At 50.7% G+C, this 113,127-nt stretch overlaps 1 protein-coding gene and 1 long non-coding RNA gene across 2 annotated transcripts; both read right to left on the reverse strand.

The window, feature by feature from the left end:
- Nucleotides 1–1,846: 1,846 nt before the first annotated feature.
- MMP17 (matrix metallopeptidase 17) lies at nucleotides 1,847–67,756 on the reverse strand. Its single transcript, XM_037376814.1, is given in 14 exon segments — nucleotides 1,847–2,874; nucleotides 4,078–4,335; nucleotides 6,481–6,633; nucleotides 10,793–10,875; nucleotides 13,011–13,110; nucleotides 13,243–13,419; nucleotides 16,640–16,741; nucleotides 16,744–16,773; nucleotides 16,776–16,799; nucleotides 16,802–16,903; nucleotides 16,906–16,919; nucleotides 23,886–24,012; nucleotides 25,909–26,041; nucleotides 67,014–67,756. Coding segments are annotated over 14 exon segments (1,761 nt in total). The 5' UTR covers nucleotides 67,143–67,756; the 3' UTR covers nucleotides 1,847–2,545.
- A 30,201-nt stretch (nucleotides 67,757–97,957) lies between these two features.
- Nucleotides 97,958–101,659, reverse strand: LOC119143048. The gene is made up of 3 exons (XR_005102563.1): nucleotides 101,064–101,659; nucleotides 100,322–100,376; nucleotides 97,958–98,833 (listed from the first exon to the last, which is right to left on the reverse strand). It is a non-coding gene; the product is annotated as an uncharacterized LOC119143048 (long non-coding RNA).
- Nucleotides 101,660–113,127: the final 11,468 nt, after the last annotated feature.

Genomic DNA, 113,127 nt, shown 5'->3' on the forward strand with positions numbered 1-113,127 from the left:
GGCAGCAGTACATCCCCCAGCCCGCACAGACGTTTGCCGTTGGCTGTGCACCCGCTCAGCCCCTCACAGAGCCAGTGCCTACCCTCCCAGCCCCAGTAAAGCACGCAGCCTCCTGCGGCTGCATCTGGAGCTGGTGGCAACTGCAGGGCGGCTTTGCCAGCAGCTGGGGGGATGGCCAAGCAAGCCCCACACCGGGAGACAGCAGCATTTCTCCAACCTCCCCAAGGGCTGGCCACCAGCAGCAGAGCTCTGATTCCTGCTCCATTTCCGATCACCAAAATGAATAATTTGAAGCAGAGAACGGCATGTTGAAAGCCTTTCCACAGGCTTTCCTTATAAATCACAGTCCCTCACGTTAAATAAACATTTAACTTAGTGTTCCGTTAGTGTGGGGTCCAGCACCACTGTGACCACATCAGCACAGCTGTGGGCCCACCAGTCCTTGGTCACAGCAGGCTCCTTGGCTGGGCTGGAGGAGCCATGGGCGCAGTGCTAGCCACGGGTGCAGTGCTCGCCACGTCCCTGCCTCCTCTGATCCTGCAGGCGCAGCTTCAGGGCAGTTCTTTTGTGGAGTAAGATGAAAGAAAAAAAAAAAAGCAAACGAAAAGAGAGAGGGCATCTTCCCCAATACGCTGTGTTCCTACCATCATCTCTGAGAGGAACCTGTAATAAGCTGATGTTCAGCAGCATCGCCCCTGCAAGGACGAAAAGCTGTGCCTTCTTGACTGGCAAGGGGAGAGGAGGGAAGGGAAAGCCCCCCTCAGGGAAAGCCCCCCTCCCTCGATGGCCACCCACATGGCCTGGCCGCTGCAGCCCCTGCTCGGTGGCTGGGCTGGGCTGGGCGCTGAGCAGAGCCAGACCAACGTGGTGGGAACACCAGAGGCAGCTCTGCTCAGCAGAGGGAGCTGCTACACGTAAGATTTTTTTGGTTTGCAATTTTTTTAAAAGCATATTTAATGGTTTAATGGGAGGTTTTCATTGACTCATGCCCCATAAAATCACACTGTAGCATGTCATCCTGAAAACAGCTGCACCCTGTGAAGGACTGAGACTACTTAAAAATGCAAACAGCAGAGGGAAGCTCAAAGTGACTCCTTTTTTCTATCAGGAGGCAACTGTGCCCTTCTCCTGCCTCTCCCACCACGCCATGGCGGGCCCAGCATTACGAGCGGCCCCATGGCAGAAGTGCCAGCTGGCGCCAGGACCAGTGGAGCAGCCGTGGGTCCCACTGCAGCACTGGGTCTCCTGCAGGAGCTGGCCCTGGCAGAGGCAGCAAGAGGCATTTCTGTAGGAGCTTTACAGAAGCAGGGCAGAGAAAAGCAATGTGTCCCAGCAGCTGCTGCCTATTTCTCTCCTTTAACACCACCAGTCTGGAGGACCCTCACCTCCCTGACATCTCTATTACAGCTCCTAGCACAGGTTCTCACTCTCCATTGTCAAGGACTCTCAGATGCCCAAATTATACCACAGAAAATGGATTAGCAGTGAGAAAAAAGAAACCCAACAAAGAAAGGGTCATCTTAATGCAGCGCTTGACCTTGTTTCCGTTGCTCCAGACTCCTGGCAGATGCATCGGGAAGAGTTTGGGGCTGGCTGTGCATCCTCTGTAGCGCAGCCAGTGTGATGGAGGCACAAATGAGCACAATACATCCTGATCCCTCCCCAGACGCAGGACAACCCAAAACAGGAGCTCCAAGAGCGGGAGTTTGTGTGCACCGATTAGGCTGGGGGGTGTATCTGTGCCTGGTCTGACCATACTCAGCACGGCGGCTCCCTGCAGCGCGGTTCGGCAACTCCGAGCCCAGGCAGCCAGCACCTCGCCGCGGGTGGCCAGCTGGGTCAGGCAGAAGGCTAGCAGAGCCCTGCGTGGGCAGCCAAGGTTTATTAGAGAAACGGCTAAATTCAAATGGCTCAGATACAAAGATAAGCTGCGCTGCCTTCTGAAAGGCGAAGGTGTTTCTGACCCATAGAAATGGATACAGGTTACCGAGACATCAGTGACCGCAGCAGGTCTGACAGTAACGGGAGATCACCTCGCAGTTAATCTGAGTGGAGTCAAGGTTCCTTTCTACCTGGTACATCCAATAGGATGTGTACATCCAAGGGATGCGTACATTGTGTCAGCACGGAACTACCACCTCCCACCTACAGCCTTGCTGCCTTTCCTCCAGGACACTGCTGTCTGCCGTAGCAGCATCTCTTCTGTCCCCGTTCACTCACAGCAGCTCTCCCCTCCCTTGCCATGTTTAAACATCCAAAGCAACACATATCTATGGATCATGTCTAAATTCAACATTAGGCTGCTCTCTTTAACTAGATGGGGAAAAAGAAGGTGCAGAACTCAAAACCTGTTATTAGACCTTTAAACTAAAATTAAAATGAAAAAAAAAACCCCAAACCACTGTTCATTTCTCACGGAGAATTCAAACCCTTCACCGGTGTGTTCCTAGGAATGTTTTTCTGCTGGCAGCAGTTAGCATGGTGGGATTGTGTCCACCTTCCCTCCCTGGAGCACCACGGCGTCACCTCTCCGGGGGACGAGGTGTCATAGGGCTGCACACACCAGCGTTGCCGTCCACACGCCAGTCAGCACGAGGCTGGCTGACAGTCTGAGCGCAGGGTGAGCCCGGAGGGACGCGGAGGCCGAGGTGCAGGAGCAGACCTCATAGCCGTTCTCTGCGCGGCTCTCGTCGTGCTGCCCTGGTTTGGAGCGTGCCCCCGTCCGGCTGCTCCCAGCTGCTCCCGGGGAGTCGGACTGCATGTTGCTGCACACCAGCCAGTCTCTAGCAATGGACTGGGGATAACCAGGCTGGGCCTCCAGGTCACTGTCCAGCACCTTCCAGTACTCCTTGCCCCTGAAGAAGTAACTTGCACCTGCAAAGAGACCAAAACCCAAAGGCAAGGTGAGCGGTGATGGCCGCTGCCCCGGTGGAGAGCAGCAGGGCATCACTCCTGGCCTGGCTGCATCCCGGTGAGCGGGGCACGTGCCGCACCACCGCCCCTTGCCAACACCTCCCTCGCTGCAGGAGCACAGCAGCTGGGGGCGCCCACAAAGGTGACGCTACCCGCGGCCGGCGTCTCACACCAGCCAGGAGCCACCGGCCAGAAGGGAGGCAGGTGGGGAGATGTGGTGGGTACCGGAGCGGACACATCCCCCTGACACTGGGGGTGCGCAGGGTAAGAGCCCCAGTAAATCCACAGCTGGACACATCGTACACCTCTCCCCGTGGCCGCAGGCAGCCTTGTCATGGGGCACGGTAAGGCCAAAGGTGGCCTCGCCTGCCTGTCGGTGACCTGGGCCGCGTGCCGCTACCCCAGAGAAGTGCCCTGAGCCCGGCAGGGCCCCTGGAACCCTCCGCTCTCAGGTGCATTTCTCCCCTCTGAGCTGTGAGGCTGTGAATCCTCTAAGCAGGTCCCACGCTCACGGAGGGCTCCTGCCCGCCAGAACGGCTGATTGCTCTCAACAGCTTTGGAAATTCAGCTTGAAAAGCCTCTGGAAATGTCCCTCCTCTCTGCCTGGTTTAACGATTGCCATTACACCGCTAGCTGGCTGATAAATAAAACCTGCAAGCACCACTTTGCTGGTTGCAAATGGCCAGTTTTAAACATCTCCTGTGACAAAATTTTTGTGGTCTTTTCTGGGGGAAGAAACCACTGAGAAATCTCATCTCTGGAAAGTAAGTCTAAACTCTGGGGAAAACATCTCTTAAAAATCTTTTCTGTCCACATCCTCACTGGCTAAAAATCCACTGGCAACAAATTCATGAGGAGCAAATCAGCACCTATTAGGATAAAAATCACTGCAAAACAACAACTGTGTTCTTTTAATAAAATCAAATTATTAGGCCCCCAGGATATTTTTGTTGCCTGCTTGAAATTTAGTCTTTTAGCGAGCAGTGTGTGGAGCCCTGGCTGGAAGCCTACCTGCCTTTGCAGCTCCCAGACACCAGGAACTGCCACCCCACCTGGGGCGCAGCAGTTTGTGTCGGCAGGCATGGTAGAAGGGGCTATAGCTCAAGTGCAAATGAAACACTGATTTTTTTTCTTGTACTTTTTGAACTGGTGCACGGGACTCACCATCTGACCACCTCATGGCATCATCTAAAGGGCTTGGTATGCCCTTCCACAGAATAGTCTCTGAAGGGTACCCAGGATCCATCCTCTGCTCGTGGTCATCGTAGCGCCAGTAGAGATTGTCCTTAAAGAAATAAGTCTTGTCATTGTGGGCCCAGGAGAAAGCGGCGTCAATGCCTCCCAGCGGCAGACCGAAGTCTGAGATTGGCCGTGGGTATCCTTCCTCCACGTTATTGTCTTTGAAGACCCAGTATCTGTCTCCTGTGGAAAGGAAAGAAGCACAGAGCAAAATCACATTTGTTTCGCGGCCAAAGCCAGCATGCCCCACTGACGAGCTGTTGTTTCATTATCTGTTGCCCTGACAGCCCGCAGGACTCAGCTCTTGGCATTTGAGGATGGGGACGGGAAGTAGCGGCCCAGTGGGGAACCTTGATCTTTGAATAGTGGCTTTTTTTGTGTCAGGCTCTCCAAGGAGCACAGACCCCCTTTACCCCCTTCACTCCTCAAGGGCTGCAAGGCACGATGGTCCGGGGACGTGAACATGCCAACAGCATCAGTACGGCTGTCACTCTTACGTATTCAGTGGTGGCATTTGGTTTTCTGCCTGATATCCAATGGCAAGAAACAGAAAGCTGCTTGCAGCTTTTGCGAGCATATCAGACCCTTCCTGCCTGCTGTTCAACTCCTGAGCAGCAGCGTGTAGTCCCACTTCGGAACAGTAATCACCAGACTTGATAAAGCCAGCTGGGCCGAAGGACCTGTGGATTTTAAGTGATGTAAAGGAAAATGCACAGGGGCTGGACAAATCCCACCTGAGCAGCTTAGTGCTCTTCAAGTGTCCTACACAGGCAGCCCAACCCTGGGCAGCAGCACAGAACAGTCAATACAGGGTTGTTTTTTTTCCCCTGATAAAAATGAAGCATGACATGGCCCTGGTCTGTGGCAGAACAAGAAAATGAACCCAGATGACTCAATCCTACCTAATCCTCTAACCACTGGGATGGTCTTTCTGTATGTACAACGTCTCTTTGGGAACCTGCAGTGTCCTTTTAGGTATCGCAAAACCTGTTTTAAAGATCAGGCTTTTTCCTCCCTTGGTTTTCTAGAAAATCTGGAGAGGCACTTAAGTACATGCCCACGTACAGCAGCAGGACCTTAGAGGCCAGGATAATTTGTGTGCTTTGGTGGCTGTCCAGGGATCAATGAAACAGTGCTGGAAAGAGAGAATGAGACAGTATTTTATGGCTGGAAAGAAAACCTCGAGTTTAACCTTCGGGGCGAGGCAGGACTAGCAGACACCTCAGCGTGGCAGTGCGCGGTGCGGCGCGAGAGCCCAGCTGTGGCACAGCTGCAGTTCTGGCCCCACAAGCAGCTGGGAGCAGCCGCTGGCCCTGGGCTGCTGGAGGCCTGCCCACCCTGGCTGGGCGAAGGGGAGGAAGGCAGGGATGCCCCCATGCTCTGCGGACCCACCGGTGCCCGGTGTGACGCTGCTGTGCTCTGGCCGACCCTGTCCCCTGCGCATGGGCCAGGCTGCCCGAGCAGCTGGGGAGGCGCGGCAAAGCCTTGCACGGGGCTCGGCACACGGGCAGCCTGCAAGGGCTTCGGCTGGGCTTGGAAACGCTTCTGCCAGCCATTCCTCCGGCCTTGCTGGAGGAATGAAAACCAAATTCCTGCTCTCAGGAAGCTTCTGAAGCTGGTAATTGCACCACGCTCAGAGCAGAACGGTCGGGAGACAGAAGCAATTTCCAGCTGGGGAGCACCGAGAGCTGGGATGTACTTAGCTCTTCAAGTGCATAACCTTTCTGAAACAAGAGCTGGTACCTGTCAGGGCCTTGGGTGACATTTAGCAAGTGAGTAACATCTAACCAGCATGAGTGGACCATTCATGGGCAATGGATGTTTGTATAGGAACCCAGAACTAATCTCTTAGACCACTTGTTTTAAGGGTGGGGTGGGGTGGGGGGGTGGGGAAGTCACAGAAATATAATTAGCAAAACCAAACTCTTCAGGTTTCAGTTTTGTCCCCTCTGCTGCTGCTTCTCTTCTCAGCAACAACTACTGAAAAGAGAAAAGCCCAAAGGAGGAACGCAGACCCTGTAAAGTGTGCATGTGGGTGGTTCCTGCTTTTCTTTCGTTCTTCAAAAGCTAAGATTTCAGTTAGATTTGGCTGAACTTTCTCTTCAATGACATTTCCCTCATTTGCTGGGGAACACGACTGCTACTTTTTGCTTGCCCTCCCTCTGAGCCGCTTTCTCCTGGCCTTGGACCTGCCCGGGGAGATGCTCAACGGCTGACACTGGTGTCTCCTGCCTGCAGGAGAGGTCAAAACGCTGCCAGGGTACCGCAGCACGAGGCTCCACATGGGGGAAATGCCCATGCTACCTCCAGCACCACATTTGCTCCCACCTTTGAAGAAGACGATCTTGTGGTCGCTGGTTCTCTCATAGACCGCATCCAGGCTGTCCAGGTTGAGTGGCAAGCCCCGCCAGAAACGGTGGATCTGAGCCGGCTGGAGGGAGACCAAGTGCTTATTGCGAGTCAGTCTCCAGAAGTACTTGCCTGGAGGGACAGACTGGACATTACTGACCCATCTTCACCAGGGAGACACGCGCTGGGCATGTGCAGCAGCAGAACGCAAAGCGCGTGAGATGGGAGCTACGAATTAGAGGCATCCTGCTTTCCACCAGAAGCTGCTAGCGCCTTCTATTTCTGGCAGCCATTAGAATAAATCCCCTTTTTAGGATCAAAATAATCCTCTGGACATTGCACCGGAGCTGTTCTATTCCTGGCTGTGGCATAGAGCTGTGCCACCGAGAGAAGCCATGGGGAGCTGGCAGCACCAGGCACCAGCAGCTTTCAGCGAGAGCCTCCACAGAAACATCCCCACGTCCCCTCTCTCGGAGCACCCCCAGCTCTTGCACACAGTGTGCCCAGTTGTATCCTATTTAGAAATGTGCATCACGTTATGATAAAGCACAGAAATACTCAGAGGGGGGTTTTAATGAAGAAAGGAAGTAAGAAAACAGGGGAGAAGGAAACTATATTAATCAAGCTGGAAGGGGCTGAGATGGGGAAGAAGGTGCAACTAAGGAGTTTGGTACCATCTAGAGGCGCAGGGGACCTCGGTCCTGCATTGCTCCCCAGGGCTGAAGGCACCAGTGGTGTTGGACCCCCCGCCAGCACCTGCAGCAACGTGGCCCCAGCCAGAAAAGTTTGGCTTGGGGCATTTCTGGAATATTTTGCGTAATGGAAAAAGAAACAGGTTTGTCCTCCATGGGAAGGATGCCAAACTTTCTCCTGCTGGAGAAGGCATATGCGGGATTTCCTGAGGAGTCTCAATGATTTTTAGGGGCAACTCAACCCCCCTCCCTCTGCACTATCTCTGGGATGCTCAGCCTGAGAGCTTTTGCAGCATGCTTTGTGCTGCGTTTTTCCTGGGAGAGCTCCACACAGCGAGATCTGAGCTGGAGCAAGATATCTAAGAGCTAGCTCTCAACTTTGTCTCTTATTTGTTATTGCCTGTTAGAAATTACTGCATGTTATTTACATCCGCTCTTGCATGGGTTCCCAAGGGGGCATAAGCAACAGAAACCAAAGATACGTCTTCAGATTTGTATTCACGACACCCAGCCCTTTCTCCAGAGCTGGCAGATTGTGACACCATCTTTTAAAATTTTATGGAAATTGGATCTTAGCCTAATAATGCAGGAGGCAAAACTCTAACACTTAAACATCTGCAGAGAGGGAGTTTTATTCTAATTATGATGATTTATATCATATTCTTGTTCTTCTGCTCCAGTTTGCATATTTGCTCTATCTGACTGAAACACACAAATGAATAATACATTCAAATGTGGTGGGAATTGCCATAATTACAGATTCTTTTTAAGAACTAAAAAAAAAAAAAGTATTCAAATTTGGTGGCCATTGTACATTGATGGAAACACATGTAATTAAATAAAGATGATCTCTGCATCTCTAATTAGCAAGGCACCAGACAAAGCCAGGTTTTCACTTTTTTAACAAGAAATACAGCTCAACATAATTCCTTCTTTAGCAGATAAGCATCTGAACTGCGAAGTGCCCTGGGCTCATTCAGACAAGGAGGGAAGCCTCAGTGCTTCTGACATTTCAACCCTCTGCCAGTGATGGCCTCACTGGGTGCGCAACTGCAGCAAGCAAGCTTTAAATCTATCCTGAGAGTCAGGCATAGCCTGGGCTGCTGGTGAGTTTGGTTGTTTTTTTGATAAGCTATCAGGAAAAAGCAAAAAAATATAGCAATTAAGTAGCAAGGAATTCTTAATGCGACAGCCCGTCTGCCTGGGCTCATGTTTTGTCACGGCCAAGCCTGCTCGCCAAAGTGCTGCGGTTGCTTGGACAGTCATCAGCCAAAGCCAGACCCATGGGGGAATTGCTTCCATTAGCATGCAGAAATATAAATGAATAAATCAATAAATCCCAGCCCCCTGTTTGCTTAAAAAGCTTGATTTAAAACCACCTTCTGAGCTGGCAAACTGAGCAGGATGAAAGCCAAGTGCAAAGTCCTGCTGTCCCGAGTGTCTCATTTCATATGGATGATGGGTCGAGGCAATCGTCTTCTTGAATACCAGGTGATTTTGATCCCAGCTGCGTGCCATGATCGCGCTTTGGCTGCCTCTGGCAAGACTGCTACACACATTGCACACACATTGCACACACATTGCGCGCGCGCGCACACACACACACACACGCACACACACACGCGCGCGCGCCAAAGTTGTTTTAGAACTTCAGGAGTCTGTGGCGAGACATCTAAATCAAAGCAAGCGGCGTTTCCAAAGCGCAGAGAACCCACTGTTGCCTTCAACACGACAAGCCTGGGAGCCCTGGGGAGCTCCTGGGGTGCCTCTGTGGTGGGAGAGGCTGCTCTCTGGCTGGGCAACCAGCCAGACCAGCTCAGAACACGGTGTCCGTCGATGGAGGGAGCTCATCGCTGGAGGTCACTAAAATCCTGCTCCAGAGGTGACAGCCCCGCTCGTGGTGCCCAGGACGGTTTGGTGACAGTGATGGGAGCTCAGAGACAGTCATGCAGCTGGCACCCACTGATACTGGGCTCTTCACATTTGCACTTTGGCCCACAGTAAACACATCCAAAAATAGACACCGAGATGGATTTCTTTTTCCATTTAATCTTCTTTTTTTTTTTTCCCTCTGAAAGACAGACACCCATTTTTCCTGGACACCAGTTCTTGTATCTTATTTTCCCTTCCTCACTGTGGCTTTTTGGAGCTGGCATCTGAACAAATATACCGCAGGGGAACAGCCTCTGTATTGTGCTCCCCCGAGGGTGCAGACAACATCAAATTCTCTGGAGTCCTTTGGCCGTTCTTGCCTGTGACCTGAGATGGCACTGTGACATCCAGATGGGCTACACGTGCCTGGATGCTGCTCCCAGGCCCTGGGGAGACACTGCTGCTTCCCTGCTGGATGGCTTTGGGGTGGCCAAATGGTGGCCAGGGATGGAAAGAAGTGCCCAGTGGGCATTCTTCCATCTTGGAAAGATGGGAAGGAAAGCCCACAGAGTCCAGCCTACTCAGCCGTAGTAGAGCTGAGAAGGCACCAACGGGATCCTGATCAACAGCCAGGCACCCCGGAGACACGCTGCCAGTGCGTGTTTGCTGACATGGAACCACATGGCTCTGCAACTGCACCCGTGTTGTCTTCGAGAGATGCACAGCAAGCAGAATTAGGGAAGGTGAAGCGTGGGAGGAAAGGAAAGTTGGAGGCATCCAGGAAAAAAATACAGCAGAGAGCTGTTGTTGCTCTCCTTATCCTTGGCTTGAACCAGCTTTTGGTTCCGATAAGCACGAATATCAGATCTTCACTTGGGCAGTGCGGGGTGATGGATCAGTGTGGCACAATGATGGCAAAGTGCCATCCTGGATTGTCACCAGCCTGGCCACCTCAGAGGGAAGCGTTAAACCCTGGGATGTAGCACGTGGCCACACGCCTGCCCTGGCGTCAGGCCACATGTCCCTTGTGGGCACCACAGGGACCTGGGCCGCTGGGTTTGCCTGTCCTTCCTGACCGCCCACCAGAGCCCCAGCCTGCTCCCGCCACTGAACTGCTCCTGGCCACCGCTCCCGCCGGTGAATTATGCTCTGGGTTAGAGAGCATCCATTTTTATAATTTTAAAATAAATTGTGTTTCAGTTTCATTGGCTTTCTCCTTTTGGATAAAGAAAATGCTCAATTTACTGCTATTTACTTTTGGATACCTCTACCACATCCCTTCTCTTCCTCCTCCCTCACGGTCCCCATCTAGCTGCTCTCCCTGCCTGTCCCCAGCAGTGCCACCGTCCCCAGCTCCCAGCCACGTGGGGACCTCCTCTGCTGCGCTGTGACAGACGGGGCACGAGCTGGGCATTTGCCTTCCACATCACAGGCAGGATTCACAACGACATTAACATTTCCTTACCATCCGTCCTCAGCCCCACGGGGTGATTGAAGGTCTAAGCGCTTTGACTTGAGCCAGAAGGAATCAGTGGCACGTGAGCCACCCTCCCGGCTCTGCGGCCCCACAGCCTGCAAAGCCTGAGCCAGCGTATCCTCATCGCCTGCCCCAGGCTGCACAACGCCGCCACGTTGCACTGCCACACGCATGGCACCGCAGGGTGATGCAGCAAAGGCCACTGGCAGCAGGCGTGCTGGGAGCAGGCGCGCTGGGAGCAGGCGCTTACCCTTGAAGAAGAAAGCCTCTCCCCGGATCTGAGCCACGGCGTCGAAGTGAGTGCTGCATCTGTTGGGGACGTCCCGCCGGAGCCTGTGGAGAGATGCCCAGGTGACCACGGCCCAGGTGGACGACGAGGGGCTGTGTCCTCCCTGGTGCCCCCCATCCCACGGACCGCAGCCCCCCTGCCCCTGCAGCCCACAGGCTGTGCCCGTCTGTCGCTCCTCACACTCAACCCCCACCAGGTGCCAGGGGATTTCTGAGGGGAGCTGGGGCAGCCCTCAGCCTCCAGGAGCTCTGTGGCAGATGCTCCCCGGGCCACTGGAGACCATCGCTGGGAGCCAAGCAGGGACACGCTCTACATCCACCAGCTAGCGTAGCTGGTGAGGGCTGAGCTGGCTGCCCGCTCCCCGGTGACATTGTGGCTCGGCTGGTTGTCCCCGGGCAGCGGGACACATGGTGGGTGAGAGCCAAGCAGCATCTCGCTCTAGCAGCTGGGGACATTGCTGGTCCGAGGCTGAGCTGGGAAGGGCTGGTGAGAGGTGACAGAGCTGCAAAGCAGAAAGCAGCCGAGACTGAACGGGGGCACCCGGAGGAGCAGCGACACCAGGTGATACCTGGCGAGGGCCACCTGGCCAGTGGCAGCTGAGCTGCTTTTAACAAGGTGGGTGGGGAAGGCACCGAGTATGAAGGACCAGAACAGCTACAAAGCCCATGTAAGAAACGATGATTGATGGAAGACGAGGAGAGGCTGCTGGGAACACGCACAGAAAAGCTGCTGTGGGTGACAGGGAGACATAAATCTCATTTGCTGGTAGAAGAGTTGTGCTGGGCCGCCAGCACCAGCTTCACAGCCCTCTTTGGCCACAAAATGGCAGATGTGGAGGTAAGCCCGTCACGCTCCCAGCCTCATGTGGGGCAGGAAGGGGGTTGGCAAGAACAAGCTTCTCGTTGCTGCTGCGAGGCACTGGCCTCCTACAGCAGGAGGGGGACATGCTCTGTGTTTGTAGGTCACAACCTGGCCACACAGAGCCTTGTGGACAACCCCCCTCAGAAGCTACACAGAAAGAAAGATAACTAATGGCATTCAGCATGCTCAAGGAGAAGGGTTCCCCAGGACCCTCGCAGCCTTTCTGCAACCTCTGGCAGCTGGCACATCCACACCAAGAGCGGCTGCTCAGCACCTCTGTGCTGTGGGCACCACACCAAGCAGGGCAAAGGGGGGTGAAGAAGGTGCCGAGGTGGGAAAAGTAACTGCAGCACAGGGGTATTTTTTCAGGTTGAGATTCTTCTCGGTCCCATTACTGTAGGGCTAAGCTGACTGTTCCTGCCTCAGTGCTGTTACCCCCTCTTTGCAGATGGGGCACTGAGGCACAGAGATGAAGTGACTCCCTCAAAGTCACACCCCAGATGGGGGCAGACCAGGAGGTGACGGTGACCTGCTTTGCCTCTGCTGCTCTCACCTGGGGCACTCCTGGTATCTGGCAAAACTGTGTGTGACCACGAGCTCCTACCTTTTTGCTCACTCTGCTCCCTTCTCTTAACTGTCCTGCTGCCTTGGTAGTAAAACAATTTGGCAACTTAAGCGTTTATTAACAAGCAAGATCCAGAACTTCCCCTAATAAGGGCACACTGGTTGCTTGATGACACTCTGTATAAGCAATCCTTTGCCGACGCAAACCTGTGTTAGAGTCAGGCTGTCGGTCCACTTATTCCAATATTCACCCCCACAGGCACATTAGGGAGTTGCTCACTGTGGAAAGATTTAGGTATGTTATGCTTGCACCATTCAGGATGCTGCAGAGGAAGTTTGATTAAAATTACAGCAAGGATCAGTCCACCTAAGGATGATGGGGACAAATTCCCATTAACACAAGTAAAATTTTGAGTCTTAGAGAAATGCAAAGCATTCCAAAATAATACATGCCTTAAATTATAAAAATTAGTTAAGGGATAAATAGCACTGTCACTTGTTCTTGCTCTCAGCTACCTCAGTTGTGGGCTGGCTGGCCAGTCTGCAGGCACGCTGCTTGACAGAAGCAAAGTGTATGCAGGAGATAATCGGGGGACATGAGGAAAAGGGGGTACTCTGTGTGTGTGTACACTTTGCAGAAGACAAGAGGTCCAGAGGGAAATACCGAAACCAGACTGAGTAGGCTAGATACTGATGCTTAAGCGGAGCTTTACTACTACATGTCCTTTGCAGGAAAGAAACACATTTGACTTACAGGACAGTGGAGCGGTTCTCTGGCAGCTCTGGCAGGATGGGATGGTCATCAGCTTTGCTTACTTCAGGCTTGGCTGTGGGGGACACAGATTCCCTGACTCCTATGCATAAAGACAAGAAGCAGTAGTGGGCAATACCATTGTCTCCGCCACCTCTGCTCATCCCAGAAAGAGCTATTCCAGTGTGCCCAGTGGCAAAGCCAGGCCATAGCTGGGCAAGGGACACAAATTTACCATAGAGCTGCCAGATTCGGACTTTGTCCTCGTAAGGTAGGTCATACTTCAGAGGATCCCCCACAGGACCTTGGTAGTAGGGTCTCATGATAGACTCTATGGCAGAGACATGGGTCAAGCCAATGGCATGGCCAAACTCATGGACAGCTACAGCAAATAGGTCCATCCCATGAGCATCTGGAAACAAAGACAAAATTGAAATAAAAGTCATTACAGACTGATTGCATTTTGGGGGTTTGGTGGGCTGTAACAGAAAGTACAGGAATATGTTGGATAAACTGGAAAGTAAAGCTTTGGAATAGGTGAAGTTTGAAAAAGACATTTTTCTCTCCCGTTGGAAAAAGGAGACTGAAGTGTATCATATCACTTTTAGTAGGGCCTGTAGGCTAGGACAAGGGAATGGTTTTAAACTGAAAGAGGGTAGATTTGGATTAGATATTAGGAAGAATTCTTTTACGATGAGGGTGGCGAGGTGCTGGCACAGGCTGCCCAGAGCAGCTGTGGACGCCTCATCCCTGGCAGTGCCCAAGGCCAGGCTGGACGGGGCTGGGGGCACCCTGGGCTGGTGGGAGGTGTCCCTGAACAGGCAGGGGAGTGGGACTGGGTGACCTTTAAGGTCCCTTCCAACACAAACCATTCTGTGATTCTATGAGACAAAAATGGAAAGCAAACCAGACATCAGCCCACAGTGGGAGTCTTCAGCCCCACATGAGCCCAGGGATTGCCCCTCTTGTTCCCAGATCGCCAGTGGCACCCAAGCTGGGCAGACGGCTGAGCCAGCCACCAGCACAACCGTCCATCATCCCCGTAACGGCTGGCGCAGTCTGCCCCGTATCTTACGCCTGCCCCGCAGCAGCTGCTGACACACTCTTTGTGATGCCCAGAACCCTGGATTTCTGCAGCCACTAGGCAGAAGCTCATCAGAGCCTGTGATAATGAGCAAAGCCATGTGCCAAGGAACCGGTGAGCACCCAGCAGTGCCCGCCTGCCCACGGTGCTCTGCTGGGCTCTCCCTGCCTGCACGACACTGGCCTCGCATGCTGACGCCCGGGCCAAATCCAGCGCAGCTGCCTCCTCCACGCATGCCAACGCAGAGCTGTTGGCTTGCTCAGCGGCCACCAACCCCGCTCATCTGACTGCTGTCCTGAGGGGAAGGGGCCGAAAGGGCACGTGGCCATGGTGGCTTTCAGGGCACTTGCCCATCCTCCCTTCCACACCTTGTGCTGGCAGGGCTGCAGCTCTGCCGTCTGCTCCCTTAGGCAAACGCTTCGGTCCTCACACACCACACTGGGCATCAGGGAGACTTTATTGTACATTGATATCTCTTTTGATGCCTCTCCCCACCCCCCCTTTGAGCTATCTCCATCCATTCTCTTTCCCCAGGTTTCTCAGTTGCCATCCAGCCCTAGTGCCTCACGCCACGCGTGCGCACAGACGCGTCCTACACCCTCCAGAGCCTCAGGCACTCAAGGTCTATCTCAGGGGTAAATGTCCACCTCCAAACCTGCACCACCGCCACCAAAGCAAAGGAAGAACTGCTCGCAGGAGCCACACGGCACCGATCCTGCTCAGTGCACTTGCCACCCAGCCCCAGCCCAGCTGGGCCAAGCACCAGCGCAGCTGCTGCCTCTCACCCCACAGCAGTGCCCTGCAGGGCAGTCCAGGGGGCGGGAAGGATTTTAAGCGTGGCTCTTACAAAGGTCATCACTGCAAGTACTGTAGTAAAAAGGCAGCGAAGTTGGAAGGTCTGCGCAGAGCCCAGGGGAGCCCCACACTCCCTGAGCTGCAGTCGGGGCCAAAGGAGATGCTGTGCTGAAGCAGCCGTCCGTGGCTGATCCTGCACAGTCCTTAGTGCTCCCCACCGGGCTTCAGGTGCTGGGGAGGGGGATATTTTTGCTGAATTCTGCTTTTTTCCTTGATAACTATTATTTACAATGTCTGTAAACAGCCAGGATTTTTATAACCTGTGCTGTTTTCCCCGGCACCAGGAGAGAACAAGACATATGCTTTCTGACATTTTAATGCCAGACTGACAACCTTGGGGATATTTTTATATCACCTACCACGTTGTTATTTCTGAATCACTAGGGAGAACAAAATAAATAAAAGATGAAGCTGGGATAGCTCCAAGACCTTCAAAATAGAGGGCAGCTTTCTTGCCCATCAGGCTCACTTCCTTGTCCCTTGGTGGTGCTTGCAGGGACCCCCCCCCCCGTGGGGCTGCTGGCCTGGAGCTCGCTCCCCAGTGTGAGCACGTTTCCCAGCCAGCATTCCAACAATCCCAACCACAGCTACAAAAGGGCCACTGCCCCTTACTTCATCACACAGCACATCTGCCACCACAAGCTACCAGGACCCCAGCACTTTGCCTCTGCCCTCTGTGCCTGCAGAGCGGAACTGCTGCTGGTTTTTTCCTTCTCCATAAGAAACATCGGTTGGGGTTGCACAGCGCATGAACCAAGGAGCAGGTTGAATCCTGAAGAATCAGCCTGCCCAGACCTGAGCTTAACCTCAGACCCCCTGCAGCATGCCCGGTGAGCGCTCCTGCCCACGAATACACATGGGGACGGATGGAGGTCAGCCGATGGCAGGGGAGAGAGGGGTGGGGAGAAATGAAGGTACTAGCTGTTTCAGAGACGATGATTAGGTCTAAACAAAATCATTAAGCTGAAGCAGCAGGAGCCCACTGGGAGGCTGGCAGAGGAGGTGGTGTGACAAGTTAAATTAGCAGCTGGGACTGCAAAACGTGTCTGACACAAGGGTTGGGGACCTGATCCCTACAGATGGCTCGCGCAGCTGATGAGCACTTGCTTCTGAAAAGTCCCTCGCTTATTAAAACTCTGCTCATTAGAACTCTCCTCTAGCCAGATAAGATGAAATAAAAGAAGAAAAAATAAATATAAAACTGTAGCATGGAAAAAGCTAGCATTCACAAGGGGCTTTTCCCTGCAGACCACAGGGAGCCCTTTCCAGGCAGGTCAGCTATTATACATGCTTTAAAAATAGGAAACCAGGACATGCGGCTATAAAGCCACCCAAGACACCGAAGTCAGAGAATGCGGTCCCCATCCAAGAGCTCCAATAGCTGCACACCCAACCTGTGACCTTCCCAGTCCCAGAAGAGATGGGACTGGGGGTGGGCGATGGGAGCTCCTGCAGCTGCTGGTACGATAGGGAGAAACAGGGAGATGTTGTTGGGCTTCCAGGAACATAGAAGGTCCTCAGTGCTGGCTGTTGTAATTTTGCTCGCAAGGCGGAGAGGAGAACCAGAGGAAGGGGGTTGGAATCCCCAAGCCTGGGGTGAAGGCGTAGCAGAGACTACACCACCCTAACCACCAGAGCATGAGGGAAACTAGGAACCCATCGCGTTTGGCTGCAGCTCTCCCACTCCACATACCTGAAGATCGGAAAGTCCAATACTCGTCATCATCAAAATGAGTGTCTCCTGCCGTGTGATGGTCTCCAGGGAAGAAAGCATGTGCCACTGTCCCACCAGGCCGTCAAAAGGATAGCCGTCATTGTGATCTGCCTGGAGAAGTCTATCTGGATGTCAGCATGTTACCTGCCACTTCATGGAAATTCAGCGGCGTAATGTCGCTCCAGACCTTCAGGGCATAGTACATCAGGGCTCGGACGGTGTCGTGGCCCAGGTGGGACTCTTTGGGAAGGTGCGAACTCTGAAATGAAGAAAGACAAAAAGAAGGTAAGTCCAGCATCAGAAAGATCTTCTCTGAGGACCACCAGGAAGGGCTCTGCAGGTGCCTAGTGCCTTGAAGAGCCCCAGTGAGGCCTCCCAGAGCTCTCAGTGCTCCTCCAAAGCACCCTGACACCTTTATAGGTGTGTCTTTAAGTCTCTGAATCACATCAGTTCCAGAGCTATGAGGATTTCAGAGTCTGGGTCCTCTGGAAATACCAAGCCAGTCTGTTCCACCAGCGTGTGAAACATCCCACCCACGTGAAACACAACCAGGACCTGAATCCTGATCCCTCCCGATCCTGCTGTACCAGGTGTCAGTCAGCCTCAGAGCCACACTTCATGCACAACCCGCTGTTAATGCCCAGGACTGTTGCCCTTGCCCAGCCTTGGCAATGCCAATGCCACAAGTCCCTTTCCAGAGCTTGCCCATTTTTTTTTCCAAGCTCCCGTTCAGACCTATGGACATGATTTTCTCACCACTATATTCGTTCCACGTGCAACCCAAATATGCAAAGATTATTGACTCCTGAGCCTTTGCACCTCACACAGGCCCATCAGTTTTCCTGCAACAAAAACCAGCAGGTCATTGCTCACTCCTTATTACACGCACAACAGAATCCAGTACAGATTTGCTGCCTCCATATATTTCCCGGCCTGTCTGCTGGAGGTATAAAATATACTCAGAAACCAGTACACTGCCAGCAATCTTGGAGACTGCAATCCATAACAAGGAGGAAGAGGAAAGGATGCATTTTGTGTAAATTGCATTCAAAGTGCCTCCAGCCTATTGCCTGAGGAGACGGACTATTTGATGGAGCACTGTAGCCGAGAAGCTCTTGTCTTGCTTCTTGGCAGAAAAAGCACTGATGAGCAGGGGCTTACAACACTACTGCACGTACCATAGGGCTATCATAGCTTTTCTGCATATGCACTACATCCCTTCGTCCTCAGGTCTGCCTTGCCCTGGAAGAGGAGTGCGGTGGGATGAGTCATGTGCCGGCACTTGCTCTGCAGCTGCATGCCTAAAGCCTCCCTTGTCATCTTCACTGGAACGAAGAAAAGTCAATGTCTCCTATATAACCAAACCTTGAAAAAGAATTCCTAACGTTGTTGATTTAATAGAGAAGGTGAAAAGACAAAGATGCAACAAGGCACCTTGGCTTCTGAAAGAGCATGTTTAGATAATCTTTCATTGACAATTTTGACAAAAATAAACACACTCCAGGAGAAATGTACTTTTGACTGAGTAATTATTGACAAAAAACAATTCTGCTGGAAAACTTCTGGCCAGCTCTACCCCAGTAATAATGGATACTTTATTTCTTGTGTACCAGCACACCAACCAAAGCATTCATGCAATATTCATGGCTTGACAGATTTTTAAAGGCTGAAGCAACAATTACATTCACCTCACTTGCCCTGCTGCATAATACAGCTGGGAGAGCATCGCTCAGTATTACACTGCTCCCCAGCACCAGTGTGAAGTAATGACCTGACTAAACCTCTAGAGGTAATTACAGGTGTCAGAAACAGATGTCACGTCACTCAAGCTCTTCCTACAAGTAGTGGTTTGGGTACGAAGAGACACCATAGATCAGAGAAGGGACGTAGGAATGACTTGCTGACTGAGGTTGGATGCTCTTGCTTTCACAAGTACTTGCACATATCCCATGCCCTCAAAGACATGCAGCTCAAGATAGGCATCACCACCTGACCTGGGCAAAACTAGTGAGGGTTAAATCCAGGATGGAACAAAAAGGGACTCATGAGAACAAGTGCGGATCTCATTAGCAGTTTCTCCGAAGACCTGGGGAACCCCATCCCAGAGAGGGTGGGAACAAGATGGGTGAATCAGGCAAAACACATCACAGCCAGATGAGCAAAAATCACTCATATCTACGGCTTTGCTATCCCTAAACTATTCTGAGCAAAGAAAGACTTTATCTACTAAACTAAATGAACTAGCATACACGTAGCATCAGACAATCATGGGACTCCAAACAAAATGCATTTGTAAAGAAGACAGCATAGAGGCACAAACAGTATGAGCATGGGACTAGAAAAGGCAATTTTTAATTATAGAGAGACTGTGGCTGTTTTAACCTCTACTGAACAAGTCATTATACATGTAAAACACACCGTGTTTAGCCCAGGAATTACAACCTGTCTCCAAGATCACGGCGCCTAGCTTGACCACATAAGCTCCTTTCCTCTCTCTCCTTTCCCTTCCCTCTCCCTCTTTCCAGCTGTAGAGTAAGGATAATAAATATGATCTCCCTTATAAAAGGATGGCCAATGAAAAGCCCCGTCTAAAGAGACAAACGCTATTAATATTCATCTCAACCCCTGACTCCAGAAACATTAGATTAAGGCAGAAACAGTATCAATACTTATTTTGCTTCTTATAAAAGGTCCTGCACCTCTGAGCTGACCCACATTTTATTGACATACTGCAGGTGTAAGTAAAAAATCCCCCATCCTTTATTCATTACCACCGTTATTTTTCAAGAGAATCCCATCAGGGTTTTTCAATTCAGCATCTGATTTGATTGCCGGAGCTCTACTAATGTTTTCAATGAGATTAGCAGAAGACTATTTTACTGATAGGATGTTTGTCGGCACTGCATTACCCAGTTCCACTGAAAAGGAGGCACATTTCTAACATCATGCAGAACGAGACAGGACTAAATAAGCTTCCTCCTACCTTGATTATTACTATTATTTGTCATAAATGCAGCTGCTTAGGTACTCAGCGGAGAGCCATGCTCCTTCTTCTTGGGTGTTAATCCCTCCTTAGACTGCCCTCCCAGCGTGCCAGTCTTGGGCAAAAGCCTGATGTAACTGGGGAGAAAGCTCCCTCTCCCAGGCTGGCCCTGCCAAGCCACTGGGACGGTGACAAGCACTGGGCTGCTCGTTCCCCTCAAGCCACCCCACCGGCCTGTGGGGTCGGTCACATCCCCCTGCAAAGCCACCGGCTGGGACACCCTGGTGAGCATCCGTCCCTGCTACAGACATGGCTGCGTGGGGCAGCGCCAGCCATGCTGCGGGACAGGGGCTGTTGAGCAGGGCACGGCTGGAAGGGCACAGCCAGGTGCCAAAGAGGGCATTGCTGCTCTGCCTTTGGAGCTCACCCGGGTGGCAGCACCGCCACATGGACAGATGAAAGCTGGCTTCCACCTAGCTGTTGCCAGCCCTTCACCTGTCCCTTCAGTCCCCTCCTTAGCTCGTCCCATCCCAAAGAGATCTGGGGTCCGCACTGGTTAATAAGTAGAAGCCCGAGAGGGCTGGTCTGCCTCAGCTACTGAGGGCACCCACACCAATGGTTATTTGATTTCTGGGTTCCTTTTTGGGTTTTGTCCTCCCAAAGACAAAAGTGAAAGAGTATTAGTGATGTATGGGCAATCAATTGCTGGTTAATGAAAGCACTCCTTCACCTTCTGCAGTCCTGAAACCACACAGAAATAAAATAAATGCTGATAACTCCTGAACACAGCAGGCTAAGGATTGCCTGATGAACCCAACCTAGTTTTGCTGGGGGGTGGGGGGTGGCAAGGGGACAGCTGGAAGGGGGGTGCTTGCTACTGTGGCAGGGGTGCTCTCCCAGCCGCGCAGCACGAGCTGTGGCACAGCAGCCCTGCTCTGGTGCTGCGTCAGCACTGCTGCAACACCCCGATGCCAGGGGAGGACAGCAGTGGGGTGTCTGCACCCCCGGCATCCTGTTCCCAGCACTTCGCAAAAAGTACTAAACATTTTGGGGTGACAATCCTTCTCCTGCCTTTTAAATCGTACCTAGTGCCTTGCGGCTCCCTGCACCCAGCAATGGGCACCAGCATGGGAGTAATGCATTCCAGGGTGAAGAGGTGGGGGAAATCAAATTCCACAGCTGGTTTCTCAGGCTGCAAGAGGAGCAGCTGCTCTGGGGGCTGCTGCACTTTGCTGCCCACCCCAGCCATTGTGCCCCTGCCCTGCCGCCTGCACTGGCAGCTGGTGCCACCGTGGCAGCTGCCCGCACTCTGCTCCGGCCGCTTGGGGCTTTTCCTGCGCGGGGGGCATTATGGCAGCCCTAAAGCAGCCCTGCGCCGGGGGGTGACACTCCTGCCCCCTTGGGTGTCTGTCACCCCCAGGTGACGGGGAACATGGCTGGCTGCGACCAGCTGGGCTTGGGCTGGCAGGTCACCACGGTGGGATGCCACTGATTAGAGGAGGAGAGCAGGAGAATCGGGTCCGTCACAGGGACAGGAGCACGGCACCGGGGCTTGCCCTGCTGCACACTTCTCCCCAGCAGTGCCTGCAGGGCTGCCGCCCCTCGGGCCTGGCAAACCCACCCCTCGGCTCGGTGGCAGCCTCCATGGCGGGTGGGCTCAGGGTGCTCCCAGCCACGGTGGGCAGCGACTGAAGGATGTCACTGCTCCCCTGCCACCTGCCTCTGCTCCAGCCCCATCCCAGGTCCTGAGCATCGCAGTTGCAAAGACCGCAGGTCTGATGAAGTGGCACCAGGGACCCATCCTTAACTAAGATGGATGACAGTCAGCTCAGCTCGGCACCAAGCTGAGATTTCAGCAAGAAAACACCTGGGAAATTCAGAAAGCTGGACTTGGGCGGCTTCTGCCTACCCCAGGGTGTTCAAAGCGCGCAGAGAGGGGGCACAGCCCTGGCGCTGCATTTCCCATGACCGCAAGGAGACAGCGGGTGCCTGGAAGAGATGGAGGTGCCAGCTGTAAACTCCCCTTCTGCGGGGCACAACCAGAAGCAATAAAGCAAAATTAGCAAAAGGAAAACCAGGCTGCAATGGCGAGGAGGAACCCGCTGCGAGCGGCTCCCGGCGCCAGTGCCAGCAGAGGGCATCCACAGCACGCTGCTCCCCACGCCCCTCTCCAGCTGCATCCCAAATCTATCCCACTGCCACCTCATCAGTTTACCCAGCGCCTTGGTACACATGTACAATGCAGGAAAAAAAAAATCCCATGAAAAGAAGATTTATATGCTGTAATAGCCTGGAAACTTCCCATGGAGCTGAGGCACAGAAGACTGTGTGTGTCTGCCACTGCACTGGGATGCTCTGACGCTGCATCACGGGCTGTGCAGGATGCAGCCTGTACTGTCTTGCTCCCTGAGCCCTCCTGTCCCACAGGCTGGCTGTGCTCACGGGTAAAAAGAAGAAACTTCAGTAACCTGCATGCCTATAAAATTTTGTTTGCCAAAAGCTGCCTTCTCCATCAGTGCAGGTGCATATCCCGGGATCATCCTTTTGCACAGCTTTGCCTACATGTATTCCAGCCTTGCAATCATTCAGGTTCTTATTCAGTTTTTAAATGTGTAGCATACTAGAATTTGGTTTCTTTTTCTTTTTTTTAAATCTTCAATCAGTGTGTAAAACGTAAGCGTGTAAAACTTTATGTCTCCATTGGCAGATTTTCACGGCAGTTTTAAAAGAAGCTATTTTAATCTCAAGTGTTGGATGTAAATACTGTGTTAGAGTTTCTATAATGCTGTAGCCTTCTGTTGGATTATACCACCTCCAGTTATAAAATACAGCCCTTTCTTGAACAAAAGCCAAGATCTCGGAAAAGATCAAAGACTAAAAAGAAGAAATGAGTTTGCCAGGAGATGGATTTTTTTAGGTCGTTCATATAAAATCGTCTCAGACCTAAACCCCTTTTTATGGCAAACCTTGCTGCAGCATCACAGTTTCAAGGGCGGGGGGTATCCTGGGGCTGCATCCACCGGAACAGCCTGACCCCATCCCACCTCCACTGCCCTCTGGGATGGTGGACCCTGCACCATGGCTGGGGTCCCGGCGGCACCGGGCACTGGCCCCGCTGTTGAGGCCAGGGCTGCGCACACGCCATGCCCCCTGCACTGGCTCCGGCAGCTCACAGGACATCATGGCAGATTTTATTGTTTCACCCAAAGGGATTTTCTCCTCTCTGGAATGTGAATTTTATTCCTCTTACCCATCAAGACGGGGCTGGCCAACAGGGGGATAGGCTAAGCTTTTGTAACGTGGGCTACTTCACTACAAGAAGCCGTCCATGAGCCAAAGTTGTTCCTTATGAAGCTGAATTATGTTTACCTTCTCTGAGAATAAGGTCGCAGAGGGATGTGCTGGAACATGGACCAAATCCCTGGTAAGACCAGTTTCAACACATGTCAACAGTGACAGCCAAGCTGAGATTTGTTACTGTAGAAGGAGGTCGACTCGCTCTAGGGACTACGTCAGGATCAAAGAGAAGCTTATTATTAATAACGGAGATCTCTCCGCAGTGTCCACATGCATTTTCAGGATAGTATGAGCACCTCATGGTGCTCACCTTTCTTGAAGCGACAATCACTTGGTCTTAGAGGAAGGAAAAAAGAGTCCCCAAAAGCACAAGTTTTGGTGGGACAGGGATCAGCTTTTTGTCAGCCCTGACCTGCAGCACGACCACAGGGTCTCCAGGAGTTGGACCTGAACTTCTGCGTGTCGCACGTTTGGGCTGACCCACACACATCGCTTCCTGATGTCAAGGGAAAAATACTCCCCTACGGCAAGGACTAGGAGAAAAATAGTGACTATCACCCAGAAAACACTCCCAACCCTTAGGCTCAGGTGGGCTCTTCAAGAGAAGATGGCCCATCTGCGCTGAGCCAAGCCTGTGGCAGCTGCTTAAGGAAGCGCAAAGTCCCAATGAACTCAAGAGAAACAATGCTCTAACCATTGCAACGCAGCAAACACCCCGGCTAATCCAGCGGTCAGACCTGCACCATTCCCAGCCGGCAGCCTAGCAGGTCCAAGAAGTCAAGGCTGGGATAGGCAGAAGAGTTCAAATAAAGAATCTGGGGGGTCTTGGGAGCTCGGAGGGACGTGTTTTAACACGCCACCCTGAAACTCGTCACAAAGCTGTATTTAGCCCAGATCTGCATGGGATCAGCTGCAAGATTTCAGCAGGGGAACGTGAATTCCTACCTCCATGACAAGTTCCTTTTGCTCCACTTGGTGACAGCCTGTGTGAATCGCTTCCTCCTGGCCTCCACGGCAGCAAGGTCGGGCAGAGAGCAGCGAGGGGTCTTCATCAGCTCTAGTGTGGCTTCGTCTGGGGTCATGGAAAAAACGAGAAATCATGGAAAGGGTGGGTTACAAAATCCCGGAGGGGGACAGGGAGATGGGAAGCAAAGCTAAGGATGCAGCAGCAGAACAGCAGGCAATACCCGAGAGCCTGTTGGGGCACAGCACCGGCCCCAGCACCACTTGGGGTGACACCCATGGGGCACTGAGCCCCTGCCGTGCCACCGCTGCACCCACCCCCAGCAGCAATTCCTGCCGAAAGCCCATCTCCTCAGAGCACCTGCCAGCCGGGGCTGCTGGGGGGTCTGGGGGCTGGCACCGTACGGCTGGGGGCTGGGCGCTGCTCTGCTGTTAGTGCCACCGAGAGGGTTATTGGTGTCAGGAGAAAATGCAGCAGGTTGCCTCTTGCGTGACACCTTACGGATCTCAAGAAGTTGTGTGCAAAACTACCTCTGCAGGCTTTGATCATATTTTAAAACACAATTTTTTAATTATTCTGTTTTGTACTCTCTTGCTGAATTGCCCATTATTCCCCTGGCAAAGCAGGGAGACATTCACATGTAGATAAACTCCATCTCTGTTCAGTTAGGAGCTCATTTGGAAAACGTTCATATTCCTTCTTATTTATTTTTAAAACTGAATGAAAGCTTAAAGCCTCTGTTCTCATCTGCTGAAACACAGACAAGTTGTTCCATTCACCATTTTCTGTACTGGCTTTACCTCTTTACTTAAACACTGTTACCAGATGCAAAGCCACGTCCACGCCCTCCCAGGGCAGCCCCCAAGCCTGTTTCGAACACCCCCTCCAGAAACGAAAATGAAGATGCATTCGAAAGGCCAGCCTTGCTCCTGGGCCTCCTGCAGTTTGCGATAAGGTGGAAGACAAATAATTACATGCACTCAATTAAGAGCAGAGAGGGACAGCCCCACCGAGGGGATGCGGCTGGGGGCTGCTCAGGCAGCAGCTGTGCGGGGGGCCCACGGGGGGCTGCTGGGGCGTGGGGGTGGGCGCAGACCAGCCTGCTAATGAGCAGCTTCTCCTTAGTTCTGTCCCAAGCAGCCGAAGCAAGCTGGCCACACAGCAAGGTCATGGCCGCCTGTCAGGGAGGGGAGGAGAGTGGCCAGGCGTCCTTCCGAGGGCCGGGATAATGCTGCCTTTCTCCTTCCCTCAATGGGGACATTGAGAGGAATGTCCTGGCCATGCTGGGGAACTTGTGTTGCTTCAGCCTGGCCCTGGGCTGCTCCCTCCCAGCCAGATGTGGCTGCCACATCAGGCAGGAGCCACTCACCGCCCTGTCCCTGCTGGCCACTGGAGCTGGTGGTGGGCTCCTGGCTGGCCAGGGGGGTGCCCAAAGCCACGGCAGCTCAGCGAGAGCCCAGGAGACCCTCAGCAGCCCCAAGGGCACCTCGCGGCTCTACCTGCAGCAGGCAGGAGCAAGCAGCACCTGGGTGATGCAACCCATCTTCCTCCCCCGTGCTGTGCCCTGGTGGTGAAGAAACCAAAGCAGCTGCATATACAAACTGGGAGGCTTAATCAGGATTTTTGTTCAACTCAATTTGATGCTGCAATTAAGGCTTTGAACAGGACAACCTATCAGCCTTAGTTTTTCCGTCTTTTTTTCTTCTCTTTTTTTGAACACACCAAGAGCTATTTAAAGCATAACAGGAACCCCAAGGGCACGCGGGTCTGGTGAAATAATTGCTTGCCTCAGGTTCTTGAAAGCACAAGGCAACAAAGCACCTGAGCCATATAATTACTCTTATAGATGCAAACTGGACCGTATGTTACACCTGCGTGAGATGTTCCTAGAGATGATGCTACACCACAACTCAGTGCCAAGTTCCCTCTCCACCCCAAACCCATAAGGAGCCATCCCCACATCCCTCTGCACCAGAGAGAGAGGAGGGATCATGAGCCACTGACCTAGGACCCCTGTCGCCTCGAGACCCCCGAACTTTTGCATGGCAGTGATGGCCTTGGTGAGCTCCTCCTGCGTCTGCAGTTGTCCTGTGATGGGATCCGGAGGTGGCAGATACCCAAATTTTGTCAGCCAGTCCTGTGAAACAAGAACAGGGGATGAGAAAAGGAAAGGAAGGAAATATAGACACAGGGAAAGATGCTCGGAAGGTCCCCTCCGTTTCACTTGGAAATACTTTTCCCATTTACACATTTATACCCAGCTTCCCCATCGGACTGTGTGGTCTCTGCTAACAAATGGACATGTCAGGACAGATCTGTACACATCGCTTCAGTAATGGGATCTGGTGACCTTCACGCATTCCAAGGGTGACATCTAATTTTCCCACCTGGCTGCAGACCATCTTGGGCAGTGGTGGCAGCAGGCCCCGGCGAGGGTCACGCAGGTGCCTGTGGTCTCCGCTCGGATGCTGGCAGCTCCTACTGGAAACTTGCTGCAGGGCTGAGCACAGCGAGGGGAGGAAAACTGCCCATCGCAGGGGCTCGGCAATGCCGCCTCCCGCGGGACCTCACTCCAGTGGGAGCCCACAGGGGTCTTGGGTCCCCGGGAGGAACCTCTCTGTCTGAGGCTGCAGAGCAGCTGGGTTTTGCCCAACTTTGTCTCGGTCAGACCTCTGTTGGGTTAATAGTTGGACTCGATGATCTTGAGGGTGTTTTCTGACCTACATGATTCCGTGAGGGTGGCTTGCTTTACCCTGACCTTCCCCATGCCAGGATTTTGACTGGCAACAAACCCAGCCATGAAGACTCTGAGCCCGCCCTGAGCTACGCAGTTATCTGAGACCTGAGGTGGATGACCTCAGCACTGACACAAAACTGAGCCCTCCGGAGAAAAAAACAACACATGGAGAGACAAGGTGCCAAGCCACTTCCTTGGAGGCCACCACATGCAGTGGGACCTCGGACTGGTCCCTTCCCAGCAGTTCCCAGGGAACACGAGCACTGCAGCTGCAGTCCCAGCTCCCAGGAACCAAAACGCTGCCCCAGGGAGACCCAGCGGGTTCCCAGCGGTGCTGTCACCCTTCCACTGCGACAGGGAGGGGTATGGGGAAAGGGAGCAGAACAAAACCCTGCAACAGCCTTACCCTAAAATTTGGCCAATGCCAAAAAGTCATTCCTGGTGACTGGTGGCCCTCTTTTTTAAAAAAATAAATACATAAATGGATTTTTAAAAAAACACTAAGAAAATCTCACTGATGATGGCAACTGGTTTCTCAGCTTTAGATCATTTGTTGAAGGGGATAAATGGGCAGAGCTGCGCTCGCCCCAGCAGCACCAGAAGTGCCAGGACTGGCTAACTGGTGAAGCTGAAACCTCAGCCACCCGTGGCCCCCGAGAGGGCTGACTGATTTATTTAAGAGAAGCAGATGGCTTTTCTCTCTGTGCCCTCCTCTCCAGCACTTCCACGTGCCTGGTTTAACCACCTCCCCACCAGTTGCCGTAAAGCGCCCAGAGCCAGGTGCGGGCACCTCCGCCACCAGAAAAGAGCAGGGACCCGCAAAATGCCCGCACATCCCTCTTTGCCGAATCTTGAGCAAGCACAGCCACGTGCCAGCGATCCCCCCCTCACGGATGCATCGTTCAACCAGAGGCCACTATTTGGTACGGATTTGTCTCTCAAAGGACAATAATTTTTTATTGAGTTCTTTCTCTTCCTCTTTTCAGCCTAAAGCTGATGAAGAAAATGCCATCACTCCCCTTCTTACAACTGCTTTTTCAATGTCTGGTGAACTAGCGCTCTAAATCCTTCCCTACCCGCCTCCTGGCTCCCCTCCCCCAGCAGCAGGATCAGCAAAGAGCAGTACCACCGCACGCAGGGAATTCCATAACCACCTGCCCCCTGTTTGCTTTATCTGTATCAAAGAAGCATCGAACTATTGAGCATCTTGAAGACTGACATTGATCTAGACCTCCAGTGCGGTCAATACACCACAGGTTTATCGCAGTCAGATTAGTTCCAGAAGTCAGCACCTGCCTGGGGCACCATGCCCTAATGTCTCCTGGCCTGGTGTCACCCACCGCGGCCACCCCGAACGCCACAGCCTCCCAGACCCTCTTGCAAAGCCCAGCTGGACAGTTTCATGCTTGCGGAGCTTGACGGCGATCTCCCCACGTGTGGCGTGGCTCTTCACCGGGGAGCATCGGCTCCTGTGCCAGGTTACTCACCGGCAGTTCACTTCCCTGCTCGCCCTTCTGCACGGATGCCTTATTTTAGCGGGATGATGTGCTATCACAGCTAGAGAAAGCAGCTTATCTGGCCATTTCATGTTGCTTAATGCAACTCCATTAGCCACCACCTTTCTAGGAGTACATTAGCATCTCTGCAGCCTTCCCTCACCATCAGGCTGAAGGCCAGGCCAAGTGCTCTCCCTCTCCTCCCTGCTCCTATCTGTCCCTTTGCATAGCAAAAACATTTGTGACAGAAATTAGAGATACAATTCACCCCTGATAGCTCATGAGAAATCGGCTGTGACACGGAGCTTGGCAGCCGGCCCATCAATTGCCAGGGATGGTGGAGTTTAATCTGGTTTCTTCCCTGGCCATGGAGACACCGTCATTTATCCTCTAACGACAGCGGAGATGCTGCTGCACTGGCGATGTGTGCATCCCAGCGCAGGCCCACCTGGCGGAGGTGGCTGCAGGAGGCTGGGGGGCACAGGGCGGGGGGCTCAGCAGAGGTCCTGCCGACTTCCCTGCTCCTTGACCCGAAGGGAGGAGGAGGCACCAACACGAGCGGACAGCCTACGGCAAACGGGGGGCGGGTGTGTGTGTGTGTGTGCTCCCTGACAGACAGGTGGCAGGAAGGGGCAGGTACCACAAGTCCTGCAGCTGATCTACCTTGCAAGCACTGATTTTCCTGCATAGGATTTTTCATCTAGACCATTGTGTTTATCATGCCCTACTCAGGTTCTCCATAATTTGGCAGACCTCTGTGATAATCGCTCTCATTCATCTCGTTTCCAGTGTACAGGTTCTGGCCGGTTTCCTCTCCCCTTGTAAGCAAAGCTGATCCATAATATTGAACTTCCCCATTCCACCTTTGCTGTAGCAAAAAATCTCATTTAGGGAGAATGCAGCTGGACTTGCAGATGAGAAGGGGCAGCTGGAATTGTCTGGCTAATTACCTGGGTGCCCTGTGAAAGCTTTTCAGGTATTTTCTTGTCCTTAATTAGGACAAAAGCTAAATGTATGAACTTCCATAACTGAAAAAAATGAAAACATTTTCCACTGAGATAACTTGAACATGTTCCTGTCTTATTTCCACTTGCCTTTTTCATTAAAAAAAGGTATTTTTGCCAACTCTCATTAGCTTAAAATGTTTAAATAAAACAGTGATTTGAGCTGAATGCTAGAATTCTTTGGACATATTTCTTGCCTGAGTTGGTGCAATAAAAATTTTTCCTTAAAATTGTGCTGCACTAAATCAATTGACCTAATCCCACGAGAAGATTCAGCTTCAGCAACTCCCCATTTCAAATGGAAAAAATTGCTTCACCAAAAAAATTCAGATTGAGCCAACGTCTGATCATCTTCCAGCTGGGAGGTGAGCTGAGAATGAGCGCGGCTGCAGGACGCGACTCCTGCCACAGCTCACAGGACCCTGGCCCAGTTTTTGTGGCATTCACCTCATTGTGTCTCTGGCCCCCAGTTCTTCATCTATGAAATACCTGCAGCGGTATCTCCTGGTGTCCCATCTAACTGGTCCTGTCTGCTGGCACTGGGAGCTCTTTGGGGCAGCCTCTCCCTGGCTCTGCTGCACCCCATGCACAGGGGCTGCCGGCTGGACCAGCCTCGCCAGAAGTGGCCCCACACAGGGGCTTCGCCACCGGTGCTGGGAGTTAGCAAAAGTGGGGCTGGGGAAAGCTGGAGGGACCCAGCCAGGTCCCCAGTGAATTTTCTGAGCCAGGTCCACCACCAAGCAGTACAGAATGAGAGGCTTCCCATTGTGCTCAGGGCCAGGAAAAAAAAAAGGAAGAACCGCACACCTGGCAAAAGCAGCCAAGGACACCCATCCATCTGCACCTCCCCCCCACCACATCCATCTGCACCTCCCCGCCACTGCGCCGGGCCAACAGCTGCCAGCAAGAGCCCTCACGCTGCTCTGCGCTGAACACAGCCACATACCTACTCCTTGAAAACCACAGCTGGGATGGCTACCAACAAACCACTGCTTGTGGGGGGCTGGAGGTGCCATCTACCCCACTGCGGATGGTTGGACTTGCCCCACATCCTAGGCAGCGGGAAAAAGCCATTGCAAGGCGTTCAGCCCTCAGGGCTGAAAGAGCAGGAACAGGGTCTCCCTGGGTGCCGCCCGTGCCCCATCCCCTGCAGACTCGTGGGACCAGCCACCCACAGACAACACAACTCAAGAAATAAAGAACAATTGAAAAAAACAACTAAACCAGAAAAAACCCACTTTTTCCCTCCCATGTAGCTCTACAACGTTTAAATGGCTTGATTTGACCCCTCCTGTCCCACCGCTGTGGTACCCAACAAAAGATGTCTTAAAGCAACTGCTCCGAAGCAGCCCTCCTCCAAAAAGGGACTGTGCTAACGATGAGGCAGCAGCGTCGTTCCTCCATGGAGCTGCTCCGTGCATGTGTTTGGAGGATTGCTCACTTGTTTGGCTAAAAATAAGCTGTATTATTTTTCTCTCGTGTGAGTTGCCACACTGCTGTGGCATAGTGTAATGAGAAAAAGCCTGTTTCTTGCCTTAAAAAATGATTAACGGAATCCAGAACTGCAGAAATTTTTTTTGCACATTTTCTTTTGAAGGCCGCACAAAGTTAGGAAAAACGGAAACTAAGTCCTTGCCTCTGCAAGCAAGCCCTGCTTCAATTTTGGACGTTTTTTTTACTCCTTAACCCACCTGAGCAGAATACCAGGAAACAGCCTGGGTCTGGGGCTTTCCAGGGCCAGGTGATGACCCGGAGCAAAACGTTAGCTGCAGCAGCAGAGAAGCCTGTGGTATCACTTATGCAGAGCCAATTTTCAGATTAAAATGGCAATTTAATTTCTTTCATCTATCCACTTCCTTTGTACCAATACACTTTTGTCCTAGAACCTACTTACCTGCTTAATTTTAAATCAGATGTAGATATTGTCCCTCTTTTACGGAAGATTTATGAGCTCTGAAGGTTTGCTTTTACAAATATTAATATTATATAAGCTGATGGGCTTATTCAACTGCCACAAGCAAAAAAAGACTCAGTCAGCAAGTTTTCTTCCTGATGATTTCTTTTTAAGGGTCGTAGGTTGGTGTTTACAAGAAGACAAACTAGTTCAGGATAACAAGGAGAGGATAAACAGGACAAACAGCAAAGCAGAAATCAGGGTAAGCAGAAAAGCTCTACCCAAGCCAGGTCCGTGCTCCTGCCTGCTCTTACATTGTAATGACCACATTTCTAAAGCTTAGCCCCCCAAAAATCAGGGTGGTTTCTTTTTTTTTTTTGCTTGATGTTGCATAAACACACAGGAGGTGAAAAAAGCCTTAATCCTGCAGTTTGTAACACTCCCGTTGCTCTGGGATGTAGATTGTTACTCTCCGCTTACCCGGCAGGTTGCCAAGGGGGGAGGAGAGCAGAGCCTTACCCCCCAGTCCCTGGCGCCTCTGTCCTGGACTGGAGCCTGAGCTTCGCACCAGCACCCAGACTCCCAGAACAGCTCTATCCCCATCCCAGCAAGACTGGGGGAAGAAACAGGGTGTCAATTCCTGCCCCTGTCGAGCGGGGCACAAGCAGCACCCACAGCGCTCTGCCTAAGGGCTGTCGGTGGTGACACCCATGGGCACCTCTCCCTGGCCTGTGCCGCAGCCACCAGCATCGCTCCACATGCCGCTGTGGCGAGGGGCTGCGCTCGCGGTTCTGTGTGACACCTCCGGAGACCCTTTGGATGTGCAACATGCATGGAGAGGATGCTGGCATATCCCAATCCCCAGATTTTCAGGGCAGTCCAAGGCTTGAGCAGAAGCCTGTTTCCACTCAGAAGATCCCTTTCATTAATAATCCTTGGAAAGCTTTACCGAACCGCACCTTTTCTTATTCATCAAGCTATGAGTTGCTTTTCTTCATTTAAAAAGGCTCCGGTCACAGCTGGGTGGCTAAACCCTCACCCCGGCCTAAGCCTGGCCTCGGCTTGCTGGCGGGGCAGCATTCCTGCCCACGGTGCCCAGCGCCCCAGGCTGAGCCGGAGCACGGACCCCCCCCCAGCCCTCATCTCTGTCATCCACGCCAGGAATCCGCAGGGGAACGGGCTCTGGGTTTGCAGAGCCACCCAGGCGGAGGGGGCTCGGAAAGCTCCCTTTCCTGCTGGAAGCCTCCTCATGCCCTGGGTGCAGTCATGCTTCACACATACAGGGGAAGAAAATCCAAACATACTACTCAACAAAATTAACGACCCAGATTACTAAAATAAAGCTACAATTCAAACATCCGGAACTAATTTCCAAATTACACTTCATTTTATCTCTGCAGCTACTATTAAATAGGGTGGAAGCTTTTAAAATAATAATAATAAAAAAAGTCACCGCCACCACAAGCTAGATTAAAAGGAAATTGCTTTCGGCTGTTTGAGTTTTTCTTCCAAGTTTTCGAAGGTTTACAGCATTAAAATTTTTACAGTCATTTTCCCGAGATCAAACAACCCCAGAAACAACGCCCATTAATTAGAGCAACACATATGGTGCCGCAATACTCCGAGGAGCACGCTCCTGCAGTGTAACGGCCTCCGGGCCACGCAAAGCCAACAATTCCCTTCCAAGGGTTGCCATGCACCTCTCTAATGAGCTATCGCATACACGTAATCAACTGATTAATTCATTAGGAGAAAAAAAAATGCAGTTTGGATTACAACCAGGACTTTGGTTGATGCCACCGCTGAACTGCGGGACTAGTTTCATTAGCTCACGCCGGAGGAGTTGCTGGAATCCAAACAGCTATTTAATTCGAGCGAATGTTGTGCACAGAATCCAGGGTGGAAGTTAATGCAGCTGCTAATGATTTCCTCTCCCTCCCCCTTGCTTTAAGTGTTCGATTAGGTTAACAACAGTGGTGTTGCAAAAGGCCACAACCCAGAAGTCCTGAAGATGACAGGTCCCTTGGCAAGAGACACATCAAACCACTCGACACTGGTCCTGGGACACCCTGGTCACCAGGGATCCAGTGGAGAGAGCACCTCTGCTCCGGCGCAGCTCTCTTCCTAGCCAGCCACTGGCACCAGCCTGGTGGCCTGCAGGTCTGGGGGGATGTGGCCAGGTCCTGCCTGCGGCTGCAAGGGCCCACTTGTAGGGCTCTGCCGGCGTGACCGCCTTGCTGGGCATCCTCCACCAGACACAGTGGCCACGGGAGTCAGCCGTCCTGATTTGGAAGCAAACTTCATTGACTCTGCGGTAGATGTTACACAAGGTGTAAGCATCTCTTTGGTTGGAAGGATACTGACAGCCTTCCCAGAAACACAGAGTTAATCAAGAGTTGGAGCAGCAGCAGAAGGGAATTCTCTGCAGACCACAGAAACAGCATTTTCAACCTCTTTGAACTGAAGATCAAAGAACCAATTCCTGCCCATAGAAGGCAGGCAGAATAGCGCAGCGCAGAGCAATGTTTACTACAGCTGGTTCAGGTTTCTTTTCAGCGTAAGAAAAAATGACAAAACATATAAACAAGGTACAGTTTATTCTGTATTTTCAACATAAATGTGTATTTTTCTTGGTGGTGATTTAATACTCTGGGGCTTTAAGGAGGCCTTCAGTCACTGGAGGTTTTTCCAGCACATTCTGAAAATTTCCACTCGAAGGCAATGAACAATGCAAAAACATTGTGTGTAACTGAAACTCCACGTGACCATCAAAAAGGACTTTCAACGGCAATAGTTTTTTGTTTTAAATCAGCCCTAGTTTTGCATAATGCTGCTTGTCATGGTGAAGAATCCTTTGTCATCAATGAGTTATTTAGGAAGGAAAAGAAGAAAGTCCTGGTGTACAGCAGTCTGTTGAACTGTGGTGGGAAGTTAGGTAAACGACCAAATTAGCATTCTTTTATCTCGCCACAAAACCAGCTCTACACAGCATAACCCATCGCACAGCGTGGTTTATGGACACAGCCCTGCTCCCTCCATGCAGGTGTAGTCAGAGCCTGTTCGTGGTGGGTGCAGGAGGCTCCCAGCCGGCAGCGCCGTGTCCTGGTGAGGGATGCCGCCGGCCAGATCCTGCGTGGAATGGCAAACGCGGGACTTCAGCTCTCCCTGAACACCCCAGCCCTGCTCACTACAAAGGAAAGTGCCAGCATTTGCGTTAAAAATGAGATGAGTTCTAGTCCTCTGGTGGGCCCAGAAGCCAGTAACATCACCAGGGGGATCTAAACCACCCCAATATTCCACTGAGAAGCACAATAAGTAATTACCATTGCAACATATGGCATATAAATACCAGCAGCAGAGTTTAAACGTGCTTTAAAATCCACTTCAGAGCATCTGCGCTGTTGGTACCCAGGCTGTGCCCAGCTTCATCTGCACCATGGAGTGTGGTGGCTGCTGCGTTAATTCATGGAGCTGCAGCTCCGCTTATGTGGGACGAGCCAGCGCAGCCTGGGCTGATGTGTCAGGGCAGGGCGGCCGGTGGCTAAGCAGGGTAGAGAGAAAAGCCCAGCTCCAGTGTGAGAGACAGAGCAACTGGAATCCCTGAGACCCGCCACCCACTGCTCCTGAAATGGCTGCAGATGATGACGTGAAGTGTACAGTGCTCACACAAAGCCCCAGGACAGGCATTTCTCCTGGGTGCCAGCTCCCCTCCGTGCTGGAGCCCAGCAGCCAGTGGGCGCCCAGAGCCAGGGAGCACGTGCCCCTGACACCCCCTTTCCCACCAACAGCACCCGCTGCTGTGCTCTGAGCATGCCCGCAGGGACAGCCAGATCAAACCCAACCTCAGATCTGGTGTGACAGGGTTAAATTAGATGTCACCACATACGGTTCCTACAACATTTGTAAGCCCAGAGATCTCCTCCCCATGTACCCAGCCGCAGTCCACATGTAGCCAGGGAAGAGGTTTCCCTGCTCAACACAGTGCAATAAATCATGGTGAGAGGTTGCCTCATCCCTGAAATCACATCCTCTCTGTACGAAGGGAAAATCAAAGCCAAAGTTTTGCAAACCCAGGGTTTTCTGGGCACAGGACACGGGAATGTCCGTGGTTTCCTAGATGATTTTGCACAAGGCTCAGCAGAGTCCAAAGCTGCTGGGAGGCTGCTGCGAGCAGAGCCAGCTGGACAGTGCTCCCCAGGAAACATCTGCTGGAGAGGGACAGAGGGAACAGAGTGTGCCTTGACCCTCCTCTCCCCATGCTCCTCCACCTTATCCCACCCACACAGCAGGAGGGTGGGCAGGGAGGGCGGCTCCTGCGCCCCTCGCCCAAGGGGAATCCCACGTCAGGAGGCTGCCTGGGCCCTCTCCACTACCAGAGCTGGGACCCCCGCCCCACACAGATGGGGGGACCCTGCAAGACAGGCTGTCTGGGGGTTTGTCCACCTCGTCGCACACAGATGTGCAGACATTTAATTAAAGTCTCCAAGCCTCCCAAGCATCCACCATGGGGCTGTTGACATCACCCAAACAGACTGTGCAGAAAACTTCCAAATGCTCCCATCTTCCAGCTGGATTGGGACCAAGATGAGCAAGAAAATGATGAATTCTTTTAAAAGAAGTACAAATTGCTCTTTACCAGAGTGAGACTACACAGCAAGGCTCTCCTGGGGGGTGACTTTAGAGGTCCTGGTTTTGCTTAATGAGCCTGTCCACTCATCAGACCCAAGCAGCACGTTCGCTCACGGTGCGTAGGGAAAGCCAACGACGCGCCGGGAACACAATGCCGTTCATCTGTATTCTTCCGTGGCCCCGCCGAAACGAGCTCCTACTCTTCTGCTTTCAGTCATTAAACAAACCACGTCTGGTAGCTAACTGAACAGACTGCTATACATCAAAACAAATCTCTTGCTAACTCCATCTATTGGATCTTGGACTAGGACAGTGTCTTCTGCAGGACAGATTCCAGACCCTGCGTTGTCTCTGCAGCGTGGCTGGTAACACCAGAGCTCACCTTGGCCTGCCTATGTCCTCACTCGCAGCTTTCAGCCTCCGTCCCAGGCTTCAGAGCTGAACCTCCAGCACAGCTTAACTGTTTCTGCATTTACAGCAGCCAACAGTATTTTACATCCAGAAATCAGCTTGGCTGCACATCTCCCCTCCGCTCATTAGCTCGGAGATCAGTGGCTTCCTTCCTCCCCCTTGTAGCGTCACATTTCCCTCCAGCTAGCCAGGCTTGGTTTTCAAGATAACCCCAGGACACAGACTGCCTGTTTAAATATGCTCACAGCGTGGCTCCACACTCCTTTCAAGAGATTGCAGAAATGCTCTAGTCCTCCGCAAACTGGGAATTCAGACACTGTTATCACCATGCTCTGTGCTAGGGCTGGTCCAAGGGCTGCTAACAACAGCTACAGCCCCTGAATTTACCTCAGCAGCTTCTAGATCAGGTCTTAACTGTATCTTCCCATTTAGTTTTTAGCAATGAAAATATTGTGACATTAAAAAATATCCATAAATCAGAAGCCGTGCTGGGGTGTGAAATAGTGCATCCATCTGGGAGAGAATTAAGCCTCACATACATCTCTTGTCCCTGGATCTATGTGACTACAGGAACAACACATTTGCTACCTGGTTGGCTTTGCTGCTTCCCCCAACGTCTTTACAACAGCGGTATTACAATGAGCTTTTCTTGTTGACAGGCTCTTTCTATTCTCTGTACAAGCATCTTGAACAATTATTGATGCTGTGGGCAACTGGCAAACAGAAAAAGCAGCCTTCTGTTCACAAGCAAGGCTATTAAGTCAGAGGAAGCAATAACATCACAATTCTCAGGGGTCTGGCCCTCAGGTGCAAACACGGGGAACTCTGCAGAAGTACTTCAGGAGCACCCACAGGCTGCATGAGCTGGAGAAATTACCCGCTGAACAGCAGCAGATTTAGAAAAGCCAAAAAAACCCCAAAAAGAGCCCTGCATCACCACAAAGTGTTGGACAACTCACAAAACATGACAAAAATTCTTTAATTATTAAAATAAACTAACCGAAATGAATAATTTAACCCACTCTGACTAGTCCGGGGCATTTTCCCATGGCTGCCAGGATGACTCTGCTTTCAGTGAGCGCTAGCGTTAATCATGACCTGGGACAAAAGCGGTTTTGCAGGAAACAACCAGAACAAAGCAGAACCCAAACAAAACCACAGATTATACTCCTCCCCAGAGGGATTCAAATTATACAGTACCTGACTTCGGCAAACGAGCTGAACCATGCAGCAGAGAACCTGCTTTTACCAGCACTCCCCCCATCCCAAATCCTAATTTAAATAATAATAAATCTGTGCGTCTACACACACTGTTATCTATTTAGGTGTTACAAACCAGACCAAATTATGCAGCACCACCTGTGTGTACCAGACCACTGCAGCTGGGAAACAGCAGTAACTCGCCCCTGCCCAAGAGTGAGAGCCAAGGATGCAGGTGCCGACCCCTCTGACACCCCCTCCCGGGAACCACCGCGGCTGCTCGCGCCCAGGAACACCGGGCTCCCCAGCCACTGCTCACACCTGCAGCTGTGCCACGCCGAAGGACAGGCCGAGAACAAGTTTTTTCAGTTTTTTATCCAACAGACACGTGGCCACAGGCTACGGCTTGTGTAGGTACTACCAGTTTTGCCTGCCCTTGCTCCTCTGCTCCCAGGCTTTGCCCTGGGCCAGTTGCATGCAACTACATCCCAGTCAAGTGCAAGCTGATGGGATATTGGAAGAGCAGTTTGTTTCCTCCTTGCTGGGAGGCAGTTGCTGTTTGTAGGATAGCTCTTCCCTGCTGCTGGCAGGGAGAACTGCTGTCCCTGCCTCGCCAGGACTGCAGCCCCATGGGGCAGACGCGCAGCGCTCCCGCCCGAGCCCAAGCTGTCAGGCTGTGCAAGATCAGAAGCTGGCAGCTGGCACACAACTGCTCTCGCTCATGTGGCACAACACAGGGGAAACTCATGCATCCAGGGGACATGGCTCCCTTTGCTCCATGGCTGCTATCAGGAGCCTCTTCATAGCACAGGAACCTTACACAGGTCCTGCTGTACCAATGTGGTCACCAGCACCCCTTGGGCACCCCAACCCCAGGTTTCTGCTGGGTGGCTCAGTGCCACATGCCCATGGCCACCGGGTCACCCTGCTGCCAGTCTTCTCACCAGCCTGCAGACTTCAAACCCCTGCGTTATTTTTCATGTGGGCTTGGAGGGGCTGGGGTGGGGTGGGGTGAGCAGCGGCACCCGAAGCCGTTGGGCAGGGATGAGCCTTTTCTCAAGGCAATGGCCATCTGCGTGACCGCAGCCACGTGCGGTGCCTTGGATCCAGCCCTGATCCTAATTACAATAGCATCTTCTCTGGTTTTAGAAACACAGCTCACCGTGGTCCTGATCGCACCAACGTGGGATGTGCAAATTAAAGCTGGTGCCTGCTATTTTACACAGAAAAAGCCACTCCACGCTTGTGATAAAGCAGCCCGCTCTCCCCACCACCCTCCAGCCTGCATCTCTGCACATCCCCTTCCCAGCACGGCTGGCAACAGGCACATTTATGCACAAAGATCATTTCTCCCCCACTGAGCGGCAAATGATGAAATAAAAAGATTATAGAACTTACATATTTGAAAAAGCTCTAATGGGAAAATATCCCCTATCTTCTGCAGCCTCGATACGGTGTGTGTGCAGCCTGACACAGCTGGAGGCATCCTTCACCTTTCTACATGTAAACAGCCAGGCTTTATATACCTATTAGATCTATTTGCAGTGCAGACAGATACTGAGATTAGGGGCTTTCAGCTTCCCAGCCACATAACCTGTGCAGAGATCCAGGTGAAAGGATCCCATTTAACTGCCCCGGCTACCACTGGTCCCTCAGCCACACTTCCCTGCCCTCAAGCCTTCGTTTGCCTCTTCCACCACAACCTCTCTAGCATCAGCAATAAAGGAAAATTGATGGTTTTATCTGGTCGAATCTTTGCTAAAAGTATGTTTCCCCTCTGTGAAGGCTGTGGGTGTTGGTGGTGATGGCAGGACAAGGCAGGTGGCTCCCGTTACGGGCAGCTGCTGCTCTGCGCTCGTGAGATTTATGCAGAAATTTATCCCCTGGCCCCTTCCCAAGACCTATTCCAGCAGAAACAACACAGACTAAATTTTGACACCAATCGCACTCATTAAGTGGAGAGGTCTTACATTCCTCCATAAGCAGAATATGAAATACAGAGAAACTCCTGGAACAGACCATCCTGCACAGCAGAGTAGAAATCCATCTGATAAACTGAATAAATTTAATCACATTGGGTTTGTTTTGCCTGGGTTTGGTTTTGTTTTTTTTAAGACCCATATATTTTGACTTCTTCAGCTTCACGACACAAAATGTCAAAGTGACCATCAGTATCACGTCACAAGCAGAATCACTCTCCTTGCAACACCAGGACAGCTCTTCATCAGGAGCAGAGACATGCCCTGGCATGCTGAGTGGGCTGTTGTTCCCTTCGGCCATAAGTATCAAGTACCATTTGTGAACTATATGGAAGCCAACCGGCCGGATCTGCTGCCTCCTGCCCTAAATGCCACAAGAACAATCTCATCTCCTGCTGAACCTGGTGCAGAAAGGTAATCAGCATCAGCCTGCAACCACCAAGTCTATAGGTACTGCCGACTGGGTCAGACAAACCACCGACAATTTGCCAACACATCTATTTCCAAAGCTCACAAGGCTGGGCCGTACCCCAGGAGGAGCCGAACGCCTTCCCGCAGGGATGAGGAGCCGCACACTGCCATGGCTGCGGCACCCTGGGGCTAAAGGACTCGGAGCAGCGATGCTACAGCAGACACTGTTACGGAGAAAGGCCAAACAAGCCTGCCAGAAAGGTGAGAGAAGACAGGACATGTACGGCCTTGGAGGGACTAAGGCAAAGCACCAGGCTCTGCTGACTATGCTGCCCAGGGTTTTGCCTTGACCACGCAACGAGCTTGTTCAGATATGCAGGTGATGAGTTTCTTTTTCGTGAAAAGTGGGGTGAATCCTTATTCCTCCTTATCAACATGTCAATTCTTCCTGCTTTGCTTGGGAAAGGAAGGATGCTGCTCTGCTCAAACAATAGCAAGCACAGGAGAGCTATAAAAATATCAGTAAATAAGTTATTCCCTCTTTAACATGGGGAATGAGACCATCTGACCTTTCCAGACACCTGCAGCTCTCTACAGCTCCAGCCCTGCCTTTTAGAAGATGTTTTGGGGTACATCTAGCCCGCAGAATGCAAAGGCAGCAGAGAGCGCTTTTGAACAGCTTTAAGCAGGTTAGGTGGCGAGAACTAGCTTTGTTTTGTTCAGGTTTTTTGTTGTTTTGGGGTTTTTTCCTTCTTTTTTTTCTCTACATGCCACAGCCACCAGTGTAGATGTTATCCTTTATTTTCTTCCATAGCAAGGACACAGACATCTCAGTGCAAGCAGATCTGCTGCTGCTGTGCAATTAACCCACTTTAGCAGGCAGCTGTCCCTGAGCAAAACCACAGCAACAGCCGCAGAGGTAGGACACAGCCCCTTCCTCAAAGGGATGCGACTTTCAAAGCATAAGGCCAATTCCAGCGATCAAGCTATTAAACTGAGTTAATCTTGTTCTTGGTAAAATAAGCAAAGAAATCAAAATGTAACCCCCTAAGTTAATGCAAATTTAAGCTTTCACATTGATTGCCCATCACATATTTATGTCATTGCTTAATCTAGCAGCACTAAAATGAACATTCTTCTAGCAATGCTACAAATAATAATCCTCCGTGAGCGATGATAGCATCTCTGGCTCCGAGGCTGCTGTCCTGCAGGGGGGCACAGAGGCTGCACACAGACAGGCAGAGCCCGTCCTTCCCCCCGAGGGATCTCCCCACATTGACAAGACAAACAGGAAAGGGAAACAGGGAGGAGGTGGTGTAGGCTGGAGGTCACACCATGGGGAGCACACGTCCCCCACAACCTGGGCAGGTGCCCCAGCCACCGAACTTCACTGCCTCCAGGCAATCACCCACTGCAGAGCTTTCCGTTATCCATTACTATCTAGCCTTTCTACCTAGTTAAAGCCTCAGGTTAAAAATAAAACAATGTTTTTGTTGAAAATGTGGCTTTTAAATTATTGGTTTTTTCTTTGGGGAATTATCTGCAACTGATGGAGCATTGCTGGGGAGGCGGTGTGGCAATGATGCTATCAGCTGGCTCCCCGCCAGTGTGCACCAGGCCATAATGGTTAATGAACCCCTCATAGCTTTTGTTTTGCTCCTTTTTCTGTATTTAATGCCACCATTTATAAGGCCCTTGGGAAAAGAAATGGGTTTGCATGTGAGTGTCCTGTGAATTTTCTGCAAGAAACCAGGTTTTTGTGAACAGGGATGCAGCTGAGCGCCTGCGTCTAATGAGGTTACATCAGCTGGCTGTGTGGGAAGGGTGAGGGATTTGCAAGACCCTTTCCTTTTTCTTTCTCTCCTTTATTTCCTTAAATAAATGCCTTTTGTCGTCTTTTCCCCGCCTTTCTGCTTTGCAAACAAGCCTTTAGCATGTCTCAGCGACCATGGCCTGGCACGGTGGGTGGCTGCAAGCAGAGAAGCAGAGGCACACGGGGCTCCCCAAGGATCCCCAAATGAAAGCATTTGTGCTTCCAACAAAATGAAGCTCGAGGGTGGCCAAGTCGATGGAATTTTGCTATCGAGGGCCATGTTGCCCAATTCCCCAGATGCAGGATGTCACAGCCAGCTCAGGGGCACAGATGCCAGCCAGCCCGATGAGGGGAACAGAGCCAGTGGAAACCTTCACCGCGCATCTCCGAGCTGTCCGAGCACGACGCAACGCCTGGCCCGCAGCATGGCTTCCCACTCTCTCCCAGCCACTGCCTTTTATTTCCTGGCAGCTCCAGCCCCGGGCCGGGAAGCCCTCGGAGCCATCCCTGTCTGATGGAGTAGTGCTGCACCAAGGGAACACAGGGGAAGGTCCATACAACTGTGCCATGGGCAGCAAATGAGTTTATCATGATCGGCTGTGTCGCAACTAATGCAGGGTGGTAGCAGGGTGCTTAGAAGCCGTAGGTGCTTAGCAGGATGAGTATTTCTTGCTGTTGCAAAGAAATGCAGGCAGCATGTGGCTCCCCTTCCCCTGCACGTACAATTAAAAAAAAAAAAAAAGGGTATCTGTATCTTCGGCTTCTCCTTTCTCACTTGGATTAGCCCTGCCACGGGTGGCATGAGGCTTCTACACTAACTAGGTACAGCAGGAGCAAAACAAACACAGAAGAAGAAACAACCAACCTGCTGCAAGAGTAAAGTTACTCCACAGCAGCTAAAACCAGAAATCAAAGCCCTTTTCCCTGCTGCTGCTCTCAGGGAACACAGAGAGGGGTGGCTTCACCCAGCCTGCACTGATCTCAGTCATCTCGACATTTAATTTTGATCTGTCTCTTTTCTTGCTTTCATACAAACACCTCACTTGGCTTTGGCCAATCCATCCATCAGGCTGAGCTTTCAAAACAATAAAAGGAGATGTCTAAAGTCCATCTTGTAGACAAGGGAAGAAATCTTGCAGGTAGGACTCACCACAAGTCAGGACAGCATTGTTATGTATCTATTCTGTGAATTAACACCTTTTAGCCAAGCTAGTAAGACTTGACTCCTTTCCAGCCCATAAGCTCATGGTTTTACTAAGTAGTAAGTATTGACTTCTAAAAGGACCGAGATAATTTTATGACCATCAAGAATATTTCAAGCTATACAAAGCCAGATAATGGCATGGGGGTGGGGGGGTGGGAACAAATCAGATCAGTTCGTATATATCACGCCTTAACTACTGACTGACAACAGCCAGGAAGGAATTGTTCCTTTCAGAAGCAGCATTTCATCCCCCAGGCTGGGGGAGCAGAGAGCACATTTGCCCTTCACAGAATGGGCTCAGAGAGGAGCCACGAGGTCCACGCTCCCACCAGCGCCGGGGACCCTGCCTGCCCCGGCATCCCTCCCTCTGACACGTCCCTGCGCTGACACGTCGCCTGCAGAGCCCAGCTGCACACGGGATGGAAAAACACGTTTCTCTCCCCAGGCGAAGAGGGAAAGCCACCAGCACAGGGCTCACAGCAGAGCTCCAGAGGAAAGCAGGGAGAAGACACGACATGAAAACATGCAGGAGACATCTTCTCTGCGACCAACTCAGAAAAAAAATTAAACTGCTAATTAATAGAGTGGAGAGGCAAAAGAATTGAACAGGAGCCCAAACAGATTAATTGAGCTTGCTGGAGAGGTAGGCAGGAGCATGGCACCCGGCGGGCCGGAGCTAGCAGGCAGCAGCCAGGCACTTCTCCCCCGTCCCTGCAGAGAGGCAAGCTGAAAACCAGGTCCTTGTCACGGTGAGGACAGCGAAAGGCAAAATACTGTATTTGTTCCTCAGTTCCATGGCTATAAAGTGCCTTTCTCTGGAGGACCAGCACTAAGCACAATCCGGCACTTCCACTGCCCCAAAGCCTTCTCTCATTTTGCCACCAGTTTGCCACTTCATGGGCTGGCAGGTTTTGGGGAGAAACAGGGCAGGCAAAGGAAGGGTGAAACATCAGCTCCTATGAAACTGGGGCTAAACTCCCACAGCTCAAAAGGAGCCAGGATTTCTGCCCTGCACCTGATCAACCAGGCAAGGAGGTCTGGGAAGTCACTCCAGTGAGACCCAGCCTCCGCCACGGCCCCAGTTTGCACCAGGTGGGAGAATAAACATGTCAGTGAAAGGCATCCTCTGATCAATGGAGGGAGGAACAGAAGAAAATCTATTCAGATTGCTCTGACACAATTTAATCTGACTAAAAGCCATGACCACAGGGGCAGCAGCAGGCTGACACCCACAGTAACCCCAGCCCACCAGCTCAGCAGGGCCCATTTTAAACACGGAGCTAACAAGAAGTTCATTAAGTGAGCATACTGTGTGCTGTTGTGTTGTCCTACAAAGAGCATTAAAGCAGCTTTCTGGCTCTTGGGGCACAAGTGACACATCAAATGGCTTGGGGACCCACTCAGCGGGCGCTGGGGTGGGCAGGCTCCACCCGGCCATCTCCAAAGCCTGCCATGTGGAAAAGCAGCGTGCAGGGTGGGTTAAGAAACACCAGAAGAAGGCAAGAAGAAAGCATTGCACACCCAGAGAAAGAACATCACAGACTGCCTGGTAAGAGAGAGCAAGCATCAGCCAAGAGCAGAAATAAGGCAGACCCTGATGAAGATCCAACTAAATAGAAAAATCACAGCAGTAAGCTGCATTACAGGGATTTCTAAAGTGAAGGCCAGTTCAAGAAGAAACTGGTGCTGGTAGAAGCTTCACCCCCCTGGATGCTCTCGAGGCTGTGTAAGCGTGGCCCACCACCTCCTGCTGCCCCCAGACCCGCCCCGGCCTTCAGCAGGCAGGCAGCAGGCACATTGCAGGAGGCGGCTGGCTACCCTGTGGCGCACTGTGCCAGCCAGGAGCATCGCTTGTGCCGTTGTCCCCCCAGCAAGGCCTCCGTGCAGCACCAGCATCCCCACCAGTCCTGCCAAGCAGTCCAGAGCAATGCTGCCCACCCACCAAGCCATCACGACCCCCGCTGCGGGTCAGGTAGTAGCAAAGAGGCCCATGTCTCCCTGCTCCCCTGCCTTTGCACCCCCCGCACCCACCCTCCCGGCTGTGCCCGAAGCAGCACAGATAAACCTGCCATCTTCAGCAGCCCAGCAGGAAAGGATTACCAACCATCAATCCTCCACCACACAGCAAACTGGAACTATTCAGAAAAAGCAAGCAAGCTCTTTGGGTAAGAAAATTTCAGCCAAACAACTGTAAGCAGAGTAAAGTCAGGATGCACTTAACCTGGGCAGCAAGAAAAGTCATCTCAGTGCCCTGCTCCTGCCTCCCGCTGCTGCTGGGGGCTCTGCCAGCTGCCCACGCGCAGCCTCAGCAAGTGGGGCCGAACGCCCCTCGGCCAGTGTGGGCAGGATCCAGGCAAGCGGTGGGCAGCAGCCCCTCGCCATCCCAGCACCAGGGACACAAGGACAGCAGTGGAAAAGCCAAAATCCCTTGCCACTGGAGCAGAAGAGACCAGGAGAAACGAGGCGGTGGGCAAGCGGGGAGCAGCCAGGGACAGGAGCCTCCTGCGGAGCCCACATAACACGTAAGTGCATTTTAATGTTACGTAAGGGTGGACTTTACAAGGTCTGTTTCAAAAGGACCTTGCTCTAAGGAAAGGTTAAAGACGGTTGAATTATTCTCTCTGAACTCAGAGGCTCAGAAGTGACATGTTTCATGTTGGTTACGGTATCAGAAGCTGGAAGTGCAGCCCCACGTGGGGTCTGGCTGCTGCGGGGGTTTCGGGCTTCAAGGGAAAACAAAAAGTTTGCAGGAGACTATATTTCTTTTCATTTGTGCACTTACCACAGTGCGGGCTCCAGCTGGGACTAGCTAGAGGAGTGGTGAAAAACACTTCCCCCCCTCCTCCCCCCACCCCCCCTTAAAGAACTGGCTGACTATGCCATTATTCAAGCTGACTTTGTGACTGGGAGTCTCCAGGATACCCCAGGGAAAACTGAAGCAGCATCCTCAGATGCTGCCCTTCCCTGTCCTCTTGGTTAGCCAGGAGGACAGAGCGGGTCCAGCACGGCCAGACACTCCCTGGGGCTCTCCACCTATGCAAGGCACCTGTGGGTCTGCGATCCCTCATCCAGCACCCCTCGGAGGAGACCTGCCCCGCAGCAGTGGGACACTGCATTTCCATCACAGACTTAGGATGCTCCCGGACAGCATTAAAGGAGATTTTGGTCCTGCTTCTGCCAACAGGCAGCTCCATCCCTGCCCATCAGCACGCCCTACGCTACGTGCCTGCAGCAGGAGCTCCATGTCCTAAGAGAAGCATTCCCAGTCTGGGCTGCTGTGGTGGCGTGTCCCACCTCTACACCATGCCAAGAAACAGATTAGTTAATAGACAAGGAGGAAATATTTACTGCTTCTCATCAGGGGAGGTATGAAGTCAGCCTCCAGTCCACCTCAGAAGGCTGCGGGTACCTTGCAACCTTGTACTAGGAACACACTAATGAAGGGATATGATAAAAAAAAAAAGTTATTAAGCAGTTCTAAGACTCTGCCTTTCTGCCTTGCCATATGACATCCCACTCTCCAAGCCCAGAAACTAAGGGAGAAGGGGGAAGGTGAGACCACTGCCCCCAAGGGACTGGCCACGGCCCTGCCCCAGGCAGCTCTGCAGCATCTTTAGCAAGAGCAGGAGGCAACCCCAAAAAAACAGCCTGGGAGAGGCTTCAGGGGCCGAGTACTCAGCCTAATAAGCTAGTTGAGATGCTGAAGCAGCTACATAAAGAACATATAGTTATGCATCATTTTAATTATGCATATAATGGCTTTATATTATTGTTGCCTTATTTCATTATTGAAATCCTTTATTTCACATATACATTTTAATTCTCAAATCCAGCCACCAACAAAACTACTTATAAATAATTTAATACACAACAAGGCACTGCTTCCTCCAAAAGCAGCAATCCTGGAACATGGTTACTGGAAATTCTCTTAGTGCCTGACACTTTAATATCATACCAGAGCACCCAGAAGGTAGCAATATACAGCTCCTCCAAGCAACACATGCTCATTTAGAAGCTGTAGTGGAGGAGCTTGTGCGAGAAGAGCATCTCCTGGTGATCATCAATATACAAGAGAGGTCTTTGGCACGTATCGAGGCAGGAGAGCCTGCCAGTGAGTTTGCAACACCAGCTTGAGAGCTGCACAGAGAGAAAGAAAAGAAACCTTCAGCCGCGCGGTCCTCTCTGCCCCAGAGACTCACAGCCAGCTACACAGATTGGGCTGGGCAAGAACATTCCCCTACCAATGTCTTTTGGCACCACAACACCACATTTAGAATGGAGAAGAGTCGTTAGGGCGTGCTGAGCCACATGGAGCAATGACGAAGGTCTCGAGCACTGATAGCAGCTGCCGAGCACCAGCAAAATAAACCCAGAGGAACCAAAACAAAACCCTCACCTCCCAGCTGTACCAGGAGGAAACACTGTTAGTTATCCTAGTCCACAATCAGCATTTGCATAATAGATATATTTTTCTAATGAGGTTTGTCAGCTTTTCTAATTACACAAGATACGCAGCACAACACCGTAATTTTTCATATACCTGCCTCGCTTTTTCCTTCTAATAAAATGAAATTAAATACAGATCCATCCGTGCAATCTCTGCCCCAATGGAACTCAGACTTCCACCGCAGGCATCCACACAGCCAGGCTTTTACATTTCTTTATTGCATTTATTCCCCCAACAAAGTTGTATTTAAAATGTACAGGCTAAAACAATAGGTACCTACAGACAAAAGGGCACGAGTGCACTCTATCTCTTTTCACTTCTGGTCCTGCTACAGTGAGCATTTGTAGCCTAAGACCCAACGAGGTCAATGGGAAATAAGCAGGTGCCTTAAGTTTTAGGCATGTGCATAAATTAGTCGTTACCAAAGAGACTACACATGTGCATATTTTACTGATTGCTGAATCAGTGCTTTTAAGCTATCAAATTGGATCAGCCTGATTGCCATCACAGAGTACCCTTTTGCTTCCCCACCACTAAGGCAAGACCTCCTTAAAGTGATTATTTTTGCATTATGCAGTGGAAGGGCAGAGATGCAGGGAGCTCCCCTGAGCCCCCGCTTCCACCAACCCTTCTTGGGGGGGCACCTATGCTACATGTTCAGCTCAAGAAAGTAGGAGATGTAAGCGTAGCTGCTAAGGAGACAACTCTTGCTTTGCAAAGGGGAGGTGAAGACATCGGTGTGCTGTGGGATTACACTCTGGGTTTGCTACATGGAAGACACATGGGCACTACACAAGCCGCCTGCTCTACAGTAAAATGGGAAATTAAGACGTATTCCAAGGTAACATCAGATTTTGCTAGTAATGCTAATGAAACCACAGCTGGCATTAAACTGATGGTGATTTTGGGTGCTGACAACAGCCTGAATTGGTGCAACAACACAGTAGCAAAAGCATTTGCAGGTGGTGGTGTCAAACAAGTGCAGGCAGCGCTCCACCTGGATGATGAGCTTCCTCCGCACCCCTCCCACAGACAAACCCAGAGCATTTGCTAAGGCCGGTAAGTGGGTGCTCTGGCTTGCCCCCAGCACTGCCTGTGCCAGCCCGCCCCGCGGAGGGCCCGATGCAGCACGGGGCAGGCAGGCTTCTGCCCGCGGCTGGCGTTTTGATCCCTGTGCAGGCAGCGCTGGGCAGGCTTTGCCCCCGCCTGCTGGCTCCTTCCCAGCCCCAGCCCCAAAACCAAGGGGTCAGCTGCTCACCAAGCACATCCCAAACCACAGCTTCTGGCCCTCCAGCCCCACTTACATGTGACTAGGAGGTGTTGCTGCAGGCTGGGTTAACTCCAATTTTTGAAGCCTCCTGAGATCATCATATGCAGGTCCCACGGCTGTAGCACGTGTCACCCTCCGATCCTCCCCATGCTTTCATCTGGTGTGGGAGTGCCAGGACCCTCCCAGGAGCAAACAGCCTTTGCAAAGGGCTTTATCTTTGCTGGCAGGGAAGCCTTGAAGGTTCAGAAGGCAGCAAGGGAAATGTGTGCTGTCAAAATCAAAGCTGTGGTAATTAAGCAGGAGTTTCCTCTGTCCCAGGGAGGCGGCTGACAGAGCAGTATTTGTGAGCGGGGACGTGAGGTTATGTTCTGCAACGAGGAACTGCACATACAGAGCGTGAAAACTCATCCTGCCCAGCAGCGTGTGGCACCAGCCCCATGGCTGTGGTGGGATCCAGCAGCAGGGTCACTGGGCTGCTGAGGCACATCCTGCTCCCACATACAAGGGCATCCTGAGGACCCTTGCCCTGCTGTTCCAAGTTCATCCTCACCCCACAACTCAAAACTTATCCTTTCTTTGTTCAAAACTAGGAAAATCTTCTCCTGCTGAAAAAAGAGGTGGGGGTGGGGAGCAGCATCTTCCAAAGCACTTCCCGGTCTGATGTGCAAAAGCCAATTATCCAAAACAGAGGTGAATCAATGGAAAAGGCTCTTGGGCATTGGGAAAGGCAGTGGCTGCCCTTTCCCAGGGCCATGCACAGCCTGGATCGATGCTGCTCTGCATCTGGCATCCACTCTCCATATTTCTATTTTTTCCAGTGATGGGTTGCCAAGGTGTCAAAGTCAAATCATTTGAATTTCTCACTGAGTGAAAGACACTCAAGGTTCAAAATTACACCTTGACCCAGTTGGGTCATTTTGCAGCAATTATCACCAATTTCTACGGTGAAAGATTGTAAGAGTTCAGAAGAGGAGAAAAGAACATTGCTTATCCTTTCTTCACCTTGCATACAAATGAAAAACAAATGTGATCTTCTTGCTCTTGACATAACCATGCTTTAAAGAGCTTTACAAACATCCATTTCCTCATTCAAGCTCACATAGAAGACATATTATCTCTTTTAAATATGCCTGCTCCTTGGCAGTGTGCAGCCTATCCCCTACCTTTAACATTTTAAGAAGCCACCAAGCGGTTATTTGCAAAACTGACGTTAGGAGATGGATATAATCTATTTAAACCTCAGCAAAATTGGCCAATTTAATGAGGTTTTAACATACGGTTGAATTAATCAAGTCACACGGATTATGAAATGTGAAACGCAGGCCCCCCAGCTCTCCACCCGCATGGGAGCAATTTGGAAAAAGCCCAACCGTCTCACGGCACAGTGAGGAGAGAAAAAAATAATAATAAAGGGAATGGTTTCCAACACACACCGGCTTCCTGAGCGGTGATGCTCTCCCTATTAGAGCGCCTCTGCCTTGCGAGACTTCCACCTCGACTCCCCTTTTTGGCCTTGCCATGCCCCACTCCTTTGGTGGCGAAGCCCTGGGAAACCAGGAGCAACACCTTCGGGCTCTGCACCCACCCAGCACCAACCCTTCTGCGGCAGGGCCAGATCCAGCCCTTCCTCCCCACTTACCAGATGCTTTGGCTAACTCCTGCCTTTCCCTGCTGCCCTCTGCACAGGTACTGGCACCGCATGGTCCCCTCCCAAGGGAAGGAGCCCCTGTGCTGGCTGGAAGCAGCTTCACCCTTTTGATGGGAAATAAATCCAGGAAAAGGCATTTCCTCCAACATTAAGACTCCAGACTCCTCTGTCTTACTCTATCTTGTTTGCGAGGTCTTGCTATTCAGTTGCTTGGAGACTTTTGTTTATTGCCTTGTTTTTCTTTTGTTTTAAATGGCTGAAGTTAGTGTTTTAACTGAGATTGAGGGCAAAAATATTGATTCCCAGGCAAAACTGCCTGGAGCCTTCAGTGGTTTCCATCTTTTGCTAAAAACGTGTCGGAACGAAGCACAGCACCCTGTGCAGGTTGGCAGACATGGCATCGCACACCGAATGCGCCTTCCAGCATGGGTCACTGGCAGGGCCGGGGGACCTCAGCTCACAAAGCCACAGTGTGCTGCTGTTACGAGGGAGTTGCTCACTGGATCTGGATTTTTGCATCCATGCAGATTTTGTCAGCTGCCACCCTCCATCAGGCTCTGAGTATGGGCAACCGGGCAGCAGCACACCGGTGGTGGTCACCAGGAGTGCCCGGAAAGCCAGCCGTCCTCCTGTGCGCCACCGGGCAGCTGCCCTGGATGCTTTACTCAAAGCTGACGACTTGCTCGGGACAGGGGCCTGTGGCAGGCAGCCAAGCTGCGCCGCAGGCTTGTGCCAGCAAAACCCCAGTGGTGCCGGCTCCCACCTGGGCAGTTCAGCTGCACCCGGCAGCAGCAGCAGGTCCCAGCCCTGGGACTGGGACCCCCAGGCACAGGGAGACTTCGATGTTGCGGTGCCTGGGCTGCCGGCTCACTCCCTGTCCTCCTGCCCTATGTCGCAGCAGCGGCAGCTCCCCAGCATGCACCCTGTGCCGCAGGACCTGGACCTGCCAGCCTGGTGCGGGCGCAGTGGGCAGCAGCAGCTCCCCAGAGCCAGGCAGCTGTTTTGAAAACTATTCAGTGTGGCAGCGGCTGCCACGAGTGGATAAACGACAGGCAGGAGCACGAGCACGGGCCCCTGACAGAAGAGAGGGAGCTTGAACAACAGTTGCGTCACCCGTGGGAGGTGCCGGCTGCATCACCCAGGATGCTGGACCCACAAAGCAAACTCGGAAAATAGGGTGGAGGTTTCCAGTAACGGCAGGAGGGCAGCAAGGGGACTCAGGCATGCAACAAGGGGGGGGGGGTCTTCTCGTGCCCCACCACCCCCTGAGCTCTCCTCCAACACAGTGGGTCATTTTTGAGGGTGCAGGCAGCAGCATCACTCCCAGGAACACCTCTCAGCTGCCTGCACTCAGAGGGGGTGTTCAACAGCAGCAAACACAGCATACACAATGCTGAATCCCGTCCTGTTCTGCCTTGCCCCCAGCAACCCGGGACGGGCAGCATCTCCCAGGCACCGGCTGCTGCGCAAAGCCAGGGAAGGCAGGATGTGGTCTGAATGCAAACACGCCACCGACGGGAAGACAAATGGCTCCGGGGGAAATACAATGACCTCCCCGGCAGCGGCAGGAAACATTTGTCAAATGGCAGAAGTCATTAGCTGTTTCGCTCACCTATCGGAAACGTCACACCACTGGTGACGGCCGGTTAATGCAGACCTGACAGGGCTTCACGGCCAGAGCCAAGATCAACTCCTGCTTCAGGTGGCAGCAGACAGGTCTGCCCAGCACAGGCCTGGCCACTGGCCCCGGCACCCCTGGCTCTGCCCCTGCCTGGCTGGGGGCACAGCAAACGAGCCGTGCCAGGAAACCTGCCTGGCTTCTAGTATCCTTTTTGAAGTAACCCCCAGAACTCCTTTTTCTATAAAATCAGAAGATCTCAAAGCCTTTTGGTGAAAGGGAAGACTACTGAAAGCCTATCACGATGGGTGCGAAGCCAAAGACCTGAGCAGGTTAAGGACTTTCTTGAAACCCATGAAAGGTTGACACAAACCGCACCGAACCCTACGACCCATCCTTCTGGACAGCTTTAGGGCACATTGAGCTGAACTGCATTGAGCAGAAGCACCCTCTGGGGAAAGCCGCTTGGCTCCCACACACAGCAGAGCAGGAGCCAGCCACCGGTCACCAGCCTCACGTGTGAAGGAAGGAAAGCAGATATAGTTAGTGCCGTGGTTGAATTTTGCCTACCAGCCACCGAGACCCGGCCGTGGGAGCTGCTGGCTGCCTGGCCGCGTGGGTACCGCTGGGCCAGCCCCAGGCACCTGGCTTTATGAGGCTGAGGGTGGGCTCAGCAAAAATGAAAACTGAGAAACTGTCAGGTGAAAACCACCCTTCTCCCTTTGTGAGAATGGAGGTGGGATGGGGATAGGTGACAGCCAACACCAGGGCATGCAGATGGATTTACACAAATACTTAAATAAATGCATATACTCAGGCACTTAATAGAATTTAATACATTGCAAATAACATCCCACTGTAGCTCAACCGTGACAGCAATTATTTTCCAGTGCTGCCATGAGACCAGCAGCCCCCTGACCTCCCAAATTTGCAGCTCTGGCAGCAGGGAGATGGTCCAGTGGTGTGCCAGAGCCCGGCCCATGCTGCTGCCAAGTGCTCTCATGAGGTGCTTTTGCTTTGCAATTGCCTTAAAATAAGGGGAAAGGAATTAAATTAAGTGCACCCATCACCTGGCAATGAAATGTGACTGTCAAGGGTCCTTTCCAGGAAGTCATGAGGCCTCCTCTCCTCTCCTAGGAAAAATGGCACAGATATCTGGACCAGCCAAAAAGGGTAGAGGGAGAGATAGAGGAGGTTAACCCAAACCCAGGTGTGACCACGAGATGCTGAGACACAAAATGAACGAGCGAACTCATGCATTGGGTCGCCCTGCCAATTTAACCTTTAAATTTAACGTGACTGCATTAAGAAGCATTCAAGATAAGATGCATTTTCTGCATTACATCTGAAATGCAAAGGGGAGCTGGTATCCCCAAGAAGGGCAGCTGTGGCAGGGGGGACCTGGAGGGGTTCAACCACACCAGGCCCCTGCTGAACCTCCTTCTCCAGAGGGAGACTCACCCACCTCAGGCCCAAACTCATCTTCCAACCCAAGACAGCAACACACGCCTGGAGGCTCAAAAAACAGAGTGCTGGGAGTTTGTGGAATGATGCGGGGAAAACGAGCAAGAGGTCAGTCCCATAAAAGCCACCCCCCCACCACCCCCCCCCCCCCCTTAGCAGAGAGGCCACCTGCAGCAAAGGAATACAGAACTGCAATGAAGTGAAGATGCAATTTCTTTTAGCGGGTCCTGAGCCTCCTTCTGCAGTTAAGGCCCCAGCACAGGCACGGGTCCGTTGAGTCACCAAATCGACTTTTGCAGGCTTGCCCTCCTGGAGGAACCTCTCCTGCAAAAGCAGCCATAGGAGGAGAGCAGAAAGGGCTGCAAAACGCACGAGTGGGCAAAGCCACGTGGCACTGCCTCTGCAGCCTCCGCGGCAGGGCACTGCTGCCAGCTGCCTTGATGGAGTGCTGCTTTCACATGGCAGCCCTCCTCCCAAACAACATTTTCTCTAGAATGGAGCTGCATGTTAAAGGTCAGTATCTAATAAATATTTAGGCCTTGCCTGATTGTAACACAGCTTTCCTCGAGCATCAAGGAAATTCTCAGCCTGGCTTTCTTGCTCTTGAATCCGCAGCAGAGCAGGGCAGGTACCTGCAAAGCCTCTCCCTGTCTCCCCAAACGTAGCCAGGGTCACAGCACTCCCTCCCTGCCCAAAACACTTGCATCGCTTTCGGTCGTGTCCCGTTTTCTTGTTCTATACTCTTTAACAGTGCAGCGGTTTTGGGGTGCACAGACCGTCACTGGCACACAGGGGCAGTGGTGCCCAGGGATGCCTTGGGCACCTGATGCCTGCCACAGGCACGAGTCACTGGCATCACAAGCACAGTGCACCAAAATCAAGAGTTATTGTGAAGAGCTAAATTCAAAACACAAGGAAACAGCACTAGCACAAGGCTAGAAATAGGAAAAGGCTGTCAGAGATGTGAGGGCCAGGACTGACCCCCCTGGGTGCTGTTTTGCCAGGGCAGGAGGGAGAAACAGGATCACCAGGAGACCCAGAGTGGGTGGGAAAGGTCTTCCAGCCATCACTCAAACAGACCGTGGCAGGTTTTGGTTCCCCCTCTCCTGCCCAGAGCTGTCCCCATGGGTAGGGATGGTGCCAGGGGAGCCCTGCAAGAGCCTCTTGGCCGCTGCACGTCGGTGCATGCCATGCCATGCCGCACTCCATGCTGGCCACTGCGCGCTTTCCTTCCCCCTCCCCAGCACCGCGCTGGCAGGGCACCAGGGAAATTAAGCAGGCGATTTCTGCAGCCCAGAGAAAAGCAGCCATCTGGGCCCTAACAGACAGGTCATTTAATGAACAAAGGGAATTTTCTAGAGAAGCTGGAGAAATGCAACAGTCTGAATAAAAGAAGTGGTAACCCCTCTGATCCATCCAGGGGCTGCAGTAAGACAGCAGCTTTCAGGGAGTGCTGAATACCGGGTAACGCTCCATCCTGTCTAATTAAAGGCTGAAGCAGGAGATGGGCTGGAGCGGTGGGAAGCAGGAAGAAGCAGGGTGGGCTGGGGGTGAAGTTCAAGGTTTTCTGTGCCACAAAGAGCTGGGGCAGCTGCCCATGACAACAGAAGCAGCCACCCTGGCAGCACCCTCTGCCAAGGCACCAACTTCAGCACCTTTGGGGATGGAATTTACATCAGTAAGTCCCCTAGGAGACTTTGTGTGCCCTCATCTTCATTCTCAGCATATTCCCCTGCAGAAAGCACGCTTACTGCTCGTGTGACTGACAGAAAACCCTGGCGACTTTCCCAGGTCACAGCCCCAAAGTTCAGAGTACAAACCTGGCACCTTCACCCTCACTTCTGCACATCCACCACCAGCTACAGAAAGTTCCTTTCCTTTCTGCTCTTCCTCATAGAAAAACCATCATCACTCCTAATTCAATTTGCAAGTACTTTCTCATCCCATCGTTTTGTGCTCTGCCACATTTCATAACCTTGTTTTGCACGCTTGCAGGCAGTGCTCGCACTTCTCCTGGGGCTGGCAAGCAGGTCTCTTTTGAAGTTCTTCCAGGTTATTGAACTACTATGTTAATGCAGCTTGTTTCCCATCAGTTGAGGGCAGAGTGCCGGGGACATAATTTATTTTCCATGTTTATTTATGTCAGGAGAGTCCTAAAAGGATTTGTTTGCAGCTGCTTTGGTTGCTGCTCTTGCCGAGGTTAACTCCTGCCCCGCTGTGTGCCAGCAAGTCAGGCCCAGGGAGACTAGAGTCCACCGTCTCCTTCATGCTGTGGAAAGAACTAATTTCTTTTGTGCTTCTTAATGAGGAGCAGAATCATCCTTTTTTTCTGGCTAAAAGGCCCTTATGCCCCTGGAAGGCAAAGCAAGCTGGGAACCAGCATGGATCCCTTAGTCCTACACCCCTGCTTCTGCACATCCTCAGAGAAGGGACCGTTTGGTCACCTCCTTTTCGGGTGGCTTGAGCACGTCCCGTCCACACCCCCACATTAGGGACAGAGCAGACAGCAGTGTTGCTCCCACGGTGTGTGGGGTCCCCAGAACGAGCTCCTGTTCCAGAACTATATGGATGGAGAGCCGTAAGCCCTTGAAAAATGGAGGTTTCTGGATTATTCCAACAGAGCGATCCTCTCTGCCCCTTTCACCCTCACGGAGAAAGCAACTGGGTACATACTTTACTCCACCACCTTTATTACTATTAGTTCTCCAGGCTCAGTCATACCTGCAGGTGGTCACTTTTTTATTGCTATCAACAATATACAGCCCCAAATTGCAGACTGAGATGACCTCTCCTGCACCAGCCCCTGCTCAGGGCTCCACACCAGCCCTGGTTCATCCCCCACAGATGATGGCCAGGCTCTGCACCTTTTCCCAGGTGGTCCAAGCCCACGGCATCACCTCACTCCCAGCTGCTACCCAGCAACTTCCAGCTCTTTGGAGCATCCCAAGGTGATGTGCTGGGGAGCCGGCTGCCAATTAGTTTTCTCATCTACCTGGGAGGAGGGGAGCATGCTGAACCGATTTCCCCTATTGTCCTCACAACCATCTGGGCAAAGAAACATTTGTTGTTTTGTGATAGATCCCCGTGGAGGCCGTTCAGGCATCCCACCAGCTTGCACAGCAGAGCTGGCAATTTTGCCAGAAACTCTGCTTTAAGGAGTTTTGCAACATTAATTAAATTTCTGCAGTTGTATCTCTTGGCTCTGAATAAGACCCGAGACTCTCTTAGCATGTAAGGAAGGTCTCAGCTCCTTGTTCCCATCCAAACCCGGCTCTGAACAAGTCTGGCTTCCAAGGCTGAATTCCCTGTACGCAACATCAGAAATACAGTCTTGTCCCCAACCAAAAGGAAATGAATTCAAGACTATCAGGGTTCTGACACAGTACGGGTCTAAATAACCTAGAAGCTGAGAGATGATCCCACAGCTACAAAAAAAAAGCAGATATCCTTGCCCAGAGAACCGATTCCTCTAAATAAGCAAAAATGAGATCAGTGATCATGCAGACAGGCACAAGGCAGGAGGGACAGCAAGCCACCCCAAAGACTCTGGGTGAATTTGACACAAAACCCCCACAGCTCCAGCTCCCTTTCGCGTCCAACGCACACAGCCCCTGCCTTGGGCTGGCACCAATGACCCGGCATGGCTGGGCTGGTGTAGGCACCACTTTCCAGGAAAGCATGGAAGGAAGAGGAGCTGCCAAGCCTGGGAAATGCAGGAGGACACAGGTTGATTTTTAATGATTAGAATTCTTTAGAAATTTAAAACAGAGGCTGTTTTTTTCAGGAACAGGATATTAATAAATGAGATAGGAGGGAAATGTGAAGAAGACAAGGAGAACATTAACTCAAGGAAGCTGTGGGACTCGGGCTTCCTGAGCAGCAGGGCCAGATCCACTGCCTGGAGGTGGGAGATGGGCACGAGGCTCGCCAGGGTCCCGCAGGGCTGGGACACCAGAACAGAGGGTGGAACACAGACCAATGGTGCCGGGCTGGCATTTCCCACACAGCATAGTGCGATTTCTGGCAGCTATGATGGAGAGACCTGAAAGCAAGGTGGCTGGCGGGGTCAGAAGACGCTTGGCACCAGCACGTTCGCTCCAAGCCAGCCATTAATCATCGCCCTTTGTGGCCGGGGCTGCTGCGTGCACCACAGGGGCCGTGCTGGGCTGCGGAGGCAAGGGCCAGCAGGTTGGCACCACGGTCCCGTGGGCACGTTCACCCGCTGGCGTTCCCAGGAGGTGGCCACAGCAGCATCGCACCTTCCTGGGAGCTGCCGGGCCACCGCAGGTGGCAGGGCTCTGGGTGCAGGGCACCCACGGGCTCAGCGCCACTTCAGGGAGAAAGTCACAGTTTGTGCCACCGCCAATGAAGGATTTTGCTCTGACATAAATAGCCATTACTGCAGAATAAGGAGGCGCAGAAGACACTTTGCAAACTTTATCTGCTTAAAGCACGGCCTGCTGCCGCCACGCAGGGGTGCCTGCACCAGGGGCAGGACTGACCCCCCGCCGGGTACCTTAACGCCGCGTCGCTCGCCCGCTGCCAACAGCATCAATGCGAGGGCGCTGAGGCGCGGCCGGCGGGCACAGCGGGGGCCAGCTCAGCCCAGCCCAGCCCCGGCCAGCCCGGCACAGCCCCGGCCAGCTCAGCCCAGCCCGGCACAGCCCCGGCCAGCTCAGCCCAGCCCGGCACATCACCCTGCTCCCACGGGGCCGTCCCGGCCCCGCACCGGCACATCCCGGCTGTGCTCCCAGTCTCCACAAGAGGGCAGCAGCACGACACAGGCCGCCGGCCCCTGCCACCACCGCGGCCTCGGGGCGGCTGCAGCCGCGGGCTCGGGGGGCACCGGCCCCGGGGGGGGGGGACAGCGGCTGATGCCCACCGCCCCGAGGAGCGCCCTGCAAAGGGTGGGCGTGGGAAGCCCTGCCGCGGACCCCCGGCTCACCCGGGCACAGTTCGCTATGGCGCAGCCCCTCCGGCTCACGCTTTCCGAACAGCTCGGCTAAGAGCGAGGGGCTGCGGGGCGGGAACCGAGGGGCACCCACCATCACCCACCGCCAGCCTCTGCCCCCTCTGCACAGCCCCGGCAGGCAGCACGGCCCCCACCGCAGGGTGCTGGTGGGCTCGGGGCAAGCCCCGGTGCAGGGGAAGACCAAGTCGGAAAGAAATGGCCCAGTGTGGGCAGCCCCCCAGGAACAGCCATCGGGGTCTGCAGGGCCCCCCCAGCCCGGGGGGCAGCCAGCAGGCCGGCGGGTGTCCGGGAGGCTGAGGTCACCCGGCAGCTGCGCCCGGGGCAGCCCCCGCCCCAGGAACGCTCCTCTTCCTCGGGCCCCACGGAGCCAAGCAGCTGTCAGGAGCCAAATGGTGGAGCCCCGGAGCTGTACCTAACGGCAGGGAGCTGCAGCAGCGTTCACCGGAGGGCATCCCACGCCAGCCACCCAGCCCCAGGCTGCACCGGGCACCCCTCGCCAAGGGAAGCCTCTGACTACCAGAGACCTGGTGCTTGGAGCTCCGGTCGCCTTTCAGTGAGCAACGCGGTCGCATGGCCAGTGACTGCATCTCATGCCCCAGAGCCCGGCAGAGCAGGCACTTGGCGCTCCAGGCTTTAGGCAGAGAATGAGAATTTTAGTATCTTCTGGGGTGAATTCTTTAACCCCGGTGAGCTTGTAGAAGACTACTCAAATCACTGTTGCCCTGTTCACCGCCCACATGGGACCCTGGAGCGTGACAGCTGATCTCCTCTAGATTATCTTGATCTTGCTGGACATTGAGCAAGTGCACACCAAGGCACAAGGTGTATTAGGGATGCCAAAACAGCAACAGATTGTCTAATGGGGCTGTCATTCTGTCATGAAATATGACATGCATCCAGCCTGGGAGGAAGAACTGGATTGCTGTACAGTTCAGCGCCAGCTGAGGCCACACAAGATTATTCCTCATTTCAGAGTCTCATTGATCAGACCCGGAGGATACCTTTCTGCAGCATAAACAAAATGTGACAAAAGTCCCAAACCACCCACCTCTCTTTAGCTGCGCTTTATATGAAGCGCGTTGCCATTTCACAGGCACATCTATGAGGGATTTCCCTTTTGTGAACCCAATTTCCTCTTGCTTTTGAACAAAAACTCCTCTCTGACATGAAGGATGCGAAGGTAGAGACAGCATGGCTTGGTACAGAGCAACGGGGAATTTGCCAAGTGGCAACAAAATGGAGAACAAACAAGAAAAATAAAAGCCTATTTAATGCGGAGCATTTATCAAAGGGGCAAAGATGCTTCTCCAGCAGCATCACTGACTCCCCTTCTGTTGGCGGACACGCCGGGGGGACACTATGAGCAAAAAGAAGGAAGAGCAATGACAAAGTAAACACAAGTAACAAGGTAGGAACAAGCCTACAGGTTGGTAAGAGCTCCTCATGCTCCCCACCACGCCACCCTATCAAAGGCGCAGCCTCGACCAAGCGCCAGCTAGGACAAAACTAACGTTGAGTGGATCTCTGGAGGAGATCCCACATGGTGAGCTCAAGGAAAACAGAAGAGTCATCTTTGTTTTGCTCTTCCTCAGTGATAAATGGGACCTGACACCCTTTCCCAAAGGCTGAATTCATCAGCTCCAGAGCTTACAGGTAATTAGATCTGGAGTCATGGTGGGATTGTCTCTAGCAGTCATGGTACCATCTTGCTCCTTGCGCTTTCCTTGGGATCCTATAACCGAACTTCCCAGGACCTACAGTAAGACAAAAGAAGCATTTTCTTCTGTTATACCCTCCAGCCAAGCAGACCTCTGAGGTTTTGGTACTTATAGGCCTCTGGGAAGGCACTGCCTCTAGGATGGCTATGGAGAGCCCAGCAGAGCCACCCAGCAGGTTAGGGTACCAGGAGTCACAGCTCTGACTTCGAGGGAAACATGAAAATCTGTCTCGTGAGACATACTTCAGCCACAGTACCAGCAGTAGTGCTTCTGCATGTGCCAACACCTTGCTGAGAAAAGCAAATCTTCATGAAGACGTGACTAATACGTGGACAGCCAAAGCCTGAGAACAAGCAGTATCGCCTACAACTCACAGCATTTTGGGAGGTCTACAGCTGTCAATCAAGTGCACACTTCCTCAGATGAGCATTTCCAGGCTTCCCTCTCAAAAGGGATCCCATGGGAACCCCCTTCCTCACACACCAGTCTTCTCCATCTTTTTATCCCGCTCAGGTCCCCCCCAGGGTTCAGCTGCTTGCTTGGTCCCAACACCGCTCTCAGATCTGCTTCCTTAGCCTCAAAAATGCCTTGGACAGAGAGATCCTCGAAGTCTGGCAACAGCCTGTGAAGTCTCCTTTTGATCTCCTGGTAGTCTGCCATCTCCTGCAAGGGGCATTTGGTGGAAAGTAGAAAAATCCAGAGACAGGTGGTTTGGGATGGGAGCCCTGGGAAAGCTGTAAGGCAGTTAAATGCGCCCACCGTGGTGTAGGACAGGCAACTTCCACAGATGAGGATGAACCTGTGGATGAAGCAGTCCAGGCCTCTTATCTCCCACCAGTATTTTGGATGAGGGAACCTGTTGTCCTGCATCGTCACAGAAGGCTGTGTGTAGCAGGCTGCATAGGGGACAAATGCAGGAGCAAATCCAGGACGTGACAGCAGTGCCTGGGATGTCGGGTGATCTTCAGCAGCCGGGAGCTGAACCACAGGAGATGCCAGTTGGGCTTTGTGAAATGACAAGACCATGTAATCCAAACATGTCCATCACCTTCAAGCAAGGATCCTGTGACACACGTAAAATTGCTTTTGTTCACCCAAAAGATCAATATTGTCAGGATGAAATAATATGTCAGCTGGTGTGAAGAACTCTGCCTGACCACTGACAGTCAACGGGCAGAAACTCCCTCTTGAAAAAATATTTTAAAAATCCTGAATATACTACCACTTTCCAAATCGCTGTATTCAGACTGTAGATCATCTCCAAATTTCTTGGAAGAATGATTTTCTGTGCACGTGGTTTATTCTGATGCAGGAAATTCCTCAGATTAAATCGAGGGTTTTTTTCTATTAAATCATCATGGCTAATCAAACTGCCAGAGTCCCATCTGAAGACCATACTCCTCGGCGAACATCAGCATTTACTCCATGTCAGTTGAGGTAGGACTTTCCTCTGAACAAACCTGTTGTCAAAGACAGCTTCTCATTATGTTCATCTAAAACTCTCTGGTCCTTCGGCAGCTTCTTCCCCTCGCCCCCGCATGATAGCTTTGTTTTGCATGGGATTTAACTTTGCATGTGTGGTTTGGTGTGGGTTTTTTTAATATAACATCAAATCTCTTAATTCTCTGACCCAGAAATCAGAGACAATCCTCATAAAAATCTGGGACAAAGAAAACGCAGCTGCGTGCTTGCAGCAGCAAGAGCTCCCAAAACTCCCAAATCTACCCATTTAAAGTGGTTGTGATTAAAGAAAGCATTTTGAGAACTGTTGCTGTCAGATCTCGGGTTGTTCTGAAAGTAAATCCTTGGCTTTCAAGCACAGGTCTACTCTGAAAAAGACGCTTTAAAGAGTGACAACGCAGCGGCCCAGGCTTGCCACCAGCCGGCGATTCACACCTCCGATGGGAGGGCTCTGCTGCCCACCATGTCACCTCCATCACCACGCAGGGCACACCTGCCCCCACAGCATCCAGAGATGAAGGTTCTCCCAGCCGCAGCGCGACCTTTCCCAGCGCCGCACAGCCCACTCCTGCAGCACTTTTGCCAATGAGTAAATAATGAGAAATTAGCGCATGGTCCTGGCGATGAGTCAGAGAAACCGCCGCTGGCACTAACAAACCCGCAGGGACAAAGCAGGGTGCTGGAGGCATCCAAGCCCTGCGGTTTCCTGACAGCATCACCCATGTCATGCCCGTGCCACCCCCGTGTGTCTGGCTGTGCGGTCCCATCGGTGAGTCACCCCCAGACACCCACCGGGACAGCCCCGTCCAACGGGCCAGGGCCAGGACCGTGCTGCCCGCCATGGCCTCCCCACGGGTTAGTTTGGCCAGGGAGACCCACACATTGCCAGTTGGGGCAGGCTGGCACACCCAGCCGCCCCCCGTGCGAGAGCCCGGGGGGTTTTAGGGGCAAAAGGAGGGCACAGAGATACAGCTCCACCGCATGCTGCCACCAGGGCCAGCGGAGGGGCAGTTGGACAGATCTTCTTCTGCCCCCCCAGTGCTCTGCTGCAGCACCCAAGGGTGAGGCCAAGGTGGGAGCTCACCCACTCCATCCCCAGTGCCAACCCCAGGGAAGCCCCACATGACAGCAGGGTCACCCCCACCCGTTCCAAACCCTTCCCTAACGAGGCAGGGTCTCATTAAGGAGGGTGACGCAGCCCAGCTGCCCTGGGTACCGCAGCTGGGGCCCACGGTGGCCAAGCACAGGAGGAAATGGCATTGCTGTACCTGGAGCTCGGGGGTGCTCCCCCCGAAAGGGAAAGAGCAGTTCAAACCAGCCAGGGCTTTAATATCAGATTAAATGCTTTCACAGGAGCCTATTTGAAAGCTTCCAGACAGCCTTTTGTCAAGCCAATTTCATTTGCATTGTACTTTGGCTTCAAGAGATGCCTTAAAATGTAACCAGCAGCACTTTTTTTTTTTTTTTTTTTTTTAACATGGTAGCCTAACTTTCTTGGATGGGGCTGGGATGGCCACTGCTCCATATGGGAAGGCAACAAAGTGTTTTAAAGGCAGAGGGTCCAAGCAAAGCTCTCCTCTCCAATGCTGATGGCCTGAATGCATTATTGTTTAGGGAATCTGTTGAGCATTTTGTCCTCAAAGACTTGCCGTTTTAGAAGGCTGAATGAAGCTCCAACTGGGATTATCAATTTTTAATTTCCCCATTAGCAGAAACAGAAGGTTATAAGTCTGGTAGTTTCTCCAGCTAGAGGGAACAGCCTATTTCCACACGAGGATTTTACTTTAAGAGGGCTAGTTATCCCAAGCCTCGGACCGGGAGGTAAGCCGTGCCTCAGCACTGCAGCAGTTCAGGAGTTCCTGGCTGATCCCCGGCCAGGTGGGAGCAGGAGGGCGGCTGAACCAGGACGTGCAGCTGCACGTGGGCATCTGGCAGGGACAGCAGCAGGGTGCTCCTGCCCTCTGGCAGGCAGGAAAAGCGACCCAGAAACAGCAAGAGAGAGCCCCTTCCCCAGTCATGGGCTGGCTTCTACTTTGAAATTTGGCACCTGGTAGACACAGGGCACAGACTCGTAGGAAACTGCTGCTCCTCCTGCCCCTCCACTCCCTGATGTGGGGACACAGAGGAACCTCTGTTTGTCCCCCAGCCCACCACCGCCAGCCGGGAGGGCCCAGCATCACAGGGCTCTGTGCCACCCCGGCTCTCCCCACAAGTGCATCCTTGTCATTCAAATGAGAAGCTGCCACAAAGACGAGGGCCCTGCCCTGAACAAAGAGTCGCTTGGGAGTACAGCAGAGGGGGATGCGGGTCCGTGGTCTCCACCGATGAATGCAAATGCCTCCATCCCCTGGGAGCAATTTCTGAGGGAACAACAGAGACTGGCTTTGTGAGCGGGAGGCCGAGGGAGAGGCATCGTTCATACGCAAGCCCCCAGGAATGCCCAGCAAGCCCCAGCTGGAGAAACGCCTGGGGGGCATGCACAGATGTCCTCATCACCCCTAACCACGAAGTCAAGAAAAAGCAGCTCAGTCTTTTTTTTGCACCCGTGCTTTTGCAACCAAACTAAAGCTTTCCTAGCACTCCCGCATCCCTTGGCCACTGACGCCAGAGCCCACATCCACCAGGGCTGATCTCAGTGATGCCACCACCACCACCTCACCATCAGCTCCCATCCTGCAACCCCAGCGCCAGGGGAGAGCATCTCCCGAGGACAAAGCATCCCCCTCGGGGCCAAGCTTGCTCAGCACTGGGCATCAGTCCATCCCAAGCTGCAGCTTTCGCCTGGTGCCCAGTGTCCCAGCACACGGCTGCCGTACCCGCAGCGGGCAGTAACGCAGCCCAGCGGGCAGCAGCTGCCTGCTTAACAGCCAGCTCCTTTACAGACCAGCCGGGCTCCAGGTCAGCGCCTTCAGTGCAGACTCCACTGCGCCAGCTTTTCTGGAAAATAAAACTTGAAGGCAGACCTCCCTTCAGGCCTGGTTCAAAGCCCAGCAAAGTGAGAGCTCTTATTACTCAGTTACTACTAATGTATATAAAGTTTTGCTGCTTACACCTCTGAGACGCTCAAGCCCAACAGCCATAAAAAGATGCAATTCGTGAATGCTGGGCACTGCAGTGAGGAGGGGTTGGGGGGGTTACTGTAAAGGCAGCAGTGCAAAATGCAAAGTAGTAAATCTCAAAAGCAATGTACTGAAATTCAAGGGAAACACTCAAGTCAAGCTCCGTTCCATCTGCTATTTTATGCTCTCTTTGTTAGAGTAGCTAATGGAGAACAATAAAAACATTAATAATCAAGCTAGATTTATAAACTGGGCAGGATATTCCACTAGTAATGAAATCTGGAGAATCATTCAATATTACATTGCTTTGGGCAGCACTCTAACAAGAACTGCCTTTGAATTATAGCCCTCTTTTGTTTTGCTGAACTTTAATGTGGCCCAGCATCACTGTTTCATTTAAAACAAACCCTATAGCAGGACCGGAGCTGAGGACACAGCTCAGAGGCACAGTCCTGCTCGGCACTGAAAGCCTCTCAGCTGCAAGAGGGGAGTATTTGGGATGTAAAGGCTCTGTTGACATTGTGCTCTATTTACAGCAGAGAATTGCTGGATCTAATTTTCAAAGGTTAGCGGAGCTTTCTATTGCCATGCTTTCATGCTTCCTGGTTTTCAAATATTTGGTTGAAATGCATCACAGATCTTTAATTTCTTAGTTGCTTCATAAAGTGGATGTCAAATAATACTTCTTACTCTCGCTTCCCACACAGTGGTATTTTCTAGACAAACACCTCTGAAAATACCTTGGCGTTTTCTGCTCCCTGCTGCTTATTAGAGGGCATAAGCACAAACCTGCTTCACAGCAACCTCTCCACAATCCCCTTCAGCGCTGTCTCGAGCCAGAGAGATGCATTTGCCCCAGCAAGCACACTCACCGAAGGGGGGGAATCACTCCGACACCTATCTGAGACCATCCACTCTGCACTTCCCAGCCTAGATAGGGCTTGGTCTTAACGTAGGACTCCCTGATCCCCTGCTCCTGCAGTTCACTTCTGCACTGCTGCCACCAACCCCGGCACCTTTTGCTTTGCAAGACTGCCACAGCTCTTCAGCATTTGAGCTACTGCTCAAATCCAGTCCAGGACAAAAAAAGGTACTTTAATGCCTGAAAGTTGTCAGTGATAACTAATGAGCCCTCTTGAGTATTAACATTTAGCCTGTAAAAGCTGAGTGCAACATGTACGGTAGCAAGGGTAAAAGCAGGTCAGAGACAAAGCTTGAGTCAAATTGATCGGGGCAGAATACACCAATTCATGCGCCGTTTGCATGAAATATTAATTCCAGCTTTAACATTTAGAGGAAAGCAAATACACCATAACGATGCAGACGTACCTTATTTCCCCCACATTTTCCCTTCTGCTAGGAGCTGATGGGGAACAGTGTGCTTTGTCCTTCCCGGCAGGTGTTTGGGTAGGAGCCTGCGAGCCAGAGCACGCGCTCGGTGGCCAAGCCTCGGCGGCAGAGGCAGCGTCCTGGCGCACTGCTCCATGTGAGCCCTGCTCATTAGATAACCCTGCCATGCTGCAAATCCTCCCTCCCTCCTTCACAGCAGCACACAGGCAGCAATTTGAAATCCGCTGAATTTCAGGGAATTTCTCCAAACTGGCGGGACCAGCCCCAGGACTGCTGCCCACACCCAGCCTCCGCCAGCTTTCCCACACCCAGGTCTGACACAGTCCTGGGGCTTCTCTGAGCTACGGCTGGTATCAGCTACAAGAAACTTTTCCTCCTCCAGGAGGAAAGCCTCCATTTCTCCCCTCTCCGAGAGGACGGCGCAAAGCTCTGCTGACCTGCTGGCACCGTGACCTGGCAGGGACACGACCCAAGCCCTCGCTGCTTGCTAAAACCTGTCACCCTCCTGCAAACCGAGCAGGCACCTGTGAGCAGAGAAGCCGGACCACAAGGATGCCCACACAGACCACCGCAACGAAGTCAACCCTCCACCTGCCGCCGGCGCAGAGCAGCCCCCAGCGCATCCCCGAGCTCGCCCCGGCCCTCAGGGATCGCTCTTACTCCAAACGAGCCATTTTACCGGGCTTGCTGGCAGGGGTTTGTGTGGCTCTGCCGCAGGCAGGGAGCCCTTGAGGGAGGCCAGCCTCTCCCAGCGCCTCAGAAACCACCATCTCCGTGTGAGGGCTGCTGGGGCCATCACCCCGCGGATGCTGGGCTGGGGGAAAGTTGGGCATTTTCACACCTCGGTGCGTGGTGGGTGCAGGGGGGCACGGCGTGCGGGCAGCCACCGGGGGGGGGGGGGGGGCGGGGGGCAGCGGTTGCAAGGGAACGCACCGCACACCGGCTGGAAGGGAGGGGGGTGCCAGGCTCCAAAAGGGTTCCGGGCAGTGGTGGGGGGCACTGGGTACTGAGGGGGTAAATAGTCCCTGCCCTGGGCGCGGCGGGGGTGGGGAGCGGCACTAGATGCAGCGAGAGGCACCACGCAGAGTGCTGGGGGGTGAACACCGGGTGTAAAGGGGCACCGAGCAGCGGGTGCAAGCTGAGGGCACTGGCTGCAAAGGGGGCCCGAGCGGCGGGGTGCTCCGGGGAGCGTTGCTGCCGGGGGGGCTCTCCCAGCGCCGCGGGCCGGCCATGCCCGGGGACGGGGGGAGGAGCGGGGGGGCAGCGAGGCGGGTGCCGGCTGGGGGGGGGGAGCGGAGGGTCGCGGGGGTCGCAGGTAACTCACAACTCCCCGGGTGATGTCGTCCGCCGCGGGGGTCGGCGCCGCGGGCGCTTCTTGCCACGCCAGCCACAGGGCGACCACGAGGAGCATCTCCCGGCGGCGGGCGCGGTGCCGGGCGGCGGGGCTCAGCATCCCCCCGCGCCCCGCGCCACCCGCCGCCCCCCCCGGCAGGGCCCGGCCCCGGCCCCGCGCTGGGCTCCGCCGGGCCGCCGGGCTCCGCGCCGCATCCGCGCTCCCGCCCCGGGCTGCGGGCGCCGCCGGGGAGGGAGGTGGCAGGCGGGGGGTGGGCTCCGCTCCGCGCCGCTCCGCCGGGCCGGGAGGCGGGGGTGGGCTCTGCTCCGCGCCGCCGGGGGGGGGCGGGCTCCGCTCCGCGCTGCGCTGCCGGGGAGGCTCCGCCGCCGGGGCGGCTGCGGGGTCACATCGCCCCGCTCCCGCACCCCGCGGAGCGAGAAAGTTGCTTCGGGCGCTACCGCGGAGCGGAGCGCGTCTCAGCTGCTGCTGCCCGGGGCCGCCGCGGGGCCGTGGCTGCCATGCACCCCTCTGCCTCCGGCCGGCGGAGAGCCCCGACCAGCGGTGGCGGAGGAGGAGGAAGGATGGTAATGAGGGAGGCGGTGTCAGGGCTCCGGCGGGGAGGGGCGGCACAGCGCGGTCTGGCCGCGGCGCTGCGCTGCGCAGCACCGGCACCGGGCACCGGCACCGCTCCCGGCGCGGCTCGCAGGGAGGGCTCAGACCCGGGGCCGGTTGCGGCCCCTCTCAGCGCTGTGTTCGCCTGCGGCTGGAGCGTCCCGCGCTGCCGACACGCTTCTCCCCCGGCACCACCATTTCTTTAGCGCCAGCCGAGCCCCCGAGCTCCCCGAGGCGCCGTGGGCGCAGACCGGGAGGCCGGTGCGTCCCCCAGCAGCACCCAGTCCCGGCGCTGGTCCCCAAGAGCTGCGTAACGGGCTCCGCTGGCCGCGGCAGCCTGCCTCCCGGAGCTGTGAATCTGCCACACTGTGACAGGCCAGATGGCAGGGGACACCCTGACACCTCCAGCTCCAGCCGGTTCAGCATGAAAATGTACTTCAGACTTTGCCTTTCCCACCTCCTATTAGCACGTTAATATACTCAACAGCTTTGGAAATGAGCTTCAAAGTTGTTTTAAAATGGAAATTTTAAATGTTCTCTTTTTTTAAAAAAAAAGGGTAAGAAATGGAAATAATGAAGAACAGCAGAGACAAAAAAAAAACGCTTCAAGGTGCTGCTGGGGCAAAATTGGAACGGACATTGATATGGCACCGTCTGCACAAATGGATTAATTCAGCAATCAACCGTAGCTGCTTCTGGAGATATTGAATATCAGACAGGACTTGAGCAAAGCAGTGGGGGAGGAAAGAAGAAATCTTTTTCTAGAAGAAACTGGTTAGAGATAATTGACAGGGAGACCTCACTTCCCACAGCTGAGCTCACACCACCCTGGGTCCCCCTGAGCTGGGCCAGAATTACTGCTCTGACACCAGAGAAATCGGAAGGAAAACCACTGGACAGCAGGGCTCAGAGCCTCACCAACTAGAGGTCTGTTGTAGCTCAAGAGCTTTGCTCCTTACTAAGGCCAAGTTCAGCTCCTTAAGATGACGAGCAAAGCCCACCCAGCCTCTGGGTCAGCACGTGCGGGAGGGGGGCGGTTGCAGAAGGCAGGAGCCCCCCGTGCCCGGCTGCAACGTGATGGGGCTGGCTGCTCCCACTCAATGTTTCATTTTGCTCTGAAAATCTGCCCATGGCCACCTTGCCACAAGCCCCCATCTCCCGGGCGTGGGCTCCCTCCCCTTTACAGGACTCCTCCTTCACGCATCTCCTGCCTCATCCTGTCTGCCCTGCAGGTGCTGCTGCTGGCAGGGGAGATCTCTTTCTCACTTCTGATAACCACCACGCAGCGCCCCGATGAGATGAGGATTATTACTTGCTCTATTTCAGATCCCACTGCCCCAAGCAGAAAGCAGCAGTCACCCAGCACCCCTGGACCTCTCCTGGGTTTTCCAGCAGAGAAACATTACCCTGGGCAGTCAGGCCAGCCTGACATTGCTTAGCAACATCACATGTAGTAATTTCCTGCTAAGCAGCTCCAGAATCTCTTCTTATTAGGGATCATTTCTCTTGGCAGTTGACAGGACTGTGGGCAGCTAGGAGCCATCCTCAGGAGGAAGGCAGAGGCAGCACAGCCACGTCAGCTGGGAGCAGCGGGCAGCAGCAGCACAAAATCTCAGCCCTGAGGACAAGCCTGCAGCCTTGGTGTGCTCAGTCTCTGCCCTGACCACCCTGCCAGGGTGAAAACTGCCAGTGCAGGTGCCCTGACATGCAGTGGGTTTGGGGTTATCCCTGACAAACGTGTCAGCACCTGGAAACACTTCCTAGGGGTTTGGGGCTCTCTTATGACTGCTCAGCACAAAACCCCTCTGTCCCAACATGTGGCACATCTTGCATGCCAGCCCAGTCCCCGTGCTGGGCAGCCTGCAGCTCCGTACTCACAGTGCCACCTTCCCTGTGCTAGCCACACCACCCTGTAGCAGCAAGGTTACCTCAGCTGCCTTCCTGGTGCATGCTCCACCCTGACCTTCAATTCCATTTTGCAAATGAGGGCAATGAAGGATAAAGGTTCATCATGGGCAGCCTGTGAGCTGTTGGACCAAAGATAAAGGCTGAGCCCACTCCAGCTGGAAGAGTTTTGCTCTTAATTTCAAGGGGTCAAGGTTTTAGGGCACATGCTACAACTTTTTCTTCACCTCCTAGTTCATCCTCTCACAACAGTACAACAGGGACAAAATCTTCACGGTTTCTATCAGACTGGGTGTTTTAAGTGGATTGACAGCACGGCAAATGGAAGATGCTGCTCCACATCAAATGTACTTCAGTCCCTTTAGATTCTTTCCTATAGCATTACATGTAAGAGTATACCCATTTTTACCAAATGTAGAATATACTAAAACTCGCCTATCGCAGGAGAATATTTTCCCCACAGCTGTTTCTCACATACATGTATTACATACAGGCATGGGCTGTGATCACAGTTTTGGGTGTTTGTAGAACATTTTGCTGCAGCAAACTCGGCCCAACCTGCCAGCTCCAGCCTCCCACTGAAGAGCACTGTGCAGAAGCCCAGCTTCCCACCAGCAAGCCTTTGCACAGCCTCCTGCCTCCAGCATACCAGGAATGAGTTTTATCCTGGCTGGGGTAGATCAGCTTTTATTAGAGCAGATGGTCAGATGGCCCCAAGCAATGTCAAAAAAGGAAAAAAAAATAATTAAAATTAGTGTCTTGTATCATCTATTCCTGGCAACAGCCCCTGCTGGGAAGGACTGTAACGTTAAGCTAGCTGCAGATATTATGAGAGGGAGCAGCACTGCCCAAACTGAGATTTTGAATCCTTTAGCATCAGTTGCTCCATGGCAGATGGAAATGTGTCCTCTGGAGATGGGCTTTTAACACTGAGCTCAGTTAGTGAGGGCTGGGTGGGCTCCCCACTTTCTTGGATGCAGAGCTGCTTGCCTGCGTGGAGGAATTTTGAACTCCTGGGTGGTCAGGACAGTTTTGTCTGCAACTTTAGGTGCTCAAGCTCTGCCTTGGCTCCCCCTGTGTGCAGCAGAAGCAGAGGTGTGCATGGGGACAGGAGAGCACCCATTGCTCTCCCCTGCTGACAGAGAACCCTGAGCAACCAGCTTCAGGGGGCAACATTTCAGCCAGTGGAAGTTAGGTGAGGTTGGCGGCATCCTTGGCCCTGCTCAGTGAAGCCCCTCAGCTCATGGCTCAGGATTCCCACTTGCATCTCAGCTGCTTTGGTATGGGCTCAGGTCCAGGGCTGTGATCCGTGCACCTTCCTCCAACTGGGACTGGAGCAGAGCCACATGCAAGGTAGGAGCTGAAGAGTTCTGCAGATCTGGCTGAGGCTTTTTTCAAAGAAAACGAACAGCCCCACAAAACTCTCAGACTTTTTAGGTGGCCAAATCCCACTGAATTTTCCATCCTCTGCCTTCTGCAGCTGTCAATACCTGCTCTGTTTCACCATCTGCCCAGGTATTAGTTATTAGCATCTGTGTTGTGACAGCACCTCAGAGCCAGTCTTGCACCACAAGAGCCTGCAATGTGAATAATTATATACGCTCGATGGGTAGGTGCTCTGTCCATACCCTAAAGCTATTCAATGTAATTCCCAACATATTTATAAACATTTTTAGCAAGCACTTGTAAAAGACAAGACAGCAGATTTCTATGCATTAATCAAAAGCTGTCACAAATTACAATACCAAAAAATGCTACAACCATGCTATGTACGAACAGCAAAGAGAGATCCCTTAGTAGTTTAATTTTATTGCATGAGACCTGCTCTAACAAAACACTGCCTGGTCATCAAGGTCCAAAGAAATGTCAGAGAAGATCTAAACTTTCAGACTGTTGTAGGGCATATATTCAACTTTAAGCATATGACTAGTTATGCTGACGTTACTCTAACCAAATGAATGTAATGAAAGTGCATCTTTCCTTGGAAAGGTGGAAGCTGTGCACAATATAGTGAGGCAGATCATATGGATGCCATCAGCTCCTTACAGCTACAGAGAGCAGAGTTAGGCAATATGAAGAACCCAGTTACAACAGACTGAACTGTGAATATTTTTTCTCTCTTTCCTCTTTAGTCAATAAAAAACACCACCTCAATGGCACAGGTTTAACTCCACGCTCATGCCATAAGAACAATACGGGGGTAGATAGAGTTTTCATGCCATTCATTACCCAGGCAGGCTGCTGAATAGAATTTATTTAAGGAGGGAGCAGCATGATGATTTTAATTCTGTTAAGTGTAGCTTCCAAAATGCATTCTTTATGCTTTATTTGTTGCAAATGAATGACTCAGTTAAAACAGCATTTCAACACATTTTAGCCAAAATATTTGCTTTGCACAACAACAAAATACAGATAACTGCAATCATCTGTAAGTAAGAACAAGCAAATTGACAGACACAGCAGACAGCCGTTTACCGCCATACCTATAGTCTTTTTTAGCACAAAACTTTTATGCAAAACAAGAAGTGCTAGTAAAGCTGATTTGCAAGTTCACATTTCCCTGATCTGCCTGCCTGTCCCCCAGTGTTTGGGGAAAAGCGGTAAACAAGTGCACTGTATTTGTTTTCTTTCCACATGCATTCCAACCAAAATGCACATACTTCAAATATTTTCACCCTTGTGCATCAAGATGGTGAGCAGGAATTTAAAATGTCATTATCTTCTGCCTGTATGTGCTATGCGCAAGCTGGAGGTTTTTCCTCTTGGTGTCTTTAGTATAATTAGCATGTATGACAACATTCAGACAATTTAATTTCCCAATTACACAGCTATACTGAAAATAACCTTTGCATTAACTATGCAGCAATTCTTATCAGTAGATACTCTACAGCTTCTTCTGCCCTGTTCTATCGCTACAGATGCTCATGTTTTGGCAAGCTGAGAAATGATAATTTTCTGCCCTATCAACCAGGGAGACAAAAGGCAGTGCCGCAGTGGAGTGGGGGCCTGGGCTGACACGGTGCCCCCTCTCTGGGAGCAGCCAGCACACGCGGTGCTCCCGAGGCGCAGCCACATAGCAGGGGCTTCTTGCTGAGCCCGAGCGGTGCATCGGTTTATGCTGCGAAGTGTGAGAATGAGGACACTTATGATCCTACCCTGCTGTTCTCCTAGAAGCTTTGGTAGCCATGGGAAAATCAGTTACCAGAATCTAATTTGCTTGCTTGTAAGTAATATCGCTCAGACACTACTTATTTGCTTGCCTACTTTTAGGACTGATGGGTGACCAATGATAATGAAAAAAAAATAATAATCACTTTTCTGAGACCAGTAGTAAACACCTAGTCACATATATGTTAATTATTACTCATGGGAAGTTTAGAATTATTTTTTTTTCCATGGGCAAAAATGAAACCAAACAGGGCATTTACAGAAGGCTTGGGAGCATGCAGCTTTTTTTGCTTCCTTGTTCTCTTACTGTAAAACCAACCCACTGACATTTCTTCAATACCTTGTACAAAAGGAGGGAAGCCAAAATTAGAAGGGGTGGGGAAATCAGTGTTCCTGCAGGCCAGGGCTCCGGAGTGGAGGGATGCTGCAGAGGTGCTTGCGGTGCTCATGGCCATGGGGTTTTGTTCTCTGCATAATCACGCGCCGGCACAGAGGATCTCCAGCATCTCGGGGCCATCTGCCTGCCAGCTCCGCCAGCCAAGGCTGCACTAACCACCTCCCCGAAGAGCTCATCCCACTTGAGTCCTCTAACAACATGGCTTAGACCTCTCTAACTCACTTTAAGGTCTAAATTTTGCAGATTTCTCCAACATAACACCTGAAAAATGCAGCCTTCCCTGGCTCCCCAAGCAGCCGCAGCTCCCCCCGCTCGCCTCTCCCTGCGGCTGGGCCCCTGCATCTCCCCAACCACCCTGCCCCATGGGTCCCTGCGTCAGGTGCAGTTGCAGTGGGCTTGGTCCAAGCCCGTCGCTTTGGCCATCGCTCTGCAGCCCTGCCCCAGCAGTGCTCTGCTGAACTCCATCTATTGGATCAGACACGAGCTACTTGTCTTTATTTCCAAGGCCTTCACAGATGACCCGGCCTTGTCTTTTATTATTCATTTAGCATCAAGAAATCGGCTCCATCCTCCAGCTGGCCCTAAAACCAGCCTCTCTCTTCCTTCGCTAGGCTCGCAAACCACCACACTCACACTTGCTTCCACACTGTCTCTTCTGCCTGGGATTTTTTCCTTCTAAGCAAACCCAAGTCAGCCATGGTATCCTCCCTCTGCCTATAAATACACCCTATAAGGTCAGGACCACCCCTGGGAGTAATTTTTTCTAACACAATGATGCTCCAAGAAGCTAAGCGGTACTATTTTGCAGTTTCCTTCATCTCCGTTGCTAGCAGTTGTGCCTTGTTTTGCATTTTCTCCTGGATACAAGAGCTCTTTTTCCCAAGTCTGTGAGGCACCTAACACAAGGTCATCTTCATCTACTGCTGGAGTCCCTTGACGCTACAGTAACGTCAGTGATGGCCACAACATCTAAGTACTCAGCTCACAGCCACATTGCCACCAAGCAGATGCAGGCACACGCTGCACTGCACAACACTGGCCACTTCTGCCTCCCCACTGCATCATATACTTCTCACAGAACAGTGTTTAAAGCATTAACACCCATGAAAGAGGCACGTGTTCTCCAGGCTTAGCTTTGCTGCAAGTTTCACCGATACAGCAAAACCTCAATCAAGATCCTGTAATGGCGAGCCAGGCACAGGGACGGGCCAGACTGCCATGGTAAAGCACACTAAAGTGTAATTCTCTCTTCACTAGCAGCATTCCCATCTTTATTCCCATTGCTTTTTAATAACATTAACATTGTTTCAAGCACTGTCTTTTTTAAACGGTGAAGCGAAGTTCAGAGGTTAATTAGCAAGAAGCAGAACATAGTCACTTTACTAAAAAAAAAAAAGCCCAACAACAACAAAAATATTAAAAGGTATAAACTAGAATTTGATGGAGTTTTACAGGGAAAAAAAATACTGATTTTAACATTATTTAAATGCAACAGACTGTCCTTTGGCTTAGGAAAACCATGAAACCTTTGACAAGCTTTTATAATGCTTTAATAAGTGTTTGTGCTTTCCGTCAGTCAGAAGACAGCAAATTATGTGACATCCATCAAAAGTCAGCAATCAGTTATATGCACACATACACTGTATCCTACAGAGGCAGATAGGCTCTTCAGTAATGGCACAACATCTCATCAATTCAACCTAGCCATATATCTTCTTCCAACGTATGACATGTTGATTGGCAACCTTTCTAGAGAGCTGGTTCAGACATCCGGGGGATTTTGCTGGCAAGGTCAGCAAAGCTTGTAATGCAGCAGTTTCTGTCACAGGGTCATGGGTGACAAGCCAACAGACCTCAGCTGCACGCGAGGCTGCAGCAACCCCCACCTGCCAACGGCACATGCTGCACCAGGGGTGCTTGCCCCAATCTCTGGTCCTTGCTCTGCTCTCTGTGCCATGCCTCTTCCCGGTTTGCCCCAAAATCCTTCCTCTGCCCAACCCTTCCTATATCACCCTGCCAGTTCCTTGAAGTCCCTAATCAAGGAGGTTTGACTGCAGTGCTATGCCACGCTCCCCACGGAGATCAGTGTTCTCTTCTCAGCCCTGGCTGCTCCTCTTGGAGGCCAACAGCTTCTTCAGGTGCCGAGAGTCCTGGGTTTAACTCTGGAGAAATCCTGGTGTCCTTCACCTTTTAGTTCTGGGAACCTCACTTCTAGAGGGATGGGGGTTCAACAGAGAGCAACAAAAAGCATTCAGGTGTTCTGTGGGAAGGGACTTAAGACTCACCATACCCATCTTTTCAAGGGAAAGTGTTACCAGAAAAGAAGAGGCAGGAAGGAAACTGTCTGTGATGACAGGGCAATCGGAAAGGAGAATGAACCAGAAGATGCAATTATAGGAAGCGGTAAGAACAGTGAAATATTGAGCCCCATTGCCCGGGAAGGCTGTGGGATCCCCACTACTAGACCAAGAGGCTCTCAGAACCAGCTCAGGCACGGCGGGCCACTGTCTTGCAGAAAGATCGAGAACAGTCTCCTGATGGCCTTCCTAGTCTTGTTTCATATTTTATTTCCTCTGCTTTTCATCTGACCTGGATCTTCTTGCCTTTAAGATCTTCGTGAGGTTCAAGAGCTGAAGAAAATCAGCCGTTAGTCTAAGGCCGTTGTTGCATTCATAGAGATGCAGTCCCAGCTGCTTACCCTATATAACAGGATTTAGGAGACTGAATCTTCAAATTCAACTTTTTCTCCGGTAAGCAAAGAACTGTGTGGTGGGTTGACCTTGGCTGAAGGCCAGGTGCCCACCAAGATGCTCTATCACTCTCCTCCCCTCCCCAGCAGAACAGGGGGGAGAAAATAAGATGAAAAAATATTGTGGGTTAAAATAAAGGCAGTTTAATGAAACAATAGCAAAAGTTGCACGCGTGGAAGTGAAGGAAAATGAAAGGTATTATTCTCTACTTCCCACCAGCGGGAAACGTCTGGCCACTTCCCGGGAAGCAGGGCTTCAGTTTGTGTAACACTTGCTTCAGAAGGCAAATATCATAAATAACGAATGCCCCCTCCTCCTCCTCCTTTCTCTTAGCTTTTACATCCAAGCAGACATAACACTGTACGCAATATCCCTTTGGTCACTTTGAGTCAGTTGTCCTGGCTATGTCCCCCCCACCCCAGGATCTTGCCCACCCCCATCCCACTGGTGGGGGGGCGGGGGGGGGGGAAGGCTGGGGAGACAGCCCTGATACTGTGCCAGCCCTGCTCAGCCGCAGCCAAAGCACTGGTGCATCACCACCACCGTTCTAGCTACCAACACGAGCACAGCTCCGTAAGGGCTGCTACGGGGCTCCACCAGAGCCAGTACAAACCATTAAGATGTGTTTAAGTCTCTTGTTCGGATTCAGAGCTGAACACTTACCAAATTGCACATCCAGGAGTTTTCCCTGGCCCGGCCCGTTGCAAAGCCCAGCTGGCAACCACGGAACCTGTTCTGAAACGTCAGCAAAACCCAAGGATATTCTGGAGCCAGTGTTGCAAATTCAGGGCTTTTTCTTGCTATAAACAATTCATCTATAGGAAATACATTGCCCACAAACCTAACATGGCCCTTAGCAGAGCTAAGCACAAGCTAAGGGCAGCTGCCAGTGCTGCTGCTTCCTTGCTAATGCCTTAACAGAACGACCCTGCTTCTCTCAAGCAAAGCTATTCCAGTGCATCAAATGCAAACAAATCAATACTTGCAAGGCTTCTCTCTCCATAGCCTCCTCTAGACCTTCTCAGCAAAACTACAACCAATGGTGAGTTTAACCTGCTCGATCAGTCCTCCCTGCTTGAGCCTGCAGGGAGAGCATCAGTTAAATAAGGCAAATGCTTAATATGAAACCTGTTCTTGGTGGCAAAACCTGCATTTTGCCTTTGTGGCTATCCTCACCCCTGGTGGTTTCCATCACGGTCAGAAGTAAGTGGCTGCAGTTGGCAGAGGAAGGCTTCATTACCAGAAACACAAGGCAAAGACCCAGGAGGAACATTCTTCTTTTACTCTGCTCTCCCCTGGGTTGATGAAGCATGAAAATGAAAGCCCCATTCAGACTGGAAGGATTATGCCTCTGTATGTCAGAGCCATGTGAAATAAACAGTAGTGTAATTTATGGAGCAACTTTGGGAACTTAATTATTTCTCAGAATTCAACTTTGATGACTCCTTTCTACTCCCTGGGTCCTAAGCAGCTAGTGACGTTATGTTGCATTAGAAGCTGAAGCTGCAGCAGACAGAACAGCATCAAACCTGGGGCCAGGGGGGGACACAGGGCCCAGGGACACATCCCAGAAAAAAACCCCCTGAATGGTTTTTCTTTACCAAGAACAAACATAGGCAGTAGCACAGTGCTTTGGAAATAAATTGTTCATGAACCTTCTGGCTCGAAGCTACCAGTAAATCTTCCTGTTTCCAATGACGCCCAGGTATATATGGCAAAAAATCTCACTGCTCTATTAAAGGTCTTACTGAAAAGTCTCCCTGCTTTACAGAAAAGCTCTTATTTACCCCTTGTGTCCTCAGAATAACAGATTACCACAGCTCCTGGCAATCACAGCACAGCTCAGCTCTGTGTCCACACAGCAGACTAAAGTGCATTACATAGATTGCAAGCTGTTACATAAACCAAACTTTTATTATGGTGGTTATAGCAGCAAGATGTCCAAAGGGATGCTTTATATACAGCCTCTCTCTCTGCTTAATCAAAGTACAATCAAATGCCTTCTTTTTTTTAAGCTTCACTAGAGAAATGTTTTATTATTTTTAAATTGTCCAATACTTAACCACTAATTCCCTATGTTATTAAAGCTTGAACGAGGGGACTAGGGTCTAGCTCTTGCAAATCCTCAGTCAATTGAGTTTGGGGTTTCTAAAGCCTCAGTGCCAAGTGATACAGACCTGAACTCATGGCAGCTGAACTGTCAGAAGACAGCTGTCGGTGGACAGGAGGCTCAGAACGGTCTGCCTCTGTTCATTATTTGTCCCTGTTTTGTCCCAAGAACGGGCAGCTACATTGCTTGGGAGCAGGGCGGAGAAGGCGGACAAGCAGGGGATGCTTTAGCCTGGAGATGCCACGTGAGATTGGGCACAACCAGCAGCCCCCAGTCACCCAGACTTAGCAGCACCGTTTGTCAGAGGCTTCCTGAGGAAGGTACAGGACAGAGCAGGAGATGTTCAGTTAATATGGTAACGTGCCTGTGGAAAGAAATCAGGCTGCTACACCCAAGGTCTGGGGTCTCACATCCACTGGCTTCCAAGAAATACCCTGGTCCTGATCCACACCAGTGGCCGATGGTGCTCGGCTCAGCCGTGCCCTGCAAGTGGGAGCTGGCAGGGGAGACAGGTGGGAGCTTTGTGAGGGGTGTGATGCAATGGAGCACCTCAGACACCCCCTCCTGCCCACAGCGATGCACATTGTCCCAGGCGCCGCCCCCCAGGAGCTCTCCGAGCACACAAATCCCCTCCCAGGGGACAGAAGCAACTTTCCCCTGCTCAGGGCCAGCCGGCTGTCTCCCGACAGTAAAGCTGTACTAATTGCTGTCTGATACAATTAGGTTTATTCCTACTTGTAATTTAATTTGTGCAGGAGTGCTAGTTCAGCACAGGAGTTTGCATGCATTTGTGGCTCCTTCAATTAGTGGCACTTTGTAGTCCCTCCGAGAGTGGCTGCAATAGAGCTTGCTCTCGTCCCTCCTGGAGCAGCACTCGGGGGGCAGCAGGTGCAGGGCTGGTGGGACAGGGACCTACTGGGGCTAACAGGGCAGGGGGACCATCTGGGACCAGCCAACCCTGCCATGGCCCTGCATGGCAGCACAGGTCACCAGCCAGGAGCCTGCTTGTCTCTCTTGACCCAAGGGCAGCTGGGTTCAAGGGACAGGTAGAGATGGGTGGCAATGCAAAAAGGGCAAAAGTAGGAGAAAGGAAAAAGAAAGGAGCTGCTGAAAGAAGCCCAACATATACAGCACCCAAGGCAACCAGCCAAGGGCCCCTTCCCACGAGGTGTGCTGGCCCATGGGACTCTGGTGGCTCCCAAAGGGCACATGCTTCACTGAGACCACCAGCCAAGCCTAGATGGTGCTGTGCTTAGCGTAGGGGAAGGAGGAGGGAAAATACCCAAGAAGTAGAAATCAGAATATGATTAATGCAAAGCAGTATTTGCTGGTGCCCGTGATGTTTCACTGATCTTTATGTATTTCCTGTGGGATCAGGAACATCTTAGGTACCGTGGGAAGATAAGAGTCCTTGACTAAATAAGCAGCTCTCCTGACATCTATCTTTCACATACTTTGCTCTGCACACAGATAGTAAGCGTGGGAAAGCTACTGTATCCCTCTGACAAGCTTACCCTATAGTGGAAAAAAAAAAAAAAAAAAGAAAAGAATATATAGTATTTCCTTAGCCTTAAAAAAAAAAAAACAACCAACAACCAACCCTATTTGGAAAATAGGAGGCCTGTGGAGGTCCGATTTCAAATTCATCACACCTCCTGCCCCAGAGACATGCCTAAGGATGGCTGCTTCAGAACACATAAAACTGTTTTCAAACTTAGCCATGTCCTGCCTGTCTGCTTCGCCTGATATTTGCTTGAAGAGCAGAGCATCACAGGGGTTGCTGCAATGACTTTAAAGGCAGAAAAGACCCCTTTGTGCCAAGGGAGGCAAGCAGTTGCTTAGAATGAGAAAGGCACCGCATTGTATCCACAGGGTATTTGACAGATAAAAGTGTTTTATTTGTAGAAACTAGCAAAAAAAAAAAATAATCCCAAAACCCCACTGTCCTTGATAACTAGAGAAATTAAGATAATTTCTTGTGTTCCCCCTCCCCCCCTTAACTAATCTTGCCAAAATAAAACACTTTTCCTTCATTCTAATGCTTAAAAGACAGCCACAGAGATTTAACAGTTAAAATAGAACCATTTATTTCAAAAGGTTGTAGTAGAAGATGTATCATTTTAGTAGCTATTGCCTGTGGGCAGTGGGAAGAGAGCTGCTGAATGCACCATCAGCAAAGAGATTGAAGAGAGGCTGAAAAGGGGAGCCAGGAGAAGGCATTCACCTTCCCAAATGGGCCATAAACTCAAGTGACTGACTACAGCTAACTAAAAAGCAGGAATATTTCCATTGTGTATCAGAATCACAAGCAGGAGGCTTGCTGGAGCCCTGATGATGCTTTAGAGGACCATCTAACCGAAGAGCTGCTGGGCAGGGAGCAATGCAGTTCCACACACCACAGTCAGCGACTAGCCCCGTGCTGGGAGCTGAAGTGTGGGTAAACAGACATCTGTAACACCAAAGACCCCACACGTGTCTGGATCCAGCAGACCAGCTGATTTGCAGGTTTCCTGGTGCCCGCCTGAGCCCAGGAGCTCCCAGGGACCTGCCTCAGCCACCTTGTTCCCAGCTGGGCAGCAATTGCAACGCTTGAAAAGAGCTTACACCGAGTACTCACAGCAGAGGCATCATCACACCCACACATTAGTGTTTTGCCATTAGCCAGCACATACCAAAGGGACGGCCAGCCTGTCCCAGCAATGGAGTTGGACCAGGCTATAGCCAGGCACTCACAGGTGCTTTGGGTGGAGGTTTTGTACCTCCCCAAGTGCCGCCGGGCTGACATTCACCAGGCAATGCCCCCGAGACCACCCCGCGGCTCCTGTGCCTTGGGAGCCGGGAACGATGTGACTCCCCGCACACCCCTGACCTGCTCAGAGGCAGCCTGGTTATTTGGCATGAGTCCAGACACAAAATCCCTATCAAGCGCAAGAAATTCTCTCTTCACAAACCCTCACGGCAGGGGAGGGAGGCGCATGTAACTGCCCCAGCCAGGTGGGCTCCTTCAGCAGCCCAAGGCAGGCGGTGTGACCCCACAGGTGCCCACCACCCTCCTGGAGAGGGGCTGCTGCTCTTCCCAGCCACTGCCAGGTGGGACAGCATGTTGTGTCAACCCAGCACAAGGTGATGAGCACAGCCCTGGGGCTTCAGATAACAGATTTATGCCACAAAAAAAGAAATTCAAACAAAAAGACCAGCTGAGCATATTTTCAGCATTAATAAATCATTTAGGAGTCAGGCAGATGCCCTGACACGGCTCACATGCCAGTTGACCCCAAGCTTAGCCACAGGAAAAAGCACATTTCAGTTGTGCCAGGCTTTGCTGGATGCTTAGCAGTTTCTGGAACCTGGGTCTCTCCCTGGAACTCTCTCAAATCCAGGTGATTCCCATCACTGGATGCTTGGGCTCCAAGAAACCTGTGTGGGTGGGAAGGAAGGATGGAGGCAGGATTTGGAGGTGGCAGTGTCCCAGAGAAACAAGTGACAGCACGGGCAGATGCTGCTGGAGAAGCAGGGGCAGGGGAGGCTGAGCACAAAGGCTTTTGCTCCGGCTGCAGGCACATTCATGTGGGCAAGACTGAGCCAAGGGAAACTGGAACCTCTTCCCAGGCAGCAACCAGGAGGAGAGGGAGCTGCACCTCCAACGCTTGTGCAAGCCATAAAAAGGAGGGAGTCCCTGCAGCAGCCCGCTGCAGTGCCTGTTGCATGCCTGGAGGTGTTTGAACTCAGTGACGCTCCACGCCAGCCGCATGCACTTTGTAGAATCAGGAGCCGAGCAGCAGCTCCTTGCTCGCAGATTTACGTCACAGACTCATGGCACCTTCCGTCGTCTCACCCAGAAAGCCAGTTTGGGATGTGTCAGGGCACCATTCCCCACCAGGCTCCTCATCTCCACCACGGCCAGAGCTACCCAGCCAGGGGGACAGGAGCACTGCCAGCCCCGCCAGGGCCCTGCTTTGCACCCACAGCTGAGGTGCTGCTTTGTTGCTGCTGTTGGGTTTTTTCCTGTTTCCACTACACACACACACACCCCGCAAGGCTTTTCCTTTCCCCTCACAGCCCCCATCAACTACATGACCACAATCAAGGGGACTGAAAATTTGCCATCAAGTAAGAGCTGGAAATTCTTTCAAAAACTGCAGGGAGAAACCTGTTACTGACAGCGGTGACCGAGAGGGGGGAAAACAGACGCATAGTTTTACAGATTACGTACACAAATCGCACAGAAACACAGCACCAGCCCCGGTTAGCCCCGCGCAGGAACGGCCCCAGAGCCTTCCTGCCCCGCAGCCCCCAGCCCCCGCACAGCGCTGCCCACCGCCACCGCAACTCCTGCCACCGGGACACGGCACCCGCTGCTCCAGAGCAGCCGAAGGGGGGAAATGTGTCACACAGCCCGGGGCGACCCCCGGCAGCAGTGCCCTGAGCACCACAAGAAAAACTGCCCTGGTAGGAGTTTTCTAGTTCACCAGAACTGCACAAGGAGGAGGGGGTGAAAGGTGGGGGTTTCTGAGACTTCCCAGCACCCAGGCACTCCTTCGCTCGGGCAGAGCTGTGGCCCTGTCACCCCGTCCCAGGGTGGGTGTCTGACCCATTCCCGGTCGGGGTAGGTCTCGTTTCAGACACTGGGAGCCCCCAGGAGGGGTAGAGGCTCCACTACTCCGGAGCGCCCAAGGGAAGGAGCAGCAGTCCAGCCTGCCACCGCCACAGCAGCCACCAAACCCAGAAAGAACCGAGCAACCACAAATGCAACAAGAAACACATCACTGAAACCCAGCATAGAGCTCACAGAGAAAAAGTTCCTGAAGTGCTGAGAAACCAGTTATTAAAGATTTCTCTTACCTGAGAGAGCTTGATGCTTAAGGAACTTCCTTTGCAGTAAAGGTTTTTTTCTTTTTAATGTTAGTCATTTTCTTAGAGTTTTTCTTTACAGGAAGACCCCACCCCTCAAAAAAAAATTCCACCCTGAAAAAGCAGAGCCACTTCACTTTCTGCTCCCTTACTAACTGCACCTCCAGATCACCCCCTCCTATCTCACCCTCACACTGAGTACACCTATAGAAACTCTACAACACATGTTTAGTTTTACCTGTGCCATGTCCCTCAGCCGCGCTCACTCCGTGCCACCCCTCTTCTGTCACACAGGGCCCAGCCAGCCAAGGCAGAGAGAGCACCCACCACTCAGCCTGCCCTAAGCCATCTCCAACCAACACCGGAGGCTCTGCCCCTGCCCAGAACAGCTGGACCCCATCGGACCCCATCGGACCCCATCACACCCCAGCCAACCCCAGCCCCTCCATATTAAGCATCAGCCCTGCCAGACCCTACCTGCAACCCCAGCCACACAGACCCACAGCTGTGGCTTAGGAAAAATCCTGCTGTGGGGCACAGACCCCCACCTGCATGGCGTTAGGAGGCTGATGAGGTACTCAAGCAAAATTGCTGCATCCTTTATATAGGTGTGAAAGCAAGCACACCAATTTCTTTTTTTTCTGTTTTTTAAAGTGCTTTGAGCTGATAATTTTTTAAAAAAGGCTTTAAATTAACTGGAGTTTTCTACAGCTTCATTGCTTGAAAACCTGAGCAAGGCTCCTGCCGGCCTCGTGTTTAGCAGCTCACCTTGCACATGTGGGGCTAAATCCTGGTCCTCGCCGGGCTCATTTCCCTGCATAGACCTCAGGACCCCGGTGGTGGATGGAATGGTCAGGGCGGTCGCTGTGTTTTATGGGAATTCAGGCACACTTCAGGCCAGGTGGCTGGGCTGGAGAACACGCTGGTGGCACCCAGGGCGGTAGGCTGGGGGGCTGCCGCTGGGGAAGGTCCCACTGGAGCTGGGACAAGGCTGGCTCCCGGCTCCTGGGGGAGCTGCCTGGGAGCTGCAGCGTGCTCCTGGTGGCAGCTGCCCCGCCAGCGAGCATACTCGGAGATGTTGGGTGCTTTTATATTTCAATATATTATTTTCTTTGAAGAAGTAAGAGGGTTGAGTCAAGCTTTATAGCTCTCCTTTAAAAGTTTGGCTTTCCGAATGGTTTCATTTGGGAGGGAAAAGAAACATCTGCCAAGCAGGGGAAGGCTGAGAGGTCAGCAGCCTTGGTGGGATCCCATCCATCAGGTGCAGAGCAGCCAGCAGCAGAGGCAGTTGTGAAAAGAAGTCAGATATCCCAAAGGCAAAGACCATTTCAACTGCTATGTGGTGCCCAGTGCTGCTGGAAGGTGGGAAATGCCTCCAGGGACAGCTCAGCCCTGGTTTTGCAGCCCATGCAGGGCTGAGGCCACCTTCTTCCTGGGGAAATGGCCCCCGGTGAGGGTCCCAGGCTGGGGGCAACCTGCTGGGTCGGAACCTGGCACTGACAGGTTTAGTTAAATCTTGTTTCGAACTGAAATGCATAAAACAAGCTGAAGAAAATGAACCATGGGAGTAAATGATGAAGTGAGAAATCTGCTCAGTAAAACCAACTGCCTTGGGGCCTCCTGCACATGAAAGGACTTGAAATGGTGCCATAGCAATGGAGAAGCTATGGAGTTCTAGGAGAAATCCCAGAGAAACTTTGTTTAAATTTGGAGTACTTGAAAAAGCAATAGGATACCTTCTACAGAAAGCTCCGTGCCCTGGGCCTGCTGGTGCCTACATGCGTCCCTGTTCCCTCCTAGGGGCCTGCTGCTCCCGGCGGGGGTTACACGTATGCCGATGTGTGCACAGCCTGTGCCTGGACTGGGCCACTGTGGTCAGCTCGAAGAATGCTCAGGTACTGCTCAAAGTCAGAGGAAAGCTCCTGCCTCCCGCCTGCACTGTGGTAGCGTGGTTAACGCCCATCGCTTGTGTGACATGAAGGTGAAACAATCCCATGGAAATTCGTCGATGGGTCTGTGCCGGTTCCATGGCAGGTGGCGGGGCTGGGATCTGGCTGCCAGAGCTGGCAGGGCTGTGGGAACCCTGGCTGGGCTGGCCCAGCTCTTCTGCCTGCAGATCACGGGCTTTGTGCGTCTTTCCTACATGCACAGTCAGTGATGCTAATGCAAAGGTTGGGGTTTCCCACAGGATGCGCGCTGCAAGTGCTTGGCAAAGTGCTCACGGCCAGGGATAACACAGTAATTTGAGCAAGACCTGTCCAAGGCTCTTGGAAATGTCAGCCTTGTACAGCTCCAGCATGCTGGGGCTGCATTTCCCTGTCTGCAAAGCAGGAGGGGAGTTAAATGTCAATACTTGTGAGTCTTCTTTGGCAAGGATCCAGGGCTTGCACTGCATGGATACCCACCCTGCTTCCCTTTCCCCAGGATACCCACTTGCCCATCCAAAGAGCCAGACATGCTGAAGCCTCTCCATGCTAGGAGAGGAGGTGGCTGATTTCCAGGATGCTGGAGGAGCCCAGACAGTCAATCTAGGCTTCTTGACTCTGTAAGCAGCCCAAATCCAGCCGGAGCCTGCCTGAGCACCTAGCGAAGGTTTGTACTGCAAGGGCCGTGCCTTGGCCATCGCAGAGCGAACTCCTGCCAGGGGACAGCAGGACAGCATGGGCCCGGGGCTGTGAGGGGTGGCAGGCACATCCTGCTGGTACTCGGCTCTTCACTTCCCTCACAGCATCCCAGTGATGCCCCACTGAACACCCCCTGCAGCTGTGCCCTGCTTGACCATTGCTGGGGGTCTGGCCTCGCTGCCGGGGCCTCCCTGGGAGGGGAGCACCCTCCCGCCCCGGAGCGCCGGGTGCCAGAGCCCGGGGGGTCTCCCTGCAGAGGACACCAGCGACCGTCCCAGCCCCCGGCTGACCGCAGGCGGTGCAGCACTCTGCCTTCTCCAAGTCTGATGTGGGGGTCAAATGCTGGGCCAGGGGTCTGAAAATCACATCTCCTGACAGCTCATCCTCCTGCAGGCTGGAGAGTGGCGTCAACACAAGGAAAGGCACTTGATCCCCATTATAATGCTAATCTCCTCCGACTCACAGTAGGAGCTGTGCAGCATCCTGTTAATGAAATTATAACCACGGCTCGCACAGTGCATTTCTGCTGAACACATCTGAAATCTCTTTCCCTCAGAGGCTACATAACTGACGCCTGGGAGTTATCTTGCTGCTGTTATAAAAGCAATGCGATTAGAGTGCTGAAGCTAATTTAAATCCCGTTGAATGCTATTGTAAAGCAGCAAGAGACAAGCTGGTATGTAATGTGTTGTGGAGCCATCCTCAGAGTGGGCACATCAGCCTGATACCCAAAGGTCTAAGGGATAAATGCAGAGACTTCAACGTAAATTGCAAATCCCACATGAACAGGTTCTGTTTGATGAGACTTTCAGGTACTTAAGGTACAAGTCTTAATTCTGTGACCACTTGAGGACTCTTAGCCGGCCACAGACTGAAGTATCTTCTCAGATCCCCAGTTACCCTGAGCATCTTCTGGGTACCATCGCATCTCTGCTCCCAGCGTAAGCAACAGGTCTGGAGGTGGGGGAAATGGCTGTGATAAATCCGAGCACTGGTAGTGAGGCTAAAGTGGAAGTTTAGTGGCACAGGTCAGTTGTGTTGGAGGTTCTTCTGATCCCTTGCTCAATGGGCTTTGTAGGGGTTTGGGGTGGGGGTGTGTGTTTTAAGAGTACAGGACAGCCCTGTCAGCCCAGGTCATGACAAGCAAACCAGATACTGAGCTAAGAGGTTTTGTCTTGACCTTTCCTAGCTGCCGCAACACCCCAGAGCTCCAGCAATCGCCACCTTGCAGAGCCTGAGCAAACAAGTTACTAATTCAGCGGGGAGAAGCGAGTCAGTCGGTACCGGAGCATGACAGCAGACTGCAGCATTCAACTGCTCTCCCGAGCCTGGTGTCACAGAGTCAGGCTCCTAACATTTGCATTTTATAATTGTTCCTGAAACACAAAGGAGGGTTGAATTGTGCCTTTTGCTCCCCTCTCTTTCCCAGCACACCTGAAGGCAGATCACAGAGGTGCAGCCAGGCTGGATGGCTGGTTTTCCCTGGTGCTGAGCAGAGGGCTCCTGGTTACCCCACAGACAGTCACAGAGCATCTTGTCCCATCTCAAGCCACCCCCACCACTGGCTCTTGGCTGTGCCCAGCACAGGTTTCCTGCCCTGCTCCATTTCCCCCCTCACCTGACGCTATTAGGATGTCTTCGTCAGGTCGGTGGGCAGCACTGCACGAGTTTCAGCCCTTCGTGGGAGCTCTGTCCTGGAATCGCCGCCCCTGGCCCAGCCAGCTCACAATTTCCTACTGCATAATTTAACATCCTATGGCACAAAAATATAGTGCAAGTGTGGGGAGGGGAAGAGGAAGGAGAAATGGCTACAGCGAGCAGCAAGGAAGGGATCCCAGAGCCTGGGAGGAGATCATTTGCCATCTGTCTTCACGTCACTGAAAGAACAAGGTAGACCTTTACCAGGGCAAAGCAGCTTGGCTCTCTGCTCCATCGTGAGTGTCCTGTGCTCGGCCGCCTGCACAGCGGGGTGGGCTGGGGGGGCCTCTGCACCCCCTGGGCCAGGCACTCCTGCCTGGGGCTGCTGCTGCAGACCGCAGGGGTGGGAAGGAAGGTTACCTGCCGTGCAGGAGACACAAACCTTACCCCGGGCATGGCCCTGCCCCACCAGGTGTTTCACAGGCTCTAACCAAACTGCTCGGTGTTGAAAAGAGCAGTAAGCAGGCAGAGCTGTAAAACAAGCTCGGCTTTAGGGAGCCCCCTGCAAAGGCAGAGTCCATCAGCAAGACGAGGGGGGTCTGCCCTCTCGGCTTCCCACCTGTGAAGCAGGGCTGATACATCCTCACCAAGAGGGGTTTGATGGATCTCCTCAGCGTGAGCTGAACCAGGTCAGCAGCCTCCCAGATTAACTCCACAGCTGGCTTCTCGCAGTAACACTGCCATACGTCTGGCCTGCGCTTTCTGGGCAACTCCCGCAGCTTCTTCTAGGAGACAAGGCAGCTGCTTCTGCTCCGTAAATGATTTTAGAATCAGCACTGGAGCCTTGATCAGACAGGGTTAATGGACTAGAAGTCAGGTGAAGCTGGAAGACCGTAGTGATGTGAACCAGGTGGCCTAATCCATGGTCAAAGGGAGCAACAGCAACCAGCCCAAGTTGGAAGCGTCTCTTTCAGACGCCAAACGCTACAGCCTCCCTGCCTGGCCATGACCCACACTGGCATCACCTATTTTCTAGCTTCAAGGAGATGGGAAAGACCTCTAACTGCATCCCCCAACACAGGGTGGCTACCTCCTTTGAAGCAAGGTTTCTCTCTGTTCCTGCTTGTATTCTCATCCAGAAATTCATATTCCTTCCCAGCACTCCCTTTCCCCATGGAGACCTCTCACAGCCGTATAACCCTTCCCCAGCACTCCTGCCCGCTGGGATCTCACCAACCCTTGGCCGGATTTTGTGCATCTCCTGAGGACCCTACAGCCGTTTCTTCTCTATAGGTCTCATTTACATTGTACCAAGGCTGAATTTTTAATTCTGTGACTCACTCTAAAGTTTCACCTTCCTCCAAATCCCTGCCCAAGGCTGAGCTCCAGTCCCACAGCCTGCACTCTGTGACACCCCATCTGAGCTGGGTGGGACTGTCCACATCATGCTTAGTGCAGGTGAGACTGTTTGCTCATCCATTTATTATTTTATATTTATTATCCATTCAAAATACTTAATTATCACGATATTTTCATCTTGGTGCTGAAGTAGGGCATCGCTATCATCAGAACTCGGTTTGGCTGTATTATGGGGAAAGACTCCCCGCAACTGAGGTATCAGCCCAGGGCTCAGTGACAGAGCTGGAAACTGGGTTCCTTCAAGCTTTAGTGCCTGCCCAACCATCAGCCTCTCCATCACTCTTCACCTTGGCCACCAACACTGCCCTGCTCTGGGAGCTGCTGAGGCCAAACATGTACCTGCTGTGTCTAGAAACAGTGAAGTATTTTAGAGGGGAGTTAACACTCCCCAAATAAACTCATCCTTTCAGTTCACGAGCTGGCAGCACAGGCCCTCACAGCTTTATTTTTAAATGGCCTTTTCCTTTATCACCAGAAAAATTTCTTCCCATTGACCTGAACAGCACTAGCAAAGTCAAGTGGAATATATGTATTCTTTCTTACTCACTGAACATAGTCATTGTTAATCTGAGCATGCTAAAACCAAAGGGATGAGACATGGAAGGTGGTTAACGCTAATGTGATGGGAGCAAAGGGGAAGGGGTGAAGACCAATCTTGTTGAAGGCAGAATTAGATGTTTAAAATGGAAGTGAAGTGACTACCTGCCTTGGACTTGCAGTGCCTACCTGCATCTCAGGGGACACAACTGCAGCACAAAGACTTTTGGCTGAGAGGAGATGGGGAACCAACAGCCTCGTGGAGTTACCAGCAGCATGAGAAATATGGAAACGTGTTCACAGGTATAAAACTGGGAGATCCAGAGTAAGAAACCAGGAAAACCAGCCTGCACAGCCTTTGCAGAGGACACTGCTGTCAGGTCACTGGGAAAACATCTCGTAGCCACTTTGAGAACTGTGAGCCAAGAAAAGAGATACTCAGAACACTTGAGGGTCAGTTCACAGCAGGACTGCCTCATGTGAAGACGAGGGGAGGACTAGCCCTGCATTGAGAAGATCTCATCCTGCTGCCAGCATCCACTGTGCTTGGCAAAGCAAGCTCACCCGAAGGCCGCTCTCCAAAGCGGGCTGGAAATGATCCTACGATTTCCCACATCCCAGAAATGATCCTATAAGCTTTCGTAGCTCTCCCTTTCCAAGGAGAGGGGAAAGAAAAGCCTAGAGGAAGGGTTTTAGCATGCAGCAAGCAGACACGGGAATGTCTGACTGGCTGAGAGAGGACAAGTGTACTGTTTTTTCCATCCTGAGAGTTTTATAAGAGTAAAATGTACCTGTACAATCCACCCAAGGCCTGACATCAGTCTGGAGGCACCTGTGGTGGCTACAGGGGGAGAGGCAGGAGCTGGAAGCTGCAGGGACCGACACCTTCTGTGGGGCCCAGGAGGCAGGCAACCCTCCTCCCTCCTCAGCAGCTGCCTCCTCGCAGTGTTTACGGGAGAAATTCAAAAGCAGAAGCTAAGGTTATGCATTGGAATGATTTCTAACACAGCAAATTCCAATTTTAACAGCGAATTTCATCTGCAGGGGAAAAAAAAAAAAAAAAAAAGGAAGCGCCAAATCACACCAATCCATCAGGATCTGTCAAAATTGTCTTTGTTGGTACAAACGTGTGTCTTTCTTATTCACACAGTGCTGGAGGTTTAGGGCAGAGCAAAAAATCTCTTGCAGAGTCCTTTGGACGATATTTTAACTCTACTACAAAATATGGGTCTAATTAGTCCCTGAAATTGGTGACATTTGGGGCGAGCCTGCCCATTAAGCCTGAGGAGGTGGGAAAGAAAAGAATCAAAATATCCATATGCCTCAATTTGATTCAATGTAGACAAAAACCTAGCAAACACATTTGCTTATTAGAGATTAGCTGTCATTTAAAAGTTAATTAGAACTGTACTGAAAAACTCAGGGGCTGAAGACGGTAAAGGTGAACTTTAATGAAGGTTTAATCACTAGAATGACCATGAAGTGCTTGGGTTTGCATGCCCCCCGCAGCAGCACGGAGCTGCAGTGGCATCTCTGCTTTGGGTACCACACCCGAGACATCAGGAAGAAATAGCTGAACACCGCCAGGAATATTCGCGTTCAGAAATACCCGGCAGACAAGGCTTTTGTACAAAGCCATCAACAGAGTCAGGCTGTTTCACACACGGGATGATCATTACTCCGCTGTCAACATTTTTTTTAACTTGGAAAGCCAAAGTGACCTCATTTCTGGAAGCAATGAGCCGAGCTTCATTTTGCCTATAATGGCAGTTGAGTGCATTAGTACCTACACCTCCTCTTTAAAAATGCGTGTTACCGGCCTACAACAAATTCCCATGAAGAAAAAAATAATATATAAATGTCCTAACAAAGCAGGAGAGAGCTATTTTAATGAAAATGGATGCAATTTCATTAATAAGAAAAATATTTGCTTTTTCCCAAGCACACCACTGTAGCGGTCACAGTGACTTCATGACCCTTGCAATAAGCAACTCTCTAACTGGAAACAAGAGCAGCAATGCCCAGTGCATCTGAAAAAGTGATTTATCTTCAAGGCATTGCTAATCATAGCAATGAAGGCTGGAGTCACAATGGATAAGACCCATCCCATCACGCTACAGCTTTAATTAATTGAATTAGTATGAACTTGGAGTTCAAATTAACATGAAAGTGACAGGTCTGACACTGTATTTTCTAACATATTTAAAGAATGATCAAAAAAAATAGCATCAATTATCTCTACCCGAGTCAAAATAAGACAGTCCATCTTCTGTTCTCCCAGATGCCCCACTGAGCCTTCCCGCTGAGGCAGACCCATCCCGCTCCTGCCGCCCCCGCACACTGCCGAGGCACTCAGGGCTGGCAAAGCCCCACGCGGCTCTGCGCCCCGCTCAGCGCTCTGAGCCCCCACCTCGTTCCCGGGCTCGTGCACATGCGGAACTCGGGCTCCTTACTGGATGCCACCAGCCAAGCGCGCGGTATGCCGGGGGCCCGCTGCTACTGCCCAGGCTGCTGCTAGCCCACCACTAGCCCAGTGGCTGGGGTGCGCAGCCCACCTTGGCCCGGCCCAGGCCACCGCATGCTTCCAGGGGCGAGCCTTCTCCCATCCGGAGGGCTGCTAGGAGGTGCTTTAGTGCCTTTTCCAGCCGTGACTCCTAAATGGAGCACCTGCGGTTGCTTTCGGTAGCATTTTTTCGTGGATTTCAGCTGACCAATCCCAGGTGCCGCAGAGGGCAGTGGCTGCCGGCCCCCGTGCCCCCCTGGCTGCAGCCACCTCGCGGGCCGAGCCACGGGGATGCCACCTGTCACCGCTGCTACCTGCTCCTGCGCTCTGCCAGCTATGCTGGCTTTGACAGCCCCTACCTCTAATCAGGTGTCCCTGAAGATTTTAATAACACGATTATACGAGGGAAAGAAAAACTAATAACCCAAACCCTGATGTAAGCTGTTTTTGTCACAATCTTGAGACTCCTGTTTGGAGCAGATGCCTTATTAGCCATTTAATTCTCGGCTTCACAGCAAGGCACTACAATGAGAGGAAATATAAAATCAACAAGGCAGCTGCAAACTATCTTCATGTTCTCTCTCAAATTTAATAGAGATTCATGAGGCTTTACACTAATGTGCTGAGAGAAAAGGATTACAGGGCTCTCGCGCCTTGCTGGGATACGAGGGAGGTGAATCACGGTGATCAGCACACAGGCGATAACGGCCTGGCAGTGCTTACACCAAAACGCGACCACGCTAACGTCAAAACACGGCACTTCAGCTAACGTGGCATGTCCAGCTCAGGCCAACTGTATCAGACACGAGCCCAGAGGTAAAGGAGCAGATCCAGAGCGAAGGACACACAGACGCTGCGTGCAGCCCAGAAGCTGGGCAGCCCCCTGCCCAGGGAGCACTTGCAGCAGGAGCTGCCTGGTCCAGTGGACACTGAGGGGAGGTAAGGTGGGTGTTGCTGTTTCTGCTTCCCCGCCAGGCAGAGAGCAGAGGAAACCAGCAAAATTTTTAAAAGATGGAAGACTGTACTACAAGATTTTGTTTAACCTAACAATAACTAGTGGGTGGAGCTGGGGGAGAGGGTGACGGTGGCCAGAAGCCCCCCCGGCTGCTCTGCTCCGCTCAGACCTGCAGCCCTGAGGTGAGCGAAGGCAGGAGGTATCTGCTCTCCCCAAGTCATGAAGGAGCCAGGTCGGTTCGCTCCCTGCCACCAGGCTCTTGGCCATCGGGCAGCCGTGTCCCCACGCTCTCCAAAGCCACCTGTGCTGCCAGGCCGTGCCCCACGGCGGTGCCAGTGCCCTCTCCCCCTCCCTGCACACACCAGCACAGAGCTTGGGCAGCATCTCAGGGGCAGAACCAGACGCTGCTGCCTGGCTGACAGCTCCGGTCACGCTCAGTCAAAACCCACTGCCACAACCGACTTCGCCATGCCAGTACAAGGTACTTGCACCGTCACCGCTTGGTTCCTTTAGCTCCTCACCTCTTGGGTATTTCATGCAAGACAAAAAGCAGCTGAGCATTAATCTTGCAGTCACTGGACTGTGACACCCAGCCCTCTGCTCCCCCCATGGGTCCTCCTGCTCTTTTCCCTCTCACACCAAATGGATTTTTCCACGGGGGTGCCAGGCCCTGCCACCAGCACCACTGCTGCGGAGGCCAGCAAGCAGCACCGCGGGGTGAGCTGGGGGTGAGCAGGGCCCAGCTGCTGGATGGCAGGTCCAGGTCAGCGAGCTGTCAGCCCAGCCAGGGAAGTCCCTCGTGCTAGGAAACACACCCTATACGCTTTCCAGCACATACGGAAAATGGATAACCTTTTTATTTTAAACTGCAGCAGACTCACATGAAAATGAACGCACCCTAAGAAAGACTTTCCACCTTGCATCCTTTGCCGTAGTCTCAGTAAGTCATAAAACTTGCCGCTATATATTTTCTTTACCAGGCAGGAAACCTTGGCTGCCATTCAGGAATGTGCCGGGGATATAATGGTACCGTCCAGCCCCAAGCCAGCCTGCATATGATTGTATTTATTGGTATGAAAACAGCCCTGAAGGGGCTTGACTGAGACCGGACCACGCAGCAGCAGGTACGGCACACAGCTTCTGAGAGAGAATCCTGACCCTAAACACCTTCATCAGGCAGCAGGAAGGAGACCGGAGTTATTTTTACTCTGGTTTATCGCTGTGGACACTGCTTGCCAAAGAACGACATAAATTGCACGACCCTTGCGCTGAGCTCAGAAAGGAGCCTGAAGAAGAACCCTGTTTACTGCCCTACCTGCAGGGCTCTGGCGTCCGGGGCCACCAGTCTCGTGGCAGGTGGGGACACTTGTTACACATGGGCACATTTGTTATACGAGTGCACAGCCAGAGCTGTTGTAAATAAAGCAGGGCATTATGCAGTAGTTAATCCAGCACTGTTTTGCCAATCATTTTGAAGATACAGATCTGTTTATGCTCTGCACTTCTCTTATTGAAAATAATGGAGCAGATTTCACCTTAGCAGCTTACTTCCACCACATCAGCCTCCATGCCCCTAAATGAATGATAATAGCTGCCATGCCATTGTAATTCCCGTGCAGTAAAGCATGTTGAAACCTGTTACCTCCTGTTTGTTCTCAGCATGGATCATTGCTTCTTCCACGGCTGCAAGAGCCAGACCAAAAGAAAAACCTCCTAGCAGAGGTGGTTAATAAATTTACCACGCATCTGTGAGGAGATGCAGATACAAACAGGCACAGGGGGCTCTGAAAAGCACCGGGGGCCTTCCCGTTCCTGGCGTGGGGCAGACCCCCGGCACCTGGAACCAGCCACTCTAACTAGCAAAAGCGAAGCACGAAACATTGGGCACTTTCAGTCCCAGCCGGCAGCCGGGGCTGAGGGCACAACAAAAGCTTGTTTTTGCTTATTGCTCCAATTCGCTTTATTAGAGAAAGGAGGGCTGCTTCATCTTTTTTGTACCTCTGAGGTACTGTCAAGCCTTAAGCCAAAGAGATATAATGCAAGAATTATTTTGAACAATTCAAGGTTGTTTTTTGTTGCCTTTTTTTTTAAACTTTCCAGAGCAATCCATTTTTATTCTGCACATGGACACACTGAATATCACAGGCACTGAGTGCACTTAGGCAAAGCAAAGGCAAGGATTCATGTAAAGCAAAAAAAAAAAACACAAAACAAACCAACCTGGGTTTTTTTCCACTCTTCCAATTAACTTTGCTGGCAATTTGTAACAAGGAATTCATAAAAATCCTGAGGCGCTTTTTACAAGCGAGATGGAAAGCGGTTTATCTTTTTTCATCTTGCAGGAAATTTCCTTTTTTTTTCTCCAAAGCAAAACAAAACACATGAATAAATAAAGAATGAATCTCCAAAAACTTTCTTTGACTCAAAAGCAACCTGAAATTATACAGCCTAATTCACTTCAGGCACTCCTGGCTTGGCCGGGTGAGCGCGTCGCTCCCAGAGGCAAGCTGCATTTCTAAAGGACAGTCCATTAAGCCCCACCAAAGCCGCCCTCTCTGCCTTTGACATATTGCGTTAAATTGCACATCAGCTCAGTGTCCTCGTCCCCTCTCTGTGTCAAGTCCCTTAACTCAGCTCTGATTGCTGGCACAAACAACAGAGTCCCCTTGCAAGCACCACCGCTCCTTGCCAAGGTCCCTCCACACATCCAAATCCAGTAACACAGAAAGAAACCCCGGCTGTTCTGGCTGCAGAGCATCTGCAGAAAATGAGCTGGGATCTTTGCTCCCTCCCTGCCCTTGCTCAGTGCCCGTCTCTGGGGCTCGACACGCGACACACGTGTCATTATGGGTGTTAGGGGGAGCAACATCTCCCGAGCCTGGCAGGGACTGCAGCCACGTCGCTACCTGCCTTCACCCTCCCGGCGTTGCGGCACCCGACAAAAGCATGTCAGTAATTCCAGCAAATCCCTTGAGTTCTGGAGGGGGGTTTGTTACCCAAAGTCAGACATCGCTTCCTTCACAGGAAAAGCAAGTGTCTTAAAAAGGCACTTGAGCTGCTCTGGTTGCCTCCAGCAGCCAGGAATGCAGCAGGTACGTCACATCACCACAAGCATCGCGAGGGGTGCTGGCTTTGTCTTTCTGCCTGCTCAGCCTCTGTGAAGCTAGCAGTTGTTCAGAGAAGGCTTGAACGGTGCAATCGGCACTGAGACAGCAGTGGGATTTTGGGGGCAGCGGGGTGGGTGTTTGGGGGGGGTGGGAATATATAAATTAGCTCTCAGCTCTTGGATTCAGACAGAACCCAGGGTTTCAGGGCACTTTGTGAAAGGACTGTTAAAAAGTGGGTGTGCAGAACAGTATGTTGTCACCCCTTGAGACTACGTCTGCAGCGTGTATTTCTCACCAAGCCTGAGCCCGTGGCCTTGGCCAGGATCCGTGCACATCCCTGCAGGGAAGCAGCAGCAGCCGCCCCCGCCCCGTGACGGATGCTGGGGGATGCTCGGGGGAGCCCCAGGACAGCCACCTCAGCCCCTCCACCCCAGCTCCCGGGCTGCTGCGGAGCTGAACACCACGCTGAGCGGCTAAGGAGGGACCCAGGTTTGGGTTCTGACTCAGCACACAGTGTGGACACACTGAAGACATTTCTGCTGCAGCGCAGCACGGGCTGCCCGAGCCATCCCTGACCCACCCGCCGTGGCAGGCCGTCCGTGGGGGCTGCGGCAAGGCAGGGTGCAGTTAGGGAGGGCGCAGAGGTTTAGGGCCCCCTGCTCTGCTCAGGGTAGGTTTCCTGCCCATCAGAGGGACGCCTTTGCCACTGAGGCACTGTCAGCCTTTCCTGGATCAACGACACCGAGCAGCTGAGGCCGCAGGGCCTTGCCGCAGCACCGGCATGGTGGGCAGAGCCCGGCGTGGCCGCGGGGCAGCCAGGGCAGCACGGCATGGGGCTGCCCTGCCACTGTACAGCGCAGGGGCTGCAAGAAAGGTTTTGGGTTTGCTCTAGAGGAAAACAAAAACACACTTGGAAAACTCTGAATTTTCTCCACGAAACAGCTTTCCAGCCACCCCGTTTCCAATCTGCCTCCCCAAGAAGAGGCCATCCCACCCTCACAGCCAGCCCTGCCAGTTCTGTTCACAAGCTGGTGGCCTTGGACCACTCCTCCAAACATCTCCATTCGAGCACAGCTTCCCACTTTTCCACTAACAGCTACTTCACAGGTTTTGCTCTTCCCACATCCCCCATTTTTATCTTCCATCTGCTAACACCTCTTTTATTATCCCGTGCACCTCTCAAGTCAATGACTGCTATCTACATTCCCTTCTACTCCACATCTGCCAATGCTTGCAGTTTGGACATAATTTCTGATCAGATGCCTGTTTGAAGGCTGCCTTAAAACCTTAATCAGAACGGTTTCTCCCAGTCTGAGATAATTGGATGTTAGAGTCTGCTTTTCTTACTTATTTTTAGCAGAAGGCAAGACACTTTTACAGGTGTTTCAGCACACAGGGGGAGGGGAGGAGAAAAGTCAATTACATGATCAAAACCTTTCCATATTCCATCCCCAGCTCCCTTCCCTCCTGTGCAGACGCTGCCCGGGTGTTGAGGTGAGAGGACATGACCCAGCAGCATAAAGGTCATGTTTTACCTGTCTCGGAGGTTCTTGTCTTCAGCAAACAGCCAGATCACCACCATTTCCAGAGGGTGTCAGCAAAGGCAGAACAGAAGTGCTCCAATCCAGCTAATTTTAAACAGCTGTAACAATCATTCAGCAACCTTGTGTAAATTAGGGTTTCCTTGGGTACGTTTAGCGAATTATCCTGGATTTTAAAGTGGAAACATGACAGACGGTTCAACAGCCAGCAACAAAAAGGATGCACCCCTGCATCCTGCCCGGCTGGCAACGCCTCTTGATCAAAAGAGTTTAAACAATTAAGAACTGATCAATGTACCTTTGTGTGTGCAAAGAAAGCAGAATAAAGAACAAAAGGGGCTGGTGGGAGCTTTGCTGCTGCCAGGGTCAACCCACCACGGTCTTTTGAGCTGAGGCCACAGGACGGCAGTCCCTGCTGGCTGATGTTCCTATTTGCAAGCAGAGACTGGGCAACGATTGCTGTGCCCAAGGTACTTAGGAAATCTGTGGAGGTGGAACCTCAAACTGAATTCAGATTTCCTGAAACCTCCCCCAGTTCTGTAGCAACAAGACCAACACCAACAGCACACTGTGTAACTGGCTGCTGAAGAGTAGCTGAAATGCCAATGAAGGCAACAGAATGGCACCCACTGGCTGCAAACTGAACTCAGCAGGACTGGCTTCTGAAGAACACACATACAGTCATTTTTAATTATATTGATAGTAAGAGTTGCACACATGCCAGTAAACCTGTCATTAGCAATGTAAATTAGTATGATTTTTAATATTAACCATCAGAAGAAGCTAATCTACATTTAACAGAGGAAAGAATACAACTATTTAAAGGAATGTCTTTGTTTTTCCATGCTGCATACAAAATAATGCAGGTACATGAAAACAACACAGGGAAAATAAATGCAATAACAATTCCTGTGCATAGAAGACTCCTTCTGCAGCAGTGGAGGGCACAACATAGAGGCTGGCTCAGCGCTGTATGGGGCAGTGTGTACAAGGTGCCCTGTTTGCTTTCTGGGTAAGGCAAGCATCACTGAGACATCTGCAGTGATTTGAGGCAAAGGCTTCACTTCAACCACACTCAAAATTGCTTCCCCGGGGAGCACACAGAGTTGTGGGCAAGTGAGGATGGGGCAGAGGAGGGTGGAAGGACGACACAGAGCTGGCAAGCTTGTCCATGCACCAACAGCTCCATTTTTTTGCAGCCCCCATTGCTCATGCAGACATGCTGCCCCATGGGAAGTCCTGGTTTGCTGAAGATGTCAGGATGGGGTTCCTATCCTGGCAAGCTGCTCTCAGTTCCTTAGTGTATGCGAGTTCACCAGCACCTACAGAAATATTTGCACAGGGTAGTCAAAGGAGAGGGTGGATTTCTCCATTAAATCACCTGGCTGTTATTTTTCCCAGAAAAATTGTGTGCATTCCTTCAATCCTTTTGAGAAACATTCAAAGAAAATGCGAGGGTCAACAAATCGGCCCTTAATGTCACACGCATGTAAAGACGAAGGTGGCAGCAGTATGTCACTCACAGGAAAGCTGACAGGAATATGGCAGAACAACCGGGTCCTGTACACATTCAAACTGCAATGCTGCTCCAAACACTAGCACCTGGTGATAGCTTTTTCATGAGGAGGAGAGGGGAAAAACAAAGCTTTGCTTGGACCTGATAAATGGATCTCCCTGGAGTACTCCATGAAGATCTGCAAGGGGGAAAACAAACAAACAAACAAACAAAGACACAGAATCCTGGACTTACATAATTCATGCAAGTACAGGATATGTATCAGGAGCTTTTGTAGGACTGGGGCTTTGTTGTGCAACAATAATTTTCAGAAGAATAAGAAGAGGTAGGCAGTATGCTTTGCAGTTGTGACAACGGCATGGTGTATTATGGAGATGGTTGTAAAGGCCTGTATTTCCCTGTTTGTATCTATCCACACTTGCCCCTACGCAACTTTACACAGGCTTCTCCCTGGCATGCACTTTTCTTTCTTTGGACTCCTCAGTTTTCCCTGTCCCTGCTCATTCCCACTGCCCCTGTAACTTTTCCTCATCCTTGCACCCCTGGCTGTGTTCCCCGGGCTTCCCAGCTGTCCGCTTACAAATTCTTCCCTCCTCTCCATCTCTTTCCCGCTCTGCTCTGGTGCCCAGAGCTGTCTTGGCACGTGTAGGATCTTCCCCTCAGGAAGGTGATTGAACTGGGCCTTTCCTACCGCGACCTGATCAACAAAACCCAAACCCAGCAGCCAAGAATAGAGCTGGGTCACTCAAATTCATTGCTCAACAAGCGTCTCAAGCATAGCGCCATCTTCTTGTATCACCACTTAGGGCCAGTAGCTCCCAGTATCGGCTTTCTGGATATTAACAGGCTGCTCATGACTCAAGAGTCTGCAAAAAGCAGACCGTCGTTGCTGGTGCTGACTTACCCGGTGGATCTGCAGCCTGGAGAATGAGCGGATTTTGTGATGATGTTAGTAATAACAGCTAAACACAGTGCCAGCTTCCAATGAGCTCCACCACCAGCACTAACCAGTTTCCTACCAAGGAGGTGGAGATCCCACCACACCATCCGTATGCTGCTGTTTCCACTCTGCCTCTCCAAAGTAAGCCCTGGAAAAAGCTGTTGCGATGCACGAGAATACCCAATGAGTAGCTCAGAGTAAAAAGATGTCTGTACGTTCAAAACCCAGCATGCTGATTATCAAATTCATTGCTGGTTTAAGAGAACATACATTGAACAGAATTAATGAATTGTGCCAGCTGCAAAACTTCTGGCAGATGGAGAAGAAAAAAAAAGCAGCCCTGGATGCTGGGAATAATCTTCACCTCCTTTTGAGGGAGATATTTCTACAATGAATATATTTAAGTGATGAAAAAAACCCTCTTGTGCAAAGGTGATCTTGCTTTTTCTTCAATCCTTCTTCGAAATAATTATTTCAAACACAACAGCTCTTCAGAAGATCAATAGCTAGGATTATAAAAATACCCCAGCACAGACTGATTGCTGCCGAAGAAAGAATTATTACTAAGGTTTCGCTTCACTTTTTTTGTACTAAATAGAGACTATTTACAGCCCAGAAAACTCAATGTTTCAAGATCTGAAATGTCATTTTTAGCTATGCATTCATCTTTTTGGTTCACATCGACTACCATCATCTGTTAAGTCAATAGTTATCTTCCCTACCTACCTCCAAGGTGTCCCGAATGAACTATCAGTCAAGCAAATCTTCAGTGCTCTTGGTGCTGGAGAGAAGAAAAAGCACACACATCAGAAGGAACCAGACAAGAAAAGTTTCTTCATACACCATCACCAAGCTTTTTTTATTAAACAGATGTTCCACCCACTGCCCTACCTATGCAAAGGTATGTAAGGTGCAAAACCAAAAGAAAACTGCTATGCTAGATTGGGTGCATTTACTATTAAGATTCTAATAGACTAGAATTTCATCTATTTAAAATTAACTCCAAAGCCAATTTTAATGCTATGATGCAGTTGAAAATAGAGTTAAGCTCTAAGCTCTGGAGAAGAGGAAAACCGCAGAAGGCTTACACAGCATCGCTGGCACTCAGTCCATCTCCACATTACTGGGAGTGCATTTCTTATCGAACACCTGCGTCTGAAGAACATCGTGCCCACAGAACAGGGGTGCAGACATCATGGTACAGGATCACTACCTACATTATGGTGTGGTCTCCAGAAGATCTTAGCGTTATTGCACAGTACAACAAATACAGGGGGCTTAGAATCAAGAGCAGCAGCCTTCAACCATACATTACAACCATAGTATCACACTTCGTTCTCCTCCTTGGACCCAGTTTAAGCTTTTCTTTCTTGTCACCTCTGAGCTATGCTCAAAGGTCTCAGAAACAACACACTGCCTTTAAGCCCAGCGCTACGCACCACTGAACGAAGCAAAGAAGTGAAATTACCTCAATTTTTCTCATGTAGAACTGATCTACATGAGATCACATAAGGAGGTGGCTGGAGAGCTGAGATGTGAACACACTTCCTCCAAGTGCCAGTCCAGTGCTCTGACCACACCACAGTTCTGCCTTACTTCTGGAGAGTCAAAAGTTTTGGCTTCACTTTTCCCCCTTTCAGATACCCTGCTGGGCACGTTAATATGCTGCTATAGGGGCAACGCTTCAGCCTCCCAGTGTGGAAACACACAACCTGAGAGGATGGTGACAGGTGATAGGCACATTTCATCAATAGTTGTTAATTATCAACACCATTTGATAATATTTATCCAAATAAATTAACAGGTAGAAAGCTCAGCACAATTAGCAGAAGAGCCCAAGGTCTGATATTCTGTACTTGGCCAGACTTTAATTAGTCAAATAGCAACATTTTGTACAGATCCTGACAATTACAGCCAGCAGCTAGTAACATTCACAATGCTAGGCTAAATTGTGCACAGATAAAAATTGTAATGAACATAAATTAAAACTGGAGCTATAACACAGACTCTTAAAGGCGCTTCCTGCAGATCTCTCTGACCAGCAGTACCTAGCAGAGCTCTCTGCTGCTGGCGTTCTACTCCCCGCCCCCCCCCCCCCCTTTTTTTTTTTTTTGGCTTTAACACAAATCCTGAAGTGCTTCTGTATTTTGTAGCAGCCAACATAGAAGCAACAGAACACCTCCAAACATCCCCTCTTCATGCCTTTATTTATAATTTCTGCACCCATGTCATTGCCTATGGCCTCACAAGACAAACCTTCCAGCCAGGAGCAGTGCTCCTGCAAGGACACTGCTGACTTCACGCACTTTTTATGGTACCCTTCCATCAATGGGGCTGCAGGAGGCAGGTTGCAGGACACAGGCAACACCTCTCACTGCAAGCCAACACCGCAGCCCACCTGGCCTGGCGAGGGGCAGCGCTTGCAGCACACTCCAGTGCTCAGGCACCAGCGACTGCCTTGAGCCCACAGGTGTGAACACCAGCGCCCTTGCCCAGGGGTCCCTCCCGAACAAAGCTCCTGCCCCTGCATTGATAGAGGTAACAGGAGATTGAAATTTAGAGCTCCTCTTTCTCACCAGATTTTGTTACTAAAACTTTAAATAACATAATTTAAAATATGAAATAGAAAAGGCACATTCCTCTGCTTTTTATGTGGCAGCACAGAGCTTTCCCCCTCCCTTTGGTGAGGGTCAGTGTTTTTGCAGAACAACTTTCAGCCCTGCTCCAAAGGAACGAGCTGATTATTTTCTCTGATCGCACCAGCCCCTCTCCATTTCCCACTCAGTGTGGCATACCATTAGCTTCAGATGTACAAATAACAAACATATTTTACAGGGAGGAATTAGCCTGTTATGATTTCTGCTGATAGGGAGAATGGAAAGGGCAGACTGGCACCAGGCTACAAATTAGCTGCTTTAATATATTCCTTTTCTCCCCTTTGAGTTTTCATGGGTGCTTCTAGACACTGCAAAGGCGCATCCTCCAGACAGCCCAATTAAAATCAAAGTTAGGTTCGGTGACTCAGTGTTTAGATACAGCACAGTTTACAGCATCTTTCCTTGTTATTTCATGACATCAACAGTTGGCAGAATGAAAACCATTCCATTAGATTTGTTGTTCATGGGGCTGACTTCCTCTCCATTTACAGGCTGACGACTCTGAAAGGAACACTTTTACATCGCAATGACAGTGTTTCATTTTCTTCATAAAAGCAGGTTTCCAGATAGCTGTGGTTACAGTCCCACATTCAAACCAGGATTACGTATTTTAAGATTTAACCCTTACCTCTCCCTCCCCTCTTAGAAGAGTCTGAAGCCTCCTGAATATTCTGTCAGCCCTACTTTCTCAAAAGGCTCCTGAAGTGATTTGTCCCATCGGTCAGGTAACAGCACAGTGCCCAAGGGGCACAGCCAGCAGCCCACGGCCCCTCAGGCACTGCTGGCACTTCTGAACGGCCACTTTCATACTGCCAAGTACACAGTACTTCCCTCTTTTTCTGGAATAGTCTGAAGCCATGCTTAATGAACCTACATATGCAACTCTAATTACAGCTGCACACCAGTCACCTATCTACATAATGCAGCATAATTGGACACAATGAGCAATCATCTGGAACGCTTTTCAGAGTTCAGCTACTACTGAACGCTGAAATACCCCTCTAAGAAGGTGGAGAAAAGCAAGTGTGATTGCTATGTCATTTTTATTTATTGGCAGATCATTCACCCTTCTGGTCTCTGTGGTATGAACAACAGGAGGATTTGGAAGGCTTTTTACAAGCAGTCCATTCTGCAAAGATCAGGCATTTTCAGGGAGGTTCTGTGAAACCTCCCCACTGCTAATCTCTGTCCAGGCAACAGAAATGGTGTCGTGAGCTTTTTATAGTAGAGTGAACAAGATTTCAGTTGAACTCAAACTATGTGATATGGATAGAAAATATAACTATATAACAAGTAATGGGAAGCTGTTTCTTAAGGTAACTTCATTTACAGAAGACTGTTGAGAAGCTGCTTTTGTACTGCTGACAATGCCTGAATGAAATCAGTGACTCTTCAGTGACTTTAAAGAAACTGCAGATAAATCCTGCTTTGCTGGAGCTTTTATTAAGGTGTAAAACTCATTACTAGCAAAGGTCTAAATGCTGTAAAACTTTGGTCTTGAAAGTTCCAGTGCTCAGATGATGAGACACCTCAAAAAAAAAAAAAAAAAAAAAGGAAGGGGAGGGGGGGGAGTTGAATGGGCTGCCAAGTTCAGAGTTAGAACTGAGCTTTGAGGTACTCATTATTAGAAACATAAAAATTTAAAAATTCAGCACGGGTACTACTTTAGGGTTACAGAGAATGCTGTGACTTTTGGCATGAGATAGGGATGTTCGCAAGGCCCAGGATGAAGCTGGACCAGTCATAAGCGAGTGACTAGTGAAGCAGAAAGCATGTACTGCGGCAAGTGCTTGTAAGCATATAGGGACTAGCTGCTTCCATCCAGCAGAGATCCACTCACAAACAGAACAATAAATTATATTAGAGACAGTGCAAGGAGATACTTGGCCACCAGCCTTTTAAGGGGCCAAGGAAGTATTTCCCCAAGAGGATCAAATAAATTGATGGCTGCCCAAACTTGTGATTATTTTCAGACTTTGCAAAATGTCCTCCACATCTCCAGCAAAGTGAAATGTGAAGGGACGGCTTTGAAGTGTGAAAAATAGCAGCCAAGTGCATTACCTTTAGGCATGGCTACAGACTGCTGGCAATGGAGTTAAGCTCTCCAGGTGGGCTCTCACCCATGCACCTACCACTGGTTTTAGATTGTACAATCTACATCAGTAAAGACTTGGTTTGACATTTTAATTCATTGTGAATCACCTGTCATTGTTTAGATGATGGGTCAGCCAAGCTGGTCATTTTTTACCACTCAGTTTTTCACAACTCGCTTCTCGCATCTGTGAACACATTAAATCATAGCACTGTTCCCTTTCTTCACTCCCAAATGAGAAAGAACGTCAGTAAGTCTGAGCCAAACACAATGAAATACAGAACTGTCTTCTGTTGTTGGATACTGACCTTGCTTTTACAGTATTTAAAAAAAAATAAAAAAGGAAAGAAAAAAGAAAAAAAAGCGCCCAGTAGTGGAATAATCTTGAACTGTAGTTGAAACTGGACATCATCCTACTTGGTTCAATTTTACCTATAGTCTGACTTCCTAAATGATACCAGCTCTGAGATCTAAGCTATTATTTGCCAGAGCCTGAACATGTCTCCACACACAATTTTTAACACCCATTTGAATCTATTATTGCCATTTTTAACTCTGTATGCTATTTTGATATTTGGAATATATTCTATTCTTTCTTCCCATGCAGACGGGCCACTGATGGAGGAAATTTCCCACAACATAACCCTTATTTAAGGATAAGTAGTAGTATTTACTGTATCTGCATATTCTTAAAGCATAAGGGCAAAGAACAGTCTTTCTTTATAGAATAGTTGATATCTTGTGTTTGCTTGTGGCTTGAATAAGACCATCCCATTTACATTCTTCTGCACTGCCACGAGAAACTACTGAGAAGCTAGCAAGATACAAAACCTAACTTTCGGTGACATTTCAGGACACCTCCAATGGTGCAGAGTTCAGCACACTGTATGCAGCAAGACAGCAGTCTAAACTGAGTAGCTGGGGAATCTAAGTACTCCCCTGCCTCATCATGAGCAACCGGTCCACAGAGCAGAGGTCTCTCACCCATGCACATCCTTGACAGCTGCTTCTATTTCTGTCTCTCTGTGAGATGTCACCCGCTTATCCATACGAAGAATAAAACTGTATATTGCTTCAGACAGAGACACAGACAATTAAACCAACCCCCTATTTACAAAATGGCATGCAACCCATTTGCCCTTTATAAAAAGGGCCTACCTAACTTAGATGTCACAGAAAGCATATTCCTAGCTTTCCTAAATGATAACTTCTGCTTTGGGCTTGGAAGATTGTCAAAAAGAAGAAGCAAGTTCAATGACTTTGAAGGCCAACAGCTCAATCATTTCTGCAAAGCAAGCAGTCTGATTGCACACTGCCTGTTATCTTCAGCTCCATGTAAAGTAGTCATTATCCTGGGAAGGAAACACAGAATTTCTTCTGCCTCTGAAGATATAAGACTTAATTTGTTGGCAAAGTTGCACTGGGCTTAAAATCTAGCAAGTTTTCACTGTCACAGTATGAGAACAACAGCTTTTCAACACCACTTATTGTGCCCATGCTCAAAAAACTATCCCAGTGTCATCAAAATCATGAGGTTGTCAGAACTGAGTGCATGTGTCTGCCAGTTAAGAAACACTGGACAAATGCCATCAGATTTGCCAGCATAGCCCACTCATTTTTACAGTGTTCTCTTAAATTCAGCATATAATATCACTCTTTGTCCACTTTGTCTCCTTATCTACAATGCTTTAAAATAGAAATAGCTTTAGGAAAGGATGAAAGATGTGTTTAATTTTTGCCAAGTGTGATACCATTAAAGTCATTAGCCAATATTGGTTCCAATGGGAGATTATGAACAGTGGGAATTTAATGTGCTCCTTTCTGCAGGATTAATAGATACATGTCTCGTAATGCTTTTGTGTGCAATGACAGCTTGAGGCTGTCAATTTCTCCCATTTCCTGATTAAAAAACATCAGACAAGCTTATACCCATTCAAAAGGCACAAACTGAAGATGCAACCCAAGACAAATTGTTACGTGATATACAAAGGTTTAAAGCAGAAGTTGTTTTTGGCAATAGGATGTGAGGGTTGAGAGAGTGTTTTATATGGATCATGAAGTTGCCAATGTTCAGCTATGAGATTTCCCAGATTACACAGCATATTATCATATTTTTAAATATACCTTTTATGAAGAGGAAGGAGTTCAATAAAAGCTACTTTAGTATACTGGGCTTTTTTAGACAATTTCTATTGCCTATCACGGTAAGACAGAGGGCATTTACCTTTGGACTTAACACATCTCTGCAAAGCTATTCCAGCATCAAAATAAAATCACAGAACCATTTAGGTTGGAAAAGACCTTTGAGATCATCAGGTCCAACCGTTAACCCAGCACTGCCAAGCCCACCGCTAAACCATGTCCCGGAGCACCGCATCAATGTCCTTTTTAAACACCTCCACGGATGGGGACTCCACCACCTCCCTGGGCAGCCTGTGCCAGTGCTTGACAATCCTTTCTGTGAAGAAATTCTTCCTAATATCCAGCCTAAACCTCCCTTGGTGTAACTTGAGAGTGGGACAGCTTCACCTAGAGTATGTAGAGTGGAGGCAAAACCAGCTGTTTCCACCCTGATTAAGATAGACAGTCTTGGAGTGTTAGCAAACATGAACCACAGAATAGCTGAGGTTGGCAGAGCCCTCTGGAGATGGTCGCATCCAAGCTCTTGGCTCAAAGCAAGCTGAGCTGAAGCAGGGTGTCCAGGTCTGCGTGCAGTCAGGTTTTGATTGTCTCCAGGGATGGAGACTCCACAACCTCTCCGGACAATGGCAACAGCCAGCGACTCAAGACTTGAGCAACGAGAGCCAGGGAGCAGCGAGGGCCACCTGCTCCCTGAGGGGTGGGAGCTGGGCGCAGCAATGCGGGCGGCGGGGCAGGGACCTCACCAGCCCAGGCACAGCCCCACGGTACCCAAGGAAACCAGGCAGGCCAGGAACGGCAACTGGGATCAGCCGAGAGCCCAGACCGCCAGACAGGTGTGGTGACAAGGCAGCTCTGAGATCAAGATGGGAAGTCAGCCAGTGGGTTCAGGCAGAAGCAGGGCTGCGATGGACCCAGGGTCAGACCAACCTACAGCCAGCTCAGCAGGAAGCCAAGGCACCAAGCTGGAACGGAGCTTCCGGTCAGAGGCTGTGGGTGGAAGTCCCAGGCGAGGCTGGCCAGGACCGTTAAAGGTCTATTACCGCATTCAGAGCCCCGACAAAGAGAGAACACGAATGAGCTGGAAATATCTTCCTACTGATAAATTGCAGCACAACTCACAGGGACAGTGTGAACCCAAACAGATAAGGGACCTGCACAAAAGAATAATGATCATCTATTCTCTGTTTGCAATGGCAATTCTCAGAAAACTATTAATTTACAAACTCAAAGGCTTTCACAATTCATGATTCAACTGAGTAAACTGATGGCTTCTTATTATGCAAATACATGAAACGTGTTGTTCTGGGAATATAAAACAATAGGTTGGAGCATCTGAAGAACCTTTATTCCTTTATCTGTCATTATTATACCATTCCAATTAAATCCCACATATTTTACCGTAAGAATCCAACGGAATTCCTGCTAGAAATATACCTATGGAGTTGTTGCCTTTTTGTTCTGTGTTGAGTATCCACTGGGAGAACATTTCTAGGTGAGCTCATGGTCATACAGCTTTCTAACTTCTCTTGCAGCATAGACAGCTTACTGAAAATGGAGTGACTGTTAGTAATGCCTTTGTAAAACAGGCTTCACCATTCCACCATTTTTTTTAAGGCAACATCTTACGATTTTGGTAAAATCTTTTAATTGTTGTACCTGGTGACTTACAATCTTCACTGTGCGTAAGCTAGGGCACTCAAGGACCTGTGGACAGTGTACTTTTGATTGCCTCAAAAGACTGAAATATCTTCTTACACTTACTTGACTCAAGGGGGAAAAATACTCCTCTTTTCATCAGTCCTTACAAAATGAATCTTTCCTTTCCATTTTCCCCACAGCAAATGAATTAATTATTAGAGCTCCAGTAAGGAGGAGCAAAGATTACAGATTACTTTTGCTTCCTTCCTCGTGATGCCAAACCCTCTGACTTGTTCCTTGATCAGTTAAGGTTAGTTTTTTCAAGCTTTAGCATTTCTGAAGGAAAAAGCTGTTACAGAAGCAAGAACAATAATTTAACAGACAGTCCTACAATCACCAAGGCTACCATATCCTGATAAATAAAGTTGCAGTTAAACATCTTTGGATTGCATTTTAACAAGAAACCCCAAAGCCTCCTACTTTTCAATACAGAAAATATCAGCATATATGGGACTTATCCCTGGAAGAATACATCCTTAGAATTTATTTTACAAGAAACAGGACAAGGAAAACCTTGCATCTCCAAATTACACCAGTTTCACTGCAGTAACATATCATATCTGCCACTCTATGCTGTCTGGGGAAGTTGGTACCTGCCCTTCTCCAGTCTTGCATTCTGGATTTATCTTACCCAGCCAGGCAGCTGTATTTGTAACACTGTCAAATACCACCAAGAAGTCATCACGCTTTCTATTTAGAAATCAACAGTTCAATACACAGTCTAAAGAGAAAAATTAGTTTGTCAGCATGCACCTAGATCTGCAGCCATTTTGTCCTTATCAGAATAAACTAGTCATAGCACAATTCCTGAGGAGAGTGTGGCAGTGATCCAGAAATGGCAGATTACTGCCATTGCTTTTAAAACGGTCTGGCTAAGCTTTTTATAGTATTTGTCATGCTATATGTTCAGAATTAATTGTTGCCAAGAGATTATCATCTTCATTCAAATTACAGATACAAAATTAACACCATGGAAGTTTTCAGTTCACTGGAAGGTTAAAAGTGGATTTTTTTTATAAACAGTCAAGATCTGGTTTAGGATTATACAAAATCCAGTAGGTTATTTCCATACCTATATTCACCTCCTGCATAATCCACAGTAGGGAAAATTAAGGCAAAAATCAAAGACATGATTTGGATCAAGAATTATCAAGAATCCTTCGATGGTTCACACAGAGTAACAGCAGCAATGCTACACCAGCTGGCTACCAGAAAGACTGAAACTTAAAGAATGTGCAGGCAGGTATTAGTTTCCAACCAACTGCTCCAATAAAGCCTTTACTTTTTTATGTAATATTTAACCAAACTACACTTTTGGTGCAGAAAGGATCTGTCTAAAAGGAAAACAAAATATTCAGAAGATGTTCATATTTAAATCATGACAGAAAAAAAATTAAAACACTCAGCTTTCAACTTTTAAGAGCTGCATTTAGGAGAATTTCAAACAAATTTTCATCGAGTTATAGCCAAGTTCATTTGTGAGATGAAAATACAGGTGTTTGATCAGTGCAATGCTGTATTTCATGCTTTCAGATCATGAGGCAAAAGAAAAATTAGTAAAGAAGATGCTTTAGCATTTTACTAACCTCAATGAACAGGTCTTTTACTTCTTCATATAATTAGCTGCTGCATAGGGATCAGAGAAGAGGAATAGATGATAAACACAATTTAATTAAGTAGAAATTTAATTAAATAGGATTTCCCAATAAAATTTCTTCATAAAAGATAACAGACATGGCCTTAAATCCAAGAAAACATGAACTCTAAACGTTACCATTTGTTGCCCCATTGAAAAATGGGAAGTATGGTTTCGATTGTCTCTAGCGCATGAAGTTTACAAGTGAGGAAGTGCATGTTCCAAAACAACTGGTGTCAAACAAAATGTTATGATACAAAGAGCGAAAGTCACAACAGATGTGAAATTATGATCGATGCCAAGAGACCACAGATACATCTCAATGGCTGTCAGTTTCTTGACAGAGCCAAGTTGTTCAGTGCCAAACCATTAACTCAAGTTTGATAGAAGCTGCCCTACAAGCGGAAGCAAGGTCTCTTCACCTGTAGAAAAACAAGCAGTATATATTGAGATGGCCAAATTATTTTAACTTTTTTATTATTAACAGGTTATCCACCAGCTGACTGAATTGCCAAGTAGGAAGCTCTTGGAATACATCTAATTAATTCCAATTAGAGCACCTTTAATAAAATTTATTACGAATCCGCCTCTTGAAGGTTATACCTAGATGGGCAGAAGAAGCAAGGCTGATGAAGCAGAAGTTCAGGTTCAGAAGTACTGAGAAATATGCTCTGAAGGGAACTGCTACCAGGAGGACAGATGTATACAAGCACTTAACTCTCATCTGTGTCACCTCCATTTGACAAAGAAAGGTGGAGAACTTACAGCTACTCACTACCTTTGCTGTGGCAATGCCTTTGTCCAATTAGCTTTATGAAACAAAGCTATCCGTCACTGAGAAAACGTCTGTAACACCTATAAACACACAAGTCACTGAATGACTTAGTGGTTCAAAATTTAACAAAGCTTGAAGTACTTTTTTTGATATCTCAGTTGAACCTGAATCTCCACAGACAAAAAACTGATACCTCTTGAGCAACTCCTACTGTCAGTGGAAATTTTTTTTTTTGAGAGAGAATGCTGCTCTGCATGAGTACAGAGAATAAAGTTTTGTTGTATAAACTGACAATAAAAAAAAAATAAATTAATCTTCAGAACTACGATCTGGAACATCTAAGGCAACAAGGGAAGGTTGGCTAACACATTACACGCAAAGTCCCTTCCACAGCGCTCTGGAAAGCTAGAGTTAATATTCCAAGTCCTTCTGGTTTGTTACATGCATGTAGAGGAAATAATTTAAAAGTACCTACAGCTGAACAGCTGCTTAACTTACTGCATATGACCGAATTTAAAGCAAAACAATCTCACAGTATATTGTTTCCACAAAACTGAGACATTTGAAACATTAAAACTAGTTGCTGACACCACACAGCTACCACAGTGCTTTCCTCAAGGCTACTCAAAGCCCACTTTCCTCCAGCTGAAGGTCCAATTTCTTAACACCCCATTGCAGCAACCACATGTGTTCCCCATCAGAAAGAAGATTCTGGCAATAAAACCAGGTGACACAAAGCCTCTTTAGGGCTCTTGGTGTGTGGCGACATTGCAAGGAATTGAGTACCTACAGTTTTTGTGGATGGGAGGTGGGGTATGAGATGCAGCACAGTTCCCCTTTTCTGCAGACCCCAGACCTGCTGCCTGTGGTCCCCGATACTTCGGCAGGGTCCTATAACTGGGTCCACAGAGGGGTCTCTTCCAGGGGTTGCAATGAAAATCTATACCTGGAAAACAGAAATTTGAAGATTTTGCCATTTGAAGTTCTTAAGACACTTTCCTGATACTGGTTACACATTCTCCCAATACAGTCATTACAATTTCTGGTGTCTGGTGTATCACAAGCTGCATGCTCTATTTACACGCAGCTACAACACAGCTATTGCCTGTGAAGACAGACCAAAAAAAAGCAGCATTGACTTCTAAATGTGAATATGTACAAAGAAATTATTCTGGTAAAGCAGTTCAAGTCCCTTTAATATGTTGAAAGTGTCCATTCTGGTTGGAAAGAGAAGAAATAACAATAAAAGCACTACTACTTTTTAAATTCTGGAGGATACAACTACTCATGAGAGACTGCTAAATGCAAACAAAACTCAGTAAACAATAGAGTGTATAAAAATGCAGTTTAATCTAAGTTTTCCTGGAGCTAAACACTCCATCTCACTTCATACCACAAAGGGGAATAAGGAGAGGGGGAAAAAAAAAAAAAATAAGACTTGCTCACAAGGAGGGAAAATATTTTAAGAAGTCATTAAAGCAACAACCTTCCCAAAGAGAATAAATCTGAAAAGCAGCAGTAAAACAAGCTGCCCTGCCCATTTTATAAAAGAGCTGAGCTTTTTTTCCCCATTACATGACAAACAATTGGCATCTAAGCTGCCGATTATTTAACCGTGGTGAGACTTTTAACTCCATTTAGAATGGAAAAATATAGCTGCTGTAAATTTTAACACTGCACAAAAATCTACAACAGCTGCCTACGAAATTTACTTTTATGGTTTTTTATCTCTATCTCTACTAGTACTGTTTCATCAACATGTACAGAGAAAATGTTCTCTCTCTTGTGCTGGTTTAAAGTTATTTTTGTCCTAGTCAAAACATTACAAATAACTTTGAAATAATTAGGTAAATGGCAGAGAACATGATTCTACACTGCCATTTAGATGGTTCTGTTTCATCGCAATTTTTGTGTACAATATGAATACAATGACATTTCTCCACATCAGACAGAGCATTTCATATTGCTTGTAGGAGTGTAAACTCTAATGATTACTTGCCAAAAATTGAAAGACAAACCTGACTGATGATTGTTTCCAATGGTTTAAATATTGTGCTTGCATTCCAACTGAGGACCAGCAAGTGGCATACCAACTACCATTTTGACCATCGTGTTACTAAAACCTTGAATTATATCAGTGCATTGTTTCTCCTCCCCTTGCTTTGAGCAAAAAGATTTTTGCATTGGAGTTATTGATCTGCGTAGTTCTATGCAGTGAACTTGCCAACTAGTCTTTGAGTAAGCATAAACTTTACCACATTATTTTCTCTAATCCATCTCCAACCTCCACCTACTCTCTATAAAATCTGAGAAAATTAGGATATGAGTCACTATAACCACAATTTTTCTGACTACAGATCACAGAGTTTTTCAGGAGTCATTATATGTCTTTATTCTACTCTTCATGGAACCAGGTAACTGCCCATAAGAGCATCTTCTGAATACACCAACTATTACAAACCCTCACAGTTAAAGCAGGCTTGGGGAAAAATCCACACATGCCTTTTTGTACTCATTTAAAGAGTATTTCAA

Source organism: Falco rusticolus, chromosome 1 (genome assembly GCF_015220075.1).
Source record: "Falco rusticolus isolate bFalRus1 chromosome 1, bFalRus1.pri, whole genome shotgun sequence".
Classification (NCBI taxonomy): Eukaryota; Metazoa; Chordata; class Aves; order Falconiformes; family Falconidae; genus Falco; species Falco rusticolus.